The sequence below is a fragment of the Mobula birostris genome, chromosome 22, assembly GCF_030028105.1.
Source record: "Mobula birostris isolate sMobBir1 chromosome 22, sMobBir1.hap1, whole genome shotgun sequence".
NCBI lineage: Eukaryota > Metazoa > Chordata > Chondrichthyes > Myliobatiformes > Myliobatidae > Mobula > Mobula birostris.
In genome coordinates, this window is record NC_092391.1 from 14,637,247 (window position 1) to 14,741,855 (window position 104,609).

General features: G+C 42.0%; 1 protein-coding gene across 1 annotated transcript; it reads right to left on the minus strand.

The window, feature by feature from the left end:
* Nucleotides 1-19,369: 19,369 nt before the first annotated feature.
* Nucleotides 19,370-87,924, minus strand: stom (stomatin). The gene is made up of 7 exons (XM_072240073.1): nucleotides 87,776-87,924; nucleotides 63,545-63,648; nucleotides 60,990-61,062; nucleotides 36,744-36,826; nucleotides 36,428-36,631; nucleotides 32,125-32,259; nucleotides 19,370-22,913 (listed from the first exon to the last, which is right to left on the minus strand). The coding sequence occupies exons 1-7, from the start codon at nucleotides 87,825-87,827 to the stop codon at nucleotides 22,719-22,721; spliced, it is 846 nt and encodes a 281-aa protein (XP_072096174.1). The 5' UTR covers nucleotides 87,828-87,924; the 3' UTR covers nucleotides 19,370-22,718.
* Between the last annotated feature and the right edge of the window lie 16,685 nt (nucleotides 87,925-104,609).

Below are 104,609 nucleotides of genomic sequence, written 5' to 3' on the forward strand. Positions count from 1 at the left end.
TCTCGAACCTGGTGGTGTGAGTCCTGAGGCTCCTGTACCTTCTTCCTGATGGCAGCAGCGAGAAGAGAGCATGACCTGGGTGGTAGGGCAGTCAGAAGAAATCATGATTCAGCCTGACTGCAACAATAATGGACAGGAAATCTCCTTCCTGCTCTCTCTGTCTGAGCTCTACCCAGTTTTGTTGGAGAGAGGGAAGTGGCAGTAGATATTGCATAATATCTACTTTCTCTTAGATTATTAATAGTATAAGATCATGAGACACATAGGCGGAGTGGACAGTTAGCACCTTTCTCGCTGGATGGCAATGTTCACATGTCAGGGGATATCAGTGTAAAGTGTGTGGAAGGACATTTAGGGGAGATGTCAGAGGTGGGTTTTTTACACAGAGAGTTGTAGGTGTCTGGATTGCACTGCCAGAGAGGCTGATATATTGGGGACATCTAAGAGACTTTTAGATATGTGGACGTAGAAAAAAAGGGAGGTTTATTGGCTATGTAGGAGGAAAGGTTTAAATAGTGGAGTAGATTTATATAGGTGAGATAAAAGGTGCGCACTGTGTTGCACTCATCTATGTTCTATGTTGTAGTATGGGTGATGTGACTGTCACAGTTGAATAGCTGGCATTGTGTGAAAGCCAATGAGATGTGTGTGAGGTGTGTGGTGGACTGTATGAACGTTGAATGTTGAGTCAAAATTGACAGGGTGACAGAGGTAGAATGCACTGAGTGACTGGGACATGCGACTTGGACAGTGACCCCTCTAGTGAGATGAGAAATTCATTACAACACCGCGGCCGGCACAAGGTAGGAGCATGAACGGGCATTTGGCCCATCAAACCTGCCCCGGCCAATCAGCATGATCATGGCTGATCTGCACTCCCTTCATCACTAACCCATGCCAGTTGCTCTCAGCCAATATAAAGATTAGTTTTATTTGTACATCAAACCACAGACAATAACTCAAAGAACTGCATGTTACAACAGTGGTGTGCAGAAGAGCATCTCTGAATGCACAACATGTCGAACTTTGAAGTGGATGGGCTACACCATGAACATACACTCAGTGGCCACTTCATTAAATACAGGAGGTGCTAAATGAAGCGACCACATGGTGTATGTCCCCTTCCTCAAGATAACACCTCAACAGCTATCCATCATTCCCCCTCGGGACCTTACATGCCTTAATAAGGTCACCCGCTGAATCTTGTAAACTTCAGAGACTACTGTTTGAACTCTTTGTCCTCTCTTTAGCTTTTCTGCCTTTTCTCACTGTAAGCCAGCTCAGGTTGCTCCCCCTTGCCCTACTCTCTACTCCTGACTCAGAAATAACAGAGCTCTCCTTTACGAGGAACAAACTCCAAGCTGCACAGAATAACTTTAACCACACCCAGCCACCTGGTACATTTGGCTCTCTACCCAGCCACTGGCTTGACTCAGAAATCATTCAAAGGAACAACTTGGATTTTCCCTGTGATATATGGGTAGGGCTTATTCATATGATCCATGTCTTTTCTCAGGGTCAGTTGCCATTTAACCGCCTTTAAAATGTTAAATTGCTCTCCGTGTTCATTGCAGTCAAGGCTAAACATTAATCTGAAATAATGATAAACTTTAATCAATAAGATTCTGCAGCTCCAAACATTGACTGAAGGGAATCACAAACAAGTCACGAGTGTGGCTGTGGCAATAACATGTAGATTTTTGGTGCTAATTTTAGAAACAAAAAATGTGACGTATTATTCAGATAATTGACTCTAGGTGTGCGTTTACTTACCAGACAATGGCGCACTAAAGGATCATTTTCCCAGGCTCAATCACGAAGTAGCTTCGGGCTTTTGTTCAATAGTAAATGCTGACATCAACACAGAGATCGTGAAGGGTTCTTTATTGTTGTTGCTGTCACAATTTTGTTTTACCAGTCAGGGTTGTTAGCCCTGAGCTGAACCCCTGGATGCTGAGGACCAGTGAACCACTTCTATTCTGGCCTCTAACTTTGACCTTTGACCTGGCATGGGTGACCCTACCAAGAGCCAAAGTGACTCCAGCCACATAGCTCTCCAGGCCATTGGCAGGCAAGCCTCCAAACCCTACAACAGGCTTGTGATCCTCTTGGAGGCAGTTAGTCTGTTCAGTAATCTGCCTGGTCCCGTTGACCTGTACCCAGACCATAGCCCTTCTTACCCCTCCCATCCATGTACCTATCCAAATTTCGATTAAATGTTGAAATCAACCCCTCATTCACCAATTATACTGGTGGTTGGTTCCACACTCTCGCTACTCCCTGAGTGAAGAAATTTCCTCTCATGTTCCCTTTAAACATTTCATCTTTCACCCTTAACCCATGATCTATAGTTGTAGTTTCACCCAACCTCAGTGGAAAAAGCCTGCTTGCATTTGTCCAATCTATACCCCTCTTAATTTTGTATACCTCTATCAAATCTTCCCTCAATCTTCTACGTTCTAGAGAAAAAAGTCCTAACCTGTTCAACCTTCCCCTATAAACATAGGCTCTCAAGTCCTGGTAACATCCTTGGAAATTTTCTCTGCACTCTTTCAATCTTATTTACCGCTTGCCTGTAGGTAGGTGAACAGAACTGCACACAATACTCCAAATTAGGTGTCACCAATGTCTTATACAATTTCAACATAACATCCCAATTCCTGTACTCAATACATTGACTTATGAAGGCCAATGTGCCGAAAGCTTTGTTAGGACCCTATCTACATATGACGCCGTTTTCAAGAAATTACAGATCTGTATTCTCCGATCCCTCTGTCCTACCGCACTCCTCAGTGTCCTACTGTTCACCGTGTAGGACCTACCTTGGTTGGTCCTACTGAAGCCCAACATCTCACACTTGCGTGCATTAAAATTCCACCTGCCATTTTTCCAGCTGGCCCAGATCCCACCGCAGGCTTTGATATTCTTTCTCACTGTTCACTACACCCCCCCCACCCACCCCCATCTTGGTGTCATCCACAAACTTGCTGATCCAGTTGACCACATTATCATCCAGATCATTGATATAATGGCTAACAATAACGGACCCAGCACCGACCCCGGCGGCATTCCACTAGACTCAGGCCTCCAGTCAGAGAGGGAACCATCTACAACTTCTTTCTGGCTTCCTCTGCTAAGCCGATGTTTAGTCCAACTTATTATGTCACCGTGAATGCCAAGTGACTGAACCTTCTTGACCAACCTCCCATGTGGGATCTTTTCAAAGGCCTTGCTAAAGACAGATATGGTGAGATCTTACAAGCACCTGGATCACAGACTTGAGAGGAACACCAACACGGAGGCTGCATACAAGAAGAGCCAGAGTCACCCTCTACTTCCTGAGGAGACTGGGGTCCTTTAGAGTATGCAGGCCTCTCCTTCACATATTCTACCAGTCTGTGTCACCAATACAATCTTCCATGTGGTGGAGTGCTGGGGCAATGGCATCAACACAGGTGATGCCAACAGGCTCAATAAACTGATTAGAAAGGCTGGCTCTGTTATAGGAGTCAAACTGGACACACTGGAGGCTGTGGTAGAACAAAGGTCTCTACGGAAAATCCCGGCAATTCTGGACAATGTTTCTCACCCTCTGCATGCCACCTTGGCTGAACAGAGGAGCACTTTTAGTAACAGACTAAGACAACTGCCCTGCTCCAAAGAGCGCTATATGAGGTCATTCTTACCCTCAGCTATTAGGCTCTATAATGAGTCAACCTATCGCCGGGGAAGTGATGGCCCCCCCTCTGTTAGACTGTTTAAGGTAACATTTTTAAAAAATTCTTTCTTACTTCTCTTCTAATATTTGTATATTTGTACATCTGTGCACTTGTAATGCTACTGTGACACTGTAATTTCCTTTGGGATCAATAAAGTATCTATCTATCTATCCACTGCCTTCCCTTCATTAACTTTCCTAGTAACTTCCTCGAAAAATTCTGTAAGATTGGTTAGATGACATACCGTGCACAAAGCCATATTGACTTTCCCTAATCAGTCCTGGTCTTTCCAAGTACTTATATTCCTTCTGTTTCTTATTCTAATTTATATATTTTTAAGACGATGTGCTGCATTGTACTGCCGGTGAAGAACAACATATTTCATGAGATATATTAGTGACATTAAATCTGATTCTGATTCTGATCCTCCGTTCTGACCCACCTTCACAACGTGTGTCTAGACATTGCTCTGCTCACCTTCCAGATTCTGCCCGGACTTTCATCTGATCTATTGCTAGTCATGCATTCATTCAGCATGAAAAATGACCAAGATTCCCAACTAAACTACTCCCATTTGCCTGCATTTGGCCCCAGTCCTTTCCTATTAATTGCATCCGTCTTCACTGTGGAAGACACTAGCAGTATGCTGGAGGTTCAGGAGTGCCACAGCGCAGAACTGTGTGAAGTTGCTATAACTAGGGAGAAGATGCTTGAGAAACTGAAAGGTCCGAAGTTAGATAAGTCACCTGGACCAGATGGTGTACACCCCAGGGTTCTGAAGAAGGTGGCTGAGGAGATTGTGGAGGCATTAGTAATGGTCTTTCAAGAATCAATGTATTCTGGGCATGGTTCCAGAAGACTGGAAAATTGCAAATGTCACTCCACTCTTTAAGATGGGAAATTATAGGCCTGTTAATCTGACCTCAGTGGAAGGGAAGATGTTGGAGTCGATTGTTAAGGATGTGGTTTTGGGGTACTTGGAGGCACATGATAAAATAGGCCATAGTCAGCATGGTTTCTTTAAGTTGCTGCACACAAGGCTGCTTAACAAGTTAAGAGCCCGTGGTATTACAAGGAAGATACTAGCATGGATAAAGCATCGGCTGATCGGCTGGAGAAAAAGGAGGCCTTTTCTGCTTGGCTACTGGTGACTAGTAGTGTTCCACAGTGGTCTGTGTTGGGACTGCTTCCTTTTATGTTATATGTCAACAACTTGGATGCTGGAGTTGATGATGTGTCCAAATTTGTGGATGATACAAAGATGGGTGGCGGGACAAGTAGTTTTGAGGAAGTAGGGAGACTTCAGAAGGACTGAAACAAATTGGGAGAATGGGTAAAGAAGTGGCAGATGGAAAACAGTGTTGGGAAGTGCATGGTCATACAAATAGAAGAACTAAAAGGGTGGACTATTTGCTGATTGGAAAGAAAATTCAAAAATCTGAGGTGCAAAGGGAGTTGGGTGTCCATGTGCAAGATTCCCTAAAGGTTAATTTGCAGGTTGAGTCAGTGCTGAGAAAGACAAATGCGATGTTCGCATTCATTTTAAGACTAGAATATAAAAGCAAGGATGTAATGTTGAGGCTTTATAAATCACTGTTGAGTATTGGAGTATTGTGAGCAGTTTTGGGCCCCTTATATAAGAAAGGATATGCTGACAGTGGAGAGGGTTCAAAGGAGGTCCACGAAAATGATTCCAGAATTGAATGACTTGTCATATGAAGAGCATTTGATGGTTCTGGGCCTGTATTCGTTGGAATTCAGAGGAATGAGGGGTGACCTCATTGAAACATATCAAATGTTGAAAAGCCTCAATAGAATGGTTGTGGAGAGTAGATTAGATTAGATTAGATCTGATTATGAGGAACACAATCCTCTTTTATTGTCATTTAGTAATGCATGCATTAAGAAATGATACAATGTTCCTCCAGAAAGATATCACAGAAACACAAGACAGACCAAGACTTTAAAAACTGACAAAAAACACGTAATTATAACATATAGTTACAACAGTGCAAAGCAATACCGTAAGTTGATGAAGAACAGACCATGGGCACGATAAAAAAAAGTCTCAAAGTCTCTCGAAAGTCCCAACATCTCACGCAGATGGTAGAAGGAAGAGAAATAAGAGTATGTTTCCTATTGGGGAGCAGAGAACACAGCCTCAGAATGGTGGGGCATCCTTTTAGAACAGAGATGAGGAGGAATTCTTTAGCCAGAGAGTGTGGAATTCATTCTTACAGAGGGCTGCGCTTACATTGGGTATATTTAAGGGAGAGGTTGATAGATTGTTGATTAGTTGGAGCATGAAGGTATACGGGGACGGGCAGGAAACTGGTGCTGAGAGGGAAAATGGATCAGTCATGATGAAATGGCAGAGCAGACTCGATGGGCTAAGTGGCCGTATTCTGCTCCTATATCTTATGATCATTGTAAGACCACAAGATAGAGGAAGGAGCAGAATTAGGCCATTCAGCCCATCAACTCTGCTTTGCCATTCAATCATGGCTAACATCATCCCCCTCAACTCCATTCTCCTGCCTTCTCCACGTAATGCTTGACAACCTTACAAAACAAAAGCCTGTCAATCTCTGCTTTAAATATACTCAATGACTTCTTCTCCATAGCCACTTGTGATAACGAATTCACAGATTCTGCACCCTCTGGTTAAAGAAATTGCACCTTGTCTCTGTTTTAAAGGCATACCATTGTATTCTGAGGCTGCGCCGTCTGGTCTTAGAACCCCCCCTCCCCCCCCACTGTTGGAAACATCTTCTCAATGTTCTATCTATCTAGGCTTTTCAAAATTCACAAGAGATTCAGCAGATGCTGAAATCCAGAGTAACACACATCAAAATGCTGAAGGAAATCAGCAGGTCAGACACCACCCATATATCACGGGGCAGCTCCAGGAAAGGAACAAAGAGTTGAGATTTCGGATCAAGACCCACTGTTGGGATCTTGCTGCGTATAAATGGTAAATCACATCCCCCTTCCACCGCCCATTCCAATATTAGCCAGTTAAGTGAATGAGAAAGGCTTTGGCCTTACCCAGTAACGTTTCTGTCCACCCACGTTTTTCACACATTGAATTAGAATTCTTCTAATCGTGAAAACAAACCATAGAATGTGTCCACTTTACACACAAAAGAAACATTTCCTGTTTCAAAAGGCAGAAGGTAATTACAGTATTTAGTCATATTTGAAATTGCTGAAGAAAAGAGGCAGAGGTGCCAAGTTCCTAACAGCAGAACAAGATAACTGTTGCCAGCTTGCTGGGCAGGAAGAGACAATTAAAAACATCTTGTCTAAAGGTAAAAGGTAGTAATCGGTGACACTGAAATACAAGCATTGCCAGAATGCTGTACTTTAATCTATTTGGAAACTAGATATTATTTGACATTTTGCTGAAAAGTGACATAAGGCAGCACAGTGCTGTGTCTAATTTAACTAATTCACCCCACCCCAATGTTCGCTAAATTAGCCTCACAACTGCCATATGCTATAAGCAAATTGCAATGGGATTGTGCCATGAGGAGGACCCTGGGCTGCTAATCCATTGCAGATAAACAGCTCAGGATAGCAAAAACCCCAGTTCTTTACTGCAGAGTGAACCTGGGCTGTCTTAATCCTCGCTATAAGAAAATAAGACCTAGGAGCTGAATTAGGCCATTTAACCCATCGAGTCTGTTCCACCATTGCATCATGCCTGATTTATGTTTCCCCCCAACCCCATTCTCCTGCCTTCTCAACATAACTTTAGATGCCTTTACTAATCAAGAGCCTATCCACCTCCGCTTTAAATATACCCAATGAAATGGCCTCCACTGCTGAATGTGGAAATTATTTCCACAGATTCACCACCCTCTGGCTAAAGAAATCCCTCCTCATCTCTGTTCTAAAGGGAAGTCCTTGTATTCTGAGGCTCTGTGCCCTCTGCTCCTAGAATCCTCCACTATTGGAAATACCCTCTCCATATCTACTCCGTCCACGCTTTTCAATATTCTTCTTTCTCAGCATATTCAAAATGAATGGCTGTCAACCCTAGCACAGAATGTATACATTTTTAAATGTATTATAATAATTGTGAAACATTTATCGCTCCTCACTGAGGGGTCATGTTCATCTGAAGCTGATGAAACCCAGAATCTTGATTCATCAGAGATTGAGCAATTGGCAAGATCTGTTAATGATCAGGTGGAAATTAGAAAATATCCCTCTGCTTTTACCACGGTTAAGTCAAATTAGTGACAGAGGAGACTGCAGATGCTGGAATCTGGAGCAAAAAGCAAACCGTCGCAGGAAATCTCAAACACCTTCACTCTGTCTGCCACAACAGCCAAGATCTGCCTGTGCTACTCACTTCAATTCTGCTTCCCATTCATGGATATTCCCAATATGCCCGTCCATAAGCTCCTCTGTTGCCACAATGAGGCCCAACACAGGTTGACGAAGCAACACTTCCCTTTCTCCTATGGTCCACTCTTCTCTCCTGTCATATCCCTTTCTCTCCAGACTTCCACTTTTCCTACCCACTTGACTGCACCTATCACTTTCTAGCTATCCTCCTTACCCTCCCCCCTTTTTATTCTGGCATCTTCCCCCTTCCTTTCCAGTGCTGAAGAAGGGTCAACTGCTTATTCATTTCCATAGATGCTGCCTGGCCTGCTGAGTTCCCCGGCATTTTGCATGTGTTGCTCTAGATTTCCAGCATCTGCAGACTCTCGTGTTTACACTTCATTTCATCTGGATGGCATGAACATTGATTTCTCTTGGTAACCAAACCCTTCTCTCCCCTATTTCCTTCTCACCCCTACTCTCCCATCCTCATGACCTGTCCATCACCTCCCTGTGGTTCCCTGCCTTCCCCTTCATTCCGTGGTTCTCTGTCCTTTCCTATCAGGTTCTTTTGTCTTCAGCTTTTTCTCTCTTTCACTATTTTCTCACATCATCCCCCCCTCCCACACTTGACCACCTTCGACCTAACTTTGCCTCAACTATCAGCTCCAATTTGTCTTCCTTTTCTCTCGGTCCACCTTCTGCCCCTTTCCTTTCCACTCCTGATGGAAGGGCCTTGGCCTGAAATGTCAATTGCTCTAGTGCTGCTGCCTGACGTTGGGGTTGTGTCGGTTGCTGACGCGAACAATGCACTTCACTGTATGTTCCGATGTGCTTGTGATAAATAAATGAATTTACATTTGAATCCGATCTGCATTCGAGGGTGGTAGAAGAGGAGAGTTGGCTTTCCAGCACAAAGCACTGCGGTGCTGGAAATTTGGGATGAAGGCAGAGGCTGAAAACATTCAGTAGGTCAGGCAGTATCTATGGAGGGAGAAACAGACTAACATTAGAGGATGATAAAATTCCATCAGAACAGCTAATGGGTTTCCCTTCGCCGATGCTGTCTAACTTGCTGAAAGTTCTTTACCATAACCTGGACGCATTGAGATCTGCTCAGCAGCTGTATGGACTGTCCAGTTCACTTTGGTGAAGGTCAGTAATAATTCGGCTGCTCAGAATTCATCATCATTATGTGTTGTGCCATATGATGTGGGTGATCATGGTCTATGACCATGATTGTTCTAGGCAAATTTTATAGAAGTGGTCTGCCATTGTCTTCTTCTGGGCAGCGTCTTTACAAGAGGGGTGACCCCAGCCATTGTCAATACTCTTCAGAGGTTGTCTGCCTGGTGTCAATGGTTGCACAATCAGGTCTTGTGAAATGCACCAGCTGCTCATACGGCCATCCACCACCTTCTCCCATGACCTCACATGACCCTGAGCTGCAGGCCAGCGGAGGGAAGCAGTACCCTACGCCTCCTTTGGTAGAGATGTGTCTCCCCCCATTCAGAATGATTGGGCCACAAATATACATGCCAAACACAGAGGTTGTGACACTCTGCCCCAGGAGGAAGGACATCTTAACCCATGTGGAAGTCTTAAGCAACACGCACGAATGCAGGAGACACTCAGCAGGTTTAAATTTGAGTTCAAGTGCAAGTTCATTGTCATTCAACCTTTCACATGTATACCGCCAAAAGAGAAAACATTCCTCTGGACCAGGATAGGTGTGAAACGGGGCCCGAAGGATCATTGGGGACCCGAGTCACCCCAACCACAAGCTATTCCAGCAGCTGCCATCCAGGAAAAAGTATCGCAGCATAAAAGCCAGGACCAACAGGCTCTGGGACAGTTTCTTCCACCAGACCATCAGACTGCTTAACTCACGCTGATTTGAGTGTATTTCTATGTTACATTGACTGTTCTATTTATTATAGGCACCCGTTAGTCTCGTGAGACCATGGATTTGCGCCTTGGAAGGTCTCCAGGGCACAGGCCTGGGCAAGGTTGTATGGAAGACCGGCAGTTGCCCATGCTGCAAGTCTCCCCTCTCCACGACACCGATGTTGTCCAAGGGAAGGGCACTAGGGCCGATACAGCTTGATATTTATTATAAATTACTATGATTGCACATTTAGAAGGCGACATACCGTAAAGATTTTTACTCCTCAAGTGTGTGAAGGATGTAAGAAATAAAGTCAATTCAATTCAATACACAACACGGTACATCTAGCTCACATGCAAAACACAAAGTAATATTACTACTAGTAAATTAACAAATAATAATTTGCAAGACTATTTGAAAGTAAGCTGTTCTATGCTACTGGCATAAGTGATGAGACCTGGGTAGAGGCAAAGGAGTTCAGTCAAGAAGCTGTTTACCATCCTTGTTCTTGTCCTAACGCTATGGTACCTCATGCTTGATGGTGGGGGGGGGGGGGTGGTGTCAAAGAGATCATTGGATGGATGAGAGGGATTTTTGACAACGCTAAGGGCCCTGTGTACGTAGCGCTCCTGATAAATATCTCTGATGAATGGAAGAGAGACCCCAATGGAGTGGAATAAACAGTTAACGCTTTGTGCTGAGACCCTTCATCAGGACTGGAAAGGAGGAGGGCAGGACTTAGAATAAGTCGTTGTGGGGAGGAGAAGGTGTACAAATGTTACAGGTGATAGGTGAGACCCAGGTGGGGTGGGGAAGTTGAGTTCAAGTTCAAGTGACGGGGAGGGTAGGTTGATAAGGTAGAAGAAGAAAAGGGCTGAAGAAGGAACCTGATACGAGAGGATAGTGGACCATGGAATAAAAGGAAAAAAGAGGGGAACCAGAGGGAGATGTTAGGCAGCTGAGAAGAGGCGAGAGGAAACCAGAATGGGGAATGGAAAAAAGAGAGAAGGGGAGAGGAGGGAGTAATTACCAGAAGTTAAAGAAATCGATATTCATGCCTTCAGGTTGGAAGCTACCTAGACGAGATGGAGTATGATGTGTTGCTCCTCCAACCTGAGTTTGGCCTCATCATGACAGTAGAAAAGGCCATGGACAGACATGTCAGAATGGGAACTGGAAGTCCTGCTTCCTTGATGATTGGATTACACAGGTGAAAGGATCACTGCCCCTGCTCTGACCACTGGGCAAGTTGTGAAAGCACTGGCTACTTGGTAGGGGGAGGAAGATCACAGGACAGTGGAGTAGAATGAGGCCATTCAGCCCGTCAAGTGTTTTGCCATTTAATCACGCCTAATTTTTTCCTCAACCCTATTCTCCCCATAATTTATTAACCCCTTTGCTGGTAAGGATCCTATCAATCTCTGCCTTAAATACACCCCAATTACTTGGCCACCACACCCCTCAGAGTTTGATTCACCACCCCCTGACTAAAGAAATTCCTCCCTATCTCCGTTCTAAAAGGTTGGCCCTTTATTCTGAGGCTGTGCCCTCAGATCCTAGACTCCCTTACTAATGGGAGCACCCTCTCTGTGTCTGCTCGATCCAGACCAATCAGAAAGACACAAGTCAGGAGGTCAAAGAGTTTAAATTCATCTCTGTGTGCTGGTTAACATTTATTTTTAAATGGGTGAATATTCTTGCTGAAATATTGGAAACAAGATGTGAATATATGGAATAGTGCGCTAAAAATAGCTCAGAGGAACACTAAGTTCCTCTGTGCTGCTCTTGTAGATCAACTTGCATCTAGTTACAAATAAGTGGAACAGCACAGATCACTCAGAGCGTGAAACAGTCTGCCGGCAGAGGGGGAGTTCGGCTTGGAAATGAAAATATCCACAAAACTAGGAAATGTGTGTTTCCCCCACCTCGCCCATTGATGGAGGAGATAAGGCCAGAATGAACATTTAACTCTAATTAGCCCAGAACAAAGCAGGTTCAGAGACTCTGCCAAGTACTATGAAATGAACTGAATTGAATTGACTTTATTTCATACACCCTTCACATGAGGCGTAAAAATATTTATGTTATGTCTCCGTCTAAATGTGCAATGTGCAATCATAGTAATTTATAATAAATAGAACAGTCAATGTAACACAGAGATACACTGCTGAGGTATGCAGATGTTTCCAACGAGTGGACAGTCGCAAGACTGCGGGACCGGACTGCATCCCAGGGCCAGTACTCAGGATGTGCGCAGCTCAACTGGCACTTGTGTTTACTGGTATTTTTAACCTTCCAGTGTAGAGTGCCCTCCTGCTTCAAATTATCCACCTTTGTCCCTGTACCAAAAAAGGACCAAGGTAACGTGACTGAATGACTGGCGTCCTGTCGCACTCACCTCAATAATAAGCAAATGCTTTGAGAGGCTGGTCAAGGATTACACCTGCTGCTTGCTACCATCCAACCTGGACCCCCTACAATTTGCCTACCGACACAACCGATCGACAGATGATGCAAAAGCTACTGCTCTACATACCGTCCTTACTCATCTGGAGAAGAAGGATACTTATGTGAGAATGCTGATCTTGGACTACAGTTCAGCCTCCAAGACCATAGCTCCATCCAGGCTCAACGAGAAGCTCAGAGACCTCGGCCTTGACTCTGCCTTGTGCAGCTGCATCCTGGACTTCCTGTCAGATCGCCAACAGGTTGTAAGAGTGGGCTCCCTCACCTCTGCCCCTCTGACTCTCAACACAGGAGCCCCTCAGGGCTGTGTACTAAGTCCCCTCCTTTACTCCCTGTATACCCATGACTGTGTCGCCACCCACAGCTCCAATCTGCTAATTAATTTGCCAAGGACACTACATTGATTGGCCTTATTTCAAACAATAACGAGGTGGCCTACAGGAAGAAGTCATCTCTCTGACACAGTGTTGTCAAGAAAACAACCTCTCCCTCAATGTCGCAAAAACAAAGGAGCTGGTTGTGGATTACAGGAGGAATGGAGATGGGCTATTGACATCAATGGATCTGGGGTTGAAAGGGTAAACAGCTTTAAGTTCCTCGGCATCCTCATCACCGAGGACCTCACATGGTCTGTACACAGCAGCTGTGTGGTGAAAAAGACACAACAGCGCCTCTTTCACCTCAGACGGTTATGGAAGTTTTCTATGGGCCCCCAGATCCTAAGAACTTTCTACAGGAACATAATTGAGAACATCCTGACTGGCTGCATCACTGCCTGGTATGGGAACTGTACCTCTCTTAATCGCAGGACTCTGCAGAGAGTGGTGTGGACAGCCCAGTGCATCTGTAGTTGTGAATTTCCTATGATTCAGGATATTTACAAGGACAAGTGTGAAAAGAGGGCCTGAAGGATCATTGGAGACCAGAGTCACCCCAACCACAAACTGTTCCGGCTGCTACCATCCGGGAAATAGTACCGCAGCATAAAAGCTGGGACCAACGGGCTCTGGGACAGCTTCTTCCACCAGACCACCAGATTGATGAACTCATACTGATTTGAGTGTGCTCTATATTACATTGACTGCTCTATTTACTATACATTATTATAAATCACTAAGATTGCACATGGCACATTTAGATGGAGACGTAATATAAACATTTTTATTCCTCATGTATGTGAAGGATGTAAGAAATAAATCAATTCAATTCACTGGGGCCCTGAATGGTGGTGAGAGAGGAAGTGTAAGGGCATGTGTAGCACTTGTTCCGCAGACAGTCCTTCCAGGTGAGGCAGCACTTCACCTATGAGTCTGCTGATGTGATATACTGCGTCCGGTGCTCCCGGTGTGGCCTTCTATATATTGGTGAGACCCGACGCAGCCTGGGAGACTGTTTCACTGAACACTTACGCCCATCCGCCAGAGAAAGCAGGATCTCCCAGTGGCCACTCATTTTAATTCCACGTCCGATTCCCATTCTGATATGTCCATCCATGGCCTCCTCTACTGTCAAGATGAAGCCACACTCAGTTTGGAGGAACAACACCTCATATTCCATCTGGGTAGCCTCCAACCTGATGGCATGAATATTGACTCCTCTAACTGTCGTTAATGCCCCTCCTCCCCTTCTTACCCCATCCCTTATTTTGTTATGTATTATTATTTTTTGCCCCCTTTTTCTCCCTCTGTCTCTCTCACTATATCTTCCTCTGGTGCTCCCCTCCCCCTTTCTTTCTCCACTAGGCCTCCCGTCCCATGATCCTCTCCCTTCTCCAGCCTTGTATCCCTTTTGCCAATCAACTTTCCAGCTCTTGGTTTCATCCCTCCCCCTCCTGTCTTCTCCTATCATTTCGGATCCCCCCCCCTCCCACTCCCACTTTTAAATCTCTGACTATCTCTTCTTTCAATTAGTCCTGACGAAGAGTCTCGGCCCAAAACATTGGCTGTGCTTCTTCCTATAGATGCTGCCTGGCCTACTGCATTCCACTAGCATTTTGTGTGTGTTGCTTGAATTTCTAGCATCTGCAGATTTCCTCGTATTTGAGAGATATTTAATTAATACTTTGCTTCATAATTCACTATGGAAAAAGATCTTGGCAATTGTAGGGATGACTTACATCGGACTGAAAAGCTTGAGCATGTAAGACATTAAGAAAGATGATGTCTGGAGCTTTTGGAAAGCATCAAGTGGGATAAGTTCCGGGACCAGATGAGATGTACCCCAGGCTACTGTGGGAGGTGAGGGAGGAGATTGCTGAGCCTCTGGCGATGATCTTTGCATCATCAATGGGGACAGGAGAGGTTCCGGAGGATTGGAGGGTTGCAGATGTTGTTCCCTTATTCAAGAAAGGGAGTAGAGATAGCCCATGAAATTATAGACCAGTGAGTCTTATTTCAGTGTTGGTAAGTTGATGGAAAAGATCCGGACAGGCAGGATTTATGAACATTTGGAGAAACATAATATGATTAGGGATAGTCAGCATGGCTTTGTCAAAGACAGGTTGTGCCTTACGAGCCTGAATTTTTTGATGATGTGACAAAACACATTGATGAAGATAGAGCACATTGATGAAGGTAGTATATATGGATTTCAGCAGGACGTTTGACAAGGTATCCCTTGCAAGGTTTATTGAGAAAGTAAGGAGGCATGGGATCCAAGGAGACATTGTTTTGTGGATCCAGAATTGGTATGCTCACTGAAGGCAAAGAGTGGTTGTAGACAAGTCATATTCTGCATGGAGGTCGGTGATCTGTGGGGTGCCTCAGGGATCTGTTCTGGGACCCTTACTCTTCGTGATTTTTATAAGTGACCTGGATGAGGAAGTGGAGGGATGGGTTAGTAAGTTTGCTGATGACACAAGGGTTGGGGGTGTTGTGGATAGTGTGGAGAGCTCTCAGAGGTTACAGTAGGACATCAATAGGATGCAAAACTGGGCTGAGAAGTGGCGGATGGAGTTCAACACAGATGAGTGTGAGGTGGTTCATTTTGGTAGGTCAAATATGATGGCAGAATATAGTATTAATGGTAAGACTCTTGGCAGTGTGGAGGATCAGAGGGATCTTGGGGTCTGAGTCCATAGGACACTCAAAGCTGCTGCGCAGGTTGACTCTGTGGTTAAGAAGGCATACAAGTGCATTGGCCTTCATTAACCGTGGGATTGAGTTTAAGAGCTGAGAGGTAATGTTACAGATATATAGGACCCTGGTCAGATCCTATTTGGAGAACTGTGCTCAGTTCTGGTCACCTCACTACAGGAAGGATGTGGAAACTATAGAAAGGGTGCAGAGGAGACTTACAAGGATGTTGCCTAGATTGGGGAACATGCCTTATGAGGAATAGGTTGAGCTAACTTGGCCATTTCTCCTTGGAGTGATGGAGGATGAGAGGTGACCTGATATAGTTGTATAAGCTGATGAGAAGCATTGATTGTGTGGATAGTCAGAGGCTTTTTCCCATGGCTGAAATGGCTAAATTGAGAGGGCACATTTATAAGGTGCTTGGAAGTAGGTACAGAGGAGGTGTCAGGGGTACGTTTGTTTTGAACACAGAGAGTGGTGAGTGCATGGAATGGCCTGCCGGCAACGGTGGTGGAGGGGAATACAATAAGGTCTTTTAAGAGTGTCCTGGATAGGCACATGGAACTTAGAAAGATAGAGGGCTATGGGTAACCTGAGGTAATTTCTAAAGTAAGTACATGTTCGGCACAGCATTGAGGCTGAAGGGCCTGTAGTTTTTCCAGTGTTTTCTATGAAGGGGCATAGAAGGCAGCAAAAGTGAGTGGGAAGTTGGATGATTGGGGAGCTTTTAAAATCCAACAAAAGGCAACTAATAAGCTCTAAGAAGGGAAAAGATGAAATATGAGTGCAAACTAGCCAATGACAGGATAGTAAAAGTTTTTTTCAGTTATATCAAGAGCAAAAGGGAGGTGAGTGTTGACATTGGACCACTGGAAAATGATGCTGGTGACCTAGTAATGGGGGACAAAGAAATGGCAGATGAACTTAATGGGTACTTTGCATCTGTCTTCACTGTGGAAGACACCAGCAGTATACCAGAAGTCCGTGAATGTCAGGAAGCAGAAGTGAGTGCTATTGCTATTACAAAGGAGTAAGTATCTTATGGTGGATAAGTCACCTGGACCAGAAGGACTACATTCCAGAGTCCTGAGAGAGGTTGCTGAAGAGAAAATTGATGCATGGTCTTTCAAGAATCACTTGATTCCGGCATGGTCCTGGAGGACTGGAAAATTGCAAATGTCACTTTACTCTTTAAGGGAGGAAGACAAAAGAAAGGAAATTATAGACAATTTAGTCTAACCTCAGTGGTTGGGAAAGTGTTGGAGTCTATTATTAAGGATGAGGTTTCGGGGTACTTGGAGACTAATGAAAAAATAAGTCAAAGCCAGCATGGTTTCTGTAAAGGGAAAGCTTGCCTGACAAATCTGTTAAGAGTTCTTCGAGGAAGTAACAAGCAGGGTGGGCAAAGGAGAGATAGTGGTTGTCATTTACTTGTATTTTCAGTGGACATTTGATAAGGTGCCATGCAGGAGGCTGTTTCCCAAGATAAAAATCCTATAGCATTACAGGAAAGATACTGGTATGGATAGAGGAATGGCTGACAAGCAGCAGTCAACAAATGGGAATAAAGGGGGCCATTTCTGGTTGGCTGCCAGTGACTAGTGGTGTTCTTCAGGGGTCAGTATTGGGATCACTACTTTTCACATTGTTTATCAATGATTTGGATAATGGAATTGATGACTTTGTGGCAAAGTTTGTGGATGATACAAAGATTGGTGAAGGGATGGGTAGTGCCAAGGAAGCAATGTGATTGCAGCAGGACTTAGACAAATTGGAAGAATGAGCAAAAAAGAGGCAGATTGAATACAGTGTTGGGAAATGTATGAAAATGCATTTTGATAAAAGGAACAATAGTGCACACCATTTCCTAGATGGGGAGAAAGTTCAAACATCAGACGTGCAGAGGGACCTGGGAGTCCTTGTGCAAGACTCCCAGAAGGTTAATTTACAGGTTAAATCTGTGGTAAAGAATGCAAATGCAATGTTGGCATTTATTTCAAGGGGAATAGAATATAAAAAATAAGGACATAATGCTGAGGCTTTATAAGGCACTGGTCAGGCCACACTTGGAGTACTGTCAACAGTTTTCAGCCCCATATCTCAAAGGATATGTTGTCAATGGAGAGGGTCCAGAGGAGGTTCACGAGGATGATTCCGGGAATGAAGTGGTTAATATATGAAGAGCATTTGGCAGCTTTTGGCCTGTACTCACTGGAATTTAGAAGGCTGTGGGAGGATTTCATTGAAACCTACCGAATGTTGAAAGGACTAGATAGGGTGGGTGGAGAGAGGATGTTTCCTATGGTGGGTGAATCCAGAACTAGAGGGTACAGCCTCAAAATCAAAGGATGACCTTTTAGAACAGAGGCACGGAAGAATTTTTTTTTAGCCAGAGTGGTGTTATCTGCGGAATGCTCTGCCACAGACTGCGGTGGAGGCCAAGTCTGTGGGTATATTTAAAGCGTAAGTTGATAGTTTCCTGATGGTCAGGACATCAAAGGATATAACAAGAAGGCAGGTGAATAGAGTTGAGTGGGATCTGGGATCAACCATCAACCATGATGGAATGGCAGAGCAGACTCAATGACCTAATTCTGGTCCTATGTCTTATGTTCTAAATAGTAACCCAGCCCCAAGTCTCTAGATTGATGCCATTGAAATGCCATGATATTTTCAAATTACACTCATGTTGCCTCATGAGACCTGGTTGATCTGAGCTAATTTTTCATTGCGAAGAGGAATTTCCCTTGGAGACAATGGGGGAATTGTGGATAGAAAATGGAAGGTGTATGTTTTGACACTGTGGCACTGCAAAGAATGCAGAGCATTGTCTGCATTTTCTGCGACAGTGCAACATGGCACTCCCAAATCTAAAGAAAAACGAAGCAGCTTAACATAGGAAAGTCCAGCTTCCTTCAATTTATCTGAAAGGAAACTAGAACATCACCAATGTGGAACAGACTTTCATGATAATTATCACTTTGCTGTCATCCCTAGCTGAGCTATATTTAGAGAACATGCCTGATACAAACTGAAAAGAAATATATCTACTAGAATTATAATACAAGTTGATGCAACACACAAATAGTGTTGCGTGTGATTACACACCCATACACACAACTGTAAACCTTGGATCTTTGCTGTCTGAAGTAACAGCTCCAGTTAAGCTACAAGCAGAGTTGGCATGTGAATTGGGAATGCACCAGAAAAAATTCCTTCTTAAAGTAATTGTATGATTATACTCAATAGGATCAATGACTCTCAAAACACAGAGGCACAATTAGGCCATTTGGCCCATCAAGTCTGCTCCACCGTTTGATCATGGCTGATTTATTATCCCGTCATCCCCATTCTCCTGCCTTTCTCTATAACCTTTGACACCCTTACTAATCAAGAAGCTGTCAACTTCCATTTTAAATATACCCAATGACTTGGCCTCCACAGCTATCAGTGGCAATGAATTCCACAGATTCACCATCCCTCTGGCTAAAGAAATTCCTCCTTGTCTCTGTTCTAAAGAAACACCTTTCTATTCTGAGGCTGTCCCCTCTGGTCCTAGACTCCCTCACGATGGGATACATTCTCTCACGTTCCATTCTATCTAAACCTTTTAATGACAGCCCGTCTCATAGGATCTGAGATTTCAGATTTCAAAAAATATTTGTACGCCATCACCTTGTTGAAGACGTATTTCACCAAGAACCCACAGAAAGGTTATTGCTCCATGGCGAACAGTTGATAGCTAGCCTGGTACATTAACCTTAGCTCGACTGGAAGGTTGGTGTTCAGTTCAGCTTCTGATAAGTAAACCAGCGACAGTTCCATGCATCACTGATGGGGAGCCACACCATTAGGGAGGAAGAAAGCTACAAGTAGGCAATGGAGACGTTGATTGATAACATTTATTAAATGCATTGCAAGCTTAATTATAAAAGTATACTACTACAACCATGTTGATCATGCTTTCAGAAACATTAATATGAAAAAGATTAACTTTTGGAAGAAAAGTCTTGTTAGTACATACGTATTGATTACATTCTATAATGTTATTGAACATACATTCATAAACTTTAAGAGTGATAAAGTGATACAGTGTATAGCATTGTGTTGTAAGGCCTCTAAAACCCTGCCTTGATCAATATATGGTAACTTAAGGTAAATACAAGCGCTCTCAACTTTCTTGAAGATCAAGTTTTACCTTGTATGTGGGACCTATTCATTCTTGGGTTGACTATTTTCTTTCCAAAGTGGATTCAAACAGTGACATTAAAAAAAACAAGAATGGTCACCTGCAAATCTATGTGAAAAACACCAATCTAGTGCAGGGTTGGATTAAGTCTGATTGAGGGATTCAAAATGTTGACAAGGCAAGTCCATGAAAAAAAATCTGCAGATATGGCTAATTTTTAAATTGTGATGAATATTAGCAGAAAGTGCTTCCAGGAGAAATAGCTCTTGGCCAGATAGACAGCAATGTTCCCTGCTCCAACAACTTACCTTAAATTCCTACTATATACTAGTAGGCACACACTACAGGCTGAGATTATTACAATATCCTCTTAGAACTGAGCTAGTTTGCCACTTTTACAATTTAAACTCACATTGCATGCAACCACGGTGCAGACTTGACGAGGGCCAGACTCAAAATGGGATGATATGTTTAAAACCAGCCTAGCCAGTGCCAATATTTGTCCATTCTCAAAAAGCTCCTGGTCATGCCACCACTAAACAAATTTGTTCAGAGATAATTAAACAATGACTATCCAATGTATTCCAGACTGTAATGTACCACAAGTGTGTGGGACGGTTGAGAAACAGACATGGAACATGGTGATTTAGCTTCCTGCTGAAATGAACTATTATTTCATACCAATCTGATGAACTCATTTTCCTACCGCTAGCAGTGATAACAAAGTACAAGGAAGTGAAATTCCTTACTATTGTTTAAGATGGGAATGATATGTTCTCAAAAGCAACCATTTTGTACAAATACATTGCATTGCCTGCAGGTATTTAATTTGGTTCTGAAAAAATGCCATCAATCTGAAAGGGTTAACTGTTTCTTTTTCCACAGATGCTGCCTAGTTTGCTAAGAACTTCTAGCATTTTCTGCTTTTCTTTCTGATATTTTGGGTTTTTTTTTGCTTTGAGTACTTAACCAATATTCATTTTATAGAGGCTAAAATCGTTTTGGTACCATGCTTTCACAGTGAAACTGCTGATATTAAAATAACCACAAAGCTCTAACAGCAACACCACTTATTACAAAGTGATCAAACAGACTATGTTTAAAGTGAAACCCTTTCTTACTTCTTTTGCAATAAAGCCAATCTAAAATTTCCTCTCTGAGCAGGAGGTCACCACGACTACACCTTAGAGCCACCCCTCAAACTCAGGGTTCATGCATTTGGTCACGTTGTCTTGGATTATTAAAGCCTTGGCCACAATGTGAACATTACCCAGATAACCCTACCAATGTTTACATTTGTAATAATCTGGCCAGATTTTACAACAGCATTAGCAGACTCACAGCATTCCCATTACCCAGCCTTTTCCCACCTCACTCCCATATGTTAGGCTTGGGGTTTGTCTGAACTGCTTGAATCTCACGGCAATGGAGAGATTATGCTTTACTCAATTTTAATTTGCATTTTAAATTGCAATTGAGACTAACTCTAGGATACTTAATGCAATGAACTTGCAACGATGGGATTTCAGTAAGAAGGTTTTTAATGTAATGCGATTTTCAAGTTATGTGTCACTCATTCCAAACAAAAGGTAGAACAGAAACTGAACATGCCTTCAAACCACTTCCTTGCAATATTAGGAGGCAGGAAGAGTGGGTTTAATGGGCAACGGCCCAACCATATACTCGCAGTTACGTGGTCACATTCAACTTAACCTGATGCAGATGGCCGGAATATGACAACTAACAATACATTTGCCGGACAGGTTAGAAGGAAATTATTCTGGCAAAGCTGTTCACAGAGTAGTTCCCCCAACCACACAAAAAAAAAACAATTGATTTGAAGAGAAAATAAAAATCATTTGGAAAGAAATTGAGATTTAACAGTCACCCTCCCTCCATTTCTAGACATGGCCTAAAGTTTTGACACGTACAAGCTACATCATCAAGTTGCTGTACTGATTGGTCGGTGTGAAGTGCTAATCAAATGGCATACAACCAAATTCTACAGCAACCAAGGAGACTACCAGTGCAGAGATTCTTCAGTCAGATCTAATGAGCATACCTCTCACAGATTGGTGGGCGGATTTCAATAAATTGACTAGACCATTTCCTCATAAATCTACTGTACAGAAAATAGTAACGTGTACTGCACATTAAAACCACAGACCAGGCATGCTCTGCAGATTGTAATAAGGTTGCAAATATCTGCATGGAGGATTATTTTTGGAAACTCTTAATGCTTAAGATGGTTTAAGTCAATTTAGCTTCTTTTCACACTTCTGATAATATTGTTACAGGCAAAACAGCAGGCACAAGATTTCTTCAAATTTGTAGGCTTGATAGAACATACAGAAATTCAAATGCATTTGGAAATAAACCACATGCTTGATGGACGTCCATCTGCTTTTGAATACTTCACACACAGATAAAGATATGCTGATTAACTAGCCAGGAAAGGAGGGCAATGCTCTGATACAGATTTCCAAAAATTTTACAGCACCTCAAAGGAAACAAACATTTTATGTCAGTGTTGTCCTCAAGATTTTAAGTGTAGGGTTAAACAGAAATGGGTTCATTTAGACTGGACAGGTTTTAGGATTGTGACTGCAGTGTGTCATGAAGAATCAATTGAGTTATATCAAACTGTTAAATGTGTGGAGAACAGTATTGGCTTTGTGAATGAATGGCTAGCAAGCTGCTCAGTTTTACTGTTGAAAGATTTAGGTCAACACTAGTACAATAGAAATGTAAAAACTGCCACAGCTAAATTAACAGTCTACTTGGTTCTGGAGAACAACCACTTGCTGTGAATTTGCCCATCCCTGTATATATTACATTCTCAATCTTTGCCTTAACAAATGATCAAAGCAAAAGCATTCACATAATGTGTGAGATTGATAGCCCATTAAGGTGTGACTATCAATCCATCACTAATGTAAACCAGTACCCTTGCATGGAAAAAAAATTAGAAGTCATTCTAACCAAAAATGTGTCATTGGAAAATCAGACATACAAACAGTGGTCATATTTTGTGTTTAGTTATGTCACTTTCTTGCCCCCATAATATTTTGCACCAGGTCCATTGGTAGAGGGAATACAATGGTGGAGTTCTTCTCAGCTGCAATGGTGGTGAGGGTCTGCAGGTAACGAAGTTGCAGAGCTGCTGGAGACTCGGAAATCACAATAGAAGCTTCCTTCAGGGCCCTGGAAGCATTCATTTCTCCCTCGGCAGCAATAACCTGCAAGAACAAGCACATGTGGTCAATGGTCCACAAGGAATACGAGGCAAACAAACACATCCAGCTAGATAAATGGAAAAGCTTTCAGAAGTAGGTCAATACAAATATAACAACACAAACAAAGAAGGTAGCAAAGTACAGGGAGTGGGGAGTATTTTCTCACAGAAAAACTATTCAAAGCATAGTTTCAAGTAGTCTCTTACATAAAGGTGTTATCAAAAATGGAATATGTACTCGATATAAAGGGTGACAGAAAGATTACAAACATCAATAATTTTCCAGAATTGTTATGTAATTGACAAGTGATCTTCAATATGAATAATTTTGGTTTAAAGAAGTTCTTGTGCTCTGGGGTGGGGTGGAATGAGTGCCTGAACGGAAGAGTAGAAATACTTGAAGGCATTGATGTTTAAATAAAACACTTGGGGCACAGTTTTCCTAGTGGTTAGCATGACCCTAATACAAGGGTCGCACAGTAGCATAGTGGTTAGCATAATGCTATTACCGGGTGGGGGTTAAGGGCATAGTAGTGTACCGGTTAGCTATTACAGAGCCAGTGACCTTGTTCAAATCCACTGCTGTTTGTAAGGAGTTACTGCATGCTCCCCGTGACTGCTTGGGCTTCCGCCGGGTGCTCCAGTTTCCTACCGCATTCCAAAGATGTACGGGGCCATAGGTTAATCGGTCACATGGGTGTAACTGGGTGGCACGAGTTCCATGGGCCAGAAGGGCCTGTTTCTATATTGTACCTCTAAATAAATAATTTTTAGAGGGATTGAACTGGAAAGCAGTGATGATCAGGCCTTGCTTACACATTACTTTGGTACTTTGAGAACAATGCTGGTCCCCATATTATAGCAAGAATATCTCGAGACTGAAGAAAGTACAAAGAAGACTTCATAGAACTGAGTGGGTACAGTTCACAGGAAAGAAACTTAAAGGGTTTGATAGGCTAGTAATACTTCAGCCCACAAGGGAGACCAGGAAATGAAGTCACCTTAGATTGTGATATTAAATCATAGCTTTCATTTCTGTGAAATATTTGACCATGGCAAAAGTAAGTGGAAGGTTATTGAACTAAGAGCTGAAATTGGAACTTTCTTGCAAAGCACTTCTTTTAATCAACAAGAGTTACTGTATACCAATTTCACTGCAAAATGATTTGCAAAAATACCACACTTATGCTTAAGCATACAGGAGAAAGATTCAAGATTGTTTAATGTCATTTCCAGTACACTAGTGTGAAGGAGAATGAAACAATTGTTACTCCGGATCAGATGCAGCACAAAAAAAAACCCAGCAAGATAAAGATATTAACAATAAAAAAGACATTCTGACTATAAATACACAAGATAGCTTATATACATAGGTTGATGTTCATAAAGTGGTGCTAGGCACAGGAGTGTCTGTACCTAAGTACTTAAGATGCACAAATATTCCATTGTTTGTAACGTGTAAATTAAGACAAAAATCTATCATGTACATGGAAAGCAATCACCTTTCACACATTTGTCATCTCTTCCCACTAGCCTCTTAACCCCAACTTCAGAACAGCCCTAACTACGTAAGGTCACAGGCAACACACATAAAAATTGCTGGTGAACGCAGCAGGCCAGGCAGCATCTACAGGAAGAGGTACAGTTGACGTTTCGGGCCGAGACCCTTCATCAGGACTAACTGAAAGAAGAGATAGTAAGAGATTTGAAAGTGGGAGGGGGAAGGGGAGAGGATCCCTCTCCCCCTGTGCGTTCTGCGCTCTGGCCTGCTGCGTTCACCAGCAATTTTTATGTGTGTTGCTTGAAATTCCAGCATCTGCAGATTTCCTCATGTTTGCGTACGTAAGACCGCATCTTTCCTCCAAGGAAATAAGGTGATAATGTTCCCATTTTGCTCGGGTATAAAATTAAAATCTGATCCAAATGCAAGCCAAGCAGTTACTGTACAACTTCCTCCCCAAAGTCAAACAACTTTGCAAAAAGAATCACAAACTTGACCTGAAATATTAACCACCCCTTTGCTTCCACAGATGCTGCTAGACCTGAAAAGTTCTTCCAGCAATTCAGCAACATTCCATCGATCTGCTTGTGATTAAACACCGAACAATGATTAACAGTAGAGGATGTATGCAGTAACCTCAAGCCAGTCATCGTGCTGATGATAAAGTAGGAGGAGGACTGTTTCAGGTCCAGTTGGCAGGCTCTATCAGGATTATGCACTCAACCAAAACACAACACACGTAATCAGAACCCATCAGGCTCAGTCTGGGCTGCCCGGCTCTGGCTCCTGCTGCCTTGGTACCCTCAACAGGGGAAGTAGTGGGTTTGGAAAGTACAATCGATGCAGTCTCGACTAGCGCAGTGCACCTTCTAGATGCCACATACCACAGCCACTGTGTGACAATGACGGAGGAAATATGCATTTATGACGGTAGGCAACTTTGCTTTAGACCATAAGGCATTGGAGCAAAATTGGCCATTTAGCCCATCGAGTCTGCTCTGCTGATCAATCATGGCTAATTTATTTTCCCTCTCAACACCATTCTCCTGCCATCTCCCCATAACCTTTGATGCCCTTACTAATCAAGAACCTATCAACCTCCACTTTAAATATATCCAATGACTTGGTCTCCACAGTCGCCTGTGGCAAGGAATTCCACAGGTTCACCACCCTATGGCTAAAGATGTTCCTCCTCCTCACAGTTTTGTCTCGCTTCGAGTGTTATTGAAGCTGCGTTAATGCAGTCTAACGGAGGGCATTTCATCAACTTCCCAATTGTGTGTGTATATAATGGAAACGCATTATTATTTTAGGAAGTCACTCACTGCAGGATATTCAACATTTGACCTGATTTTCCAATTCAGATTCATTTAAATATCATATGCATATTGGAAAATAGAGTAAAATTCATTGCTTGTTTGAACAACCAACACAACCAAAGGATGTGCTGGGGGAAGCCCGCAAGTGTCGCCACATTCGCCCACAAACATAGCATGCCCAACACATCCAACAGACCAACACAAGCACCACCAACAAGAAGACAACAGCAAAAAATTCCCTTTCTCACTCCAGTGCACCCACCCACACACTCACAGTCCTCCAACACCAGGACAGTCCCTGGCCCTGGACTTTCAGACTGCACACATAAAAATACCGTGGATATTTTATCACCATAGTATTTATATTGCCATTTGAGTTGAGTTTTTAAGTTAGTGGGGACTTGGTGATGCCCCAAATACCATGGTTAGATTTTCTCTTGTTGGAGATGGCCATTGTCTGCCATGTTGTGCTATGAATGCAACTCGTCACTTTTGAGCCCGTGCCTGACTAAGTGACGTGTAGGCTTTGCTGAATAGTTCATTTTCTGAAGTGTTGGAAATGGAATTAACATTGTTCACTGACAACCTCACAAAGCCACTTCTAGGTGTATGATGGAAGTAGTCAAAGATGGTCGGGACTAAGTATTCCTGCTTGGTACAACAAATTAAACTGACAACAAAACAGCATACAGAGAGGAGGCATTGAAACTATCTGAATGGTGCAATAACCATAACCTTTCACTCAACATAAAAAAATTATTTATTTCAGAAAATTAAGGTGGTATGAATAAGCTCCACTACTCATAAATGGTGAAGCAATGGAGAGCCTCCAGCTTTAATTCTTGGCAGTGCACATCACAGAGGACCTTTCTTAGAGCACCACCACCACCTCCTTGATAGTACGGAAGGCTCAGCAGCACCTATACTATCTTAGGAGTTCAAAGAGAGCAAATCTGCCCCAGAAGCTGCTGGTAAACCTTCATTGATGTGTAATTGAGAACATACTGACCTACTGCATGACAGTATGGCACACTAGCTGCAACAAGATGAACAAAAAAATCTTCAGTGAGTGATCCTTTCTGCACAGAATATCAATGGGACACAACAACCAGATACGGAAACCATCTACAACTCACAATATCTATGGTGGGCTCACAACATCATGATGGACTTATCCCACCCCAGTAACACCATCCAGCACGAGACATAGAAACATCTCTGCACAGACATCCAGCTTCTTGCCCCAAGGCTGTCATGCAACTGAACAATATCCAATTTTAGAGTTGTTTGTTTTTAATTCAGTTGTAACCTAGATGTCACTCTAAATAGCTCAGATGTTATTTTAAACTTAGTCATTGTGTTTTTAGTAACTGAATTGCCAGTATGCAGTTTTACACTGACTGGAGTTGGACAACAATCTTGTTGTCCTGGGCAATATCAATAAAGTTCTAACTAACTTACTGAGATTGGAATGTTTGACTTCTGACAACCATCAGCTTCCTTTACATGAGGGATGCCACCAAATTTTGGAGCAATTTTCTCTTTTTGTTGGTTGACTTCAGTTCTACCAGATCTTGATGCCACAGTGAAATGCTGCCTGGATATCAGATTTGGACTTATTTATCATAGGTACATCGAAACATACAGTGAAATGTGTCATTTGTGTTAACAACCAGCACACTGAAGGATGTACTGGTGGCAGCCTGCAAGTGTTGCCACACATTCTGTCACCAACACAGCATGTCCATAATGTTCAGCAAAACAACAAATAAAACAATAACAAAATAAGCCCCTTTCCCATCCCTCTCATCCACTCACACACCCAAGACAAGCTGCCTCCTTGCCTCCAAGTCATAGCCCCAGACTCTCAGACTCCCAGATCTAGAACATCCAACTTCAGACTTCACTCCAGGATGCAGATCACAGGTCAAACCTTCAGATCTTCACTTCCAGACTCAGATGGACCTCCACCACCAGTGACCTAGGCCCTTGTGCCTCCTTTGAGACTCTTTTGGTCTTCAAGCTTCAGTCTTTTGTCTCTGCCTTCTGCTCCCACGCTCTGGTCCTGTGGTGTAGCAGCACTTGGATAGCATCTTGATTTTAGCTATGCCTAATGCTGCTTCCAGGTTACGTGGCACTAGAGTTGATAAACTAGTTTGGCTGCATTGGTGGAGTGAGTGCAGAAGTAGAAGCTTGAAGGTCGAAGAGTGAAGGTAGATGGCTGAAAGAGTTACGAGAGACCAGGTCACCAAGGTCAGAGGTCCATGAGAGTCCAAAAGTCGAGGACTAAAGGTCAGACCCATGATTGGAATCCTGGGCTGAAGTCGAAAGTTGCAGGCCTGGTGGCTGAGAGGCGGACAAGGTCTGGAAGTAACCAGTGCTTTGGGGGGGGGGGCAGGGGGTGGTGGTGGTGTGTGTGCGCGCGCTGTTATTATTGTCACTGTGTGCACTGTTCTGTACATTGGGGGCATGCTATGTTGGCACCAGATATGCAGTGACACTTGCGGGCTGCCCCCAGCATGTTCATGGGTGTGCTGGCTGTTAATATAAACGATGCATTTCACTCTATGTTGCGATGAACATGTGATAAATAAATCTGAATAGCAGACTGTGAGGTTTCATCACCACCTCTTAACTATCAAACTCAACGACAGCCTGTATCCCACTGTTAAAGACTACTGAATGGCTCTCTAGTACAACAAGGTTGACTCTTGACCTCACAACCTACCTCATTATGGTCTTACATAAACTAAATATATCAATTTACTTAAAATTTTCTTACAAGACTAACAGCTATATAGAGCTTGGTTACTGATAGTTGTCTCAAGAGAGCTGAACGTATCATGTGACAGTTACATTGTTTATCCAGTTTACAAAAAAAATACCTTGTTGTCCAGTACTGAGTATATAAATGGCCGTGTTATATAACTGGCACTTTATCAAGGGACATTTTAACTACCAAAAAAATATACTTCCAAGTTAATCTTTAAAAAAAAACACGTTTCAGTGGAGATTATATATAAAACCAACAAATCATATACACAAACTGTAGTTATTTGAGGAAAAAGCCACTTTTAAGAAAAATGATGCAAATAAAAATCCATGAGTTATTTTTTTCCTCCCAAGTGGTAGATGGACTAAGACCAGGAAGCTCATGTGTTCAATTGTTGTTCCTCGCCATGCCCTGTGGCATGCTGGGTGGCAACCTTACAGTTTCTTTAGCATTTGTCTGTTTTTTTAACAAGTCCAAGCTGCAAGCCCAATGCTCAACCCAGCAAGGAGCCGAATGGATTTGAATTTGTGACCACTCATCTCAAAGTCCGGTGCAGATGCCACTGCACCACTGGCTGGCTATGAGCTCAATTGGTCAGTGGTTGCTCAAGATTCCTGATTGTCATTCTTCAGTGCACCAGAGTAAAGGAGAGTAAATGCTTGCTGAGGGGATCTGCAAGAAACTTCAGAACCCAAGTTTTCAAGAAGGAGAAGAACATGAAGTGGTCGAGACTGCCACTTCAGTGAGCAAAGATAATGCTTAGTAATAACTCAACAGCTGAGTCTTCCTCTAATATCAGCACTTGGGCCCACATACAGTTGGTGATCATCGTAACTTGCTCAATCTCTCTTAAGACATAGGCAGGGAAGGGACAAGAACAAAAATTGAACATAATCATGCCAGTTTTGTTAGTTTGTAATAAATTTTGCTCATGTGAAGACTAGGACATCCAATCTACAAACGTAGTTTGGTAGTAGGTGGCAGACACATACTGCATATTTGATCATTAAAATAGTGTGAAACATTTCATTGGACTATTGTAGAACAGAGTGTTCTCAGCACCTTCGTCAATATTCCCCCTTCTACTACTACTGCCAGAAACATTAGTTCATCAATCACTTAATTTGCTCCTCATCGGACCCATATTGTATGAATGATCTTGTTCATCCATGCTTCAGAATACATCATAGGGCCACAGAGCACTACAGCACAGAACCAGGCACTCCAGCCCATCTAGTCTGAGCTGAGCAGGTACTCTGCCTTGTCTGGTGGGCACAACATATTTTTCTAGGCTTCAGAAACTTACATTGCTGCAAGTACTATCTATTCTTTTAGTAAAGTGTTAACACATCAGAAAATACCTTCCCAGGGGAGGAAGTCATGGGGAAACTTCCCCTCTCCACTCATGCTCACTCTATTTTCCAGCTGATTGGGCAAGTTATTCTTTTGACCTCAGGGTTACTTATCTTTCCCAATCCTAGTCTTAACACATCCAGGATCCTGTAAACTTTTTTTAAGGAAATAAATTTTGGGATAATACCCACTTAAATTGAGACATACAATGCAGTTCACATAGAAAGAGCAGGTGATTTTGAACTTGCAGCTTACAAAGATCCTCACTCCTCAAGAATCTTCACTTATATCCATCTTTACACATCTGATAAAGATAAATTCTTATTAACTTTTTATTTTAAAACTTCATTTATCAAGAGACGAGGCCAGCATTTGTTGTCCACCAATGAATGCCCAGTCAGAAGGGGGAGAGGTGACAACTGAGTGAACTGTAGGCCATTTCATGTACATTTATCACCTGGGGTAGGTCTAAGGTCACACCATGATCCTCTCAGATCTCTTTTGCCAATCAACTGTCCAGCTCTTGGCTCCATCCCTACCCCTCCTATCTTCTCCGATCATTTTAGATCTCCCCCTCCCCTCTCAAATCTCTTACTAGCTCTTCCTTCAGTTAGTCCTGACGGAGGGTCTCGGCCTGAAACGTCCACTGTACCTCTTCCTAGAGATGCTCCCTGGCCTGCTGCGTTCACCAGCAACTTTGATGTGTGTTGCTCAGTTCAAGGACCACAGGTTTCATTCTAAAGTACAGCGGTGGGACCAGATGTGTTTTTGTAATACTCTGGTATTTTTGTGGCCATCATGACTAAGATGTCTAACTTTGCAACTAGCAAGTTATTAACTGAATTTAAGTTCCACAGCTGCCATGGTTGAATTTGAAATCAGGACTCCGGAACATTTGTGCAGGCTTCTGTATTACTAATTTTCCACTGAGGATTTACCCACCAGAGACAGATTGGAAGTAGCTGTTTGTGGTAACGTTATCAATTAATGCTCTGTAAGATGCTTATGCAGAGCAAGGATCCTTTTCACTTACTAAAGGCATAGAATGCACAGACCTCCACAATCAAAATAAACATTAATTGACAAGGTATAACCTTGACAAAAACTGAACTTACTGCACTTAATCTTTCTAATGTGTAGATGGGGTTAACACTATCAGTGTTTCTACGACCATAACTATCTACTGAAAAGCTACCAATGTTTCCATTCTCCACCCACTGTGTGCAGCAGAACTAGTCTCCAGCAGTCTATAATATTCTTAATATTATTTATTCATTTGTTTATTATTATTTGTGTTTTTTTTGTATGAGATGGTCTGAATTTTTACACATTGGTTGTTTGGCAGTTTTTGTGTGTAGATTTTTCATTGTTTCTATTATGTTTATTTGTGTTTTCTGAAAATGCCTGCAAGAAAACAAATCTCAGCGTAGTATATGGTGACATACATCTACTTTGATAATAAATTTACTTTAAATTTTCCTCCAGTAAATATCTTTGATACAGAAATATTTGCAATTCTGAGCTGCATCTCAGTCAGATGCAGTTTGAGCATGATCTCTTGTAAGGTATCCAATTCTGGCAACCCAAGGCAGGCTTGGGTGTAACTAAATCCTAAAAGTCTCCAGCAGTCTATAATCTAATACTCAATAAGCAAAGTCCAAATACGTCAACAGCCAAAAGACACTTCACTAATTCAAGTAGGAGTACAAGGCCTGAGTAGGGGTATTGATTTAAACAGGGCAAAACTTAAGTGAGTCTGTGATAGGCACAAAGTCCAAGAAATTATCACAGCCAATATTCCTTCACCTAACAATTTCAAGTAACAAAAGATCAGCCAACGAAGATTCAAGAGAGTCCCTCAGCAGTCACTACAGACATATGACAGGACTATCACGTAACCTTTCAAAGAAGCTTGTGCTTATCAAAATAGAAATGCTGATTCTGAGAAAACAGGACATCCAAATAGTGTTTCTAATGTAGTAGCAATCAGCCAAGCAAAAGAATTGTCAAACTATATGAATCCCTAGAAAATTAATTGCACAATTTACGTATATATGACTGTTGAAGGAATATATCCTTGATGTGATTTGCTATTCCTGTTATTTTTCTTTATACGGGACTGGTATACACTGCATTAGAATGTACAATTGGGAAGAAATCATTTCTTGTCCAAATGCAGCTTAGTAAAATTAGTTAAATTCAGGATCGAAACTTCAGTTATTAGGCCACACAAAATACTTTTAGAACCAGCCAATCTTATTTCTCTTACCTTGGCTCGGGCCTCCCTTGATGCCTCGGCCTCAGCTGCCATCGCTCTCTGTAGTTGGATGGGCAGCTTCACATCTTTGATCTCCACACGCTCAACCTTAATCCCCCATTCATCTGTGGCAACATCGAGGGTCGTCTGAGAGAGAGCATCAAGCAGTAAATTTAATGGTGCACAATCACCAAAGCTGTGCAATTTTTTTGTGGGTCTGGAAATGTCAGTCTCTAATAGCACTTAAAGTAGCCAATCCTACTTTACATCAACACACACAGTGGTTTTCTGCTGCTGTAGCACATCCACTTCGAGGTTTGACATACTGTACATTCAGAGAGGCTCTTCTGCACACCACTCTTGTAACACATGATTATTTGAGTTATTATTATTTTCCTGTCAACTTGAACTAATCTGGTCATTCTCCTCTGACCGTCCTCATTAACAAGTTGTTTTCACACACAGAATTAGCACTTACTAGATGGTTTTCTGCATCAGTCTCCGTGTGGCCTAATTCTGCTCCTATATCTTATGGTCTTGTGCGTGAAAATCCAGAGAGACCAACAGTTTCTGAGATACTCAAACTATCTGGTCTGGCACCAACAATCATTCCACGATCAAAGTCACTTAGATCATATTCCTTCCCCATTCTGATGTGAACATTTTGACCATACAGTATCTGTTGTTTTTATGCATCAATTTGCTGTCACATGATTGGCTGATTAGATATTTGCATTAACAAGCAAATAAAGTGGTTACAGAATGCAAGTCTCTCAAAGTAAAGACACAACACAAAGTCCTCCCCCATCTTCAAATCTCATTTATACTGAATAGAGAAAATTACCCTCAGGTTCTTTACAGAAGAATTAATGAACATAATTTGACATGGAGCCATTTTCCGTCATTCATGAAATGTCTCTTCCCAAATACCCCTAAAATTCCTTTTGATGATGGAATCCTCAGAGTTCTGAAGGAAATTCAAGACTTTAGACCCAGTGACAAAGGAATGACATTAGGTTAGGGCAGTATCTGTTTTGGAAGGGACTTGTTGATGGTTCCTCTGTATACCTGCTGCACCTGCTTGTTTGATAATTCACTTTATATGTTTAAGTGCTGTCAAAGTCATGCTGCTTTAGTATATTTGTTTTGGATGGTACCTACTGAAGCCATACTGCACCGGTGGAGGGAGTTAATATTTAGGAAAGTGGATGAAATGTATATCAAGCAGGTTACTTTCTTGTGAATGGTGATAAGTATTTTTGGAACTATAGCCTTGCAGGAAATGGGACAGAATTGAACCATACACCCGGCTGGTGACTGGAGATGCCAGAAGTGTTTTGGGGAGTCAAGAAGTGAATCATCAAATGAAAATTGCCCATCTTCTTATCTGCTCTTTGTTCCTAATGCCGGTCCACAGCAAATTGTCACACCATTTCCTTCCCTACCTCATATGGAAGACAGCAACACTGACAGCTTTGAATTATGAGGAGCAGTTCATTATCAGAATCAGGTTTAATATCACTGACTGTCGTGAAATTTGATTTATGGCAGCAGTATAGTGCATAAAATACTATAAATTACAATAAGATAATAAATAAATTAATTAGTGTAAAAAGAGAGCAAAAATAGTGAGGTGGTGTTAATGGGTAGGTATTGGTCCATATAGAAATGTCATGGCAGAGGGGATAGAAGCTGTTCCTAAAACATTGAGTGTGTGCCTTCAGGCTCCTGAACCACCTCCCTTTTGGTTATAATAAGACGACAGCATGTTCTGGGTGATGGGGGATCCTAAATGATAGATGCTGCTTTTTTGAGGCATCACCTTTTGAAGAGTAGGCTCCCTTTTGTTACATATTTTATAGCATATGTCAAAGCAAGACATCCCTAAGGAGCATCTTCAAGAAAGAAAAAGAAACTGATGCACAGACAATAACAACATGTTTGTGGAAGATCAAGAGGTCAAAAGTGGAGGTGCTCAAATGTTCTGAGTGCTATATAGGTAGACAGGGATCAGAGACAGGATGGGATGATGACTAAGTGGGAGAATACTTTATTGGATGTCTTGCATCAGAAGGTGCAAGGCATAAGGCATACAGATCTAATCACAGGCAGGAGCTGTGGATGGTTTCCAGGTCACACCTATCGCACGGAACAAAGTACTATCATAAAAAGTGTTGCTAGCCATGTTCATCATTTTCTACCTAGTGGCCATGTGGTGAAAGGAAATCTTAGATCAACCAACAAGGTGGATCTCACCTCATTGGATAAAATGCACTTTACATCCATTGTACAGAACATTTTGAAAGATTACTCAAATCATTAAAAATCAAGCTGGGGATAAAAGAAAATGGTGAAATAAAATAGCAAGTTTACCTGATAGAGAAAAGGAAAAAGCAACTGAACCACCATGAATAACCCGGTGCATTAATCATGGTAATCACTGGTGGTGTTTGTCACAGCTTACGATAGAATGATTGAAAACTTAAGTAAAGAGGAGCTAGATTTCAGAGTGTATAAGATATACAAACTTAGCAATTAATCATCTTTGAAACTATTTTCATAACGTGCCCCTGCCAGATTGGTATTCTGATTCCAATCATTATACTAATAAATACTTGTGTGGCAAGGGTCAAAACTGACGAAAACAAAATATTTGATTTTTCCATTAGCTACCAAGTCCAAACATAGATACAGTAATCAACTCTACTGCATAACAATACTAGCATTACATAAAATGTAGAAATGGTATAGGGTTGACAGTGCTTGCCAATTAACTCTCCAGATAACTTTAGGAGATACACTTGGTTATGTTGAAGGCAGCATGAAAGGGATAGATTCAAACAATGCCTGATGGAATTTAATGTGGGGTACTGAGGAGTCTAGAGGTCATTTTGGATCAAAGAATATGAGGTGAAAAATTATTACTATGACGGAATTAACTAACTACTCAATCAACGAAGGCATTTCCACAGATACAAAGAGTAACCAACAAGCCATCAAAAGGCTGAAAGGGCTATAGTTTAGGGTGACAGAAATGACAGTCTGTGCAAACCCTAACTGCTCAGTACTGATCACCAAACCTAAGGAAAGATGTACTGAGGTTAGAAGAACTACAGGACCGGTTCACCAGAATAACACACAGTTTAAAGGATTAAAACATGTGGGCTTAAAAGGTTAAAATTGAGAGGATAGGTTGGATTAACCTGCCCTAAATTCTCCAGATTAGAAAGTTATAAGGTAATCAAATTAAATGTCTTAAAATGATACTGGGATTGAAAAGATAAATGCAGAGAAAGTTTCTGGTGTGTTTCTAAATGGAACTTTGGAATGAGATCAAATGGAATACCATCTTCCAGATCGGCTGTGAACATGTTCTGTTAAACATAGAACACAGAACAGTGTAGCACACGAACAGGCCCTTCGGCCCACAATGCTATCCAGAACTAAATAAATTAGTAATCAAATGACATAATAAACTAATCCCTTATGCCTAATACAATATCCATATCTTTCCATTTTCCTTACATTCATGTGCTTATCTAAACTTCTCTTAAAAGTCCCGAACGTATTTGCCCCAAGATGAGAATCAGTCATAATCTATTTGTAAGACAAGCTAATGATTTATGTCTTACTCCCCTTTCATTTTATCTCTAAACAGGATCTTGTTGATATGCAGAGTGGGAGGTAGTAGAAGCAGATTCAATTTTACTTAGAGACACATAAAGAGTGAACAGAGGATTAGACAGGCGTTACGACTGATACAGACATGGTGAACTGAAGGGTCTGTTCCTGCACAACGCTGTTCTCTGTTCGAAAGGCAATGAGATGACAATGAGCCATAATCTATTTGCAGGAAAAGCTAATGACTCATGCCTTACTCCCCTTCCTTTATTATTTATCTTGCCTGTTGCTCAATATCCCAAACAAAACATTGAATGTTACAAATTCTTCTTAAAATCATCTATTCCCCTTAGCATTTGCTGAGGTCCAAGTTCTTATGTTGAGGTAATATGATTGAAACTGCTGATATACACATCTGCTGGAAAGCTCTTGAATTAACAATTGGTGATCCCGACTTTAATAAATGTGCCTATTTTGTTAATTCTGCTCAACACTTTTGTTTTTGATATGAGGGCTGAAGGTCAGTGGGGAATGAAGTGAGCACATAAAGTTAGATATAAAGGTGACCAGGATTACAGGAAATGAAGGTTCAAAGATCAGTATTCACCTGTTGGCCAGAATGGCCAGTTTTGATGCAAACTCCATGCTACACAAAAACTCTAATGAACTAGCACCAGAAGCCCACAAAACTCACCTGCATATTATGGGCAATCTCCTCCCGGTCTGAGAGAATCTGAGACAGATTCTTTGTTCCAAGTACATTTCTCAAAGTGGTCTGGGCCAAAAGGCGGGTAGCAGAATCTGCATTGGTGATATTTGCAACGGCAAGTATTGCATTCTGGACACGGTAATACACAACTCCATCAACACTGACTGTCACAGAGTCCTTGGTGAGAATCTAAATCCAAGGAAAAAATTTATTTAACAGTGTAGGTAAAATGAGAGAGCATTAAATGAAACATCAATGTTCAAGGAAGTTTTAAATAGCACTGAATTTTTATATGTCCTACCTCTTGAGGTGGAATGTCAAATGAAATAGTTCTCATATCCACTTTAACAAAGGAGTCAGTACATGGCAGGACAAAGAACAAACCTATAGTTAGAGAGAGAGAGAAAAAAAATCACAAAAATAAACAGAGACAAATGGACATTAATTTTACTTACTCATAATTTATAAACACCAGAGTGTGTAATTACAGCTAAGTGCCACTTTAATTGCATATATGTCTCAAATTGTTTTACAAGGTTCACATTTTAATCATTATTTTACTTATTTACATTGAACACTACGCAAATATTACACATCTTTAAAAACGGTGACTTATAATCATATTTCCTACAGGATTCAAGAAAAAAAGTGTTTACATTTCAAAAGGATTGCACACAAAATAAGAAACCCATACATTTCTATTTAAAATTTTTAGGCAGTCAGAAATTCCCATTTCTGATGAAAATAGTCGTTTTACCCCAAAAATCCCTCTTCCTCAATGTTTACATTACATTACATATATACATTACAATATCTTGCAACTCATTATACATTCAATATATACACTATATTAATATTATATTAAAGTCATATAGTGCCTAAAAAGTATTCACTACTCATGGAAGTTTTCATATTTTATTGTTTTACAACATTGAACACAGTAGATTTAATTTGGCTTTTTTGACACTGATCAACAGAAAGACTCCTTTCTGGTCAAAGTGAAAACAGATCTCTACAAAGTGATCTAAATTAATTACGTACATAAAACAATTGACTGAATAAGTATATATGACATACCACATCATCACTGATGCAGCCAATTAATTTTAAAAGTCACATAATTAGTTAAATAGAGATCTGTTTTTGGAGAACTGTGCGCAGTCAAGAGGTTTCAATTGATTGTAGTAAAAATACACCTGTATCTGGAAGATCCAACTGCTGGTGAGTCAGTATCCTGGCAAAAACTACACCGTGACAACAAAACAACACTCCAAGCAACTCCACAAAATGTTTATTGAAATGCACAAGTCAGGAGAAGGATACAAGAAAATTTACAAGTTACTGAATACCCCTTAGAATACAGTTAAGTCAATCATCAAGAAATGGAAAGAATATGGCACAGCTGTAAATCTGCCCAGAGCAGGCTGTCCTCAAAAACTGAGTGACCGTGCAAGAAGGGGACTAGTGAGGGAGGCCACTAAGAGACCTATGACAACTCTGGAAGAACTACAAGCTTCAGTGGCTGAGATGGGAGAGACTGCACATACAACTACTGTTGCCTGGGTGCTTCACCAGTTGTAGTTTTATGGAAGAGTGGCAAGAAATTAGTAAGACAACAAAAAACAACAGAATTCTGTCCCAATGGGAAAGATTCCTCTCCCAAAGGCTTTTGCCCCGTATCAGGTCCTAAATGAATTAGTACTTTTCTATAAATTTAATTTTTTTAATAGTTATAAAAACTGATATGTGACATCACCAACCCAATTGAGGTTCAATTATTATTAATTTAATGATGCAAACTCTCAGGGAACATGCAGAGTGAACTAAAATCATGGTAACATAGTGCTTTACAGTACCAGTGACCTGGGTTTCAATTCCAGCTGCGGTCTGTAAGGAGTTCGTATGTTCTGCCCATGACCGCATGGGTTTCCTCCCACAGTCCAAAGACGTACTGGTTGGTAGGTTAATTGGTTATTATAAATTGTCCTGGGATTAGGCCAGGGTTAAATTGGAGGATTGCTGGGTGAAGCAACTCAAAGGGACAGAAGGGCCTACTCCGCACTGTAAGTCAATAAATAAATAAAATACTACTGATCTATTCTGCATATACTGGCACTTTATAAATTGATGCAATTAATAACTTTCCCTTGATCTTTCCCCACAGCCTTACAAACACTTCTGTTTCAAGTAATGTATTCATTAACAAAATCAGAAGATCCGGGAAAAACTCAGCAGCTGTGGAGAGGTACAAAATTAACAGTTTGGCTTGATGACTTCTCAACAGGTGCAACCTCACAGTAAAGGCACAAACAAGCACAAAACTGTTTATGTTTGTTAACTTCAAAAAATTAAACTAATTTAAAGGAAGACCCAGGAGTCCAAAATGTGAGTCTAGCTTTGAACTTACTTTTAGTGAGGCATGCATGTATCATGTGGTAGCGTGATGATGTATGCAATTCATGTATTTGTACACATAACTCGTAATGATTTAAATGAGCAAGAATGCTTAATCAACTTATACAAGATTACTAAACTAATACTTAAATATTAAATACACCATTACAAACCTCATCGACCCCACTGACCTTCCTGTAACATTGTGGCTCTCTGCAACTTCTAGAAAACTTTGGGATGCTTCATTAAATTTTTAACTGCATCTCCTGCGCATGCTTTCATACAAATATCAGGGCTGCTAAAAAGAGATGTTCTAGTTTCCTTCAACATCTCAAAAACATGCTAATAGGTTAATTGGTGACTGTTTCTTAGTTCTGATCCAGCTATGTAATAGGAGAATCAGGGGAACACATGAATGAAAATAGCTTGTGGGGAAAATAAGGTGGCGGCAGCCCTGGAGAAGGCTCCAGAGGAGGTGTAGGAGAGAACAGAGGCACAAAGGGTGCGCTGGAATCTGTGCTGGCCTCTGAAGGCTGGATCTCTCTAGAGTTCACTCCCTGGAAGACAGGTTGGTTGCCTTTGTTTGTGGCTGCGAGAGATGAGGAACTGCTGCGTGCTTGTTCTTGTGGAAACATGGCTCCAGGACAACATCCCATGCATCATCAATTTTCAGGCCACGTCACTCATGGATCTGTGCTAATATTATTTTGTGACTGTATAGGCTATCATAACCATATGTGCTGTGTGTGACTGTTGGTACCGTGTTTTGTACCTTGGCCTGAAGCAAAAGAAGCTGAGGTGTAACCTTGGTATACAAAGGCCAAAGAAAAGAAGGATGGTCACAGATTTTCTCCATGGTAGGAGAATCTAAAAGCATAGGTTTAAAGTGAGAAGGGAAAGATTTAAAGTGGACCTGTTGGGCAACTTTGTCACACAGAGGGTGGTGGGTATATTAAATGTTCTGTTGATGAAGCTGTAGTGGCGGGTAAAATTACAACTTTTAAAAGACCTTTGAATAGGTACACGGACAGGAAGGGTTTAGCAAGAGATGCACCAAATACAGGTAAGTGGGACTAGCTGAGGTAGACAATTTGGTCAGCATGAATGAGTTGGGCCCAAGTGCCCGTACTATATAATTCAATGACTCTATTCCTTTCAGTGGACCATTCCATTCAGTTAAGAGTCTTCTCATCCTTTACCCTTTGAAGGGGTGGAGGGAGCGAGGGAGGGAGGTTAGGTGGGGATCTGTAAAGAAAGCCCGATGACAGTATTAAAATACAAATCCTCCTTCATTAAAAAAGGCCTTTTCCATTCAAATTTTATGAACTGGAAGAAATACTAGAGGATAACCCACCAGAACAGTCTTTAAAATCTTGTTCAGAGAACCAAAGGCCTAATTATAAACCTCTGATGGCCAACACTAAATAATACCTCTTTATTATACGCTACAACCAGTCAATGCAATGCCCACCCCAAAAGAAGTACAGCTGGAGATGTTGGTGAAAACCCTTGTATTTACTAATGGAGAATTAAGGTGCACTAGACAAATGAGGGATGAATGGGCAATAGTGATGGACAGAATAAAAGGTAAGAAACACACCTGACTTCAGATTATTTGAACAGTCTTCAGATCTTCAAATCACCAAAAGAATCAATTCAGAAAATCCCTCAGCACTTTCAAAGTTCTGTCCAGTCATAAAGAAAAGCTTTGTGTTGTGGAAGTTGGTCAAGCAGCCTGAAGGTTTGTGTCTGAGGGCAACTCTGGCCAGTTGCACAGCTTTTGAGTTGACTGTCTTCACAAGACTGAAAAGGGACGAGCTCCAAAGCCCTTGTGTCTGCTGATAGTAGCGGAATAGGGCTGTCTGCCAGCAACCAGCAGAAGATCATTACATAATGGAATCTGAAACAACCTTATTTGCAACACACTGTAAAGTTTTCCAAAGGGAACTCCTCTACTTACACACTAATATTCATTAATGTTCATTGTGTAACCCCTCTCCAATTTAGATTGTACTTTATGAGACACAGATAACTAGTTTTCCACTCACATTTTATCTTGTGTGTAATTCTATCGTGTTTTATCCCCCCATCTTTCCGACCTGTGCAAAAGGTCATGGCAATTCATATGATGAACTACAGAGTTATCACTCAGAGGAATTGATTTTAAAACATCCATTTTGAGAACAGTGGTAAGCACTTCTGATACAGCGAGTGTTATTAATCTTTCACCAATTGTATGAGATTTTCCACACTTTGCTTCGTATAACATTTCCAAAATGATAGCAATGAGACCACTATCAATCGCAAACAAGAAAAAAATCTGCAGATGCTGAAAATCCAAGCAGCACACACAAAATGCTAGAGGAATTCAGCAGCATCTATGGAAAAGAATATTGTTTTGGGCTGAGACCATTCATCAGGACTGGAAGGAAAGAAGATGAGGAGTCAGAGGTAGAAGGTGGGAAGAGGGGAGGAAGAAACACAAGGCGATAGGTGAAACCGGGAAGGGAAGGGTGAAATGAAGAGCTGAGGTTGATTGGTGAAACAAATACTGAGCTGGAGAAGGGGGAATCTAATAGGAGAGGACAGAAGGCTATGGAAGAAAGAATAAGGGGAGGAGCACCAGAGGGAGGTGATGGGCAGGTAAGGAGATAGGGTCAGAGAGGGAAATGGGAATGGGGAGGGAATGAAGGGGGAGGGGCATTACCAGAAGTTCGAGAAATTGATGTTCATGCCAACAGGTTGAGGGCTAGCTACCCAGATGGAATACAAGGAGTTGCTCCTCCAACTCAAGTCTGGCCTCATCGTGACAGTAGAGGCACGCAAAGGAACAGCAAGACAAAAATGAAGACGATCACAACAGTGAAAATTACATTGACAAGGATTCAGAGAGACTGAATGTTAGTTGGAATAGAGTTGGTGTTCAGCAAGTTACCTTTATACTATTCTAGTTAGTGCAGTTGAGCAATCATGTAAGGTCTCATAACTATAGTGCCCTAGTTTGGGGGCTGCTTACCGTGCCCCCCCCGCCCAAAATCTTGAATACATTCCTGCGATTTCCATTTCCCCCATAATGCCCTCTTAGGACATGTAACTATACCCATTGGGAATTACTGCAGTAAGGCAAACCAAAAATGCAATCACAAAGATTCAGACTACTTCCACAACACGGACAGTGGTACGGGTGAAATATTCCTTGAGCGACTGAGAGGAAATTCCACTCATTGTACTATCAGCTGTTCTATCTTTACAACTACATTTGTAAATTCAGTCTCAGTCACACGTGGCAGTGGAGTCTCCAGGCTTGATGCAGGGGAGTTACTCAATCAATTACAATCGGACTGGGAATAACATTGACACTAAATTAAATCTACATGAATACTAACCCTTGCAAATCAGAAAGACTGGAGGCAACACAGGATCAGCCAGTAACCAGTCATTGTCAGAACAGAATATTTTGAATTACCAATGGTACCTTTTACTTCTTTTTTCCATGAAATTTTAAAATGTATAGAATTTCTGACATGTAGGGTTGTATTAAAATAAAGATGTCTAGACAATGGCTAAATCTACTTACAGAATGTCAAGGGAAGAAACCCGATTACCACGGCTTTCCACTTGAGTGCTGTACAGAAAGCATGGTGTGAAATTGGTGTTAACCAATTTCCCCCGGGATCAATAAAGTATGACTATGACTATGTGATGATTATTTATAAATGGAACCATAACAGAACCCAACATTAGTGGAGCTCTCTCTCATTTTTACCATCACACAGTTTCTGAAATATTTTGGAGATGGCAAACCATCTCAACATCACAATCTGATTTCTAACTGATCAAAGATGCCATCAGTTTTAGCTTTGATAGTATCCATTCTACAGAGTCAAACATTTACTCTGATCTTGCTGTTTTAGATTAAATAGGAGACGGTTTGGTTGCAGTTGAATTGAATTTACCATTTAAATTTTTATTTACCCTATCTATACTCATCCTAGTTTTGTTGGCAGCATGATAGCATAGTGATTAGTGCAATGCTATTGCAGCACCAGCGACCCCTGGTTCAATTCCCGCCAGCCTGTAGAAATTGGTATGCTCATCCTGTGAATGCGTGTGGTTCCTCTGGGTCTTTTGTTTCTTTCATCCATCCCAAAGACGTACAGATTAGGGTTGGTAAGTTGCGGGCACTCTATGTTGGTGCCAGAAAAATGACGATACTTGTGGGCTGCCCCCCAATACATCCTCGACTGCGTTGGCTGTTCACACAAACAAAGCATTTTAATGTATGTTTCGATATGCACGTGACAAATAAAACTAACCTTTAATTGACACAATGGATAACATCAGCACTCACAGACTGCCAACACCTTCATTATACACCTTCATTATATGCCACAACCAGCTAATGCAATCTCCACCCAAAAGGAGCACAGCTGGAGATCTTGGTAAAAATCCCTGCATTTGCTAATGGAGAATTGAGGTGGACTACACAAATGAGGGATGAATGGGTGATAGTGCTGAACAGAATAAAAAGGTAATGAACACATCCTACTTCAAACTATTTGCACAGTCTTCAGATCTTACAATCACAAGTCAGATCAATCTAGAAAACCCCTCAGAACTTTGAGAGTCATGTCCAGTTGTAACGAACAGCTTTGTATTGTGGAAGTTGGTCAAGTAGCCTAAAAGGTTTACTGTGTCTAAGGGCAACTCTGGCTTGTTACACAATTTTTGATTTGACTGTCATCACTGAGATGGGGCAAGTTCCAAAACCCTGGCGTTAGCTGATAGTAGGGGAACAGGGCCGTCTGCCAGCAACCAGCAGAAAATCATTACATAATGGAATCTGAAACAACCTTATTTGCAACACACTGTAAAATTTTCCAAAGAGAATTCCCCCACTTACACACTCACATTGGATTTAATCTGATAATTGCATGTTCATTGTACAATCCCTCTTCACTTTGTTGCACTTTATGAGACACACAGATAACTAGTTTTCCACTCACATTTTATCAGATGCATAATTTTGTTGTTTTTCCACCTTTCTGACCAGTGCAAAGGTCATGGCAATTCATTTCCTTCTATCTACTCTCTCTCGGTTTTCAGGGTAAATTAATAATTGCCAGACGTACACGTTTCACACTTGGTTTCATAACATAAATCATAGCTCTCAGTTGGAGGGCCCAGTCCAAATTGGATACTAGGAGACAGTGAAAACAGTAAGGCAAACCAAAATGCAATCACTAAGATTCAGGCTACTTCCACAGCACAGGCAGTGGTATGGGTGAAATATCCCTCAAGCGACTGAGCGGTAATTGCACCCATTGTACTTTCTATCAGCTGTTCTATCTGCATAAGTATATTTGCAAAATCAATCTCAGGCACACACGGTAGTATGGTCATCAGACTTGATGCAGGGGAGTTGCCCGATCACTTGCAATCAGGCTGGGAATAATACTAAATTAAACCTATGTGAATGCTAATCTTTGCAAATCAGCAAGACTGGAGGCAACACAGTATTAACCAGTAACCAGTCAATATCAGAACAGGATCCTTTGAATTACCAATAGTATCTTTCACTTTTTTTCTCCAGATGAAATTTTAAAATGTATAGAACTTTGAACACATTGTTGTTGCTCCTTTTCGCAACTTGTGGCATATCAGGTGGCATTTTTTCCCTGCTGTTTCCGTAGTATTTGACCATTTTTTAATGAAACGAAGTTGCCAGGTCAATGCTCGACCTTGCATAGCAGGGAAGTGCTAAGTCTGGTGCTGATGTCACTACACCACCAGCCATATTTCTAACATGCAGGTTTGTAAAAAAATAAAGATGCCTCGTCAATGGCTAAACTTACTTAGAGAACGTCAAGGGAAGAAATGTCGATAGGCTGAATGGCCTATTTCCTGCTCCTATATCTTATGATTACCATGGCTTTCCACTTCAGTGCTGTACAGAGAGCTTGGTGGGATGATTATTTATAGATGGGACCAAATCTGATTCAACATCAGTGGGACTCTCTCTCAATTTTGCCATTAAACAGTTTCTGGAGTATTTTGGAAATGGCAAGCTATCTCAACAGCACAATCTGATTTCTGAGCTATTAGTTTTAGCTTTGATAATATCCGTTCTACAGAGGCTTACTCAAAGGTTTATACTGACCTCGTTGCTTTAGATTAAACAGGAGATAGTTTGCAGTTGTATTTAATTTATCATTTCAATTTTACTTACAGTATCTATACTCAGCCTGATTTTGTCTGTAGCACAGTACCATAGTGGTTAGCGTAATGCTATCGCAGCACTAGTGACCCCGGTGCAATTCCTACTGCTGTCTGTAGGATTTGGTATGTTCGCTCTGTGACCGCGTGGGTTTCCTTTGGGTCCTTTGGTCTCCTCGCACATCCCAAAGATATACAGGTTAGAGTAATAAGTTGTAGACATTCTATGTTGGCGCCATAAACATGGTAACACTTGTGGGCTGCCCCCCCCCAAGCACATCCTCGACTATGCTGGCTGTTGATGCAGACAAAGCATTTTACTGTATGTTTCAATGTGCACATGACAAATAAAGCTAACCTTTAACTGACACAATGGATAACATCAGCACCCAAAATCAACAGTGAGCACAAGATACGGGAATTGCATAGGAAAACATTGCAAGAGCCTTTAAGAGACAAGATTACTCAAGGGATGTCAGTATTGCTTGTGGAAATTTACCAACAGCTGAGGGAGGAAACGCTCTAGGCAAGTGTTTAACAGAACACTAAAGCACAGAAACAGGCATGTTAGCCCATCAAGTCCATGCCTAACTATTTCTTTTGCCTATTTCCATCTACCAGCGCCTGAATCATAGCCTTCCATATCCTTCCCATTCATGTACCTATTCAAACTTCTCTTAAATATTGCAATTGAACTCACATCTACCATTTTAGCTAGCAGCTTATTCCACATTCGCACCAGCCTCTGAGTGGTTTCCACCAAAATATTTCACTTTTCATCCTAACTTATGACCTCTAGTTCTAGTCTCACCTCACCTCAGTGGAAAAAGCCTGCATGCACTTACCCCTATCTATACTCACAATTTTGTACGAAATCTTCTCATTCTCCTGTGTTCCAGGAAATAAAGACCTAACTTATTCAGCCTTTCCCTATAACTCAGGTCCTCAAATCCCAGCAACATCATTGTATAGGTCCAGTACAGGAAATAAAATGAAGTAGAATCAATGGATAATCATTTATACAGTGTACTTCTGGCCTCATTCACATGACCTGGATAACTTTATTCCAGTGGAATGTTTCTGAAGCGCTCACCAAGTAGGGAATATGGGAGAAGAACAGTGCACAGATGGCAATATGATCATGACCAAATGGAAAAAGGAAAGGTACGTCACATCCAGTTTCTCCAGATAGCGGACGATTTCTCTCCACGCCTCTCTGACGTAGTGGGGAACCGCGTACGAGGCAAGTTACAGCAGTGGTTTGCCATTGCCTTCTGCCGGGTGAGTTTCCAAAGGGATCACCAGCTCGTAACCCAGCATGGATGGAAAGCGTGCAGGGGAGCCGGCTGGATTCGAACTCGGGACCTTACGTCCCGAAGTCCGACGCTGATGCCACTACACCACCAGCCTGGTCCATGACCAAATAAATGATTGAAAATGGTCAAAGACACCAGGAACAAATTTGCTTTTCTTGTTTGTAATGCCATGGGGTTCCACTTTAATAACTTAGAACATTACAGTACAGGTCCTTCAGCCCAATGTTGTCCCAACCTTTTAATCTACTCTAAGATTAATCTAACCCTTCCCCCTGACATACCCTTTCATTTTTCTATCATCCATGTCCCTATCTAAGAGTTTCTGAAATACCCCTAATACATCTGCCTCCACTACCATCCCCAGCAGGATGTTCCATGCACCACCACTACCACTCAGTGTAAAGAACTTACCTCTGACATCTGCCCTCCCCCCATTCACTTCTCCAATCTCCTTAAAGTTATGTCCCTTTGTATTAGCCATTTCTGTCCTGGGAAAGTCAGTGACTATCCACTGATATACCATTTTACATAGATCATGTTTGAGACAGTGAGGGGTTGTTCCATAACCAATTCTCTTCACTCCTCGACAAGAAGGATGCAAGGATAAACAGAGAGGAAATGCATATTGGCTATTTAATTCAGGAACCCTCATCGTTTAGCAATTCAGCTGATATTTAACGATCACAGTGAGCCTCTGACCTTGTTGACTAACCACATTAGCCATGTGGTCATAAACACTCGAACTGTAAATCCACAAAAGCACTGGCCAAAGTTGCCAGCTTGACAGAACTTTGACAGGCACGCTTGTTCCCGGCTGTGGCCCACGTCCCAATTGGAGACACAGAGAACATTACTGAATATTGGGAAGGCAACAGTTGTGTGCCCCGGAAAGACCCACTCATTTCAAAGAAGTAAAACAGTCGACACAGCACTATCTTTACAAAAGCAATCTGAGAAGTGTCATGATTAGCACTTGGAACCTGGCTGACTTGCCTCTCCCAACATCACTGTCTAAGTATAGCAGAATCTCACCATAGCTCAAACAACTAGTAGTGTTACTCTAGGTCTTAAATTCAACCAGATGTTTACTCTGCATGTAGCACCATTTCTTTTGTATACCATTTTCAGTCTTTCAGTGCTTCCCCAAAAACAGCTTCTCCTCAATAGTGTCTGATTATACTTCTTGCTGCCTTAGTAAAGCAACCAGCATACTCAAATATCACACCCCCACCTTAAACATTCTCTCTTTTCCTCCTCTCTCATCAAAAAGCTTGAAAGCACGTAACACCAAGCTCAAGGACAGCTTCTATCCACTGTTATCGGACTCCTGAATGGACCTCTTGTGCAATAAGATGGACTCTTGGCCTCACAATTTACCTTGCACTTTATTATTTACCTGCACTGCACTCTTTTTAGTAGGTTTTACACTTCATTCTGCATTGTTATTTTTACCTTTTTCTAGCTCAATGCACTGTGTAATGACTTGATCTGTATGAACAATATGCAAGACAAGCTTTTTACTGGTACATGTGACAATAACAAACCAATACCAATATCCTACTCATCTCAATTCCTCACCTTTCACTTTGCTTCTGGTCCCAAAATCTCCAGCTCCAGAGTTAAATGCCAGTTCCTTTTTCACTTGCACGAGTTTCAACAACACAAGGTATTCTGCAGATGCTGGAAATCCGGAGCAACACACACAAAACACTGGAGAAAAGGAATGAAGAGTCAACGATTCGGGCCAAGACCCTTCATCAGGACTCTAATGAGCGAGTGGTGATGAATGGTCTTGGCCCAAAATATCGACTCTGTTCTTTTCATAGACGCTGCCTGACCTGCTGAGTTCTTCCAGCATTTTGCGTGCGTTGCATGGGTTTCAATAGTCGACAGGGGCAGCAATACTTGCAGGACTCAAAACTGTTGGCCACAGACACATGACTTGAGAACAATGTTTCAGTGGTCTTCTAGGTACAATTACATCTTGCAGCCTTTGCCCCAAATCCAAGGATTAGATGAATGAAAACATCCGGTGTATTCCTGGATGTTGCTGAAAGTCATCAATCTAGATACTGTTTTTAACTTCTTATCTGCCACGTGCCCCTAGCACCTGACAGAGACAACAGGAGCAGGGCACTCCTGCTGGTTTCTCTCATCCTGTGTAAACTTTAAAACACCCAGAATCCTAACTGCATTAATTCTCGCCAATTCGTATTCCCACATGAACCTGCACGATTATAAACACAAGAGATTCTGCAGATGCTGGAAACTTTGAGCAACACACACAAAATGCTGGAGGAACTCAGCATGTCAGGCAGCATCTACAGATGGGCATAAACAGTCAATATTTTGGGCTGAGAACCTTTAGTCCTGGTGAAGGGTTAAAATGTCAACTGTTTATTACCCTCAATAGATGATAACTGACCTGCTGAGCTCCTCCAGCAGTTTGTGTGTGTTGTAGACTATATTGCCTCCCAGTGACACCTTCCTCAGTATTTCTAAATCATTCATTTTATCACATTCCAGGATATTTGCCTTCCTCTATGATTTGCTTTCTGCACATTCCCCAATTTAAATCTTTTGCTGTTGGGAAACTAACCTTTAGTAGTCAAAGTCCTAAAAGCTTGGAATTCCTTCATAAACCTCTCCATCTCCCTTTTCTCCTTTTTAGCATCCATTAAAACCAACCTCAACCTCAAGATCAAGCTTTCTCCTAATGTGCTGATCTTGGTTTTAATTTTGTTTGCTAATATTGTTTTGTCACTTTAAAAGGCACCATGTGAATGGAAGCAGCTGTTGTTAAAAGATTACGCAGGGGAGAAAAACACAGGAAGATCATTGTTGATCTGTGAGTCACAATGTCAAAGCCATGAATGTCAATTAGTAACTAATGAGGTGGCGCAGGGATCAGAGCTTTGTACTCAGTTATTTAAGATCTATATTGATGACTACATTGCCAATAAGGGGACACTGTGTATAACAGCTAAATTCACTGATGGTGCAAGAATAAGAGAGATAGCAAATCATGACATGGAATCAATGAGTCTGCAAAGAGGTGTGGATAGGTTAAATAATTGGGAAAGAAGATGGCAAATGAAACATGAGGAGGAACAATTAAAACTTTTTTTGTTTTAAACAGAATGAGACTACAAAATGTTGTAGAACAAAGGGATCAGACATTCTAATATCTGTAACACAAAAAAATGGCATTCAGGAAGAGCAAGTAATTAACCTTTGAATTGATTACTGCATGGAGCACAGCAGACAGGGTATCACTTCACAGCACCAGCAATCTGGGTTTAGTTCCCGCCACTGTCCATAAGGAGTTTGTATATTCTCCCTGTGACAGTGTGGGTTTCCTCACATTCCAAAGATGTACAGTTTCAGATTATCAAGTTGTGGGTGTGTAACTCTGGTGTTGGAAGCATGGCGACACTTGCAGGCTGCCACCAGTACATATTCAGACTGTGTTGGCTATAGACACAAAAGTGCATTTCACAGTATGTTTCAATGTACAGGTGACAAATAAATTTGATCTTTAATGGAATGTTTGAGTTTTATTGCAAAGATGTAGAATACAGAAGTTGGGGCATTTTGATGCAACTTTACAATGTGATGCTGATACTGAACCGCGAGTTCTGAGAACAGATTTGGATTAGGATGACATGCACCTGCATTGAACGCAGTACAGATAATGTTCACTAGATTCATTAGTGGATGAAGGGGTTGCTGCATGAAAGGTTGAGAACATTGTCTTATATTCATTGGAGATTGAAAGAGTAACAACTAACCTTACTAAAATCTATCTTTCTTGTGGGGGATTGAGAAAGTGGATTTTTTCTCATAGTGGGGGCATCTTGAAGTAGATTGTATAAGCTTCATAATAAGGAGTGAACTTTTTCCCAATAGGAACCAAGAAAGTTTCTTCCCTTGGGATGTGATCCTTTGGAATTCTTTACTCCAGAAAGTCATGGAGGTAGAGCTATCAAATATATTTAAAATACAAGGAAGTTGAGGATTATACATCTGCCATGAAGTACAGAATGGTGGAGTTGGCTCCAAAGGGCTGACTGGTCTACTGGTTCTCCTGCACATACTCTTGTATCACTCAGCCCTTCATTACCATAAAGAGGAGGGAAACAGGATGTTGCACAACCTAGACACAATCTTTTTGCCTCCACAGTTGCAGTTTGATTTCCCAAGTTCTTCTAGCAGTTTACCTTCTTTGAATTCCTTTAATGACATTTCATATTGCATTAATCTTGCTTTATCTAACTCAGTATTCCAAAGTAGATCATTAACAACTTGCTGGAGTATAGGAAGATAAAGCACTAAAAATTTGGAAATACTATCTAAATAGATTTAACTACCAAATGAATCAGGTGTAGTTATCCATTGCAGGTTCATATGAGTTACAGGCAATTTTGGAAACATTCAATGTTAACAGTAGGAAACAGAAGAAAGTGATTATCAGACTACCAACAATGACTAAATGTACTACCATAAGTGAGATCTGGAAAATGGGCAGGGGTGGGATTTGTCTATGGAATATGAAGCATATCAAAAATAGGGGAAAGGCCATTTAGATATTAAACAAGGAGATTTTTCTTCACTTAATGAAGAAAATCTTTGGAATTCTCTTCTCCCACTTCTCCTGCCTCTCCTTGAAGATTGCAGAGGCTCAGTTATGATTGTTTTCAAAACAGACATGAACAGCTTTCAGGATATTAATAAAAAGCTAAAGGATATGGAGACAGAGCAGGAAGAATGTTTAGTATTTTTAAAATACTTTGGTTAAAAATGCAAGCTGTATTACTTATAATAACATAGTATAAAGCTCGATTTTAATGGAAAGTCAAAATACTGTAGATAGCAATTCCTAGAAACCAACCTAAAGCCTGTGTTTGAATGGCCTATCTCTCCCTCAATGCTGTCGAAGTATGGTACCGATGTTCTGGGTCTGCAGCTTGGGGATTGGACTGTAGTTCCTGGTTGCTCATTTTTTTCTGCTGCTATTTTGGGCGACTTTGAATCAGGGTGGCTTCCATGGTTTTCTTTTGTTTTGTGGCTGAGGGGAAGACGAATCCCAGGGTTGTATACTGCATACATACTTTGATAACAAATGCACTCTGAACTTCTAAAATCCCTTTAAAGTCTTTATTGAAAAAGGGCTTCAAGGACAAACCAGGGAACTACAGGCCAATGTATCTAACATTAGTGGTGTGAATGTTGCAGGAGGGCATTGTGAGAGACAGTTTTTAATCTGTATTTGGAAAGGCAAGGACTGATTAGGAATGTTTGCAATAGCATTGCATGTACAAATTGTGTCTATCAAATCCCTGTATGGTTTGCAAAGATGACCAAGAATACTGATAAGGGCAGGGTACATGGATTTAGCAAGACTTTGACAAGTTCTACATGGCAGGCTGGTCCAAAAGGTTAGATCACATGAAATTCAGGATAAGCCAGCCAATTGGATACTTAACTGGTTTGGTTATAGGAATCAAGGGCTGTACTGAAGAGTTGTTTTTCAGACTGAAAACCTGTGACCAAAGATGTGCCTCAGGGTTCAGTACTGGGTTCCTTGTTGTTTGCCATATATTTCAACAATTTTGATGTAAGTAAGTAGCATGATTAGAAGTTTGTGGATGACACCAAAACTGGTTACATATTGGACATGGTATAGTTGGGACATTATGTTACCATTGTTTAGGATGTTGTGAGTCTGCATTTGGAGCATAGTGTGCAGCTCTGGTTGTCATAGCTTAGGAAGGATATGATTAAGCTAGTGGGTGTAGAAAAGTCAACAATATTGCCAGAAGTGGAAAGCTTCAGTTATAAGGATAAACTGGAACTGTTTTACCTGGATCATAGGAGTCTGAGGGGTGACGTTTTAGATGTTTACAATGAGCAGAGAATGTGGATGGTCTCAGCCTTTTTTCCTATGGTGCAGAAGGCATAAAATTAACTTGGCAGGGAAAAGATTCAAAGAGGACCCGAGGGGCAGGTTCTTCCCCATGAAGGATGGTGAGTATATGTAACAAGCAGTTAGAGAAAGCAGTGGAGGCTGGTATAATTGCAATGCTCATGACACTTAGACAGATACTTGGATAGGAAAGGTTTAGAGGAGTATAGGCCAAATGCATTTAAATAGGACTAGATCTGCTGGACACTTTGGACAGTATGGCTCTTATGACTCTGTTTAATTTGAAGTTGAGTTATTTCTTTCAGATGTTCATTGAATCATCCTGTGCTATTAAGAAAGAAAGTTTTCTGGGAGTTAAGTCTAAGCTATTCAGCACAGTATCTACAAGATTGAGGGCATGGCACAGGCTGGGAACAAGTTTTAATTCAGCAGTGAATTACAATGAGCAGTCTATCACAGTGGGATATACACTCAGTGGCCACTTTATTAGGCACAGGAGTGGAATGCGGTGTGGTCTTCTGCTGTTGTTGCCTACTCACTTCAAGGCTTCAAGGTTGAATGTATTGTGCATTCAGAGATGCTCTTCTGCACACCACTGTTGTAACACATGGTTATCTGAGATACTGTTGCCTTCCTGTCTGCTTGAATCAGTCTGGCCATTATCCTCTGACCTCTCTCATTAACAAGGCATTTTTGCCATTCACTGGATGCTATTTTTTGTTTCTTGCACCATTCTCTGTAAAGTCTAGAGACTGTTGTGCATGAAAATTTCAGGAGATCAGCATTTTCTGAAATACTCAAACCACCCAGTCTGGCACCAACAAACACTCCCCAGTCAAGGTCACTTAGATCACATTCTGATGCTTGGTCTGAACAACATCTGAACCTCTTGACCAAGTCTGCATGTTGTTAAGCATTGAGTTGTTGCTGCACGATTGGCTGATTAGCTATTTGCATTAACGAGCAGGTGTACCCAATAAAGCGGCCACTGAGTGTATTTCGTTCACTACTTCCCTCAAGCTCACTCTCCATTACTCCCTTTCAAAACAATGTCTGTGAACTGGAAAATCCCATGTAATTAGTTGATTCACAGGCTGAACAGTAATTCTTTGCCCAGCCACCCTGGTGTAAAAGGGTTTGCCTGGAGAAAGCAAGGCATAGAGTCACCCATGTGAGGGTCCAGGTTCATGTGAGCTGGTTGAAGACCAGGACTTGTTTTTCACTTCAGGTTCACATACTTGGTTGCAAGTCTGAACTTGTTTGCTCACTACATAACACTGCACAGCAAGTGGCAGCAGCATCACCCAGAGTTAAAAATAACCACAACAGCTGGTGCCATGTCACTCTGGGAGCCTACAGAATGATAAAGAAACTTCACAGTGCAATAGATAGGTTACGGACTTAAAACTCCATCAAAAAGAAGAGCAAGCTGTATACCTTCCCTATTTAGGTTTAACAAATGAATTTTGGTAAAGCATCACAAGATAATCCCACAGAGTGATACAAACATATGAACTGGGATCAGGAAGCTGTCACTCAGGCCCTTGAGACCCCTACCATTTAATAAGGATTATTTATGGTTCTGTAAATTCCACTCTGTATTCCTGTCTGCCAGAACTAAACTTTCACCAGCTTGTTTATCAATTATCTACCCATATCTCTCTTAAAGAAAATTAATTTGCTACTTCTACCAACCTTTGACAGGTTATTGGGTTTAGTCATGTCTTCAAAATCAATTTACCGTTTTAGGGCCAATGTTTGACAAGGATCCAGTGAGAATGGACTTGATTTAATAAAGTACTTTTCAAAACATCTAAGACATATTTTAACGAAGGGAGTACTTTAACTGGTAACACTGTAATGTAGAAAATGATACAGCAGCAGTAACAGACTGTATGAGTGGCAAAGAGTTAGGGATTGGGAACAGCAGGTTTGCAACAAAAATTGTTGCCACAGCTAGTGACGGAAAATTCCATTGCCCAAGCAAATGTTCTCTCTGACCAGGGTTAATCACATTACAACAATTGTTTCAACATGTAGTACAAAATTCAAACATTAGTACTGTAAATTGCAGAATTCTTAGATCCTAAACTGCTAAGCTAGAAGATACATTGCTGTGCTCAAACATCAGAGCAAGGGCCCATGGACGCCTAGGATAATGGTAGAGGTCCATGGCATTAAAAAAAAAAGGTTGGGGACCCCTGCTACAGATTCTGAATAATGGGACTGGTCATATTCAGCTCAAAATTTATACACCCTTAACTGTAAAGGTCCATCTATGTCAAAGAAATGGGAAGATTCCATTCACAATGCATAAACACGTTGGCTGTTGTTTCCCATCCTGGCATGGGCCATGCTGCTCTGCTTATGCACTAGTAAAATAAAGTGGGTTTGAATTGTAAGGATGTGTGTTTTCTGGATCCAATTATTTTATTTTATTTTCAGAGACAGCAGAAATGAACATGGTACCAGTGTACATTGGCAGCTCTCTGCGGGCTGCAGGAATTTGTACCAGTTTCCTCTTAAATATACTCCTTTTTAACTACTTCTGCTGCAATCTGCAGCATTCAATTTCCTCTCAACAACAGACTACAAAATGATCTTCAGACCTCACATTCAATGGTTATATGTTGATCCTTAAGACACGGCACCTTTAAAGGTCAAGGCCAAGGCCAAGGCCAAGGTTGAAAATGTGGCAGGAGAGGCAGGATTCGAACCAGGCTAAAATGCAGAAGGATGAGGCCTTCTCTGCCTACCATCTAGATCCAGCATGTACAGTCACTTGAAAGTAAGATTGATGACCCCAGGGCAAGGCTGCTGTATCAGAGGCAGATCTCAACTGTTCACTGCATTGAGACTTGGTTAACAGCGAACACACCCGATGTAGCTATCCAACAAGGTTTTACTATTTTCAGAATGGATCAAACCTCAAGGAAAGAGGTGGCAACGTATAATCTTTAGTCAATTCTTGCTGGTGCACAGACATAGAGTTTATGTCGACTTCTTGTTCCCCTGACTTAGAATAATTAATGATTAAATGTAGACCATTCTATTTGCCTCGCAACTTCTCACCCGTAATCCTGACTGCAGTTTACATTCCACCAGTGGCCATTCATAATCAAGCACTTGCCAAACTGCACAAGAAACGGCCCATCCCGACACATTTAACATTATAGTCCGCGACTTTAGCCAGGGCTGTTGAAGAAAAGCCTGCTCAATTATCACCAGAACTTAGTCTGTTGCACCAGAGGTCCCAACACACTAGACTACTGTTACACTATGAAAAGGAATGCCTAAATGAGGTCCTGAGACCTCATTTTGGCAAATCGGAACATTTGGATGTACTCCTGCTACCTACATACAGACAGAGCCTAAAGAGCAAGGCTCCAGAGATCAAGTCGGCCAAGAGTCGGTCGCGGGAGGCTGAGGAACAGTTACAGGATTGCCTTGAGTCAGTGGACAGCACTGTGTTCAAGAACTCATCTGAGGACCTGAATGACTACACCAGAGTCAATACAAAAACAGCTGTGGATGTGTGTGCCCCCACTAAATCATTCCGAGCTTTCCCCAATCAGAAGCTCTGATGAATAATGAAATCTGGAACCTGCTGAGAGCCAGATCAGAGGCATTCCAGTATGGAGATCAAGAATGCTACAAGTGGTGCAGGTATGATCTCCCGAAAGCCATCTCTCAGGCAAAGTGGAGATTCCAGACTAGACTGGAATCAGCAAAGGATACTTAACAGCTGTGGCAGGGTTTGAATGCCATAACTTCCTACAAAGTTAAATCTTGTGACATAGGGGACAGCAGAGCTTCGCTTCCAGATGAGCTCAATGCCTTCTATGCTCACTTTGACTACCAGAACAGGGAGGAACCACTGAGCCATGTCTTTTGATGAAGTTGTCTGAAGTTGACGTGTGGCTGCCTTCAAGAGAGTGAATCCAAGGAAAGCATTCGGTCCAGACTGAGTACCTGGCTTAGTACTGAAGACCTGTGCCGACCAACTGGCTAGCGTATTTGTGAATATCTTCAACCTCTCGCTCCGGCAGTGTGTGGTACCTACCTGCTTCAAGCAGTTCTCAATTGTAGCGGTACCCAAGAAGAGCATGGTAACCTGTCTAAATGACTATCGCCCAGTGGCACTGGCATGCACAGTGATGAAGTGTTTTGAGAGGCTGGTGTTAAAGTATATCAGCTCCTGTCTGAATGGTGACTTGGATCTGCTCCAATTTGCCTACCAAAGCAACTGGTCTACAGCAGATGTTATCTTGTTGGCTCTTCACACAACCCTGGAACATCTGGACAGCAAAGATGTATACATCAGGATGCTCTTTATCGATTACAGCTCAGCATTTAACACCATCATCCCCTCAAAACTAAACAGTAAACTCAAATACCTGGGCGTCACCACCCAGGCCATGCTCTTCTCTCACTGCTGCCAACAGGTAGAAGGTACAGGTGCCTCAGGACTCATACCACCAGGTTCAAGAACAGTTACTACCCCTCAACCATCAGGCTCTCGAACAAAAGGGGATAGCTACACTCATTTAAGGACTCTGTTATATGTTATTTCACGCTTGTTATTTATTACTATTTACTTACATCTGCATTTGCAATTTGTTTACAGTTGACAGTACCTAATGTTTATAGTACTGTACTATAGATTTGCTAAGAATGCCTGAAGAAAAAGAATCTCAAGGTTGTATGTGGTGTTATGTATGTACTCTGATAATACATTTAACTTTGAACTTTTTGGAGCTACCATGATTTTAATAAAGGAGAGTCCAAACTTCTCTCTTATTGTTTCCCAAATTCACTCATGAAATGTGCAGTGTTGTTTTTGGATTACGCCCAATAGCGCAGCAGAGGCACCACCTTGGTAGTGATATTCAGTCAAATCACACAACCCTTTCCACTAACAGGCATTCAAAATATCAAACTACTCCAGGACAAAAAGTACTAAATCCCCACACTAAACTCAACTGTTACAAGCAGACTTATCAATGCATGGTGTGAGTCTTGAAAGGATGTGAATGAATAATTGCCAAGATAATCACAGCCCACTTACCACATGGCTGAAATTATCTATCACCACTGAGTACCTTGTACGACTTACTAAAAGTTCCACTTTTCAACCTAGATATCCTGTGCTTTCCTTCTCTCCCCACCTCACTTCACATACTAGTTCCAATGCTAGAATTCTCAGGAAGGGCAGATGGGAGATGTACAAAATAAAACTAAATAGAAAGCAACATGGAGTAGCAGGCCACTTTTGAGGGAAAGTAGGGAGATATGTTAAAGATTATGCCTCCCTCTCCTACATTTCAAATCCTAAACCTACCTCCTTTAAACCAGCTACTCTACTGTCTGGTAAGAAGGTGCTAATGCACAGGATCACGAAAAACTGCAGGAGTTATAAACTCGGCTATCTCTGTTAGCCTCCCCACCTGAGAGGACTTTTCAAAAAGTGATGTGTCAAGAAGGGGCATATCCTGGATGCTGAGCCTTTACTACCATCAAGGAGGTGGTACAGAAGCCTGAAGACACACACTCAATGTTTTGGGAACAGCCTCTTCCCCACTATCATCAGATTTCTGAGCAGTCGATGAACACTACTCCCTATTTGCACTACTTTTTATATTTCTTAAAGTAATTTTTTAGTGTATTGCTCCGTACTGCTGCTGAAAAACAACAAACTTCATGACAGACATCAGCGATAAACTGAATTCTGATTTTAAACCTCTTATGTTTGAGCAGCAGTATAGGGGGCTGGAAAATGAGAAAAAAGTCTGGCACTGCAGCCAGCAAAAAGAAAGCAGTGCTGGCATCAGTTACAATGAGACAGGTGGCATTGTTTCAGGAAGGTAACAAATAGGGAATAAAGATTCAAAACTGTACAGTCAATATACAGGTTGTCATTTTATTCACATTAAGCACAGCCATTATTCCACCAAAACTGTCAAGATAAAATATTGAGGTATTAACATGCAATATCTTTAATAGAATTAGGGAAAAATAGTAATTCTCTTCCTAAGCCTACACGGTGGGGAATATGAGGGGGAAGTGGCTAGAAGTTAATAGGACAAGTCATCTGTTACTACCTGCAAGCTTGAGAGTCCAGGGCTAAGGGCTGAAGGCTCGGAGGCTGTGTATACTGGGGTTGGAGGCCTGTGTGTGTATGTGTGTGAGGGGGATGGGAGGGTGGAAAAGAGACTTGCTTTGCTGTTGTTGTTGCTTGGGTTGTTCTGTGTTGTGCTGTGCTGAGCATTATGGCTGTCCTCAGCACATCCCAGGATGTGTTGTTTAACACAAATGACACATTTCACTGTATGCCTGAATGTACATGCGATAAATAAATCTGAATCTGAATCCAGCTTGATTGCTGAGCTTTCTGAAAGCTGCTGGTCAAAGGACCCAACTGTGACTAAGCTTTGATGACTATCACAGTGCAAGGCAGGAAGCTTTCAAGTGGGCTGCTATGTAAAGCTACCATGAACACCTTTACACATGTACAGGCAGGTCTCATAAATAGTTTTCATAATGGAAATGAGGCTGCTCACCACCATCTATGAATTTATTACCCTTAAGTAAAATAGTGCCTGTGTTTGCTTGAACAATGTAATAACAATAATTTTCTACAGAATCAGTGGAATAAATTATTTTTGTAAAAAAAAACTTGGAGGAAGGCTATTGTACAAAGCCTCCCACAGCTGACCTCCAATACACAAAAGAATCTGTGATGAAATTTTGGAATTAAATACAATAGAACAATGTACAACCAGAAATGGATGAAGGCTATGTAATATCACTGCAAAACATTATGTACAGGTTTTGTGAAATAATGTATTATATCTTGTAGAGCAAATGTTCTCCCAGGACGTCACCAATTTGTCTCACCCTAGACACACTGAAGCAGGCAAAGACCTAACATATAGGACATTTGACAGTAAGGTTTGTGATGCTGGTGGAGGTCTGTACCAGCTCTCTTCATAAGAATTAATTCAAAGACAAAATTGAAACAATTCTTCCTTTCTTAACACATTTTCAGTTAAAGGACCTTTCTTGGGGATGGGTGGGGCGAAGCAGCAGTCTTTGTATAAGATCATTCCCTCCCAATCAGCTCTGAAAAGAATATAGTGGAGGAGTTATCTTCTGCAGTGCAAGATGTATGTGGTGGAATCAAAAAAAAATGTGTGGCTTTTTTACATGAACTGTGTGACCGTGCAATGAGATACAAGTATTTAGCTTTGCAAAGGATCAACAGAGATCAGAGTTAAAATTTGGAAAGTTTGAATAATTAACAATTGGTTGCAATTCTCCTGCACGCCACTACAAGACTGATTGCTGCATCAGAACAGCACAGAAAAATAACAGTGTTAGGAACTTAAGAATGGCCACTTGGGCGAGGTACCTGAGGGCTGACAGCGCACGTGGAACCAAACCCCACCGCGAGTCAGTGCCTTGAGAGGAGAGGAGAACATTTTTAAAAAGCAGCATTACATTTATTTCATAATCATAATGCTGTAACTTTAAAATCAAATTGTTGAAAAAGAATAATTTTTTTTTGCAGAGAGTAGTTTGACAAAGCGTGCAATTTTGTTTTGTTTATAGTTAGTGATCATGCAACTTTAAGAAGTCCAGCCAGACCATCTGAAGAGCTCAGCCCCTACAAAAGAAACATGCATGGCACAGGGACGCCTATGCACGTCCTTAAAAGTGCACAATTTTAAAATACGGGTGTGTTTTACAGATGTGGCTTATGTACATTAACTACACCCACCTTACTGAAAACTATGAGCCATTAGAAACAAAAGAAAAAGTTTTTAAAGAAGCAGTTGGAGAATGAGGAGATTTCATGAATTAGCCTCACTGTAATGCACTCTGGAAGCGTTTGCATTATTAGCTTATTGGCAAATGTTATTAGAATGGGCCAGAAGATGCCGAGTGGGCCCACTGCAAAGAACCTGTGCCCATGGCTCTTGCAGTCACTCGGGCTGGATTCACCTCTCTGGTTTTCTACACCTGACTTGGGATGGATGGTGCAGCGGATTTGACCTTGGAACATCTCTGACAGTCTTTGACAGCAGTAAGCACAGGTGAGGCTTTACTTTATGTCAAAGCTGTCAATGGAGTGAGAAGTTTAATATCTCTGACATTCAGAGTCATCTAAAATCTATTACTTCTCAAGTTAAAAACTTACCAATTAAGTAATAGTCTTTATTGAAAGCATTAAAACTAAAGCAGAATCAATAAGCAACTCACCTTCTACTTTGTCTCCCAATTCACAGACCTGGAATTCCCACTGAAATCAATGAATCTTCAGTCCTCCACAGTGGCACAGGAATAAAAGGCAAAATGCTGAGACAGCCCAGCAAGACCTGAGACCTGCCATGAGGCATCAGACAGCAGAACCTTCACCCTCCCAACCTTCAGTAGACTCTGGACCAGCAGTGCCATGTTTGAGATATTTGAGATGTACATCAGTATCAATGGGTGAATGTCAGTGGCTCCCAAACGTATTTCTGTGCCAGGAAGTTAAATGCTGACACCAAGCGTCTAACCAACATTCAAGGCAACAACAGGAAATACTACACAAATACAAAAGAATTATGCAAAATCTCAGCTTTTAAAGAATAATTGATGTTCTGATATACAATTTTTGGATTTAAACATAACAGATGATTCTTATACTTGCCTGGCCCTTTGGCTCCTCCTGCTAGAATTCGGCCAAGCCGGAATATTATAGCTCGTTCATATTCCTTGACAATCTATGAGAGGGAAAAAAACACAAATATCTATACATCCTATTTTGTTTCTGTTTAATATACCTATACTCAGGAATGGGGTGATGAGGGTGGCGATACGTCCCGACCAAAGGTGTAAGGCGCTCCTTCCCTCCACTAATCTGCAGGTCACCCTTGGCAAGGTGTAGCACCTGCTTAGCCGCAACCACCCCCCCTCCCACCCCCGGATCAGGGACATGATACCATGGGGCCAGATGGTGGATGGTTGTATGAGCAGCCAGCACATATCATGTCCTGGTTTTGTGACTATTGACACCAGGCAGACAGTATCTGGAGAGAACTGACAATGGATTGTAAAGACACTGCCCAGAAGCGGCAAGGCGGCAATGGCAAACCACTCCTGTAGAATTTGCCAAGAACAATCATGGTCACAGACCATGATCGCCCACTTTATACGACAAGGCATGATGATTATGATACTTGGGAACTGTAAATTAACAACAAATAATGAACAAAAAAAATTGAAAAGTTAAAATAATCTGCAATTTTTGACTCCGCTTTGGACTGGTGCAGCTGTCAGCAGTCAATTGGCAATTTCTTGGTTGAAATCGCTATGCAGATTTGTTTGCCCTCAATCTCATTTTGCAGAGAAGCAATGAGTAACTAACCTACTTCTCTAAGAATCTCAGCAGCTCACAGCTGGTAAATTCACATATTGGTGCTATTTTAGAGGTTTTGGGTTGAGTAACCACTGGAACATAGCAGAGAAAGCTCTACACATGGCCATGCTATATCAAATGCTGGAGGTGAGTAAGTATCAAAAGCCTCAGTTCCCCACAAGGTTAATTCAATCAGCAGTGAAAGATCTCATTATCTTTTAGAAGTGCATGTCTGATTTTTGCAACTGTGAGGCAGAATGTGCAGCCTGTTTTAAACATTGAACAATCGGTCAGTCCTCTTCCTGAAGTGACTTTATCCTCATTTTATGCAGAGTGCCCATTAACAACATCAACACTATTGCCAGCAACTATGCTATCGTACATGATGCCAAGGTCTGATGACAGTCAACTGCAAATGTACAGTACATACTTTAAGAAAGCATTTCTATGCTTCCCACCAGCGCCTATAGCTCCCATCTTTCTGAGGGTCCATCCCACACAATGCAGAAACTTCTGAGAAAAAAGAAAGACTAGCACCCCTAAGTGAGGGACAGATTACATCTCTTCATTTATGTCTGAAAGGAGGGTGTTCTGGTCGTAGCACAGCAAGATTCACATTTTGAAAAGGCTCCACCACAAGCATTAAATTTTCCTCCACGCCTAGTTCAGGGTGGTAGCCGTGTACAGTTTACATGTAGCTATTTATAGTTTATATGTCACAAATGAATGTCATGACAGGGACTTATTCATCTCAGAGCCCCAAGTATTGGGGTGAAAGTCAAACACATAAAAGCCCTACTTTCTTTTTATTACAAAAGTTCCCCTTACAGAACCCATGTGGTCAATAAACAGTAAACGCGATAAAAATGGATAAAAAGACCAAAAGACACAGGAGCAGAATTAGGCCATTTGACCCTTCGAGTATGCTCTGCCATTGCATCATGGTTGATTTAATACACCTCTCAATGCATTCTCCTGCCTTCTCCCTATAAATTTTGATGCCCTTGCTAGTCAAGGCTGATTAAATATGCCCAGCAACTTAGCCTCCACAGCCACCTGTGGCAACAATTTCCTCAGATTCACCACCCTCTGGCTAAAGAAATTCTTCCTCATCTCTGTTCTAAAGAGCTGACTTTCTACTCTGAGACTATGCCCTTTGTTCCTAGACTTCCCCCACTATATGTAAAGTGGGGGCGTCTAGGACCAGACTCCCTCACAGAAGTAGATGTGAGTATAAGGTAAGGCCTTAAAAAGTGAGCCTTTCAGTAATGTTTATTTAATGTGTTTAATATTAAAAAAGTTAAATTTTCCCCTTCAAAAACTATCAAACTTGTATAAGAATGGTTCCTGAATGAATGATTCTAACTGTAGGGTTAGTCCAAGTTTAAGATTATTGTCTAAGCTCAGACTGGAGAAGCTGGAGCTGTTCTTTCCAGAGTAGACAAGTCTGAGATAACATCAGGTTTACATGGAGTAAACTGAGGGCAGCTCTTACTATTAGCAAACAGTTCAAAGCCCAGGTATGGAGTTAACAAACACAGATGAGAGAGAAAATTAAGCTTAAAAAAAAACAGAGAACTTACTGTCTGGAAATATGCTGGAAAAAAATCAAAGCTTTCAAAAGTGAACTGAATAGTCACAACAGAGCACAATTTGCAGGGATGAGGGGTAAAAAAAAAGGACATTGCTTAACTTGGAGCTGGGAAGGATTAAATAGCTTCTAATGGTGGAACAATTCTATGATTCCATTTAGCTTAACAATGGTGTGTCTCACACACCTGCCATAAATACACCAGTGCAATGATTTTAGAAACCTGGTTGGTTCCTTTATGTCCTTATTGTCTTACCTTAATGCATAACCAGATGGAAAAGGGGAAAGTGATGAGCATGAAGAAGTAAGAGATTATAACCAAGATCCATCCACAACATCCAAGGCTGTTACTGGGTACATCTGTAAAACAAAAATGATAAACAGGTTTTGTGATAGGGAAGTAATACCCACAAAATGCTGGAGGAACTCAGTAGGCCAAGCAGCATCTACGGAAAAGAGTACACAGTTGATGTTCCGGGGTGAAAGCCTTCAGCAGGACTGGAAAAAGAGATGAGAAGTCAGAGTGTGGGGGAGGGGCTGAAGATGTCTTAGGTGATAGGTGAAACTGGAAGGGATGAAGTAAAGAGCTGAGAAGTTGATTGGTGAAAAAGATAAAAGGGCTGCAGAAGAAGGAGTCTGATAGCAGAGGACAGAAAGTCATGGAAGAAAGGGAAGGGGGAGGAGGACCGGAGGGAGGTGATGGGCAGGTAAGGAGATAAGGTGAGAGGGAAATGAGAATGGGGAATGGTGAAGGGGAGGGCAATTAGCGGAAGTTCGAGAAATCAATGTTCATGCCATCAGGTTGGAGGCCACCCAGACGGAATACAAGGTGTTGCGCGTCTGACCTGAGTGTGGCCTCGTCGCAGCAGGAGAGGAGGCGATGGACTGGCATGTCAGAATGGGAATGCGAAGTGGAATTGAAGGAGATCCTATTTTCCTGGTGGACAAAGCGTAGGTGCCTGGCAAAGCAGTCTCCTAATTTGCATCAGATCTCACCGATACACAGGAGGCCACACTGGGAGCATCAGGTACAGTAAATGACTAACAGACTCACAAGTGAAGTGTCACTTTACCTGGAAGGACCCTTTGGGGTCCTGAGTGGTAGTGAGGGAGGAAGTGTAGGGGCAGGTAGGGGATTTTTTAAGATTATGCAATAGCCTATTAGGTAACTGAGCTAGAGTGCAACAATCAACACATGGTTAGGTAGAACATTGTAACAGAATGCTAGGTTGGTTATTCCATCAAGGTAAGGGAGGCCAGTTACAGCCAGTTCCTCATGACATCGCCTGCCTAAGGATAATTTAATTATTCCCAGTGGGCTGTGCTGCAATAAGTAATCTACCTGCAACAGTAATAAAAAGGTTCCTACTAAACAATGTGGGAAAACTACAAAGCAAATCTCCACAGGAACTGCTCTGGAATTAAAGTATAAAAGCTCCTTCATCCCATCACTAGACACACCCAACACTAAACCCATTTCTCTAGCCTCTCATTCCCGTCAGTCAAGTGATGACCTGTCACATCATTTGGGGATGGGATGCTAGACAGGTAATGTGCTTTTTTAGGCTTTTGCTTTGCATTCAGCACCACCCTCCACCCCGAAACAATGGTGAAACAAGGGAATTGCTTCTAGCAGAATCATGAAATGCACAGTTGTTAATTGAGAAGTCTTGGGAGTGTCTTCTAATCAAATGTCTTAAATGCAGATATTGCAAAGGATGTCTAATTTTAAACACTTCAAAATAATGCCTTTGGGGGGAAATGGAAGTACAGCTCAAAGTTTAGGCTTGATACTAAAAAAAAATGCTGCAAGAACAGTATTCTGTTGAATGGCGAAAGGCCTTGACAAAGTAGATGTGGAAAGGATGTTTCCCATGGTGGAAGTCTAGGACAAGAGGGCACAACCTCAGGATAGAGGGGCGCCCTTTCAAAACAGAGATGCGCAGCAATTTCTTTAGCCAAAGGATGGTGAATTTGTGGAATTTGTTGCAACATGCAGCTGTGGAGGCCAGGTCATTGGGTGTATTTAAGGCAGAGATTGATAGGTTCTTCATTGGACATAACATCAAAGGTTATGGGGAGAAGGCCAGGAACTGGTGTTGAGGAGGAGATAAAAAAAGGATCAGCCATGATTGAATGGCGGAACAGACTCAATGGGCCAGATGGCCTAATTCTGCTCCTATGTCTTATGTTCTATTTGGGGCTCATTCAATTGTTGAAAGCATACCCTCAGCAGCAGTTTTATTAGGTATACCTGCACATCTGCTCATTAATGCAAATACCTATTTAACCAATCAAGTGGCGGCAAATCAATGCATAAAAGTATGCAGACATGGTCAACAGGTTTAGTTGTTGTTCAGACCAAACATCAGAATGGAGAAGAAAAGTGATCCAGGTGACTTTGACTGTGGAATGATTGTTGGTGCCAGGTGTGAGTAGCTCAGAAACTGCTGATCTCCTGGGATTTTTATGCACAACAGCCTCTAGTGTTTACACAGAATGGTGCAAAAACAACACTCAGTGTTTAGGAAAAATGCCTTATTAATGAGAGGGTCAGAGGAGAATGGCTAGACTAGTTCAAGCTGACAGGAAGGTGGCAGTAACTCAAATAACCACATTTCTCAACAGTGGCGTGCAGAAGAGCATCTCTGAATTCACAATATATCAAACATTGAAGTGAATGGGCGACTACAGCAAAAGACCATGAATATACACTCAGTGGCCAGTTTGTTAGGTACAGAAGTCACTTAAGTTGTGTCGAAATTTCTGTCCACAGTGAGTGATGAATCTCTATAAGTCTCCACCACCCAGGATCGTGGAGACTAGATCATTACAAGTATTTAAGGTGGAGGTAGACTTTTTTTTTTGAAAGATTGGCGAATTGAAGGCAATGGGGAATGGTGCAGCAGAGAGTTGAAGCCAATATATATCTGGCACGATCATATTGAATGAAGGGGCAGCCTTGAACACACAACACATCAAACCTTGAAGTGAATGGGCTACAGCAGCAGAAGATCACAAACATACATTCAGTGGCCACTTATTCAGTACAAGAATATGTGTGTAAATCATCAGTTTAAATAGGTTTAACTAGAAGAAGGCTTTGTGGTTACCACACCAAAGCTGCCCCAACAAGGGCAACTCTTGTTACTCTGTTTATAAAGCTTGCAACTACAATGCAATGTTATTTAAGCAATAGACTCTTGTCTAACAATGCAACTATCTCAATTACTTATTATCCAGACATCTGTTCAGTACCTCATAAATTATTCACTTTCTATTTAACACAAGAACTCACAACTAAAAGCTGTGTCGATGCACTATTTTAAGCACAAAGTACACACATTAAGCAGCATTAAAAACTTCCAATTGCATTCTTTAGTTTGTGTGACATAAGTAACAATGAGTGGGAATAAACAACCTGGTGTCCTTCAAACTAATTTTATTTGATGCAATCTGTATTGTTATCTTTGCCTAGTAAAGCTGCCACTTTATTTCCTAAACCACCCCACCAGTGCCAAGAAAAAAAGCTCAAGCCTATTTATTTCTAGATGTATTGCAGAAAAGAAATATGGCAAATTTCCCCTTTTTTCTCCCTCTGGCCCTATGCCCGGTTCCATTTTATCCATGCAGAAAAACATTCTTTGTGGCTTCAATCCATTTCTCTGCAGGTTACAGCAGTGCTCAGGCAGGACGGATTAGAGGGCTTCTCTAATGAAGCCATATGGGTGGAGCTGAGAAACAGGAAAGGTATGACCACATTAATGGGGTTGTATTATAGACCACCCAATAGTCAGCGAGAATTGGAGGAGCAAATCTGCAGAGAGATAGCAGACAAATGCAGGAATCATAAAGTTGTGATAGTAGGGAATTTTAATTTTCCACATATTGATTGGGTCTCCCATACTGTTAAAGGTCTAGACGGGTTAGAGTTTGTAAAATGTGTTCAGGAAAATTTTCTAAATCAATATATAGAGGTACCAACTAGAGAGGATGCAATATTAGATCTCGTATTAGGAAATGAGTTAGGACAGGTGACAGAAGTGTGTGTAGGGGAACACTTTGGTTCCAGTGATCATAACACCATTAGTTTCAACTTGATCATGGATAAAGATAGATCTGGTCCTCGGGTTGAGGTTCTAAACTGGAAAAAGGCCAAATTTGAAGAAATGAGAAAGGATCTAAAAAGTGTGGATTGGGACAGGTTGTTCTCTGGCAAGAATGTGATTGGTAAGTGGGAGGCCGTCAAAAGAGAAATTTTTTAAAGTGTAGAGTTTGTATGTTCCTGTCAGGATTAAAGGCAAGGTGAATAAGAATAAGGAACCTTGGTTCTCAAGGGATAATGGAACTCTGATAGAGAAGAAGAGAGAGATGTATGGCATGTATAGGAAACAGGGAGCAAATAAGGTGCTTGAGGAGTATAAAAAGTGCAAAAAAAATACAAGAAAGAAATCAGGAGGGCTAAAAGAAGACATGAGGTTACTTTGGCAGCCAAGGTGAAGGATAATCCAAAGAGCTTCCACAGGTATAGTAAGAGCAAAAGGATAGTAAGGGGTAAAATTGGTGCTCTTGAAGATCAGAGTGGTCAGCTATGTATGGAACCAAAAGAAATGGGGGAGATCTTAAATAAGTTTTTTGTGTCTGTTTTTACTAAGGAAACTGGCATGGACTCAATGGAAATAAGGCAAACAAGTAGTCATAGAACATATACAGATTGAAGAGGACCTCAAGTTATTTCTATGGATCAAACCGGATTTATTAAGAATCGCTATTCATCCTTTAATATTAGGAGGTTAATGAATATTGTTTATACCCCCTCATTTACCACCCCGGAATGTATTATCTCTTTAGATGCTGAGAAAGCTTTTGACAGAGTCGAATGGCCTTATTTATTTAATGTTCTTGAGAAATTTAATTTTAATTTGACATTTATATCTTGGATTAAATTGTTATATTACTCCCCGGTAGCCTCGGTTTGTACAAATAATTATACATCTCCCTTTTTTCGTCTTTTTCGTGGCACTAGGCAAGGTTGCCCTCTTAGTCCTTTGCTATTCAATATTGCTCTTGAACCTTTAGCAATTGCTATTTGTAACTCGCCAAATATTGTTGGTATTACCCGTGGAAACGAAATACATAAGTTATCGTTATATGCAGATGATTTGCTGTTATACATCTCTAACCCGGAGAAGTCAATTCCTGCTATCTTAGATTTGTTAGCTCAATTTAGTAACTTCTCTGGTTACAAATTGAATCTTAATAAGAGTGAATTATTCCCTTTAAGTAAGCATGTACCTATTTATGGACATTTACCATTTAAACAGGTTACTGATTCATTTATATATTTAGGGATAACAATTACGAAAAAATATAAAGATTTATTTAAAGCTAATTTTTTACTTTTAATTGATCAGATTAAACTGTTATTTACCAAATGGTCGCCAATCTCTTTGTCTTTGATTGGTCGGATTAATGCTATTAAGATGATCATTCTGCCTAAATTTTTGTATATGTTCCAATCAGTTCCAATTTTCATCCCAAAATCCTTTTTTGATAATGTAGATTCAAAAATTTCCTCATATATTTGGCAGAATAAAAATCCTAGGTTAGGTAAAAGGTATTTACAGCAGTCTAAAAAGGAGGGGGGGCTTGCCCTCCCGAATTTTAGATTTTATTATTGGGCAATTAATATTCGATATTTAAAATTTTGGTTACGAGATCTGGACGTATCTTTAAATCCTCATTGGGTAAATCTTGAATCTAATTCATTACAAGGGCTTTCCTTGGGTTCGGTTTTAGGAACTTCACTTCCTTTTACTTCTTTTAAATTATATAAACAAATGAATAACCCGGTAGTTAACAACAGGAATTCTGCAGATGCTGGAAATTCAAGCAACACACATCAAAGTTGCTGGTGAACGCAGCAGGCCAGGCAACATCTGTAGGAAGAGGTGCAGTGACGTTTCAGGCCGAGACCCTTCGTCAGGACCCGGTAGTTAAGCATACTTTACGTATATGGTTTCAATTCCGAAGATTTTTTGGGTTCAATCAATTTATCCTAGCAAGCCCCATCTTGTCAAACTTTCTTTTTCAACCTTCCACGATGGATCAAGCTTACTCTGATTGGAAAATCAAAGGTATAATATCTTTTCGCGATTTATTTATGGATAATTGTTTTATGTCTTTTGATCAACTTTCTAATAAATATAACTTACCCAGATCTCACTTTTTTAGATATTTACAGATTAGGAACTTTTTAATTACTGTTTCCCCTAATTTCCCACATCCATATCCAACGGATAGTTTGGAAAAAATTTTAGATTTAAATCTCTCTCAGAAAAGTGTTGTAGCAATCATATGTAATATAATTTTGAATTTATGTCCTGATGCTTCTAATAAAATTAAAGCTGACTGGGAAAGAGAACTTGAGATTAATATACCGACTGAAAAGTGGGAAAGGATTCTTCAGTTGGTGAACTCATCCTCTGTGTGTGCTAAGCATAGGTTAATACAGTTCAAAGTAGTACACAGGGCTCATATGTCCAAAGATAAACTATCTCGCTATTACTCTTATATTAATCCAATATGTGACAGATGTCATTTCGAGATAGCTTCTCTAACCCACATGTTTTGGTCATGTCCCCTGTTGCAGAAATATTGGAAAGATATTTTTGATATTATTTCAACGGTTTTAAATATAGACTTACAACCGCATCCAATTACTGCTATTTTTGGACTACCAATGATAGATTTAAATAATTTAACCTCTTCATCACGAAGGATGATTGCATTTCTTACTTTAATGGCTAGAAGGTCTATTTTGTTGAATTGGAAAGAGATTAACCCTCCTAAGGTATTTCATTGGTTTTCACAAACTATGCTGTGTTTGAATTTGGAGAAAATTAGAAGTGCAGTTTATGACCCTTCCATTAAGTTTGAAAAAAGGAGGCCATTCATTCAGCATCTTCATTTAATGTATTATCTTTATTTCCAAACTTGTTTTATTTCTCTGTACTGCTGTTGGAGGGGAATGCAGTCGTTGGCACTGAGGTTTTCTTCTTTTTCATTTTTAAGCTCTTGGATTTGCCCAAGTCTTTTAGTTTAGTTGACTAATTTTGTCTTTCTTTTGGGATGGGATTTTTTTTTTTGGTTTCGTTTTTTTTTTCTTTTTCATGATTTTTTTTTAGTTGTTTGATTTGTATTATCCGTTGTTAGTTTTATATGATTGGGAGCTTTCTCAAATTTCAATATTGGACTTTACGATTACTGTTCGTAAGTGTAACAATTTATCTCCTATTATTCGTATCATTGCTATGTTTTGTTTATATATTCTAAAATTAATAAAAAGATTGAAAAAGAAAGAAAGATTGAAGAGGAGGTGGTGCATGCTATCTTGAGGCAAATCAGACTAGATAAATCCCCAGGACCTGACAGGGTATTCCCTCGGACCTTGAAGGAGACTAGTGTTGAAATTGCAGGGGCCCTGGCAGATATACTTAAAATGTCGGTATCTACAGGTGAGGTGCCGGAGGATTGGAGGATAGCTCATGTTGTTCCGTTGTTTAAAAAAGGCTCTAAAAGTAATCCGGGAAATTATAGCCCGGTAAGTTTGACGTCAGTAGTAGGTAAATTATTGGAAGGAGTACTAAGAGATAGGATCTACAAGTATTTGGATAGACAGGGACTTATTAGGGAGAGTCAACATGGCTTTGTGCGTGGTAGGTCATGTTTAACAAATCTATTAAGAGTTTTTCGAGGAGGTTACCAGGAAAGTGGATGAAGGGAAGGCAGTGGATGTTGTCTACATGGACTTCAGTAAGGCCTTTGACAAGGTCCTGCATGGGAGGTTAGTTAGGAAGATTCAGTCGCTAGGTATACATGGAGAGGTGGTAAATTGGATTAGACATTGGCTCAATGGAAGAAGCCAGAGGGTGGTAGTGGAGGACTGCTTCTCTGAGTGGAGGCCTGTGACTAGTGGTGTGCCACAGGGATCAGTGCTGGGTCCATTGTTATTTGTCATCTATATCAATGATCTGGATGATAATGTGGTAAGTTGGATCAGCAAATTTGCTGATGATACAAAGATTGGAGGTGTAGTGGACAGTGAGGAAAGTTTTCAAAGCTTGCAGAGGGATTTGGACCAGCTGGAAAAATGGGCTGAAAAATGGCAGATGGGTGGAGTTTAATACAGACAAGCGTGACATATTGCACTTTGGAAGGACAAACCAAGGTAGAACATACAAGGTAAATAATAGGGGAATGAGGAGTGCAGTAGAACAGAGGGATCTGGGAATACAGATACAAAATTCCCTAAAAGTAGTGTCACAGGTAGATAGGATCGTAAAGAGAGCTTTTGATACATTGGCCTTTATGAATCAAAGTACTGAGTATAAGAGTTGGAATGTTATGGTGAGGTTGTACAAGGCATTGGTGAGGCCGAATTTGGAGTATTGTGTGCAGTTTTGGTCACCAAATTACAGGAAGGATATTAATAAGGTTGAAAGAGTGCAGCAAAGGTTTACAAGGATGTTGCCGGGACTTGAGAAACTGAGTTACAGAGAAAGGTCGAATAGGTTAGGACTTTATTCCCTACAGCGTAGAAGAATGAGGGGAGATTTGATAGAAGTATATAAAATTATGATGGGTATAGATAAGAGTGAATGCAAGCAGGCTTCTTCCACTGAGGCAAGAGGAGAAAAAAACCAGAGGACATAGGTTAAGGGTGAAGGGGGAGAAGTTTAAAGGGAACATTGAGGGAGGGGGGCTTCTTCATGCAGAGAATGGTGGGAGTGTGGAATGAGCTGCCAGATGAAGTGGTAAATGCGGGCACACTTTTAACATTTCAGAAAAACTTGGACAGGTACATGGATGAGAGGTGTATGGAAGGATATGGTCCAGGTGCAGGTCAGTGGGACTAGGCAGAAAAATGGTTCGGCATGGCCAAGAAGGGCCAAAAGGCCTGTTTCCGTACTGTAATGTTCTATGGTTCTATGGTTTGTTCTGTCACATTTTAGGGCTGAACACTAGCAGAGGTTTAAAAATAAAGAAGATCCCAGCCTCCAATACACATTCCACACATACAAAGGACATAGAAACAGTTGATTCAATGTGAATTTATACAGTGCCTTAAATATATTAAGTGTTCTGCATAAAACTTTACAACAAGCTAGGTCACTTTTGAGGAATGAAGAGAGAGGTTGTAAATCTAGTCAGCTCCACCTTGGGTACTAGCCTACAAAGTACCCAGGACATCTTTAGGGAGCGGTGTCTCAGAAAGGCAGCGTCCATTATTAAGGACCTCCAGCACCCAGGGCATGCCCTTTTCTCACTGTTACCATTAGGTAGGAGGTACAGAAGCCTGAAGGCACACACTCAGCGATTCAGGAACAACTTCTTCCCCTCCGCCATCCGATTCCCAAATGGACATTGGATCTTTGGACACTACCTCATTTTTTTTTTTATTTATACAATATTTCTGTTTTTGCACTTTTAAAAATCTATTCAATATATGTAATTAATTTACTTGTTTATTATTATTTTTATTTTATTTATTATTATTACTAATTTTTCTTTCTCTGCTAGATTATGCATTGCATTGAACTGCTGCTGCTAATTTAACAAATTTCATGTCACATGCTGGTGATAAACCTGATTCTGATTCTGACTCTGACTCAGAGACATAAAGTCGAATAGTGTTGATGGGGGAATTCCACAGGTACTCCTTTTGACAACATTGGCAAAGATTAGTTACTAAGAATAAGATATTAATTATATTACTAAGAGGTTTGAATTCAATAAGCATTAATGCTGGGTGTTGTAGGGCTGGCGAAAGTTAAAGAGAGGGAAAGGCAAGCCCATGGAGGGATTTGAAAGGTTAACACTCGCACATTCAATATACAGTAGATTCCAGTTGATTGGGACACATCAGGATTAGTTAATTTTGGCCAAATTAAGTGGCCGTCCAATTAGCTGAAGTTTCATGGAAATAGTTAAAAAGGTATTTAAAAAAAGACAAACTGAGAAACAAATTATGTATATAAATGAAATACAGAACAAATTAAAGCACTGCAGTGTATAAAACTGTTAGATGGAAGAATTCATCCAATGTACACTGCCATGTTGCTTGGACCGTAAATGAACAAAATCAGCGCAGACACCCAGTGCAGATAATGGACTGCCTTCAAATAATGTTTCCCATGATTACATTCTCTAAATCTTCATTTTCATTGTAACATTCAAGATGATTGTTGATACCTTCAAATCCTTCATAGTTCCTAACTTGTTGAAGTAGTGAAATTGTTTCATTTTCACCCCCAGACATTTTGTTTTGGAAACTCCAAGCCTGAATGATTGAAACCTCAGTGAGCAAAACAGTTCTGAATTGTCTTATTACTTATCTTTCGGCAACTATCAGTGACAAAAATCCACTGCTCTTTTAAGACAAGCACATGTAACTGACTACTTAAAAACTATTCGCTCTAAGCGCTGCATAGTGTCTAACAGTGACTGAGGCTAAGTTAGAAACTGTTCAGCAATACGCTCCTGTCCCAATCAAGCGACATAGTGTCCCAAATAAATGAAGGGAATCTCAGCTACTTCCTCGATTAGTTTTTTTTCTTCAAGAGTTGTCCCAAATAAGCGACTCTCCTGATTAACCCACGGCCCAATTAAATGTAATCTACTGTATTTGAAAAAGTGAAAAACAAATTTATTCAAATGAGTTATGATACTTTAATTCATCACCTCAATCTCCCACAATCATGACCACTAATGCAGTTATAAATTATTCTCTGAATTAAGAAATAAACTTCAATTGAATTGGAGCTTTTCAATTCAAATGGAGAGTGCAAAAAGAATCACTATTTGCCATCGTTCCTCAGTGAAATTCCAGTGATTAAAAAAATTAATCAGAGAAAAGGCTTTTATGCCATACCTGTTTACAAACCTCATCAAATGTACAGTGGCATGCAAATGCTTGGGCACCCCGGTCAAAATTTCTGTTTACTGTGGATAGTTGAGTAGAAGATGAACTGATCTCCAAAAGTCATAAAGTCAACATTTTAAACAAGATTAGTGTATTATTTTTGTTTTCTACAATTTTAGAGTGAAAAAAAGGAAAGGAGCACCATGCAAAAGTTTGGGCACCCTAAGAGATTTGAGCTCTCAGATAACTTTTCCAAGGTCTCAGACCTTAATTACCTCGTTAGGGCTATTGCTTGTTCACAGTCATTGTTAGGAAAGGCCAGGTGTTGCAAATTTCAAAGCCTTATAAATACCCTGACTCCTCAAACCTTCTCCCACCAATCAGCAGCCATGGCCTCCTCTAAGCAGGTGCCTAGCACTCTGAAGATTAGAATAAATGACGCCCACAAAGCAGGAGAAGGCTATAAGAAGATAGCAAACAACAGGAATTCTGCAGATGCTGGAAATTCAAGCAACACACATCGAAGTTGCTGGTGAATGCAGCAGGCCAGGCAGCATCTGTAGGAAGAGGTGCAGTTGATGTTTCAGGCTGAGACCCTTTGTCAGGACTAACTGAAGGAAGAGTGAGTAAGGGATTTGAAAGTTGGAGGGGGAGATCCAAAATGATAGGAGAAGACAGGAGGGGGAGGGATAGAGTCAAGAGCTGGACAGGTGATAGGCAGAAGGGGATACAAGAGGATCATGGGACTGGAGGTTTGGGAAGAAAGATGGGGTGGGGTGGGGTGGGGTGGGGTGGGGTGGGGTGGGAGAGACCCAGAGGATGGGCAAGAGGTATATTCAGAGGGAGAAAAAGGAGAGTGAGAGAAAGAATGTGTGCATAAAAATAAGTAACAGATGGGGTACGAGGGGGAGCTGGGGCCTTAGTGGAAGTTAGAGAAGTCGATGTTCATGCCATCAGGTTGGAGGCTCCCGATGTGGCCTTTTATATATATATTGGCGAGACCTGACGCAGACTGGGAGACTGCTTTGCTGAACATCTATGCTCTATCTGCCAGAGAAAGCAGGATCTCCCAGTGGCCACACATTTTAATTCCACATCCCATTCCCATTCTGACATGTCTATCCACGGCCTCCTCTACTGTAAAGATGAAGCCACACTCAGGTTGGAGGAACAACACCTTATATTCCATCTGGGTAGCCTCCAACCTGATGGCGTGAACATCGACTTCTCTAACTTCCGCTAAGGCCCCACCTCCCCATCGTACCCCATCTGTTACTTATTTTTATGCACACATTCTTTCTCTCACTCTCCTTTTTCTCCCTCTGAGTATACCTCTTGCCCATCCTCTGGCCCCCCCCCTTGTCTTTCTTCCCGAACCTCTGGTCCCATGATCCTCTCGTATCCCCTTCTGCCTATCACATAGAAACATAGAAAATAGGTGCAGGAGTAGGCCATTCGGCCCTTTGAGCCTGCACCGCCATTTATTATGATCATGGCTGATCATCCAACTCAGAACCCTGCCCCAGCCTTCCCTCCATACCCCCTGATCCCCATAGCCACAAGGGCCATATCTAACTCCCTCTTAAATATAGCCAATGAACTGGCCTCAACTGTTTCCTGTGGCAGAGAATTCCACAGATTCACCACTCTCTGTGTGAAGAAGTTTTACCTAATCTCGGTCCTAAAAGGCTTCCCCTTTATCCTCAAACTGTGACCCCTCGTTCTGGACTTCCCCCAACATCGGGAACAATCTTCCTGCATCTAGCCTGTCCAATCCCTTTAGGATTTTATATGTTTCAATCAGATCCCCCCTCAATCTTCTAAATTCCAATGAGTACAAGCCCAGTTCATCCAGTCTTTCTTCATATGAAAGTCCTGCCATCCCAGGAATCAATCTGGTGAACCTTCTTTGTACTCCCTCTATGGCAAGAATGTCTTTCCTCAGATTAGGGGATCAAAACTGCACACAATACTCCAGGTGTGGTCTCACCAAGGCCTTGTACAACTGCAGTAGTACCTCCCTGCTCCTGTACTCAAATCCTCTCACTATAAATGCCAGCATACCATTCGCCTTTTTCACTGCCTGCTGTACCTGCATGCCCACTTTCAATGACTGGTGTATAATGACACCCAGGTCTCGTTGCACCTCCCCTTTTCCTAATCGGCCACCATTCAGATAATAATCTGTTTTCCTATTTTTGCCATCAAAGTGGATAACTTCACATTTATCCACATTAAATTGCATCTGCCATGAATTTGCCCACTCACCCAACCTATCCAAGTCACTCTGCATCCTCTTAGCATCCTCCTCACAGCTAACACTGCCACCCAGCTTCGTGTCATCCACAAACTTGGAGATGCTGCATTTAATTCCCTCATCCAAGTCATTAATATATATTGTAAACAACTGGGGTCCCAGCACTGAGCCTTGCGGTACCCCACTGGTCACCACCTGCCATTCTGAAAAGGTCCCGTTTATTCCCACTCTTTGCTTCCTGTCTGCTAACCAATTCTCTATCCACATCAATACCTTACCCCCAATACCGTGTGCTTTAAGTTTGCACACTAATCTCCTGTGTGGGACCTTGTCAAAAGCCTTTTGAAAATCCAAATATACCACATCCACTGGTTCTCCCCTATCCACTCTACTAGTTACATCCTCAAAAAATTCTATGCGATTCCTCATACATGATTTTCCTTTCACAAATCCATGCTGACTTTGTCCGATGATTTCACCGCTTTCCATATGTGCTGTTATCACATCTTTGATAACTGACTCCAGCAGTTTCCCCACCACCGATGTTAGGCTAACTGGTCTATAATTCCCCGGTTTCTCTCTCCCTCCTTTTTTAAAAAGTGGGGTTACATTAGCCACTCTCCAATCCTCAGGAACTAGTCCGGAACCTAACGAGTTTTGAAAAATTATCACTAATGCATCCACTATTTCTTGGGCTACTTCCTTAAGCACTCTGGGATGCAGACCATCTGGCCCTGGGGATTTATCTACCTTCAATCCCTTCAATTTACCTAACACCACTTCCCTACTAACATGTATTTCACTCAGTTCCTCCATCTCACTGGACCCTCTGTCCCCTACTATTTCTGGAAGATTATTTATGTCCTCCTTAGTGAAGACAGAACCAAAGTAATTATTCAATTGGTCTGCCATGTCCTTGCTCCCCATAATCAATTCACCTGTTTCTGTCTGTAGGGGACCTACATTTGTCTTTACCAGTCTTTTCCTTTTTATATATCTATAAAAGCTTTTACAGTCAGTTTTTATGTTCCCTGCCAGTTTTCTCTCATAATCTTTTTTCCTAATTAAGCCCTTTGTCCTCCTCTGCTGAACTCTGAATTTCTCCCAGTCCTCAAGTGAGCCACTTTTTCTGGCTAATTTGTATGCTTCTTCTTTGGAATTGATACTGTCCCTAATTTCTCTTGTCAGCCACAAGTGCACTACCTTCCTTGATTTATTCTTTTGCCAAACTGGGATGAACAATTGTTGTAGTTCATCCATGCAATCTTTAAATGCTTGCCATTGCATATCCACCGTCAATCCTTTAAGTGTCATTTGCCAGTCTATCTTAGCTAATTCACGTCTCATACCTTCAAAGTTATCCCTCTTTAAGTTCAGAACCTTTGTTTCTGAATTAACTATGTCACTCTCCATCTTAATGAAGAATTCCACCATATTATGGTCACTCTTACCCAAGGGGCCTCTCACGACAAGATTGCTATTTAACCCTTCCTCATTGCTCAAAACCCAGTCCAGAATAGCATGTTGGTTCCTCGACATGTTGGTTCAAAAAACCATCCCGCATACATTCCAAGAAATCCTCTTCCTCAGCACCTTTACCAATTTGGTTCACCCAAACCACATGTAGATTGAAGTCACCCATTATAACTGCTGTTCCTTTATTGCACACATTTCTAATTTCCTGTTTAATACCATCTCTGACCTCACTACTACTGTTAGGTGGCCTGTACACAACTCCCACCAGCGTTTTCTGCCCCTTAGTGTTACGCAGCTCTACCCATATCGATTCCACATCTTCCCGGTTTATGTCCTTCCTTTCTATTGCGTTAATCTCCTCTTTAACCAGCAACGCCACCCCACCTCCTTTTCTTTCATGTCTATCCCTCCTGAATATTGAATATCCCTGAACGTTGAGCTCCCATCCTTGGTCACCCTGGAGCCAAGTCTCTGTGATCCCAACTATATCATAACCATTAATAACAATCTGCACTTTCAATTCATCCACCTTATTATGAATGTTCCTTGCATTGACACACAAAGCCTTCAGGCGCTCTTTTACAACTCTCTTAGCCCTTATACAATTATGTTGAAAAGTGGCCCTTTTTAATGCTTGCCCTGGATTTGTCGGCCTGCCACTTTTACTTTTCTTCTTAGTACTTTTTGCTTCTACCCTCACTTTACACCCCTCTGTCTCTCTGCACTCGTTCCCATCCCCCTGTTGTGAACTAACCTCCTCTCGCCTAGCCTCTTTAATTTGATTCCCACCCCCAACTATTCTAGTTTAAAGTCACCTCAATAGCCCTCGCTAATCTCCCTGCCAGGATATTGGTCCCCCTAGGATTCAAGTGTAACCTGTCCTTTCTGTATACCTGTCCAGCTCTTGGCTCTATCCCTCCCCCTCCTGTCTTCTCCTATCATTTTGGATCTCCCCCTCCCCTCCCCCAACTTTCAAATCCCTTACTCACTCTTCCTTCAGTTAGTCCTGACGAAGGGTCTCGGCCTGAAACATCGACTGTACCTCTTCCTACAGATGCTGCCTGGCCTGCTGCGTTCACCAGCAACTTTGATGTGTGTTGCAAGAAGATAGCAAAGCGTTTTCAGGTAGCCATTTCCTCAGTTCGTAATGTAACTAAGAAATGGCAGTTAACAGGAATAGTGGAGGTCAAGTTGAGGTCTGCAAGACTAAAAAAACTTTCCGAGAGAACTGCTCATAGGATTGCTAGAAAGGCAAATCAAAATCCCCATTTGACTGCAAAATACCTTCAGGAAGACTTAGTAGACTCTGGAGTGGTGGTGCACTGTTCTACTGTGCAGAGACACCTGCACAAATATGACCTTCATGGAAGAGTCATCAGAAGAAAACCTTTCCTGCAACCTCACCACAAAATTCAGCCTCAGAAGTTTGCAGAGGAACATCTAAACAAAGCTGATGCATTTTGGAAACAAGTCTTGTGGACTGATGAAGTTAAAATAGAACTTTTTGGCCGCAATGAGCAAAGGTATGTTTGGAGAAAAAAGGGTGCAGAATTTCATGAAAAGAACACCTCTCCAACTGTTGAGCATGGGGGTGGATCGATCATGCCTTGGCTTGTGTTGCAGCCAGTGGCACGGGGAACATTTCACTGGTAGAGGGAAGAATGAATTCAATTAAATACCAGCAACTTCTGGAAGCAAACATCACACCATCTGTAAAAAAGCTGAAGATGACAGGATGGCTTCTACAACAGGATAATGATCCTAAACACACCTCAAAATCCACAATGGACTACCTCAAGAGGCACAGGCTGAAGGTTTTGCCGTGGCCCTCGCAGTCCCCTGACCTAAACATCGTCGAAAATCTGTGGATAGACCGCAAAAGAGCAGTGCATGCAAGACGGCCCAAGAATCTCACAGAACTAGAAGCCTTTTGCAAGGAAGAATGGGTGAAAATCCCCCAAACAAGAATTGAAAGACCCTTAGCTGGCTACAGAAAACATTTACAAGCTGTGATACTTGCCAAAGGAGGTGTTACTAAGTACTGACCATGCAGGGCACCCAAACTTTTGCTTCAGGACCTTTTCGTTTTTTGTTATTCTGAAACTTGTAAAAGATGGAAATAAGCAAGTAATCTTGCTTAAAATATTAAAGAAATGTGTCATCTTTAACATTACGCCTTTTGGAAATCAGGTCATCTTTTACTCACTTAGCTATTCACAGTAACAGAAGTTTTGTCCAGGGGGTACCCAAACTTTTGCATGCCACTGTATATAATGATATAAAACTATTACAGTAATTTCCTTAATGTTTAACAATAAGTGAACATAGAATTATTTAAGCAACATACACAAACTGCTGGAGGAAGTCAGCAGGTCAAGTAGCATCTATGGAAAAGAGTAAACAGTCGACATTTCAGGCCGAGACCCTTCATCAGGACTGGAAAAAAGATGAAAAGTCAGAGTAAGAAGTTGGGGAGGGGCAGAAGTAGTACAAGGTGATAATGAAACCAGGAGAGGGGGAGGTGTAAAGAGCTGGAAATTTGACTGGTGAAAGAGATAAAGGGCTAGAGAAAGGGGAATCTGATAGGAGAGGATAAAAGACCATGGGAGAAGGGGAAGGAGCACCAGGTGTTGGGCAGATAAGAATAGAAGGTGAGAGGGAAATGGGAATGGAGAATCGCAAAGGAGATGAGGGGGACAATTACTGGAAGTTCGAGAAATTGATGTTCATGCCATCAGGTTTGAGGCTATCAGATGGAACATAAGGTGTTGTTCCTCCAACCTGAGTGTGGTCTGATGGCAGCACAGGAGGCCATGGACTGACATGTGGGAGTGGGAATGGGGTGTAGAATTGAAATGGATGGCCCCCTGGAGATCCTGCTTTTTCTGGCAGATGGAGCATAGGTGCTTGGTGAAGCATCTACCCATCTATGTCGGGTCTCACCAATGTATGGGCGGCCACACTGGGGAGAAAAAGATACAGTAGATGACCCCAACAGACTCACAGGTGAAGTGTCACCTCACCTGGAAGGACTGTTTAGGGCCCTGAATGGTAGTGAAGGAGGTGGTGTACGGGCAGGTGTAGCACTTGTTTCATTTGTAAGGATAAGTAACCGGAGGGAGATCAGTGGGGAGGGACAAATGGACAAGGCAATCGTGTTGGGAGCGACTCCTAGCATCTGCAGTTTTCTCATGTACAGAATTATATTTATTGTATTATCTTGAAATGAATTATTTTGTTTATTTCTTCTTTGTGCTTGCACAATTTGTTGTCTTTTGCACATCGGTTGTTTGTGTGCAGATTTTCATTCTTTTTAAACTGTGAAGGTCCACAAGGAAATGAATCTCAGTATTGTATAAGGTGACATAATTTACTTTGAATGTCCCCTTTAATTTACTCCAAAGATTTTTGAACTGCATCTCAGATACGGCACTGAAGAAATCCAACCCTCTTAGCTTCCATCAACTGTAGCCTCCCTTAGAGTCCTATATATCTGTAAAAAGTCTTGCCTTTGTACAAAACCTTTCTCAGGCTTGGGATGTGCCAAAATGCTTTAACGGTAAAAGCAGTATTTTTGAAGTTCAGTTACCATTTAAATGCCAGAAATGCACACTCAATAAAATTATGTGACCATGTGATGTTCAATGGCATTTTAACATGTTGCGCACAAAGTCCCTGCTCTTCAAATTAGTATCACGGAATCTCTATTTACATTTGTACAGAGTAGATCACTACCATATCATGCACAACTAGGGATGGGCAAATGTGCAGGCCTTATCAATGGTACCTTCAGCCTGAAAAGCAAATAAATAAAGACAGGGCTTTAATTTAATGTCTTGGCTAAACAAGAACACCATCCATTGCACTGTTCTCCTTCATCTCTACTCTGTACAATGTAGGGCTTGAATGCTCGACCTAACTAAGCAAGAGACACTGCTGAATGATGGATGACGTAATAGACGTCTAGTGCTTTTTGATTTACGGTATAAGAAAAAGAATGGAAAAAAACAGATGAATTTTTCTGAGGACACAGAAAAGAAGTGGCAATGAGGAGATGTTCTATTACTAGAGTACCAGAATCAAGTGCCAAACCGCAAAAGGGCAGAAATTAGAGTTATAGCAGAGATTACAAATTAAATAAGAGTCACAAAACTGCAGTTAGAAAATTTAGGGGGAAGGATTCCACAGACCGTGCCCAAAATAGCAAAGCTATGGACATCAACATGGAGCTGGAAATTAAGAAATGGAAGTGGTTACATTGTGGAGGAGACCTATCAAAACATTATGACAAGAACGGAAAGAACTGACTCTGGTGATGTATCAGGCATGGAAAAGGAATCAAGTATCAAGAGCACATACAGTGCAGTGTTTATTAAAGAGTGAGTAAGGAGAGCATCGAAACCAAAGCTACTTGAGGCACTGAAGAGAATGGTCTTGGTTCCTATCTGAGAATGGCTAACTTTTGGCCTGACATGCAAACAGACTTTCCAAGGTATTAATTTTTAACCTCGTCAAATTGAAAACAAAATTGAAAAGACACAAAAAAAATCCGACAACAAATCTAAACCAAATCCTCCCCCCCCCCCCCCACCCCACCGACATTCTAAATTTCTTGGGATTAAACAAAAGTGTGGACAATCTCTTCCAGTAATTTAACTATCCACATACAGTCTGGTAGATCTGCAATGTATTCCCCAAAAGTCAATATATCCTTCCAAAGTGTGGTGCAGGAACTACTTACAGTATTAACAAGACTTTTGCTAACTGTAATACAATTTAAATCTGCTTTATTCTGGTCTCCAGCTCTCCATTAGCCCTTTGATCATTCCCAAAACTTTCCTGTGTACCTGAAAGATGTTTAAACAATTCAAGCTTTGTTACATAGAAATGGCAGCACAGGAATACGTTTGACCCATGTCTTCATATCTCCTAATGTCCCAGAGCATTTAACCCTGAAACTTTTCCGAATAATGCGCTTCACCTTCCCTTGTATTAACCTAGCTTCCATTTGAAAAAGCTGCCTAAATTGATCTCTCAATTGCTTCTTGCATCAGCCAACTCAGCACAATCCTCACTGATTTGATGCAAATGGATTTCACTGTATGTTTCAATGTGCAAGTGACAAATAAAGCTAATCTTTACAGATCTTTAAATCTGGGAGAAAAAACCTAAACTTTATTACTTCATTACTTATTATTCCTCTCTGCACCTTGTGGCACATCGGGTAGCAACTTTGTTATTTCTTTTCAATTTGTCTTTTTTTTACGAGGCCGAGTTGCTAATTCAATGCTCAACCCAGCACGGTGGAGAGTGTGCAAGGAGCCGGCCAGATTCGAACGAGGGACCACTTGCCTCGAAGTCCAGTGCTGATGCCACAACACCATCAGCTGGTAATTACTTTATTACTGATCAAACACTCTCCCTAGTTTCAGAACCTCACCCTCATAAGCAAAATTCTAAAAGTTATTCTACTGTAAGGACTTCTCATCATTCACTTTTCTCAAGTCTAGCCTAACCTCAGCAAATGCATTAATCATTGGGAAAACCAAAATGAATGAATCACTATGAAGGTCTAAGCAAAAAGGTAAAGGTGGCCCCAGAATGATAGGACAAGTTATTGATGAGGTAACAGCAACTCCTCGAGAGAGGTCTTCTGCTTGTCTTGGGAAGAGGCAGTTGCTGAAATGCAGCAGTAGTCAGACTATCTCGGGCTCCCAGCACTTCTAGTGAACAGATTTTAATGAGTTTCAAATACTGATAACATTACATGGATACTTTATAGAGGGCATTTCGAGAGTGGTTTAACAGATGGTGGCAGTCAACAGGTTCAGAAAAAGGAACACTTGTAAAGGCATGATGAAAAAGGGAAGAAAGAAGTTCATTTCTTTAAGATTTTCAAAATGAATTCACCAGCACCATCACTAGGATTCAGTAAGACACGGTGGGTGTAAAATAGGCAAAGAAAGAAGTTTCACGGGATCTAAATCTTTACACCCAAGGATACAATTATAGATTTTGCCTTTTTAAACATTTGAAAGTGCACAACACTTAGCCAGGTACGTGTGGTTGAGAATGATTAAGAGGTGAAGAATTAACAAGAAATGGATCATATACTGAAGTACTGGCTCAAGTGAGATTAGTTCTACAGCATAGATACCAAGGTAATGAATTAGAGAAACAGTGAGAATCATACACCCTTTGGCCCACTGACCCTGTGTTGACCATCAAGCACCATTCAGACAAATCCATTTTTTATTTTACCTACATACCTACACTATACAAGTAGGATTTGATTTCTTTTCTAATCCTGTCAATTCCACCCTATACCAATTTCATCAACTCCACGGAAGTACTCTTCTGAGAATGTGCTGGTTGCTCTCTGCTAACTGCCTGCTAGTCACATGACATTTCACTGAAAGGAGACACAAGGAACTGCAGATGTTGAAATACGGACCAACAATGTGCTGGAAAACAAACTGGGCTAAGCAGCATCCATAGGAGGGAAGGAATTGCTGACACTTTGGGCTGAAACCCTTCAATATCAAGTCCTGGTATAGGATTTCGAGCCAAGATGTTGACAATTCTTTCCTCCTATAGATGCTGCTCGACCCAGTGGGTTCCTCCAGCAGACGGTTTCATTGGAAAGCTTCACAACCAAATTCAACAATACTATCTCTGAAGCAGGTACGAGTCTCAGCACAGACAGAATGAAACCCTCTTCAGTCACTAGCACTTACACAAAGGTGCTAAATAATAACTAGCCCTAATACTATTACTCATCACTGCTTTCAAAACTCTGGGAAAGCAGGTATGTTACACCAGCCCAAATGCATAATTTTAATAAGACCTCTCCAAAAAGAACCACAGAGAGAAAACCTATTGTCAGAATCTTACACAAAATGCTGTCCCTGATGAGGCTTGAAACATTAACTGCTCCTTTCCCTCCATAGATGCTGCCTGACCTGCTGATTTCCTCCAGCATTTTGTGTGTCATTCCAGCTTTTCAGCATCTACAATCTGTTGCTAGAACCTTTTCAAATGTCACCAAGTGAGGATAGTGGGAATATCCTCCCCTGCTGACCATCCAGGGAACTATCAACAATTTCCTTTTACTTTTAACAGAGATAAACATCCCAAGATACTTCACAAGCCTGCTACCGAAATCACACAATAATCTTCCACAGCAGGAGCCCATTCAGCCCATCAAATCTGTACTGGTTCCTTCAAGCAAGAATTCAGTTTGCCCACACATCCAACTATTTTTCTGAGCTCAGTATTTGTACAATTCCCCCTTTGAAAGGTGCTAATAGATCTAATTTCTGGTACACCAGAACATATTACAGTGGCATAAGTGTTTTAGAATAGAGAAGATTCACCACATGTATATCGAAACATGCAGTGAAATAAGCCATTTGCATTCATAACCAACAGAACCTGAAGGTGTGCTGGGGGCAGCCCGCATTCCAGCGCCAACAGAGCCACACGCTGCCAGGCAACAACAAAACAAATGTAATCCCTCCGAAGATCAGGGTCAACCATGGATGCTGCGTCCTCACTGTCCACGCAAGCCAGATCAGTACAATATGGAGAGCAAGCTGTTGCCCATACTGCAGGCTCTCCCCGCACCTCCCCCCGCGCCCCCCCCCACACACACACACACACACACGATTAATCTAAAGGAATAGCAGAGACTGATACAGTTTGGCACCAGCTGTGTTGCAGGAGTTGTCAGTCAGCACTGAACTCAACGTAGGGCTACTTTAGGGACTCCAGCTCCAGATTTTTCCCTCAGGGTTTACTCCTGAAGCCTCCCCTGTGAGTGGGTATAGCCACAAGGCAGCAGAGGTTTGAAATCAGACTTTCCCTTCTAGTTGAGCTGCCAACCACTGCAGACGAACCCCCTTTGCCTTAAGTGACTGGTTTTATGGCACCAGTAACCCGCCTTTGCCCTTTCTCCTGCCAGTAGAAACAGTTCCATCTGGTTTAGTAACTCAGCCACGCATGAAGGCCAGGAGCCTGACCTGGTTGTCAGAGGCTATTTGAGACACACACCACTGGGAGCATTTAATTGATAGTGGGAGTTTATCCCCATTAACCACCTCTGGCTCTAACAACCTTAAGAAACATCAACCACAACAGCAAAATAAGCCCCTTTTCCACTCTCCCACGCACACAGTCCGGTCTCCAACCCCAGGAGTTAAGGGAAGCAATAATGATGTATTGGAAAACCACATGAGATACAATAACATAAGAAATAGGAGCAGGAATTGGCCATCTGGCCCATCGAGCCTGCTTTAGCATTCAATAAAATCATGGCTGATCTGACCACGGACTCATCTCCATCTACCTGCCTTTTCCCCATAACCCTCAATTCCCCTACTATCCCAGATCTAGACTATAAACCAGCTTGAATTCCACTGTGATAGTTGTGGAATTTAAATTCATGTCAGTAAACTCAATCTGGGATTACAAATAGTCGTGGTAATGGTAACCATGAAAATGTTGATGGAAAAACCCATCCAGTCTACTTCCGGGAAGGAAATCTGACACCCTATTCTGGTTGCTGTGACTGCTATAGCATCAATCAGACTGATCTTCCCTGCCTTGTTAGTTCAGTGGCAATTATGGATGCTACATCCTGTTAACAAATAAGTAACAAAATGGGTTCCAAATCTGAAGCAGAGCAGAAGTTACTAGAATAATAAACATTCTACATCTAACTAAAATTGTGGGAATGAGATGCAGCTGCTCAATTTTATAGACAAAATAAAATTTGGGATTAGTGATAAATCCCCCCAAAAAAAGGAACATTAGTGATCAGATTGTGTTAATATTTCCTCAACAACCACTATATCATTTCATGAAATTATATTAGCACCATCATATCAACACCTCCAGATTTGTTGCACAGTAAATAATCAAGTTCTGCTAATCTTCTGGAAACAGGACTTCTGTTTACAGAACTGCAACAAGGGATGGTTAGACATACTGCCAGATATATCTTTCCCCTATTAAAACCATGATAAAATTTCAGGAATATGTTAGATAAACCTGGTATGTGCCCTTTGAAATACAGTAGCCAGAGGAGTCAGCCACAACTTCCCTGTTTTTAATATTACTTTGGGAACGGAAACTTGAAAGGGAAGTGGTAGGTACTAGAGGTTGGCAGAGAGGTGACATAACCCCCTTAACTGATTGAAGTGCCCCTCATCTTGGACAAAGTCAGAAACAGATCCCAGGGTTGCGACGGGGGAGGTGGTGGTGGTTTAGGTGAGAGGAACAACTGGCGGTGGGGGAGACAGAGAGGGAGGGAGGGTAGCAGAGGGTGGGGCAGATGGGGTAGAGGCAGAATATCGGGGTTGTGACAATGGGGGGGGGGAGATAACGGAGGCAGGGGATGGGAGAGGAGGGGAAGATGAAGAGGATTGGGGAAGGCTCCAGGAGAGCTAGGGATCGGGACAGGACCGAAGGGGGCAGAGGATAGGAGGGGGCAGCGGCAGAGGACAGGGCCAGGGAGGGGGCAAAAGAACGGTGCAGGGCGGGGGGGTGGGGGCGGGAGAAGAAGAGAGAGAAGAGCCGCAGTCAGCGCCGCTGTCAACAGGTCCGATCGATCGATCGGCCGGCCGGCCGCAATCCCCGACACCGCCCCCCGAGCTTGGGACTGCGGACAAACAGGCAACGGCCGCGGCTACAGCCTCCTCTCCGTGATTCCTTCCCTCAGCAACCCCGCTGCCCCCTCACACGGGCGTCCGCGTCCACCTGCAATACAGCGGGAGCATCGGGTTCTCCATCCTCCACCCTATTTATCTCCTCTCCCTCAGCCTTTCTACCTTTGTCTTCGACTCGGCGCACTTTCAGCTGCTCGGTGGCGTCCGCCTCCATCTCCGTCCCGTCCCACTGCTCTTCGGGGCTCACTCTGTTCAGACTGAAAGCCTCAACCGTTCTCCCGCCGTCGCGCTGCTCCGCCAGGACCACACAGACCACCGCCTCGGTGTGCCCCACGTGACCGGCACGCCCCGCCCCCTCCAGGCCGCGCTGTCAATCACGCGAGGCCCCGCCTCCTCCGCGCGGGGCAAGCCCCTCCCCCTCCCCCGCCTCCGCCTCCGTCCTTGTATCTGTCTGTGTGCGGGAGCGCTGGCGTCTCTGCGGGGAGCTGGTGCGCGGGTTTCGGGCCGCAAAGTCCGCCCTCCGCCCTCGACCCGCTTGAGTTCACTCAACAGACGGGTTTGTTGCTGTTTGCGGTGTGCGTCCGCCGCAGTCGAGAAAGTCTGCAGATGGCTGGAAATCCAGAGCAACCCACGCAGAATGCTGGAGGGACCCAGACGGCCGACTGTTGACTCTTCCTTCCATCCGATGCTGCGTTCCCCCAGCGTTCTGTGTGTGTTGGTCCAGTTTTGTCATCAGGTACTCCAGTTTGCTGAAGTACAGTTAGAATGAGAAACGGTTTTTGTTTGTTGTTCAGCAACATAAATACTTCTCTTTGACGCAAGAGGTGCGAGAACTCCAGTGCAACACACACACAAAATGCAGGAAGAGCTCATCAGGTCAGGCAGCTTCTGAGAGCAATAAACAGCCGACGTTTCGTGGGGGGGGGGGGCGGTATACCCTTCATCAGGACGGGAAAGGAACGGGGAAGATGGGAAGATGCCAGAATACGAAGGCCTTCTCCTATCAGATTCCTTCTTCTCCAGCCCTTTACCTTTAACATCTGTCACCTCCCAGCTTCTCGCTTCATCCCCCTCCTCCACCCACCTACCTTGTCCTCATCCGGCCTCACCTATCACCTTCCAGCTTGTACTCCTTCCCCTCCCCTCCTTCTTACTCTGGCTTCTTCCCCCTTCCTTTCCAATCTTAGTGAATGGTCTATCTTGAAAGTCAACTGTTCATTCCTCTCCATAGATGCTGCCTAATCTGCTGATTTTCTCTAGTATTTTCTTTTGGGTTGGGGGGTGGAGAGCTGGTTTCGCTTTTACTATGATGCTTTTATCGCCATGTTACAGCCAGGACCAATAGTACAGTATTTGGGACCGCAGCTATTTCCAATATACATTAATGATTTAGATGAAGGGATTAAAAGTAACATTAGCAAATTTGCAGATGACACAAAGCTGGGTGGCAGTGTGAAATGTGAGGAGGATGTTATGAGAATGCAGGGTGACTTGGACAGGATGGGTGAGTGGGCAGATACACGGCAGATGCAGTTTAATGTGGATAAATGTGAGGTTATCCACTTTGGTGGCAAGAACAGGAAGGCAGATTACAATCTGAATGATGTCAAGTTAGGAAAAGGGGAAGTACAATGAGATCTGGGTGTCCTTGTTCATCAGTCACTGAAAGTAAGCATACAGGTACAGCAGGCAGTGAAGAAAGCTAATGGCATGTTGGCCTTCATAACAAGGGGAGTTGAGTATAGGAGCAAAGATGTCCTTCTGCAGTTGTACAAGGCCCTGCTGAGACCCCACTTGGAGTATTGTGTGCAGTTTTGGTCTCCAAATTTGAGGAAGGACATTCTTGCTATGGAGGAAGTGCAGCGTAGGTTCACTGGGTTAATTCCAGGGATGGCAGGAATGTCATATGTTGAAAGATTGGAGCGACTGAGCTTGTATACACTGGAATTTAGAAGGATGAGAGGGAATCTGATTGAAACATATAAGATTATTAAGGGATTGGACACGCTAGAGGCAGGAAACATGTTCCCAATGTTGGGGGAGTCCAGAACCAGAGGCCACAGTTTAAGAATAAGGGGTAGACCATTTAGAACGGAGTTGAGGAAAAACTTTTTCACACAGAGGGTTGTGGTTCTGTGGAATGCTCTGCCTCAGAAGGCAGTGGAGGCCATTTCTCTGGATTCTTTCAAGAAAGAGTTAGATAGAGCTCTTAAAGATAGCGGAGTCAAGGGATATGGGGAGAAGGCAGGAACTGGATACTGATTGTGGATGATCAGCCATGATCACAGTGAATGGCGGTGCTGGCTTGAAGGGCTGAATGGCCCTATTGTCTATTTGCCCCATTCAGACCCTCGTATCAAGCTATTCCGCATGCTCTCTCCCCCTCCCCCTGCATCCTCTTTCTGATAAAATGTCGTCATCCTGAAAATTGAATTCTGATTTTCTCTCCACAGATGCTGGGTATTTTCAGCATTTTCTGATTCCTAACAACTGCAGAATCCTTGCTTGTTTTGTCCATTTGAGCCATTTGCTCGTCTAATGCAGTATTCCTATCACTGACATCATACTGGTCCTGTAGTCATTAAACCTTCAATTTGAATAATGTATTCATTGCCAGAGTGCATCTCCTCCAGCTCTTCCCGGTACCCAGGCCATTTTGTATATGAAGCCAAACTACTGTCTGGCCAAGAGAGTACTGGTGGTGATGTAAACAGATATTATTTATTGTTTTAATATTGCATTGAAATAAAGATTCCATTAACATTCTAAAAACTGTACAGCTAATAAGGCTCTTCTGATGTGCGATCACTGCTAGAAATTTAGAAATATGACAGGCGAATGTGTAGAATTAAGCTCAACAAAGACCATTATTATAAACACAAGAGATTCCGCAGGCACTGGAAGTCCAGAGTAACACACACAAAATGCTGGAGGTACTCAGCAGGTCAGGCAACATCTACAGAGAGGAATAAAGAGGCGACGTTTCGGGCCGAGACCTTTATTCCTCTCCATAGGTGCTGCCCGATCTGATGAGTCCCCCTGCATTTCGTGCGAGTCGTTTTTATAAAGGCCTAGTAATCACTCAGTGGTGCTGTTTGAAAGGTACATTTCACCCAGGCACCCACTGTGACATCCCTATCCTCTCTCTCCTTCCCGTTCCTGGAGATAGTTTAGTGGATCCTTTTACTTATAGCCGAATGGATAGGCAAACGTCAAGATTAATGTTTAATCTAAAAGATGTCTGATAATGTAGACAGGCAGGGTGTCTCAGAAGGGAGAGTAGGGTGATGGGTAGACAAGTACAATATTAACAGGCAGTACGCGGGAGAATTCTTAGAAGCATGGTTTTCCGCAGACTGTTCTGTAAACAGACATGGAGACCTTGATCCCATTTATGAGCCAACGCAGGCAAATTTCCAGACTGCAACGCATGAAGTTCGCCGCGCAACCGATGAGTGATGAGATCTCCTCCCTACGGCACAACTGAGTTTTCGTAATGACGACTATTCGGCTGATTGATGAGTACGTAAAGGCCGAGCATGCGGAGGACACACCACAGTTGATAGCGCACTGATGGTGTCTCCTTGTATGGCGACGAAACGTCTTTAGGTAAGTGGCCAAGATCGGAGAACAACTCGACCCAATATTAACCGCTTGATATTATTTTTGAATATGGGGAAAGATCAAGTGAAGTGGGGGACAAGGTTATATATAAGGATTTAAAAAACAAGTTACACTTGCTACAGATAGCCTCCACCATGGGAAACATCCTCTCCACATCCATCCTATCGAGGCCTTTCACCATTCGATAGGTTTCGATAAGGTCACCCCTCACGCCTCTGAATTCAGGCCCAGAGCCATCAGACACTCTTCATATGACAAGCCGGTCAACCAACAAGATTCAGATCGAGATTCGTTTACTTTACTTTATACTCTATTGTCGCCAAACAATTGATACTAGAACGTACAATCATCACAGCGATATTTGATTCTGCGCTTCCCGCTCCCTGGATTACAAATTGATAGTAAATATTAAAAATTTAAATTATAAATCATAAATAGAAAATAGAAAAATGGGAAGTAAGGTAGTGCAAAAAAACCGAGATGCAGGTCCGGATACTTGGAGATCAGGGTCAGGATCCATTCAGCAGTCTTATCACAGTTGGAAAGAAGCTGTTCCCAAATCTGGCCGTACGAGTCTTCATGTTCCTGAGCCTTCTCCTGGAGGGAAGAGGGATGAAAAGTGTGTTGGCTGGGTGGGTTGTGTCCTTGATTATCCTGGCAACACTGCTCCGACAGCGTGCGGTGTGAAGTGAGTCCAAGGATGGAAGATTGGTTTGTGTGATGTGCTGCACCGTGTTCACCATCTTCTGCAGCTTCTTCCGGTCTTGGACAGGACAACTTCCATACCAGGTTGTGATGCACCCTAGGAGAACGCTACGTCAAGACACACAGTGAAATGCGTCACTTTCGTTAATAACCAACGGAACCTGCAGATGTGCCGGGGGCAGTCTGCGCGTGTTGCCACACACTCCGGTGCCAGTGCAATGTTTTACAGTTCCAGCCGGCCGGGTTCAATTCTCACCCCTGTCTGTAAGGAATTTGCACGCTCCCTGCATGGCTAGTGAGTTTCCCCTCACATTTCAAAAGGCGTAAAGATTAGGATTAATAAATTGTGGGCATGTTATGTCGGTGCTCGAAGCACGCCGATACTTGTGGGCTGTCCCCGACATATTTTCTGGTGGTTGATGCAAACAATGCATTTCACTGTATGATGTGCATGTGACATGTAAACCTGATCATTAGTCGAATCGTTAGTTGAGCACACTATCAACAACAAGAACAAAGCATCAGCAAAACAACCCACATTCCAGCCTACCCCCCCTACCCCTACCACGCACAGAGACAGACTGTCCTCTAACCCGCAGGACAGGTTGTCTCTGGCTTCCAACCTTCAGTAGGTTCGAGCTGACAGACATTGGGCTTCGACTTCCCCAGTGAAATCACAGAGACTCACAGACCAACAGTTCAGCAATCAGGCCTCAACTTTTTTTTAGATTATGAGGACACGCAGTCCTCTTTTATTGTCATTTAGTAATGCATGCATTAAGAAATGATACAATGTTTTTCCAGAATGATATCACAGAAACACATGACAAACCAAGACTGAAAGACTGACAAAAACCACATAATTATAACATATAGTTACAACAGTGCAAAGCAATACTGTAATTTGATAAGAACAGACCACGGTCACGGTAAAGTCTCAAAGTCTCTCAAAAGTCCCATCATCTCACACAGACGGTGAACCTCCAGTGCCGCAAACTTGCTGATGCAGCATCCTGGAAGCATCCGACCACAGTCCGACTCCGAATCCGTCCGAAAACTCCGAGACTCCGACCAGCTCTCTGACACTGATGCACTGAGCACCATCTCTGCCGAGTACTTCGACCCCGGCCCCGGCAACAGGCAATAGGCAAGGCCGAGGATTTGGGGCCTTCCCCTCCGGAGATTCTCGATCGCACAGTAGCAGCCGCAGCGAAGCGGGCATTTCAGATGTTTCTCCAGATGTTCCTCCGTGCTTCTTCACGTCTGTCTCTATCAAATCAGGATTGTGCACAGCATCCTACTTCACAGATACGATATCATTTGGAACGGCTGCGCACGCTGTGTCGCGCCGCCATCTTCTCCTCCCTCCTCCCTTATCCTCCCTTCCAGATGTCCGATGGAGCTTCGGGCTTCGATCTTCAGCATTGATCGCCAATAACAATAAATGAGGACCCTGAACTCCAAGCCTTGAACCCTGGATTCGCCAACAACAGGACCCTGAACACTAGGCCTCAGGCAAGAGAGGAGAAGGTTTCTTGGCAATGCATTGGCTTCATTGGGATGATTGGAACAGATCAGTGCTACAGGGGTGGAATAGGGAAGAGGTAATGATGGCGAAGACTGTGCGCCAGATACTCCAGAAAGGTTAAGCAGGAAGGGAATCACTGTCTAACCTAAAGGGGAGAGATCACTGTGTGCAGAATAGAGGCCAAGTTAAAATTATTCAAAACCTGTGAGGTTGCATGGAGATGCAAAGCAGTAATCAGAAATGTAGGGGAATGGGGAAATGTAATCGGAACTTTTGAAGAGAATAGAAGTCCCCAGACCATGGTTCAATAAAGCAGAAGGGTTACCTGACACAATAGCATGCCTTCACACGAATTCAAAAATTTCTACAAAGAATATACCAAGTATTTATTATAATTTTCCAGCGTTGAAAACTGAGTTCAGATAATTAAACCAAAAAAAATCTAAACGCACTACCAGGAAAAAAAACAGCTGTTTGGTTAAAAAAAAGAAAAGGAAAAAATCCTTATCATATAATAAAACATATTGTTAGCCAACTTCTGTGCTTAATAGCAAATCAAAGATTTTGAAAATAATTCAAAAAAGGTCCCCAGAATGTTAAAAAATCTTGTCTAGGTTTTGAAATTGAACAGCGAATCTTCTCTAAATTTAAGCAAGACATAACATCATGTAACCAATGAGTATGAGTAGGCAGAGTGGCATCTTTCCACTTAAGCAACAATGCCCTCCTGGCTATAAGAGACATAAAGGCCAAAGTATGCAAATCATTTAACTCCAAAATAATATCATTTCCTCCAAATAAGGCAGTCAAAGGATTAGGTTTAAAATTGACTTTAAAAAGCGCCGAAAAAGTTTGGAACACTTCCTTCCAATATTTTTCAAGACTCGGACAAGTCCAAAACATATGAATTAGTGAAGCTTCTCCATTGTTACATCTATCACAATAGGGAGATATATCCGAATAAAAACCAGAGAGCTTATCTTTAGTCATGTGGGCCCTATGAACCACTTTAAGTTGTACAAGGGAGTGACAGGCACATAGCGATGAGGTATTAACCAATTTAAAAATTTCATTCCAAGTATCCTCAGAAACTGGAATCTGTAAATCTTGCTCCGAGAGATTTTTAATTTTGTCTAAAAGAATATTTCTCATTCCCAACAGCATACCATAAATATTAGATATAGATCCATCATGGAAGGGTTTCAAATTAAAAATTGTATCAAGTAAATTCTTATCTGGACTTTTAGGAAATGTATGTACTTGAGAACGAAAGAAATCCTAATTTGTAAGTATCGAAAGAAGTGGGTTTTTGGTAGGCTATACTTAGCTGACAATTGTTCAAATGAAGAGAGACTATCTCCAACAAACAAATCCTGAAAGCATTTAATACGCAATCTATTCCACTCTTTAAAAACTACTTCAGTCTTAGAAGGTTTAAAAAAAAGTTAGAAAAAATGGGATTTGAAAATGAAAAACTCAATAAACCAAAATATTTTCTAAATTGTACTCAAATCCTCAGGGTGTGTTTAACTACAAAATTATCAGTTAAATTACTTAAAGATAAAGGAATTGAGGATCCGAGAAGAGAAATGATAGAAAATTTATTAAAAGAATTAGCTTCTAAAGAAACCCAGACCGGACAGTCCTTGATTAATCTAATATATTAATCTAATATATATGTATTAATCTAAAACGTAAGATTCTGTATATTGACTGCCCAGTAATAAAACCTAAAATTGGATAAAGCTAAACCTTCATTCTTTTTAGCTTTTTGAAGATGAACTTTATTTGTGTACAGTTCTGGTCTCCGAATTATATTGTGTACAGTTCTGGTCACCCAATTATATTGTGTACAGTTCTGGTCACTGAATTATAGGAAAGATGTCAACAAAATTGAGAGAGCACAGAGAAGGTTTACTAGAATGTTACCTGGGTTTCATCTCCTAAGTTACAGAGAAAGGTTGAACAAGTTGGGTCTTTATTCTTTGGAGCGTAGAAGGTTGGGGGGGGGGGGCTTGATAGAGGTATTTAAAATTATGAGGGGGATAGATAGAGTTGACGTGGATAGGCTTTTTCCATTGAGAGTGGGGGAGATTCAAACAAGAGGACATGAGTTGAGAGTTAAAGGGCAAAAGTTTAGGGGTAACATGAGGGGGAACTTCTTTACTCAGAGAGTGGTAGCTGTGTGGAACGAGCTTCCAGCAGAAGTGGTTGAGGCAGGTTCAATGTTGTCGTTTAAAGTTAAATTGGATAGCTATATGGACAGGAAAGGAATGGAGGGTTATGGTCTGAGTGCAGGTCAGTGGGACTAGGTGAGAGTAAGAATTCGGCACGGACTAGAAGGGCCGAGATGGCCTGTTTCCATGCTGTAACTTTTATATGGTTATATGGTTAATCGAGAAATTTTATTTTTCTATATATATGAAGATATAAAAGAATCCAAAGAATCAAAAAAGGATTTAGGAATAAAAACAGGTACAACCTGAAATAAATATAAAAATTTAGGCAAAATATTCATTTTAATAGAATTAATTCGGCCAATCAATGATAAAGAGAGGGGTGAACAATTTGATAGTGAGTCACTTTAATAAACACAAGAGGTTCTACAGTTGCTGGAAATCCAGAGTAACACACAAAAGAAGTTTATGTATCTCAGCAGGTCAGGCTGAGGATCAGAATGAAGAGCTGACATTTCGGGCCAAGACCCTTCATCAGTCCTCAGCCCGAACCTTTAGCTCTTTATTCTGATCCATAGATGCTGCCTGACTCTTTAATACTGTCCTTTCTCTTTGATCAGGAGTTCCCAGTCTGGGATTCAGAGACCCCAGATTATCAAACTGGTTAGTAGGTTACTCGGTCATAGTAATATATACCGTGATCAGTCTAGAGTGAAATCAGGGATCGTGAGGCTCGAAAAGCCTATTCCATACTGTACCTCGAAATAAAATTCTCTTGCTGAACTGGAGACTTCATGTAGACTGTTTCAGGAATGGGGATCAGGCATGTGGATGATGTCACCGCCTCCCTCCTCCACCATCAGAGCTGGCTGAGTGTAACTAGAGCCTTAATTTGGGATAACTCTGTATTAGAAGAAGAGGTTGACATTGCATGTGGGGAGTGAGGCTGACATGAGGTCGAGGCAAACTGCAGTGTTGAATGTGCTTGCTGCAGAATGTCCATTACCAAATCAAGTTGTCTCCCTGTTGCACTGTTTCCATCTGGTGGCCATAACCAGTTACTGCAAGAATTAATCCTGGCCTCTGCTCATTCTTTGGAGTTGTTGACACACATACTGCAGTTTATGTGGTTTGAAAAATTCCTCAGTACATTTTTTCCACCTGTAACCTTCTGCTTATTTATTTTAGCTTCTTTATTGACGTTAAAAGCTCTTACTGAATCCTTGTCAGTAAATATGCCTGGTATCCTTGAAGATAGGGTTACAAGAGTCAAAACCAAAGTAAATTTATTATCAAAGTAGGGTTATATCATCAAATAATATCTCCAGATTCATTTTCTTGCCGGTATTTCCAGGAAAGTAAGGAAATACAAAAAAAGGGAAGACGAAGAGTTATTTCTGTATACAGCATGGAAATAGGCCTTTCGGCCTATCAAGTCTATGCCAACCAAGATGCCACATCTAAACTGGTTCATTTGCCAGCACTTGGCCCATAACCTTCTAAACCTTTCCAATCCATGTCCAACTGTCTTTTAAAAGTTGTTACTGTACCTGCCTCAGCCACTTTTTCTGGTGGTCCCTATCCATACTTTCCCCTCTCACCTTAAATCTATTGCCCTCTAATTCTTGATTTCCCAACCCCACAAAAAAACTGAGTGCATTTATCCTGTACTGCCCCTCATGAGTATACACCTCTGTAAGATCGTCCCTCAGTGTCCTTCACTCCAAAGTCCTAGCATTCATACTGTAGACCAGCCTTATACAGTACAGAAACAGGCCCTTTGGCCCAACTCATCCATGCCAACCCAGGTCCCTTCCTGCACTAGTCCCATTTACCGCAGTTGGTTCATATCTCTCTTAGCCTTTCCCCTCCAGGAACATGTCCAAACGCCTTTTGAGCACTGTAATTGTACTTAATCTACCACTTCCTCCGGCAGTTTGTTCAATATACCCAACAAGTTCAAGTTGAAGTTTATTGTCACCTACCTGTGATGGTTCTCCATCGTGTCCGACGATGACAGGAAACCCATACGGGAGAGTTTTTAAAGTGGAAAAGCCGTTGCACTGGGGCAGTTCCACTCTCTCGACCTCAGAAGTCCGATCCAGTGGAACGAACAAGTGTCACAAACTGGGGACTTCCTTGGCTGCAGTAGATGACCGTGACGTCTTCTGTGCCTTGTCACCCTCTTCGCTCTCCACGGAGCGTTGCAGAACCGTCTTCCTGCCATCGGATCTCACCGTAGATCTCATCCACCCAGTCTGTTGGGGCTGACTTCGCATGCTAGGACAGGCACGTTCCCATCTCACTGGGGTATGAGGCTTTCGGCTACCCCCACCTGGTTTAGCCCACCTGTCGAATCGGTGTACCGGGGTGCGGCCGTGGCTGCATGCAAACACAGGTGAGAGCTGAGCGTCCAGTGGGGAGCAAAGGTGAGTGAGCTGTCCTGGAATGGACACGGCAAACACCTTCACCAGAGGTGCTACCCCTCCCTGGCTACACATCCCTACATCTGACTGCACGTACAACCAACTGAAACAGCATTCCTTCAGATCACAGTGCATCCGCACGACATATATCACACGCAGCACACTAACCCAAAATATTATACTACAAGTAAGTTAATAAAACATAATTCAAAATGCACACAGTAAAGCGCAGCACAGGTAAATAGTAAACAGTGAACATCTCACTGTCCTGGTGATGAGACTTCAGTGGTGGCAGGGTATTCATTAGTCTTACAGCCTGAGGGAAGAAGCTGTTGTCCAGTCTGGCAGTCCTCACCCTGATGCTTCTATACCTCCTTCCTGATGGTTGAGGTCAAAAAGGTTGTGGGATGGATGGGTCAGTGGATTGTAGGAGCCCCTAGACTGAGGCTGCATCACTTTTATCTGCTTGAAAGGAGATTAGCCCTTCTAACTGGATGGCCAATTCTGGAATGGTGTCTTGAAGCCATGTTTCTGTCAGGACAAGTGTGCAACAATCTCTCATCTCCCACTGGTTCAGACACGGGCACAAGTTTATTTTCCAGCGATTGGGCGTTAGTGAGTAGAATCGACAGGACTGCTGACCTGCGGGGTTGGTTTAATATTGGCGCCCTTACCATGCTTCTGCGTTCAAGTGCACCGCTTCCGATGGCCACTTCCCCGAGTCGCTGTAGTAGACCGCGGTGCAGAGCGAGCACCTGCTCCTCACATTAATCCGTAACTGCCGGCACCTTCGTAATTCCGCTTGCTAGCAAAGTAGACTTACAGATTTTAGTATTCCTAATGTTCAGCAGTGTTCTTGGTCGTGTAAAGGATGAACAGGACAAGAAATTTCACCGTTGGTTGGAGCCAGAGTGGCCGCTGAGGCCATGTGAACCACCGTCTTGTATGCCATCACCGTCTGTGTGAAAAAGTTATCCACTGGGTCTCCTTTTATTCTCTACCCTCTCACCTCAGTCCTATGCTCTATAGTTTTATACTGGGAAAATACGATTTAGAAAATTTAAGAAGTGTGCTTGCCTGAGTTTCTTCTTCTTAATCCCATCACCCCGACTGGGGCACAGGTCAGCAACGACAGCTCACCAGAACCCTCTGCCCTGGGCCGATTGCAGGTTGGTCAGCCCTGTGCTTCTGCTTTCACCGCACAAATTTGCCTGTCTTCTCGGTGAAGATCATTCCTCTCTATCGGTGTTTCTTTAGCTCTGGGTTTTTACGGCATGGGGTTGCTGGCCCTATGCCCAAATCTCCTGCTTCCAGAGCTGGGCTTGGGACTGTCCGCGGCGGAGTTTTGCCTGAGTTTGATAAGGCAAAATAATCCCTTTCAGTCCCAGCCGGCACACTCACTCAGGAGGAATGGGGTAGGCTTCACCTGATGTTGTATTTCGCACAGATTGTCAGTCCCTGAGCATACCCACCATACTTGCCCTTTTGTTGGTTTAAGAGCTGATCAATACATCAGAACAATCCGGTTAACATGACAAGTTGGCGGATCTGATGAACAAACCAGTGAAATAAGCAGCTTGTTAGCTTAGGTTGCAGGCATTAAGTATTCCGTCCTGAATTACTAGTATCAGTGAATGTCATCCATAGCAACGGTGGATCTATGGACATGACTCACAGTGATTGAACGTTGTTTAAGTCCAGCTCAGCTCTGGGACGTCTTGCTGTGAGTCCCACAATGCAGTACATTCAGTTGTATCGATGAACTTCACTCCATCTTAAGGTCAGATGTAAACGTGACTACTGCTGGTGGAATAACGTTCTGTCCGTCCGCCTGCAGTCCCTCAGGTAATGAAGCACTCCACGGCTGCAATCACCAAGATTCACAATGTTTTGGAAGACAATGGACAGGGAAGGTTTAGCGGGATGTGGGCCAAATGGGACTGGATTCGGTGGGAATCCTGCCTAAGGTGAATACAGAGCCTTAAGTCCCACACCACCAGGTTCAGGAAGAGTTATTACCCTACAGCCATCAGGGCTCCTGAATTGGCATGGATAACATCACTCACTACAACTCCATATTTTATGGTGATCTACTTTGTTAACAAATTTACTTTGACTGACTATAACTCTTATAGAAACATAGAAAACCTACAGCACAATATAGGCCCTTCGGCCCACAAAGTTGTGCAGAACATGTCCCCACCTTAGAAATTACCTCGGGTTACCCATAGCCCTCTATTTTTCTAAGCTCCATGTACCTATCCAGGAGTCTCTTAAAAGACCCTATTGTATCCGCCTCCACCACCGTCGCCGGCAGCCCATTCCACGCACTCATCACTCTCTGCATAATAAACTTACTCCTAACATCTCCCCTGTACCTGCTCCCAAGCACCTTAAACCTGTGCCCTCTTGTGGCAGCCATTTCAGCCTTGGGAAAAAGCCTCTGACTATCCACACGATCAATGCCTCTCATCATATTATACATCTCTATCAGGTCACCTCTCATCCTCCGTTGCTCCAAGGAGAAAAGGCCAAGTTCACTCAACCTGTCTTCATAAGGCATGCTCCCCAATCCAGGCAACGTCCTTGTAAATTTCCTCTGCACCCTTCCTATGGTTTCCACATCCTTCCTGTAGTGAGGCGACCAGAACTGAGCACAGTACTCCAAGTGGGGTCTGACCAGGGTTCATTTTTTTTTAATGTTATAGCTACATATATGTTATAGGACCCTATTTTCAGGATACCAGGCTCATTGAATGACAAGGATTCAGTAAATTCAGGATTGATGGATACCTCTCACATCCCGGCTTGATAGATTAATTGGTCAATGTAAATTTCCCCTAGTGCGTAGCTGAGAGGTATGATTGTGGGTGTGGTGGTTAATGGAAATGGGGAGAGAACCTAAGGACATTACTGAAGCATCAGTGTGAATCAATGCTCGGTGGTCAGCATAGACTGGGTGGGCCGAATAGCCTGTGTCTGTACTGTATGGCTCCAGATTAGTAATTTCATCTATATCAACCTATTTATAAATCAGTTATCAACTCCTGACAATGGGATTGAGCTGTTTACATGGATGGGTTAAATCTCTAGGGACATTAGTTGTTTGTCAAGGCAGGAAATTGAATTGGAACCAAAATAATCCACTCATTTTACTTAAAGAACAGCATTTTTCCATTTTTCTTTCCTCTGTCCCTGATGCTTGGATTATATGCTAAAATGTAGTTTGTTGTAGGACTGAATTCATCTGCAGTGGGACTATTTGCTCACAATAATGAGCAGGAATTCTTTTTAAAAAATGATGAATAAACAGGCTGGTAATTAATTTAATGAGGCGCACTGGTATCGGCTCATTGCCGCTTTGCCAAAACACCATTGCAAAAGTGGAAAATTTTGTACGCAAAACATTCTTGTGCCTTGCATGTTTCTGAGCATTTGATACAATGTGACTTGGCTCTGACACAGCCATTACTTTCATTAATCAAGAACGGGAAACAAAAGGCTGTCAGGCCATTTTGTATCATTTACAGCTTCAAAATTAATTGTTAATAGAGTCTCCATAAACAATATCCTCACTATTGTCCCATTTCTGCACCTTCAAACCTGTGAAAATCAATTGGGTCTAAAATCTTCACAAAGCTCAAGGTAATGCAAGCAATCAAGTGAATTCAAGTTCAACCTTTCCATTTAGTCCAACAAGAAATTAATGCATAATTTTCAAAAAAACAATTGAACTACAATTTCCTTTGGCTAAACCTTATTAGTCACATCTACGTTGAAATATCAAAAACATGCAGTGAAATACATACTTCTCTAAAGATCATTACTGTAATGAGCTTTTCAGGCCTGTGCAGGGCGCTGGAGAGCATTGGGCTCCAATGTTTTTAGAGCATTTGAATTGATTAATTGTTGCTTAATGAGAGTTATTAATTGCTTAGAGTTCCTTGTGCTTTTCCTTTGTAATACAGTCTCCTGGAGCTTTCCATTTAAGCTTGTTCAGTTTATTTTGATAAGCTCAGGAGTTCTGTGTTACTTGTATTATTAAAGTGGACCCCTGATTAGTGCTAATCGGGGGTCCTAGTTTTGAGAATGTTGCTTCTCATGATGTCGCTTGGCCAAGCCATGGATATTCTTTTGGAGTAATCTATATACTACTAAAACTCTCATGCTCTGTTTGTCTGTTTGTGACCTCCAGTTAGCGCAAACGGTGCATTACAGCGGCACTTTTTTTGGCTAAATCGAATTAAAATTCACTAACTTACAGAATGCAGGCAAAGTTCGGGGTTATATATTCGTATAAAATTGCTCATTCCGCAGAAATCAACAGGCTGGCTTTCACCCGAGACCTGATAGGCCATCATGGAAATCGGGACGCGACAGCCCGATGCATGCGCACGGCCAGCCTCAGCAATGAAACCTACCGGACCAAAAGGGCAGGGCAGCTCTATTTCGAGGAGTCACATTCTGCTAATCACCATCAGCAGGATTAGGACAGATCTAACTGCCACCCATCAATAAGAGATAATTAAATCTTATTGTAATGACATAATTCGAGACACCCATAAAACCCTTTGCTGCAGTCAAAGAACGGTGGTGGCTATATCATGTCCATGTAGGAGAGCGCCAACCACATTGTCAAGAATAATCAGCATCCTTTGGTGTTAGTGCTTCATATCTTCTATCCAGCATTAGGGTAAAAAAAATGGTCAGCCTAATTATGCCGCGTGGAAAGGGAAGGGGGACATTATGGTAAAGAGATGACACCAAACATCGTCGGGAAGCGGCAAGGAGAAGGAGAGAACAAGAATCGGATGAGGCCAGGGCCACACGACTCCAGGATCAAAGAGTCAGGACAAGAAAAGATGAGAGAAGAAGAGACAGAGGAGGAGAGGCATGCACATCTCCAGGATCAGAGAGAGCAAAAGAGCTGAAGAGACGGGGGATGAAAGCACTGCATGTCTCCAGAATGACAACGAGAGGCACCAGGGTGGTACATAAACCAGAAATGATGCCATCAAAAGTGTCCTTCATTAAATGAGGAGGAGCTATACTTGCTTTGCTACGCGTCATTCTTCTTTAATAAACTGAGGTTTTCTACTTCAGTTTCCAAAGCAAAACGATACCAGTAGCATTCAGGAAAACTTAATGTTCATTCTGGTCACATCAGACTGCACCATCCTTCTCTCAAAGGGTGCCCCAACGGGTCACCCCATTGTCTAGTTGTGAATAAACTCTCGTCGCCATCTCTACATCAGAGCCTGTCTTTCCTCTGCACTTGGGTTCTGATGTTGCCTGCACACGTCGTGACACATTCCCTTGTCATGATGGTGAGGCTTGTGTGTTCCTGGTGTCCCAAGATCGATGCTGTCTGGAGCTTGGCCATCCGGCACTTAGCTCCTTGTAGTAAAGTCAAGGGGTGATTCCAGACAAAGAGCGATCCAGCCAAGACTGGAACTGTACTCGCTGGAATTCAGAAAAATGAGAGGAGATCCTATAGAAACGTATATAATTATGAAAGGGACAGATAAGGTAGAGGAAGGAAAGTTGTTTTCTCTGGTAGGTGAGATTAGAGCTAGGGGACATAGAAAGATGCAGGAAGGGCTTTTCTCAGAGAGTGGTGAATCTGTGGAATTTTCTACCCAATGAAGCAGTGGAGGCTACCTCAGTAACTATTTTTAAGACAAGGTTAGATAGATTTTTTCATAGTAGAGTAATTAAGTGTTTTGGGGAAAAGGCAGGTAGATGGAGATGAATCCATGGCCATATCAGCCATGACCTTATTGAATGATGGAGCAGTCTTGACGGGCCAAGTGGCCGATTCCTCTCCTACTTCTTATGTTCTTATGTTCTCGGCTCCAAAGATAGTTGTAACCAAAGGGTGGTAGTGGGGACGAGCTGCCACTGCTAAACAAATGCTCTTCATGGCGTGTGTCTCAAACAGCCTCTGATGACCAAGTCCAACTCCTGGCCTTCACGTGTGGCATAGTTCTTATGCCCAGCGGAGCTGTTCTCACTGACAGGAGAAGGGGCAAAGGCGGGCCGCTGGCGCCTTAAAACCGGTTGCTCCGGGCAGATTGGGCTGGTTAACCACAGATGGTAGCTCATCTAGGAGAGGGAAAACTCCGATTTCAAACCTCCGCTGCCCTGCGGCTATACCCGCTCATGGGAAAGGCTTTGGGAGTAAACCCCGAGGAAAAATCCGGAGTCAGAGTCCCGTGGGCAGCTGACTGCTGTACCCAGCATCAGCACGGCAACTCCTGCGATGCTGCTGGCACCAAACTGTATCGACTTCCGTCGTTCCTTTGGACCCGTCATCAGCATGGGGTTCCACCGCATGGGCAACAGACGGATCTCCATATCAACTCTGCCCTGGAGAGGCCGCTCCCCAGTGACTACCAGAGGTGCAGTACCCATGGTAACCATGACCGACAGAGGCCACACACACACACACACACACACGCACACAATGTTCTTAAGACCTCAAGACCTCAACGGTGGAGTTTGCAGAAGACGGTGACAGAGAAGATGGCAGAAGG

Excerpts from the sequence above, each read along its gene's own strand:
- stom (XM_072240073.1), bottom strand. The coding sequence starts at position 87,827 with ATGGAGGCGGACGCCACCGAGCAGCTGAAAGTGCGCCGAGTCGAAGAC. Across the intron at positions 63,649-87,775 it reads GCGCCGAGTCGAAGACAAAG|ATGTACCCAGTAACAGCCTT; the intron begins GTAGAAAGGCTG and ends TTTGTTTTACAG. Across the intron at positions 61,063-63,544 it reads CCATCTGGTTATGCATTAAG|ATTGTCAAGGAATATGAACG; the intron begins GTAAGACAATAA and ends TCCCTCTCATAG.